This window comes from Felis catus, chromosome D1 (assembly GCF_018350175.1).
Source record: "Felis catus isolate Fca126 chromosome D1, F.catus_Fca126_mat1.0, whole genome shotgun sequence".
NCBI classification, from domain to species: Eukaryota; Metazoa; Chordata; class Mammalia; order Carnivora; family Felidae; genus Felis; species Felis catus.
Genome location: NC_058377.1, coordinates 27,142,937 through 27,260,292, shown reverse-complemented (window position 1 = coordinate 27,260,292; position 117,356 = coordinate 27,142,937). Strand labels below are relative to the sequence as shown.

Below are 117,356 nucleotides of genomic sequence, written 5' to 3'. Positions count from 1 at the left end.
AGTATGTGCCACTTGAGTTTGGGGCAGGCTTCCTGGAGGAGGATGAACTGCATACTGTGAAAGCAGTAGAGACTTGTTACACACACACACACACACACACACACACACACGCACAAAGATATTATAGGGAAGGGACCGGGGGAAGCTGGAACAAGGCAGGCTAACACAGATAACAGGGATCCTCAGAAAATGGATTAGAACAGGACATAAGAAGAAAGGACAGGACTATCCTATTCATCTTGTTCTCACTGCCTGTCTTTCTTCATGCATTCTGCCCAATTTCTCTACAGGAGAAGTGATCTGAGACTCTTTCTTTGGCCCATGTTGTCTTCACCCTGAAATTTGTCAGCCCTTAAGCCCTTTGCCATGGGGAGATGCCCAAACAGACAGGAGTCCCTGAGGGAGGAAGCTCTGGGAAAGATTTCCTTGACAGACTTAGCTCTGTGCTCCTTCCCTTCCCTTCTATCCAGGTCCAGTCATGGAGTTCTCTGGCACCAATGCTTCTCAAATATTTGCAGAATGCTCTCCCACGCCCCTCAGTTGGTGCTGAGGTCAAGCCAGCAAGTTCTGCTCATTTAGGTTTTACCCATAAATCATTCTCTCCCTTCCCCTTCAATGTTTCAGTGGTTCTTCCCGCCCATGCCTGTGGAGGCTTCTGAAAGTTTGCTGCCTCCCTCTAGTCTCCAGGGAAGGACCTGTTCCCACCACTGGCTTCTGAGAAACCCAGGCTGCAAAGCCTTTCCCTTGGAACTCTACTACTTCTCTACATCCAAACCAGAGCAGCAGATTGAGCTCACCAGATGCCCTGATGTCACCTTTTTGGCTCCAGAGATGTCCAAACCCAAATACCGAACACAGGAATGGACCTTATCATTAGGCATAGGGCGGAGTCACAATGTCTGTGTTGCATTCTTGGCTCAGCTTACAATTTGCACAAGTCATTGACTCTTTCCTGTTGGGACATGACTTTCCTAATCACACACTACCCAGCACTCAGGCTTCCTATAATGAAGTCTAAATGGGCATCCATCCATGGTGTACCGACACAAGGCAACATGATGAGGGAGGTGACCTCCAGGATGAACTCAAGAATAGCAATTCTCACCACATGGTCTTCTCTTTCCTGATGATCACATTTCTTTCAGATTAATTTTCCTTGATGCCAGAAGGAAACAACTGAGAAAACAGCATGAATTATATACCAAGTCCTAAATCTGAATTGGTCTCACCCAGAACTAATCCTAATGCTAATCCATACCTACTCTTTGCCAGAGACTTGCCAAATAGTCCTGCTAAAACTATGCAAAGTAAATAATGTACCTATGTTATAGATGAAGAACAAAGTTTAAACAGTTGAACAGTTTTGAAGTCTCCTTTGTGCTTGGAACCGTACTGCTTGGCCTAGATACATGACAGAATACTTCTCAGTATGGCTAGAACCAATCTGTCAGTTGGTCTGTGTGTTCTGACTTATCTGTTGTATTTGTTCAGGTCCAGTTGTTAAGACTAAACCTTTGGAATTCATCACAATAGACAAGAGGAGAAGGACAAACCATAACTATTAACGGTATCGAAATATCAGAATGGGATAGGAATCGATGAAAGATGGAATGAAGGGAAAGGAAAGCATAGACTCTGCCCTTCAGCAGCCCTCAGCCTTAAGGAGTCCTCAGCACCTGCCTTAATTTTGATAGTTGACACAAGGGCCCCTCCACTGTCCTGGGTTGGGGCAGGAGTCTGAGCCTAGAGCCACCCCAGCCAGGCCTCAGGACCAATGCTCTTCATCACCCCTGCAGGCCCCCTGGCTGTGAATGCACAAGAGTCCCTTTGTTGCCATCACACTGGGATCTTTTATTCTCCCTAAGACCCAGGAGCTTCTGTGTGCACAGGGCCCGCCTCCTCCCTTCTCAAGACACTTTGATCCTTCTCCCATTTGAAATCTTGCTGACTTTTCAACACTCTCCCAGACAATCAGGGTGGTTTTTTTTTTCTTCTTTTCAATAACCAAGCTGTTCTCCTTATTTCTCCTCTAACAATTCTGATCAAGAAGAGTTCAAGAGGGCAGATCCCAGCAAAACAACAGAAGCATCACATTCAGTTGGTCAGGGCTGGGGTAAATGTGGAACACCTTCCACAGGCTCAAAAATGTTTGTTGAAAGGAGAAATGAATACATAAATGAAGTGCTAAGGGGAAGTGACACCAAAAACCAGGAGAAATGTATAAGGTGGTTTCTTCCATGGACAACGGTCAACTCCGGACTTCCAAAGTAGTCCTTTCTCATTGCCTGGCTCTCCCATAGCCTGTCTCTCTCACATTTATCTTTTCCTCTTCATCTTCTCTCCTACCACCTCAGTTCAGATTATCTCACAGCTGGTGTATATCTGGGGCCTCTTTAAATGGTCTCTGCTTCTCCTTTCAATCCCTTCCATCCATCCTGCATATCACCACCAGTTCAATCTGTGTGAAGTAGCTTTCTGACTACGTGTTACCTCCCTGTTCAAAGGTTTCCCATGCTTGATGTACGAACATCTTGTGTCTCGTGCAAGGTCTTCTGTGATCATTCTGTCTATTATCACTTGCTTAGAGTCAGCAGGGTATAATAAAAATTGTGTTGGATAAGATGTCATGGGCCAGGGTCCTAATCCCCAGTCTGCTTTTCATAGCCATAGAAACGTGGGCAAGCCATGTTAACCTTCTGGACCTAGTATTCTCAACTGTAAAATGAGGAAGATTGAGTTTGATGATCTTTGAAGTATCTCCCAGTTCTAACATTCTATGATCCCAGGAAACTTACCACTTCTGCCAAATTGTTGCTGACTCACAAATATTCCTCTTACTGTTCTAACTTGGCTTTTCTGAACTTCTCTTTCTCCTTCTTAGAATGGCCTTCCTCTCCTCCCATCCAAACCACATATATCCTTCATGGCCCTCCTATAGTACCACCATCTCTGGAAACTTCCCTGGCCCATCAATAATGAAAAGAGCTCTCATTTTTCTGCTTCACCTCCCATCACACAGATAATGCCTACCACACATGCCTGGAAATATTGTTAGCACTCAGTGCATATATACTTTGTTTGTCTGACTACACAGTAAGTGTCATGTTGTAAAGTAGGATGTCTTATACCCAGAAGGTACCTTACAAATAGGTGACAATCTCTGGTGGGAAGAGCATTGGACCAGGAATCAGGAAAATTGGGCTCTAATTTCCAATGATCTTAGGCACTGTATCTATGTAGACCTTAGTTTTCACCTCTGTAAAATGAGCGCTTTGGATCAGGATACTAACTCATCTCTGAGATTCCATCCAGATATGACATTCTGTGATTTTTTTTTTAATACTCTCCAATCCTTCTTGGAGTGTGACTTTTCCTTAGATCTTACCAAAGCCCTTTTTCTGGCTCTTAGGCTGAGCAATAGAAGTAGGAGGTTTCAAATAAAGTACCTCAGTCTCTCACCTACCCTGAGCCATCTCTAGAATAAATTGGAATTCAACTATAATGAATGGCCACAAGATGGATTTCCAGATTCTCTCAGATGGCTAAATTATTCTTCAGAAGCAGACTTGGTTTCCCCAGGAAAGACTGGCTATTTGACATTGAAAGTATTTTCAGTGTATTCCTTACTCTTAAAGCTGCTTACAGCCATCCATAACTTTAATGCCAGTATCCTAATGAGAAGGGTTGAATAAAGTCCCAGAATATCCCCCTTTATAGATGGGCTCTTACACAGTAACCAGTATTCAGTTCCTGCTGGTATTTATAGAAACACAATTATTTCCATAGTTATTGGTTTTAATTAGAGCTAGAAAAGTGCTGGGGAGATTTCAAGACCAAAGACTTATACCTTTATTCAGAAAATGGAAGAAAACTCAACGATCACAATGATCATTTTCACCTGCTAATGACACTGTCACAGTATTCTAATAATCAAAGAATTATAGACTTATTCTCATTCCCTGACTTGATACCACATATTCATACACATACCACACCTCACCGTAACCCATTAATGGCTCTTCATCATATCATTTTAGGCAAGACACTGCACTTTGTCAAGATTTCATAGACATTAGTAAAATGTGCACTGGAGGGAAATGCAATGGAATGTACAAGGAATTTCTATGCTAAGTGCCCAGTTCTATGCTGACTCATCTGCCCCTAGTCTTCCCTCCCTAGACAATTATAACAGCTATCATTTATTGACTGTTTAAGAAAAGCCAGCACACTTGAGGTGGGGATTATTATTATTTATTTCTGGAGATGGGAACTGAGGTTTAGAGAGAGCTGAGAGCCCAATCTCACAGAATAAGTAACAGGGCCAAGAGTCAAATCCAGCTTTCTGTGGCTCCAAACTCATGGTTGTAACTACTTTGAAACATAGCCATACTCATATCTTTTTGGCCTCACAGGGTGTCCCAATCCATTTCATTTTCTTGGATAAGTACAGATGGCTAGGATCACCCAAAGTTTGCCCAAAGTTTGCCATAAGTAGTTTCTTAGCCATTCCTGGGAACTTAGCAAGAAACTTCAGCCAAGGTTTCTCAAGGCCACTTAGGAACATAAAGTTCAATTTTTTTTTTTTCTTGATTTGGAAGAAAGGATCATTTTCCATCACTAATACCTACCTATTCCCACTTCCCAGTCTGGTCTCCATAATGAAAAGGCAACAGAGTGCTAGTTATCTACAGTGGGATGAGAAACTGGACCCAAGCCAGCAGGTTAAATACCTTCTGTCTGATAAGGGAAGGTGTGGCTAGGAGGGGGAAGGTGAATCATCTGACCAAATGTTCTTTTGTCTGCAGGATGAATGTGGCTATTAATGTTGAACAGCCTTCCTCTTCCAGAAAACAATGGACCTCCACTGAATCACTGTCTCCCTTTCAGGCATCTCCTTTTGACTGTCTGACCAACCCCATAGTTGAGACTCAAGCTGTTGTCCCTGGCCCAGTAACTGCTACCCATGCCAGTTGAGAGAATGGAACTGGTACCACAGCCTGTGGCTATATACAGTGCTCTGAGGTAATCCTTTGATGAAGAAACCAGAACACCAGAAAAGTTTCAGGAAAAATCTATTGGTGCAAAATGGACAGTTCTACCTTTTAGATGTCCCAAGTTCCCACATAAATCCCCACCTGACCAAGGTGGTCCCAAATTGAGATTTAAGACCAAAGCAGAAGTCTTCATTTAGGCCTTCCATAACATATGCCCTAAAGATTTTTGATCATGGCTCTTAGTTTGATGAGAGTTACCAGTGCTAACAGACAAATGACAATTTTATTCTTATTTGGCTATTGGTCCTTGGGTGTGTAGGGCCATACGAATGTCAGAAGGCTTGCTGGGAATGTGATTAGTTAGGCAGGATTTAGGCATTCTGGGTAGGTACCTTCTTTGCTACCATACTATTGACATGTCATTACACCCTTACCCCAGCATCCAAAACAATTGTGTAGAAAAATGTGGTTTTTAGATGCCTAAGCCAAAACGATTTTCAGAAAAGTGAAGACATTTTAGGAATACCTTAATCAGCTTACTTGACTCATATTTTCCTTTTCCAAATGTATGTACAAAAGTAATTTATGATTTTTTTAAAGCCTGCATCTAGATAAATCTAAAAGAGCATTTTTAATGGAATAAAATACAAATTCTAAGTAATGGGGAAGAGAAGGAGTTTCATTCACAGTTTAGTCCTAAATCAGACAGCTAATCAATGAGAAAGCCAAGACAAGAATCAAAGACCCTCTTCCTCAGTCCCAAGATCTTTTTATTGTGGATTCAGTCCACTGGGGGCTGACACCGGATCTCCACATCAGGTGTCACTCAAGTGCAGCCGTTTGCTTGAAGCTCTGCTGGAAGCCTACCTATCCTGCTGGTTCCAACCCTCAGCAAAGAGGACAGTGAATTTCTACAAATGCATCCTACTTCCAGGGTCAAGAATTATCCTTCTTCCCTCTCAGGCAATCATTCAAGGTGACTTAAAAGATGTCATTCAGCTGGCCTGTGCACCACAGAGGAACCATTAGAGCCTGTGGGTCTCAGTTCCCACCTTCTTCCCTAGGAAGTTGTGTCATGAGTCCCCCACTGGGACTTGGTGGCGGAGCAGATCTCACCTGGGCAATCAGAAAAGAAGACAAAGAAAAGTAGGAGGCAGAAAGTGCTGGTGTCTAGAACTATTTGACTCCTAGAGATGGTAGAAGGCCCAAAGATTTCTAGGACAAGATGGAAGGAGTGTTAGGACTTTGCAAGGGGTGGAAACTTATCCTTTCTTCCCTTCTAGGTTCTTTAGCTGGTCTAATAAGTAAAATTGACATAAGACAGATTAACAAGAGAAACAAATTTAATAACATTCTTATGGGAGACCCACAGACATGAGAGGCTTTCTCTAATAGTCAGGTAGTTCAGATTTATATGTCATCCTGAGCTAAAGACATAGGCGTAGGGGTCTGGGACTTCAAATGAAAGGAAGACAATTCACAGGAAGAAGAAAAAGAGCAAATGTTTGGTAAACAAATGTTTGCCAAATTCTATAGAGAAGTCTGTTTTATGTAAAAACAAACACAAAAACGTTATCTTTGGTAATAGCTTTCTTCCTGGTATAGGCTTCCTATTTAAATTCTTTTCGGCAGTTAATAGGGAGGGTAAAAAGCCCTTTTTGAGTCTATTGAGCCTTGGTTTTCTTCAGCTCAAAATAGTCCACATGCCAAGGCAAAACATTCTAGGAAGGCTTGGCCTGAACTTCATCAGTTCCCTCCTCTGAAACTTCCAAGGGAGTTTCATATATTAAAAGCTGAGCTGGTAGATTTCTCCATTATGCCATTTAACTAATTTCATAGTCTTGAAAATAAGTCAGTTTACTTAAACAGTGATGTCTCATTTTAGGAGGTGATGATGCAGCTGGGATCCCAAAGTTAGGCCTATATTGTGCAAGAAATCAGGTACTTAACAGGAAGACATTTCCATGGAAACAGAGGAAAAACAATAGTCAATTATTGGAGCAAATTATAAACCACTTTCTGAGTTCTGAGGTTAGCCTAGATGTCAAGGTCAAAGCATTTTCAGATGGAGTGAGGATAAGTGGTGGCCACACAGCCACAGGTATGAAGATTATACGAGCGGTTGCGGTAATTTCTCTGTGGTTTATATTAGCTTGTCCAGCTATAGCTTGCATGGCTTTGGAAATAGGGAAGTTTTAGTTCTTACTGATTCCAAGTCAGAAGGGTGGAGAACAATTAGGAATATTAGTTTGGAGAACTGTAGCCAAATATTTAAGGAAAGTAAAAGAATTCAGGATCTAGGACAGTTTACAGGTGGAAAATGAAACCCCAAAGACAATTAACAGACTAGAATCTAATCTCCATGAGTGTGTATTACAGTTTCTACAAAAACATAATTTTTCTCTCTACAGTTCACCTCCATTTTTATTAAGGAGAACATAGTAAACTACTTTGTTTACAAATTGTCCATTTCAATAAACTTGGCTTGATTATTTATATAAGCACAGCAAGAATAACAACTAACTGTATAGAATCTTTTAATCCGTTTTGCTGGACCTTTTTATAAGGAATCTCAAATTGGACTTTTAACAGCTTCTCAGGGTTAAGCAGGTATACTGAAGACTTGCCATCAAATTTCATCTGCAATACCTATAGATTTGGGTAAATTTCTCTCTTCTTGAGGTCCTCAAAGTATCTTGAGTTTCCTGGGCCTGCCAGGAAGTATCCTTCCTTATTCCCCTAGTGGCTGCTGGGAACTCTACAGAGTTCCAGAGGTAAGGTACCAGACTGGTTTTTTAAGGGGCGTTACTGGCTCAATAAAGTCAACCCTAGTTCGTTAAAGCTGTCTGGTCATATGTGAGTTTGTGTGTTTCTCTCTTAAATACGATATCCCAGTCAAATCCTTGGTGATATAACCAATGTTTCCAAGTGTGTCCTGTTACAAGGACAAGTTCTTACTGAACATATGTAAATAACTATATTACCATATCACTGAGAGTTCCTGCATTCTAGAAAGATTAAGCAGACAGAAAAAGATAGATGTTTCATCTTTGTTCACAAAGGTATATTTTATCAAATTGTTCTAGGTCATAGGTAGCCTAAGGAAAAAAAAGAAAAAACATTATGGGGATTGGATGGAACCAGACAGCACAGGAAGTGAAAGAATTTGCCAAGGCAGAACAAAGGAGATAGAAGTTTATTGAATACACTGCAAAGGAGCACCAGGCAGGACAGCAAAAGACAGACTATCTGCCACAAAGCTGTGGGGGGAGCTATAGCTAAGGGTAGGGAGTGAGGAGGTATGAGAATGTGTGGAATTTTCCTTTTTTGGTATCTGTGCCTGGTTGTAAGTAGCCCATTGGTCAGCTAGGGCCTATGGACATTTGGAGATGGGTTGCCTAATGAACCTGTTTGTACTCAGCCCTGTGGTTACTGTGAGCCCTTTACCTGACAGGTTTTCATTGCTTAAGCCTGTTGCCTAAAAGCAGCCTTTAAAGGTTTCCTTAAATCTGGAAAAACAAAATATTTTTTTAATGTTTATTTATTTTTGAGAGGTGCAGGGGGGTTGTGGAGGGGCAAAGACAGGGAGACACAGAATCCAAAGCAGAATCCAGGCTCTGAGCTGTCAGCACCGAGCCTGATGCAGGGCTCGAACCCACAAGCTGTGAGATCAAGACCTGAGCTGAAGTCAGCCACTTAACCAACTGAGCCACCCAGGTACCCCAAAACATATTTAAAAATCAGAAATGTTTCAAGAAAGTCATAAAATATTATAATCATCCTCCTCAATTCAAATATCCAGTCCCATGTTATTAATATTTGTTCTACTTGAAATCATTCTTTTCCATTAGTTCTAGAAATTCTCACCCAGTTAAGTTTTCTTATCGTAAAGTTACCAGAAACCTGTCTTTTAGAGTACTTTCCATGAGTCTCCTTGGAGATGAAGCACTTTTGCAAACACTTTTACAAAAGCATCAGAGTGAAAGACCAACCATCTATAAATGACAAGACTTAAAAATGTCCATGATTAAAGATCTGATGAGAGTTTATTACAATGCAATTGACAAGGAAATTTGTTTATTTCCATGACACATAGCATTTTAAGATAATAACTAGAATTTTAACTGATAACATTATATTAGGACATAGTAGATTTCTAGGAATTTCCTACAATCTGTGGAACACATATATCTACACAGTACAACATGAAGAAGGCTTAGTATTCTTGCTTGACAATACATCTCATGCACTTTAACATTGACAAATAGGGTAATTAGTTTAACATCCTCCTTTAAAAAAAAAAAAATAAGGAGAGGGAACAAATATTTTGCGATTATACAGGAACCCAGTATAAAATTCCAAAGTTAGTTTGAGGTCAAAAGACTTGATTGGAATTTGATTTGAGAGAAATTTGTCAAAAATATCAGATATTTTTAAACTCTTAGTCAAGTAGGATCATAGGTCACTGTGAAACAATACTTAGTTATCCATTTAAACATAGTAACAAAGACCTCACAGGCAAGTATGGAAAGTTTAATTGTTGTTAAAAAAAAAAAAAAAAACTTTAGTTATATTAATAGAGAAGACTCAACTTTCTTAAGGAATCAAAGATTTGGCAAAGACACAGAGAAAATTATTTTGACAAGACACAAAATCTTTGTTTCCTAGGTATATTATATTAAAAGGTAAAGAAAAAATGTTATAAACTCTTATCAAAAGCACACTAATAATTCAAGAAACTTTATCCTTTCAACATACAGAAAACTAAATTCTAATTTTTGCACAAACTTATTCTTAACATTAAAACTTATTTAAATTAATTAGATTTATTCTAATCTTGCCAGCCTGACCACACATTAAAATTATTTCCAAAGATTCATTTTCCACAACCTTCTACAACTTTATTATATTCAGATTTTGTTCTGTTTTTCCTCTTTCTCATTCTTAAGGACAAGGTTACTTTTTTTTCCCTCAACAAAAAGTGAGTTTCCATTTCCCATACCTTCTGTTACTGAAAACACACATCCTTCTTTCCTTGAATTTGGAGAAGCATCCCCTATTTCTAATTACGTATATTAGAATTTAACCCTTAAGAACCTTAATTGTTAGTGAAAATTAAAAAACAAACAATTATGAACTGTCTTTTACTTTAGCATTCTGTGGCCTGGTAATTTACAAATACTTTTTATAATTTCTGAAAACATGTTTTCCCATAGTAAGTTTTTAGTATGGCACAGCCTATGTCTACTAATAGACCCAAATATTTTCAGTTACCATGTAGAGAAAGCTAAATATAAAAGAAAGCTTACATTTAGTAATTAATGTTTTAGCTTTATCTTATTTGAAATGATCTAGATAGTCAATGAAATTCTATCATTGAATTTAACTTAGGAAAACTCTTATCAGGAAGTCACCAAAGAGATTTGGGTAACTATTTTATTTTTTTTTTAATTTATTCATTTTTGAGAGACAGAGCATGAGCGGGGAAGGGGCAGAGAGAGAGAGACACAGAATCTGAAGCAGGCTCCAGGCTCTGAGCTGTCAGCACAGAGCCCAAGGCGGAGCTCAAACTCGCAAACTGCAAGATCATGACCTGAGCTGAAGTTGGACACCAAACCAAATGAGTCACCCAGGCACCCTTGCATAACTATTTTTGAGTACACATATCATAAAACAACAATTACTGAAAAGTTCACCTAAAATTTCTTATTTCATTTACATCTATTTAATTTATTTGTTCTTAACAATCATACTTAGATTCATCATGAAAATTTCAGGAAACATCGAAGCAGTTGGCTATCATCTTAAGTTATTTTTCTTGCTAAGACATTTTGTAACAGAGAGAACATGAACTTATTTGACTTTTAGTAAACCTAGGTAGAATAAAAGTATTATACTTAATTCTGATAACTCTAAAGACATGTCTGTATTAATTAAACTGGCAAACTTAAACTAGTTTTTATTGACCAAAAATTATCCTAAATCACGTGACTTGAGAAATATTTGGGTTAGTTTCTATTACGGTTTTGAGATTTAGAAATACAGTAAAACTTGGTTGCAAGTAACCTATTCTATAAGTGTTCCACAAGACAGGCAAACATTTGTAATAAATGTTAACTTAATAAACAAGCAATTTCTTGCAATACAAGTAGTACCTGACATCAATATCACATCACATCGCAACTGAGCCAATGGTTGTCCTCTCTCTGGCTTTCTCTCTCTCTCTCTCTCTCTCTCTCTCTCTCTCACTGCAGGATTGTGGTGATCTCCTATGCTCAGATGCTCAGTCTCACACCATAGTGTTGGCAGAAATTAGCGGTTTTTCAGAACATTGGAAGGTGCCCACAACTGGCACTAGTGTATTTGTCACTTTAAAGCACCTAAGGAGAGTCCTTTGCTTTTCCACACAAGAGTAAGCTTAGGAATGCTTTGCTTCAGTCTAGGTCAGGCTTCCTGTAGATATAGACCCTTTCCTCTGCTGCCTTATTGCCAGTTACTTTATATGCAGTATGTGATGAGAGTTTATTAATACTGTGCTGTAGTCAATATCCATTGGTGATAGTGAAAGTCATACTACACAATAACCCTCCTCTCTTGTCTCCCTTATACCAGCTACAAAGGTTTTCAAAGGTAAGTACAGGTTAATTTGTTTCTTTTTCCTTACATTTTGTATTTTCTTTGTTATTTTGTATTATATTACAGTATTGTAATCATTTTTATATGTTTTTGGGTTGTGGAATGAATCATCTGAGTTTCCATTATTTCTTATGAGGAAATCCACTTTGATATACAAGTGCTTTGAATTATAAGAATGTTCACAAAATGAATTATGCTCTCAAACCAAGGTTTTACTGTATTTAATTTATAAGTGTTTTTTTTTAAGCCTGTTAAGTGGGTCTCTTTACAGATTAATTTTGGCAACACCATCTAGAGGTAGAAAAATACCATATCTATAACATACATACAAAAGATATACATAAACATACTGATAAACATGGAAATCTTATAGCTTTCATTTAAAATTTTCAGCCATGAATCACGTATAACAATATAAAACTTACTAGTTCAGAAATACTAGTTGGAGTTAGTTAACTTTATCCACTCAGATGGCTAAAACTTTTTACTACATGTGGAGAATGATGAGGGAGCATAAGGCAAGCTGAGGACAAAGCATAGCTAACAAACCTATCCCACCCCTGGTGGGTCTGTGTGATATTCCTCAGGTACTCCTTGCTGCCCAAGAACAAAGGAAAGGGGAAAACAAATGGTTAACCTAGAGATCACAGGACCTGAGTCTCCACCAGTTTACAAATATCTTAGTAAATTATAAGAAAAAAGCGATCTTGTCAATAGCCTAATCTCCAGGAACTCCCTACTGTTCTTAATGATAATGCTTTGCTAGAGGGAAAAACAACCTTAGTTTGATAATAGCTAGGCCTCTAGTAATCTGTGAGTCTTCTTTAGCATGTGGAAATCCCTTTAAGAAACTTCCTCTTTATCTCCCCCAGCTCTTAGTATATAACCAGTCACTCTTCACAATCCCACTGTAGTTCTTTCTGCCCACAGGTCACCTTTTTACACCAAAAATGTCTCAAGAATTCTTTCTTGGCCATCTGCTCTGGACCCCCATCTATCCAAAATCCCATCAGAGAAGACTTTAAGATTTGTATTTGTTTTTGACAGGTGATATTAAGGAGACTGTAGTATAGAATCTGGGCAAGAGAGACTTTTTAGCAGTTTGTATTTTTTGAAGGCCTCTTCTTCCCCACCCCCACCCCCACCCCCAAAACTTTTTTTTTTTTTCAGTCCGGGCGGAGTTTTAATTACCTCCTACAGTGTTTACATTTCAAAGACAAGGTAAGATTTACATCTTTAAGAAACAGAAAGAATGCATACCTTGGGCCTAGAGATTAGGTTGGAGTGCTGGGTGTAAATCTTGTAGCAAAAGGGAAGCTAAGACAGGCAGTAGGGTGTGTAAGGAATTTTCTGGGGAAGGTGGAGGAATTTTCGAAGTTAAGGGAATTTGCTGAGGAGATGGAGCCAGACTTTAAGAAGGGGAATTTACATTGGATGTGGACTTCAGTTTTGTTCAAGTTTAATTTCTGCTTTTCACCTTGTTAAGGGAGCCCCCAAGGCCAGCCACTATACTTGTTTGTATCCACTCTTTAATTTGCTCTTTCCATAGATACCAATAAAATGATTGTTTAAAATGAGAGCTCTCTAAAAAAAAAAAAATTTTTTTTTTCAAATATACAAGCTTCCTCAATTCAAAAAGATCCATTCTCTGGTCATTGGAAGTGGAGTTTATTAATCTCAATAGCGACTCAAATCAATAAGTTTTTTGCAGCTTGACCAGGATGCAAGAGGTGTCCCCCAAAAGTGCAAGACATGTAGCCCTCATGAGATCCAGCAAGTTCACTCTCAAAGTTAGCCTAAGAGAGTGAAGGCCTTTGTTGTCACCGGTGGTAAGAACTCTGTAGTGAAAACAGTGTCTCTGGTCTCTCACAGGAATGTGAGAGTTCTTTAAAAACTGCTTAAAAGCATAAAGTTGAACAAAAATCAAAATGGCTGCACAAATGTTTCATTCAGCTAAGCTCGATTTAAAAATTTTTTATGTCTATTTATTTTTTAAGGGAGAGAGAGACAGCAAGCCAGAGAGGGACAGAGAGAGAGGGTGAGAGAAATCCATAGCAGGCTCCAGGCTGTCAGCTCAGAGACCTACCCACCCCCGCCCCCATGCAGGGCTGGAACTCACCAACCAGGAGATCAGGACCAAGCTGAAACTAAGAATCGGATGCTTAACCAACTGAGCTGTCCAAGTGCCCCTAAATTCAATTTTAGAGTAACCATTTCCTTCTCTTCCACAAACCTCCTCTCCTCCTTTCTCAGCCCTTTGTTTCAGGAAGTGGCACCACTCTAAAGCCATGACAAAGGAGGTAGGTAGCAAGGATACAATTCCTGTGAAAACTAGCTAGATCCTATATTTCCCTATAAGGTCCCCCAGCCCCTTCCTCTGGGAGGGCTTACAGTTTTTGAAGGCCACAGCCTGCTGCAGCCTCCTTTGCTCAGCAAAGCAATAAAGCTATTCTTCCTCTTTATCCCAAACTGTCTTCCTATTACATTTTGGCTCCAAAGCATGAAGGTTCATTTTCAACAACACGTTCAGTCACAGACTCACTAATCTGTGACACCAGACAGACACCTTGAGGATAGGACACTACTAACAAGACAACAAAGATTGAGACAACAAAGGCCATTATAGACTAGGACCCCTCATGACAAACTCCCCTGAGAGCTGACATGGCTGAACAACAAAAAGTGCTGCTTGTGGCTTCATGTCTCAGAATCCCAGTCTACTCAACTGGCCACCAGATGCTTACAAGTATATGCAGTTCCAGATGGCAGAGACCAGAGAATATTCTCACTGGTCACAAAGCTGATCTCTCAGGACATAGAACAAGACAAAAGGAAATATTCAACTGGTTTTTACACAGGGGACCCACAGCAACATTCATCTAAATAGATGCTGTTCTGTTGAGAACCAAAACTCACCAGTCTGTGAAGCTGGCTCAAACAATGGACTTATAGGACTTATGCCACTTGCGTTCTATCCTGTGATTTTTTCCTACATATGACACAATAGACTAAGACAAAAGAAAACAATGATCATTTCTGAGAGGAACAGGATGAACGGAAATCAAGAGTATTCATAACAAATCTTTACCAAAGTTGTTATGCCCAAGGAACTAGTTCACAAATATTTTCTGCTAATCTAAATTTAGAAAAAGAAAAAGATTCACACATTTTTTGCTTCCAACGGACCCCACAGACAGAGATCTAGGAGACTGATGTGGTAAGAATTCTTACCTTCTGCCAGCTTCCGTGAGAGGTCCCAGGATCTCTTACCTTCAGCAGCCCTGAAGTGAGCGGTGGCCAGCCACTGCACAGCCCGATGTTGGGCACCAAAACTGCAGGGGAGAAAAACTTTTCTTTCTTCCTTTCTAAGTTCTTTGGCTGATCTAATAATTAGCTTGACATAAAACAGATTAAAAGAGAAAAAGAAATTTAATTATGTACCAATAGGAGGCCCACAAAGACAAGAGTCTCTCCCTGACAGTCAAGTAACCAAGGATTACAAGCCATCCTGAGTTTAGGAGAAGGGAATAAGGGTCTGGAACCAAAAAGGGGAAGAAGACAATTCACAGGAAAATGGGAAGAGCAAATGTTTGGTAAACAAATGTTTGCAATGCCATATGGAGAAGTCTTTCATATGTAAAATATATATATATATATATATATATATATATATATATATATATAGTTATCTTTGGTAATAGCTCCCTTCCTATTTAAATTAATTTAGACAATTAAAGGGGAGGTAAAAAAGCTCTTGAGTCTGCTGGGCTTTGGTTGTCTTCAGCTCAAAATAATCTGCATGCCAAAGTGACACATTCTGGGGCCACCTGCCCTGAACTCCATCAACTTCAGCTGAGGTCAGGGTTTGAATTGTGCAAACCCCTCAGGATCTTGGAACATTGGCCCAAGGCTGTGGCTGTAACATATCTTACAGTTTGTCCTTGATTTGCTGCTGTCATGAAATTCCTTGGAAATCTTAAATCTTAATCTTAATCTTGGTGGCTTAAGGAATATGAGGGGAAAGGGAACAGATATGGCTTTTGAGCCTTGCGGTTGTCTGGAAAGACTAGGTTTACACTAGAAAGTTTGGTCATCAAGGTACAGACATGAGGAAACTGGTCCATTGTTCAGAGAGCCAAGTAATAAAACCTTCAAAACCCTGGAAAGTAGCATACTGGAAGGATCCTGAACTTTGCAAACAGTACTAAAAATCTAGTCCTAGCTCCACCATTTATTAGCCATTTGGCCTTGAGAAATTTCAAACACCTTGAACTCAGCTTCCTCATTTGAATATAAGGATAAAAATAAACACTTGAAGGGGTGTTGGAGGACAAATGAAATAATGTATGTAAAGTGCTTGGCTCATAGCAGGTGCTCCCAAAATATTTGTTCTTTCTTCTAAACCTTAGGATTCCAGCAGTGTTATGTTTTAAAACATCCTTTTAAACAATGGAACCCTTTGTAAAATTGTCAAGCATTCTGCCTTAGAAGCTGTGAGATTTGCAGGATGTAATCGGATATCGTTTTAATAACTATATGAATTGTGTGGTCCTACTGGTCAGGAAGAATATGGAAAAAAGATAGAATTACATCAATGTCAAAAGTCATTGGAGCTAGATGGAAAAGAAATTAATATATCCTAGACAAGGGAAAGCAAAATCAAGTCATGTAGCAGCCTGAGTTGGTTGCAGGCTTCCATGACTAGTCTCGTTGGAGAAGTGAATAAAATGCTGCACCAAAGATGGCCAATGGGGCTAAAATAAGCTCTGGTCTCTAGCTTAGAGACCCCTCCTCCGGGTTCTTCTTCCTTTGTCTGCTGTGCATGCAAAAACCCTCACAGATATGGAAGCTGATGACTATAAATCACCCTCCCCACTTGCATTTGATGCTCAGATCTTTGGAGAAACGGTCTCCTCAGAGCCTGCCAGTGTTAAATGAATCTCTGATCCACCAAGATCTCCAAGTGCCACTTGGTTTTTCTGCCAGCATTCCAGCCTGGCTCTGTAACAAATTTGGTTCCCTGACCAAGAAACCCAACCGCACTGGCTATTTGTTGCCACCAGTTTGGGAGAATGGCGAGGCAGTGACCAAATGAGGGATCGCAAGGTAGGGGGCGCACCCTGCCTGAATTTCAGCAGTCTCCTGCTTGGTTGCCTCAGACCGGCCCCCCTCCGCCATTCCCGCCGGAATGAGGAGACTTGGCAGGTGAGGACCTGGACCAGATGTCAGAACTGGTAAGGCTGGAGCCCAATCTAGTCAGGCCCACTCGCAAGAGTGGAAGGGGGACCTGATCACTCCCCGAGACCTCAGAAGTCTCACAGGTAAGGATTCTGTGGGAGGGAATGTAATAACCAATGGTGTGTGAGTGTGAATATGCAACTTGGTCTAGCTTGCCTGCTGAGTTCTATTCTGTGGCTCCATGGGCAGGTGCCCTTGGGGTCCCCAGGGGCCCACGGAGTCTGAGTGGGCCTGTCTGTGATGCCATGATGGATGGCACTGTCTGTGGTGATGTCAGAGTGGTTTCTGATTGTGGGTCACAGGGCTAGGACCTGTGGGGATGAGCGTTGCCTGGGTTCCTTTGGGACATGGCCAGGCAGACATCTGGCTGGTCTCCTCATTGGAGGGGTGCCCTGTCCCTCTGTCTTTGTGACTCTGCCTCACGGGAGCATTGTGGGGCTGGGACAGAGCAAGGAGAGCCAGGCAAAGGTTTTAGCTGCTTTATCTGGAGACTCACCCAGGGAGCCAAAGAAGCAACCCACCACTCCCCTAATGTTCCACCTCTTCATGACTCATTGGGCTCCCTCCCCTCTCCCCTGAGCTTGAAACTCCTCCCCCCATTTGTCTGGCTGCCACCACAGCGGCCCATTTCTCCTCCCTTTCCGGGGAAGAGAACCCTCCCCCACAAGGACCTGCAACCAGATTGTGCCCTCGGCCAGGTGCAGGCACCCTCCAGATGCCAGCATCCACCAGTACCAAGAGGCTTTTCTCCAGGGGGATCAGAGCAGAGGGCTGAGAAGGCCATAAATATGCACAACAGCAAGGGGGGAGACCCAGAACCTCCTTAGCAAGGGGTCAATGAACCTACTGCAAAGGGAAAGGACATTAAAAAGAGTAAGTGTCCCAACCAGGGAAAATCCCAAAAACCCAGCTGAAATCAGGAGGAACCTCAAGAAGGGGACCTTACTGGTCTAGCCAAGATAGAACCCGACTGAAAAGGGACACTGACTCTGTCTCCCTGTTCCTCTGCTTAATAGATGTTAGGGATTTTCCCTCATTCCCAGGTTAATGGCTATAATTGGACCCAACTGTGGTTAGTCTACCTCGGGACAGGGACTTTAAGGAATATTCCCAAGCAGTTGCTGCTTCTGGCTTCCCCTCCCCCTCAGGTTTCTGCTCCAACTTGGGTGTGGCCCTATACCATCCTCAGTGTCTCAGGCACCATTGGTTCCTCCTCCCACCCTCCAAGTCAAAGGTGCAAAGTGCACCCCCCTTGGACCACCCATTTCAGATATCTCCACTGGTGCTCAAATGAAAATTGACAATGGGGAAAAACTGATTTGACTTTTAGGTGGATGCAGGTGAAACATATTCAATGTTTAAACTAACTTAAGTTTATTGGCCCTGCCTTTAAAGTTATCAGCAAAGGTCAAATAAGCTCATGTTATCTCTGTTGCAATTTGTTAATGATAATTAATTTTGTCTGTCTCAAAGTTTTCATGGGTAATTGTTAAGGTAACTTTCAAGGTCCTTGGTAACCTGAAACTTTCCAAATAGGCTGGAATGCTTAAGCTTTGATTATTGAACATAGGTTTGTGTTTTTAACTTCTTATTGCTGAGAAATTAAGGCTATTCAGACCTATTGGAAAACATGCTTTGTACTTAATTGGTTCATGAATTTACCATCTAAAAAAATTCTGATGTAAACACCCTCAACTCGTTACTAAGTCCTCAGTTGGAGACTAATGTTTCCTAAGAGTTAAAATTCTGCTAAATGTACTTAAGACTGATGAAAATAAAGAAAGCAACCCTGTATGTAGGAAAGTAGGAGGTATATAAGAAAGATATAAGGAATGGAAATACAGTTTCATTGAGGGTAGGAGAAAGTAATTTTGTCCTAAATGAGACTGGTTATTTGGAAAGAAATGGCTTTAGGACAAAATTTAGAAGCAAAAGAAAGTTATAGAAGGTTGAGATGAATGGAATTTTAAAAGTACACTAGTATAAGGTTGAAATCCTGCTCTTCTCTCTGCTCAAATGACACAGTTTTCTTGAACTGTTGATCTGCTCTTGATAAGAATGCAAACAAAGGTTTATCCTCTGGGAGAATCAAAGTTTTAGGTCTCATCTCTATCAGGTCTTTGATTACTTACTTAAAACTTCTCAATGTTAAAGAAGCTAGGTTTTGATAACAACTGTATAATGCTATACATTCACCTTTGGGACCTTTTATTGCCATTTTGGTTGAATAAATAAAATTGTAAGATTTATAAGGATCTGTAATCCTATTTAGGATGCACTTATGCCTTCTGGGGTTTTAACAAACTTCTCAGGATTTACATGGTAAATGAAGTCTTCTTGACCAATTAGGCCCTTTTATTTGGGACGCTAAATTACTTGGAAAAGCACTGTCATACAATGGTAAACCTTGGGTTGTATTGCACAGGTAAATGCTGTAACTGCCAAAATATATGCAATTCCTAAAATTTTAATGTTTTGATATAAGGTCATCTCTTAACATTCTGATTACCTGAAATGTTATGTGTCACAGAAATAACAGAAATTCCTTGTCAATTGCATCATAATGAACTCTCATCAGATCTTTAACGATGTCTTTTCTGAGATATTGTCATTTATAATCGTTCTTATTCTCTCACAAAACATGTTTCTTCGAGGAGATTTATAAAAAGGACTTTGGGGACAAATACAAGTATTCGACATCTTTAAGATTAATATTAAAATGGGTAAGAATTTCCAGAACTAAAAAGCTTCATTCAAATTGAACAAGAATTAGGAACATGGGATTAAATGAATTGAGGAAGATTATAGTTTTGTGATTCTTGTTGAAAATCTTGCTGGTTCTCTAATGTTTCCTCTTCCAGATTAAGGAAAATTTCTCTTAAGATATCTATGATATACAAAAAATGTCATAAAGTATGCATTTGTAAACTGAAGCATTTATCTTTTCTCTCTACATAATTCCCCTGAAATTCAAAACTCTCAATGAGTATTCTTTCTTTCATGGAAATTACAATTGTTTGCATAAGTTCAATAAGAATCTGTTCATCTTGTAACAGGTCACCATTGGAAATACTGGTTATTTTACCAAGGCTTTGACTAGAATGTCATATTTGAGGATGACATTCATAGACTCAGATATGACCAGACAGCTTTAAGGAATTAGAGTTGGCTTTATAAAACATGGAGCCATAAAGTCCCTTGGAAAGGTTGGCCTGGTGCCTTAAGGTCGCTTCCTGGCAGGTACAGGAACCTCAGGATATCTTGGGGACCTCATGAAGAGGAATTCGCCCAATTCTACAGGTATTGCAGACCTGTCTATGGCAAGTATTTGGCTTGGCTTCTGGCCTAGAGAGGCTACTAAAATTTCAACACTGAGATTCCTTATAAAAGGTTCCCGCAAAGCAAACTTTAAAAGATCCTCATGATCAATAGCTATTCTTGCTGAGCTTATGTAAATAATTAGGCCAGATTTGTTAAGACTGGATTTGTTCTACAAATGCATTGGTCTCAATTTGGCTATCTCTGGAAAGGGGAGGGGGGGTAGAGAGAACAACTATGTTTCAACAATGCACCGTTATAGATGTTAAATTCTAGTTATGATTGCCTTTAAATGTTTGTTGTTTGCCTAAACTAGACAACCTGAGGTAAACTTCAGAAAATTGTCACAGTATTTCATGTATAGGCAATCTTTTGTTCTTGTTATTCTATGGATAATAATAAGACCCCATGGGCATATGATTATTTAAACAACTGGAAAACAGGATGGATCTCTAAATATGCAAACCATATCTTCCCTAAACCTGATCTGATAGTTACCAGAAACCCACCCCTTTCAAAGACTTGGAGGTGGACTTTACAGATATACAACCAAATAGAGGATTCAGTTTTAGTTATCACCCCATGGGTCCATGACTCCAGAGCTAAGAAGACCAACTCAGAGGAACCCTCAACCTGGTGAAGTGATCCAGATCCAGTCAACCCGCTTAAATGGACCCTTAAAAAGACACTGGCCTCTGAGATCTTCAGCCCTGCTCCAGCCACATGCCAGAAGCTGGCTGGCCTGTGCACAGCAGAAGCTTGAGGAATCAATATGTGGACTGAGCCCAGGGGTTAAGATGCAACTCTGCCAGCCCTTGCCCCTTACTGGTGTCATAATCCTGATCTTACTGTTGGCCTGATAGAGACTGCTCCAACAAGCTGGACATGGGACAAAAGATGCATGCTGGGTCTCACATGCCTCCTCTGGATGGGAGGATCATTCAGTATTGCCTGTATATTACGATAACCTCTCTCACCCTCACAACTGCCACTTAGCCACTTTGCCCCCAGGATTGTTATATGACAATAAGGGGGGTCAAGGGTGTTCAGTGCCTTCACCTCCCTCCACAAAGATTGCTACAAGGGAAAAACACCCACTCTCTGTCAGTCACCCTGTATCCCAAGGACTAAGTATTAGACCATAGAGATAACCCAAAATGTCAGGAACCCATGTCACAATAAGGGCCTCCAGAGAGGGCAGCGAATTTGCTACACTTACATTCCTCAATGGGGGATCTCGGACAGGGCCCTTCAAAAGGTTATAAAGGATACTTGGGACAGGGTAATATAAGCCATAAAGGTGACCACTCCCCTGGCAGCCTACCAAGGTTTGAAACTTTCAGCCCTCAATCAGATGCTTACCAATTCCCCACTCCAGCATTGGACCAACACTACTCTACAACTCCTCCATAAAATAGATAAGCACACCCAAACCTGCTAGATGTGCTTGCCCCTCAGCTGGAGGGCTTAGCCACTCCTATCCCTTTGACCTGGGAAGCTCCTGAAAATCTCAAAACCAACACCTCTGTCTTAATTGGACCCCTGGCCCCTGGGATCCATCTCACAAATGCCAACAATCTGTACAGTCCCTGAAGGTATGAACAGTACCTATGTGGAAGAAATAGAACCTTAGAGAGGAATATAACCCTATGTTCAACCCCTGGTGTGTTCTGTTTTCTAATTTGGCCTACCGATGCTTAGAGGTCAACTGGACTCAGACATGTTATTCCGCCTTCCTAACCCCAGAGATATCTGTGTACACTGAAGATCAGTTCCTAGCAGCTTTTAGCCCCAAGTTTGGGCTAAACAGGCAATCCTGCTACCCGTTCTGATAGGAGCAGGAATTGCAACAGGAATAGGAACCAGAATAGGGGGCATAGGTTCATCTGTAGGACTATACCACAGACTATCTCAAGAGCTAAATGAAGACATGGAATGGGTGGCAGATCCTCTGGTAACCTTACAAAGCCAAATAAATTCTCTGGTGGCAGTGACCCTCCAAAATAGGTGAGCCCTTGACCTCCTCACTTCAGAAAAAGGAGGAACTTGCATCTTCCTGGGGAGGAATGTTGCTATTTCATAAACCAGTCAGGAATAGTTACAACTAAGGTTAAGGAACTCAAGGAATGAATTCAACGTAGACAACAGGAAAGTATCAATCAATAGTAAGGGTGGGATCTCACAGATTGGGCATCCTGGCTTCCTGCCCTCTCCATAATTTTACTTGTGTCCATCGGCCCCTGTATACTGAATGCCATGGTATGTTTTATTAAAAACACTGTTGCTCGCCAAACTACTGCATGTATCTTAGCCTTCCGAGGGTACCAACCTGTAAAACTAAAAGGTGATGCCTACTAAAAGTTTTTTTTTTAAAGGCATCAAAGGGTGGGGGGGCAGAATGTTGGAGTAGTGAATACAGTACTGCACCAAAGATGGCCAATGGGGCTAAAATAAGCTCTGGTCTCTAGCTTAGAGACCCCTCCTCTGGGTTCTTCCTTTGTTTGCTGTGCGCACAAAAACCCCCACAGATATGGAAGCTGACGACCATAAATTACCCTCCCCACTTGTATTCGGTGCTCAGATCTTTGGAGAAATGGTCTCTTCTGAGCCCACCGGTGTTAAATAAATCTCTGATCCACCAAGATCTCCGCGTGCCGCTTGGTTTTTCTGCCAGCATTCCAGCCTGGTTCCATAACAGTCTGGGACAGGGCTTAGAGAAATAAAATGAGTGTAAGCAAGAGTGATGCCCTAGTCAGTACCCATGTGGTCATACCGCCTTGTGCAGCCCTGTATACAAGCTCGACCACTTATAACATGATAAAGTCCTGGTGTGGGCTACAAATAGGGCAGGCAAGAATCCAGGCTACACTCCTAGCTAAAATCTCTGAATTTTCCCTAAACTGCTTGGGATGGCATTATTATTTCCTTAGTAGATATTATCTTTCAACTCTGGGAAAACTGAGAATTAAGAATAGAAATGTTTAAAAGAATCAGACTCAGAACATTAATATTTACGCATTAAGAGTAAACCTGTGCCTATTTGGTAGTATAAGTATTTGTAATATTCAAGAGAAGTTGTTTGGCCTATTATAAAAATATACCTACATTGGGGCACCTGAGTGGCTCAGTTGGTTAATCATCCACCTCCTGATTTTGGCTCAGGTCATGATCTCATGGTTAATGGAATAGAGCCCCAAGTCACTATCAGGGCAGAACCTGTTTGGGATTCTCTCTCTCCCTCTCTCTCTGCCCCTCCCCTGCTTCTATGTGAGTGCACAGACACATGCATTCTCTCCCTCCCTCTCAAAATAAATAAACGTAAAAAATTAATAAAAAAACAAAGATACCTCTGAATAATAATTTCTGTACATGAAATATTTTCTGTTCCTGAGGGCAAAAAAAAAAAAAAAAATCTCCCATTTGGGGAAAAAAATGAAATCTTAAGAAAGAAATCAGAATAAAGCACATACTGAACTGAAAGAGAAGAGGGCCTGAATCCAGCTTGCTGATCTACCTCGTGGCTGCTCTCAATGTCAAGCTGATGCACATCCCAACACCACTGCCACCCTCTCCCCACTTATGTTTGGCTTACATCTACCCAATGGGGAGAGAAGGTGCGTATCACAGGGCAGGTCAAGGTTGGGGGGGGGACACACCGAGTAATGTAACAATCATCAATTTTGAATTCATATAGAATTCTGAGGTTGTATAATAATCTCTGAGAACTTAGAAAAAGTATATAAGTTCTCTGAGGTAGTTTCTTCTTTTCTAAAGTGGAATTTTTTAAATGCCTATGCCAAGGGTTATTAAGAAAAGTATATCCTGGGATGCCTGGGTTGCTCAGTCAGTTGAGCATCTGACTTCAGCTCAGGTCATGATCTCAGAGTTTGTGGGATCGAGCCCCGCATCAGGCTTTGTGCTTACAGCTCAGAGCCTGGAGCCTGCTTCACGTTCTATGTCTCCCTTCCTCTCTTCCCATTCCCTACTCATGCTGTCTCTCTCTCCAAAATAAATAAACATTTAAAAACATTAAGAAAACTATATCCTGTATTTTCTTAACTTCCACCACTAGCCACTGGGAGTATGGTTGTGAACAAGACACAAATAGATAAAATGATGATTGTGCTTATGATTAGTGCTCAGTCAATGGCTGCTACACCTGCAGCTCATCATCACATGGAGGAAATCAACACTGCCATTGAAGTCAGAAAGATCTAGGTTACAGCTCAGGAATGCTACTTATTAGTCATGGAACTGTGGCCTCTGAGCCTCAGTTTCCTCTTCTGCAAATAAGAACAATTGACTGCAATACAGAGTAGTTTAGGGAATCAAATGAGATGGTGCGTTTGTAATAACATCTGGCACAGTGCCCAATGTATATAGGAAATTCTCACTGTATTGCATATCATACAGGTGTATGGCAGGTGGCAGGTTTCTCCTACCCCACTGTACTGCACAAAAACCCCAAGTACAGGGCGAACCTCAGGTCAATGTCTTGTTGACCTCCAGGGATAGAGAGAATTTTGGAATTGATGTTGTCCAGGAAGCCTGGCATTCTCTCCTGTACCCATGGCCCCAAATAGAACCTGAAGAGCCAAGTCATTAGGCTGGAACAGTTAGACCAACATCTGGTTCCAGTCAAAGTTTCTCTTCATTTCACCTCTTCACAAGTTCGTATAAAATGCTACATCTTACCTGCCCACTGCTAACCCCAGCTCTTTTTCTTCCAAAATTTCCTGGTGGAGATATTGTCTGTGACCTCACATTGCACTCATTTTTCTAGGCACCTATGTAACTTCACACACCAAATTCAAGAGACTTCTAGTGGCCTAATAGTGATGGGTCTTTAAGAGTGGTGTCTTAAAAAAAAAGAGTGGCTGGTCAGTCTAGAATTCACACCAAACCCCTAGCAAGATGCTCCTAATACCAGCAAGATACTCCCCAGTAAAGATAATTCTTTTTAGAGCTTCCACAAGCTCTCAACTTGTAAAAGCACAAGCTTCTCACCCAAGTAGCTAAAGTTTGAGCCCTGGGATTCTTAGAGCAACATTCTCAACAGTCCTCTGTGCCAGAAACATATTGCTGTGTTCCCCTGGTGGGAGGTATAGGGGAGGAAAACTTTCCCTTTCTTCCCTTGTAGGTTCTTTGGCTGGTCTAATAATTAAGTTAGCATAACACAGATTAATAGGAGAAAAACAAATTTAATTTTCTACATCCAGAAACCCTGAAGCTATGAGGCTCAAAGAAAGTGAAGCAACTGAGGTTTATATGCCATCCTAAGCTAAGGAGAAGGGGGAAGGGATCTTGAGCTTCAAAGGGAAAGAAGACAATTCACAGGAAGGTGGGAAGAGCAAATGTTTGGTGGGGAAAAAAAAGTTTATTGTGCCATGCACAGACAATAGAACACAGAGAGGAATCTGACCAAACGGCCCCTTCCCCCTACCCCAGTCTACCACACCTAGCCCAACCTTAAGGTTATCTCTGGTGATAGCCCTCTTTGGGACCAGATCCCCTAACTAAATTCTTTTAGGCAGTTAAGGGAGAGGTCTAAAGCTCTTCCTGAGTCCTTTGGGCCTTGATTGTCATAAGCTTGAAATAATCCACATGCCAAAGTGGCACATTCTCAGGTGGCTTGCCTTGAACCCCCTGTCAAAAGCAAACCCTAGAGGTGCCTGGGTGGATCAGTCAGTTAAGCATCCAACTTCGGCTCAGATCACCATCTCATGATTTGTAAGTTTGAGTTCCACATCAGGCTCTGTGCTGACAGCTCAGAGCCTGGAGTGTGCTTTGAATTCTGTGTCTCCCTCTCTCCTGCCAATCTCTCTCTCTCTCTTAAAAATAAACATTTTTTAACAGTTTAATTATCTTTTAAAGATATCTTTTAAAAATCTTAAAAAGAAAAAATCAAGCCCTCAAATCATGGAATAGACTGTGGCTACCCTATCAGGTTTCTATTCTTTTCCTCTCCTACTTTCCCCCCTTATACACAAAAGGAGTGATCCAATCATATATCCAGAAAGGCTGTCCTGACACCTGAACCCTCTGAGCCAGGAAACTATTTCTTCTGCCCAGAGAGAGGGAGAACTTATGATGGATGTTTGTTTTGCTGTCTGCTTCCAATCACCCTTCCAATAATGATACCTGGGATTTCCTCTGAGGAAACCCCTTTCCTTTCTCAGTCCAGATGCTTGGATCTGTCAGGTTCAGCCTGGAGAAGAGCCTTAGTCAGTGTGGGGTTCCATAACAAAATACCATAGATTGGGGGGCTTAAGCAACCAGAAATTATTTCTTACCATCTAGAGGCTGGGAAGCCCAAGATGAAGGTGTCAACCAACTTGGTTCCCCGTGAGGCCTCTCTTCTTGGCCTGCAGATAGATGGCTGCCTTCTCACTACATCCTTATTTGACAGAAAGAGAAAGCTCTCTAATAAAGGCACTAATCTCATCACGAGAACCCTATCTTCATACATCACACTGGAGGGTGGAGTGTCAACATATGCATTGATGGTGAGGAGAAACAACTGAGTCCCCAGCAGAGAGCTTCACACTTCCCAGCCCTGGACCCTGGCTCAGGGACAGAGAACATAAACAGAAGCAGTGAGGCCAAGGCCTTGCTTCTTTCTGGATGACTGAAACCTCAGACAAGGAGGCCTGAGCTGTAGGTGGGCAACTTGACATCACTTAGAGGACAGAAAAGCTGACAGAAAAAAAGAACAGGTCCTAAAGACACCTGGCCTGAAGCCAGACATACCTTACCCTTCTGTATGCTTTAAATTTTGTAAGGCAATGGGGCACCTGGGTGGCTCAGTCAGTTGAGCTTCCGACTTCGGCTCAGGTCAAGATCTCATGGTCTGTGAGTTCGAGCCCTGTGTCTGGCTCTGTGCTGACAGCTCAGAGCCTGGAGCCTGTTGCAGATTCTGTGTCTCCCTCTCTCTCTGACCTTCCCCCACTCATGCTCTGTCTCTCTCTGTCTCAAAAATAAATGAACATTTAAAAAATTAAAAATAAATTTTGTAAGGCAAAATAATTCCTCTCAGCTTAGGCAATTTATTTGGTAAACTGTTATTACTTGCAACCAAAAAAGTCCTAACTTCTGCAGACCTATACCAATTCATCCAGTGGTGTGCTCAAGAGAACTCACGAGAACCAGTTGTTAAAGTTTTAGGAATCATGCAGACCAGGTGTCAAGCACGGCCATTATTAATCATTAAATCATGCAAACTTACGAACAAATCAGTAATATTGTTAAAAGGTAATAAATATTCAAAAACCATCACTTCCTAATAGGTTTACATTTACTTGTGCTTGGAGGTTATTTCCATCTATGTATGTGTGTGTAGTGGAAAACCTGTAGAGGGGTGTGCTGCTGCGCCCCTCTTCCCAACTCTGTATTCAATGGTGTCACTCTGGGAGCTCGAAATCAACAAGGCAGAAGTATTTTCACCACAAAAATTGACAAACACTGCAAATCATGGCCTGATTTATTGGTTTGTTGATTGCCTGGACTTAAGAAAATAGTGGAGAGCGTGTCAATAATGTAGATTAGATTGAAAGTCGTTAAATTGTAGCCAGAACAAAAACTTGGGGAACATTATTCCAGTACTTTAAAATTATTATTTGATTGAGCAAAGAATATTTGCAGCCACTAACATGACCTGGCACCACTGTGCTAGTCCTTGGAAGTCAAAATGAGCAGGACACAGACAGCCCTGTGCTCAGGGAGTTCAGAGCTCAGGGTGATTTGTTCGAAGCCAAGTATCACAGAAGAGACAGCAGTAAAAGACATTGCATCTGTCATCAAGAAGTGTATAATTTAATTGTAAATACAAGCCCAGCACACAGAAAATACACAAGAGTCTCTAAGTCAGGGATGACAAATATCTATTATGCATGCTGCCACCTCCCTGTCTACACCTATGTGAATAAGTGCTGGCACTCTGCCTTGAGCCAGGATGTGGCTCCATCATCCTGCCCAAGAGAGCACTCCAGGCAGCCACTGCTGGGCTCACCATGGGTGCCATTCCACAGGAGTACAAACCATGGGACATCGCAGTTTACAAATTTAGAGTAGAGACCAGCTGGAACTATAGTACCCAAGAAAGGCTTCATGAAAAAGAAATTTGAAAAGGGTCTTGAACATGAATAGACACTTCTCTAAAGAAGACATCCAGATGGCCAACAGGCACATGAAAAGATGCTCAATGTCACTTCTCATCAGGGAAATACAAATCAAAAACCACACTGAGATATCACCTCACGCCAGTCAGAGTGGCTAAAATGAACAAATCAGGAGACTATAGAGGCTGGAGAGGATGTGGAGAAACAGGAACCCTATTGCACTGTTGGTGGGAATGCAAATGGGTGCAGCCACTCTGGAAAACAGTGTGGAGGTTCCTCAAAAAATTAAAAATAGATCTACCCTATGACCCAGCAATAGCACTGCTAGGAATTTACCCAAGGGATACAGGAGTGCTGATGCATAAGGCCACTTGTACCCCAATGTTTATAGCAGCACTTTCAACAATAGCCAAATTATGGTAAGAGTCTAAATGTCCATCAACTGATGAATGGATAAAGAAATTGTGGTTTATATATACAATGGAATACTACTTGGCAATGAGAAAGAATGAAATCATGCCATTTGCAGCATCGTGGATGGAACTGGAGAGTGTTATGCTGAGTGAAATAAGTCACACAGAGAAACACACATACCATATGTTTTCACTCTTATGTGGATCCTGAGAAACTTAACAGAAGACCATGGGGGAGGGGAAGAGGAAAAAAAGTTAGAGAGGGAGGGAGGCAAACCATAAGAGACTCTTAAAAACTGAGAATAAACTGAGGGTTGAAGGGGGATAGCAGAGAGGAGAAAATGGGTGATGGGTATTGAGGAGGGCACCTGTTGGGATGAGCACTGGGTGTTGTATGGAAACCAATTTGACAATAAATTTCATATTAAAAAGAAAAGAAAAAGAAAAGAAAAGAAAAGAAAAGAAAAGAAAAGAAAAGAAAAGAAAAGAAAAGAAAAGAAAAGAAAAGAAAGGGATCTTGAAGAACAGGTCCCACCCCAGGTCGACTGAATTAGAAACTCTGAAAGTGGCCCCAGGATTCTCGTTTTGACAAGCCTCCAGGTGGTTCTTACTGACGTGTGAGAACCACTGAACTATGCCCTGTTTCTTCTCCAGCTGCTTTCTCTCACGTGTCACTCAGATGGATCCTTACAACCTCACCATGCAGTAAGTAGGCAAGCCAGAACATTTACCCTCCTTATACGGGTGAGAAGCAGTTCAAAGACATTACGGGACTTACCCAGGACCACACTGCTGATGTGCAGCAGAGCCTGGGCTTCAGCCAGATCTCCCCAGCTGCCCGAGCAGTGTTATTTCCATCAGCCCTAGGGTAAGAGCATAGCGATGGCATGATTCCCTCCAGCCCCCAGCCTCCTAATTTCCTCTCTCACCTTCCCAAGGAGTTGGCCAGCTTCCTGACAACAGGCTGTGAAGAAAAGCCCTATGGGGTGATGACAGCTGCCTGACAGAACGAAGGTGATAGGGCTTGGTGCAGGGGGGTGGGGGGGCACCATGCTCATACCTGCAAGGATCGAAAGTGAACTTCAAAGCCAGCACCACCCAGCCAGGCCCAGGCATCCAAAAGCTTCAACTCATCAGATGCCACAGTTCAGAGCTGGCTGCTAATGGCAAGAATGTGGAAACTCAGCCTCCAATGAACACCAGGAACAGAGCCATGAGAGTTGGTCCAGGATTCAGCTCTTTGTGCCAAGCGCTCTTAGGCAGAAATGATCAGGTTTAAAGAACTATCTCCAGTCCAAGGCCAAGCTGGCAGGTCAGCCTGGGGGAGTGGAAAGGGCATCGTCTCTGAAGTCCCACATGCCTGGGTTTAAAATCAGTTTACAAGGTGTAACAGTTCCACTGTTTACAAGACCCCCTTACTTTCTCCAAGGCAATCTCTTCCTATGCAAAATGCGGATGCTAATACCCACAGTTTGTGTGAAGGAAGTGAAATAACATGCAAAAGTGCTGGCAGAGGTCTTGGTCATTTCCTTCCCTCATTCTTCCCTTTGGGAGTCTCCTTCCTCCATCTCCATGGATCCTGAGAAGGGGATGCCAAGCTGCTAATGAACCAGGCTAAAGGGGAACAACTCTGCCTAAAGCAGAAGACAACCTCTAAAAGTACCTTCTAGCATTAGATCATAAATCTGTCTTGTGTTGAAACTGTATTCATGGGCTGTTAGCTCTGTTAGGAGTGTATCTTACTGGCTTTATCCAGCATTCAGCACTCAGTATGCACAATAAAGAGCTGCTTTGTAACTTATGCAATATTGGACATGAAGAAATTAATCAGGACTTCTCCAGAATTCTCCAATCATCTGAAATGAATCTGTAATTCTCAGCAATTAGTAATTCTCTGGCAAACTACATCCATATGCCAAATCCAGCCACATGCTTATTTTTATAAATAAAGTTTTATTGGAACACAGCCATGCTCATTTATCCACACGTTATCTATGGCGGCTTTCACACTACAAAGGCAGGGTTGGAATGCAAGGACTGAAATATTTACCATCTAGCCATTTATGGAAAACTACCAACCCCTGCTCCAAAAGAAGCATAGATAAATTGAACTGTTGCAGTTCAAGCTCTCCAAGAAGTAGACTGTGAGAAAGAGTTCAGGGTTCAGGATGTTAAGTAGGGGATGCCTCTGGGATCCACACATCTGGAGCAGAGAGAAAAATAGCAGAAGTGGGCACAGAGAGAAATCTGACTGCAATGCGGGTCCAGCAGCCTCAGCTGACTCCAGAAGGAACACAGGAGCAAATAACCCTTCAGAGTTGGCCTGAATGGGCCCAAGTAGCTGCACTTTTACCCTCTGCCTTAATTGGTCATTGGAAGTGGGCTATCCCCAGGAATGATGTGCCTTTGGGTGAGGCAGCTGTCAAAGGGGCTGACTGCTCAAGGTTGTCTACTGACATCAGTCCTAGAACCAAGGGTAACAAATCCTCCCCCCAAGGGAACCTTAGGGGCATATCTTCATGCCCAGCACAGCCACCCAAGATTTTTTTTTCTAATATGGAACACTTCACAAATTTACATCTCATCCTTGTGCAAGGCCATGCTAATATTCTCTGTATTGTTCCAATGTTAGTAAATGTGCTGTTGAAGCGAGAACCACCCAAGTTTTTTTTAAGTTTTCCTCCCATTTACAATTGTACCAAAAACTGTAAGATACCCAGGAATAACCCTAACCAAAGACGTAAAAGATCTGTGTGTTTAAAACTATAGAAAAGTTATGAAAGAAATTGATGAGGACACAAAGAAATGGAAAAACATTCCATGCTCATGGATTGGAAGAACAAATATTGTTAAAACATCGATACTACCCAAAAGCAATCTACAAATTCAAAGCAATCCATATCAAAATAACATCACCTGTCTTCACAGAGCTAGAATAAACCATTCTAAAATTTGTATGGAACCAGAAAATACCCCAAATAGCCAAAGTAATGTTGAAAAAGAAAACCAAAGCTGGAGACATCACAATTCCAGACTCTAAGCTGTATTACAAAGCTGTAATCATCAAGAGAGTGTGTGTGCACAAACACACACACACATGGATCAATGGAATAGAACAGAGAACCCAGAAATTGACCCACAAATGTATGGGCAGCTAATCTTCAACAAAGCAGGAAAGAACATCGAATGGAAAAAAAAAAAAGTCTCTTCAGCAAATGGTGCTGGGAAAACTGGACAGCTACATGCAGAAGAATTAGACTAGACCACTTTCTTACACCATACACAAACATAAATTTAAAATGGATGAAGAACCTGAATGTGAAGCAGGAAACCATTAAAATCCAACAGGAAAAAAGAGGCAGAAGTCTTTTTGACCTCAGCCACAGCAACTTCTTACTAGACATGTCTCTGCAGGCATGGGAAACAAAAGCAAAAATGAACTATTGCAACCTCATCAAGATAAAAAGCTTCTACACAGCAAACAATCAGCAAAACTAGAAGGCAACTGACAGAATGGAAGAGGATATTTGCAAGTGACATATCAGAAAAAGAGTTAGTATCCAAAATCTATAAAGAACTTATCAAACTCAACACCCCAAAACAAACAATACAGTGAAGAACCATCTATGGATATGGGGGTGTCATCAGTGAGATACAAAGTCAAAGTGATCACAAGATTTCCAGAATAATAACTAAAATATCACCTTAAATTTGTCCCTAATAATGTTCTTGAAAAACTTTATGTCCAAAAGTTTTATTGGAAATCATAAATAGAGAAACAGTCTATAAATATATAAATGCCATTCTCGGGAGAAATAGACTTTCTATTTCTATCAGAATAGCACCCAGAGTTGCTGACAGAATGGTAAGATCTAAGATAAATAACATATATAAGATATAAAATGTTTTATATAAAAGAGATACAATGAGAGATAAGGTACAAAATGTTACTATTTATTAGTGCAATAGCACAAGAACAAGAGATTTTGAGTCTACAAACCTAGGCTCAGTTCCCCACCTGCCACTCACTATGCGCAAACCCCTTTACCCTTCTGACATGTTTGCTCATCTATAAGATTGGACTGTGATACTCTACCCACCTCACAGTGTTGTCACAGAATCAGAAGAAATGCTATATGTGAAACAGTGATGAAATCTGAAACGTGATCAAAAAATACTTTTTCTTCTGTCTTCTGTAACACCTCCTTCAATGCTATCTTGAAGTTCTATTCAAAGATTTAATTGATTTAGTTCTTCTTTTTGTCTGGTCTTACCAAGCATATCATCAATATTTTGTCATATGCAGAATAGGTATTTACAAATATTTTTTTATTTTTTCTTGATCTACCTACATACACATGCATAAATAAATATACATTCACACACACATATACATACAAATACCAGCCTCATATGATATTTCCTTCCCAAGACAAATATCCTAGAGAATAGATAGGCATTGATAGCCGAAACTTTTGACAAAGAATGTTGGAGAAAATATCCGTGAACATTCAAAGTCCCACCTCTTCACAGTCCTGTCCCCACTGACATCACATGAGGTGATGGGAGCCCACTGAATGGCCCAGAACACTGAGGTTTTGTCCCACGATGTTCTACTGAGCTATAAATGGCCATGTATACTACAATAAGATCCAGGGATTACCTTCATTCTGTCTTGTGTCTCTGTTGGCACACCTGTTCTGTCAATGAGTCATTATCCTTTCTGCATTTCTTTTCTTTCTTTCTTTCTTCCTTCCTTTCTTTCTTTCTTTCTTTCTTTCTTTCTTTCTTTCTTTCTTTCAAACTACCTCTTCACTCCATGAATACACATAATAATGTATATCATAATAATATATGTCACTTGTTTCTTGGGCTGCATTAGCAAAGGGGAAAAGAGCACCATAGTAATAGGATAACTAGCATTACTCAGGTTCTGCCCACTTCTATTTAATCTGTCAAAACCTCCATTTTTCATGAAAAGTTCCACACAACTGGTTATGAGAGTTCTTAGAAAGTGCTTGTACAGTACCATATTTCCCAGCCCTCTCAGTTTCTGTGGGGCACCTTCATTTTCTTTCTCTCCTGCTCTAAGTTTGTAAAACTCCATGAACGTGCCTTGGCTCTGCCTGTAGATGTCCAGGAAAGTCCTTCTGGCCTGATGTCATCAATAGGAGGTGTATGTCAGTGACACTGAATTCCAACCTGAGGAGAATCCCTCTTCCAAACCTGTTACCAAAGCAGGACTGTCTGTTCCTCCTCAGTTTTTCAAGACTTTCTTCCCAGCCCTCTTTCCATTTCATTTCCTCTTTCATTTGCAGTCCCCTCTCCCCTCTCTCCTCTCCTTAGCACTCAGGGTCATGTCCTACAGTCAAAGGGACTGGCCCTGGATAGCTGTCTGAGTTTCAAACTCCAATTCAAAGAAGAAACCTCTTCACAGACACCTGTGTCACTGTCAGTGGGCCAGGTGTGTTCACCTGGTCTCCAGCTTCCCGCACAGGAACTGCGTCCCTGCTGCCACACATACCCAATCAACAAACATTTGTTGAGCAACTACACCGGTGGGCCCAGTGTCAGACAGTGAGCATCTGAATCCCTGAGGGGGCATGTCTTTGCCTTAGAGGGCATGTCATTATACTCTGAGGCCTCTTCCTTTACCTAGGCATTCAATCATTCAATGAGTATATTTGGCAGCTACTAGGAAGGAGACATTAAGCCCTCTGTGGTAAAAGATGAATAGAATACAGCAGCTGTTGCCTTCACAGGGCTTATAATCTAGAGCAGATATAGGAAGTTCACAAATAACCATAATACAAAGTAAAATACAGTAAGTGCTACAAGAGAGATACAAAGTATTTCTGGTATTCAGAAAAAGAAGAGTGTGTTTATTAAGCACTTTCTCTTGCCCAGGCATGATCTCTATATCCCAGAGAGAGGGGGACAGAGAAGAGTGTGTTTATTGTTGTTGTTGTGTATGTGTGTGTGTGTGTGTGTGTAAGGGTATTTATAATATCCATATTATAAATACATAATAGTGTATATATTTTTTCCATTTGAAATTTATTACCTCCCCCCCCCCAATTTTATAGGTGAGCATCTCCATCTCAACATGACTCAGTAACTTGCTTGGAAAGGGATCTTTGTCAACGGGAACATCTGGAAAGGTTTTTTTTTTTTTAATTTTTTAAATGTTTATTTATTTTGAGAGAGAGAGAACATGAGCAAGGGAGGAGCAGAGAGAGAGAGGGAGACACAGAATCCAAACCAGGCTCCAGGCTCTGCGCTGTCAGCACAGAGCCCGACACAGGGTTCGAACCCACGAACTGTGATATCATGACCTGAGCAGAAGTCAGACACTTAACTGACTGAGCCATCCAGGTGCCTTGGAAGCACCTGGAAAGTTTTAATGAAAGAAGTCTCATCTCAGCTGGTTATTAAAGGTTTGGTAGAGTTTTAATTCATATTTATGATTTTTGGTACAAAAGTAGTACATTTTCATCATGGAGATTTAAAAAATATAGAAAAGCACAAACATGCAAGTTGGGGGTGGGGGGAGGCCATAAATCCCACCACTTCAATGTAAAAGTACTAGCAACCTTTTGGTGCATGTCCTTATAAACGTTTTTCTACTAATCGTCGCTTCTAAAAGAACAATCTGGACTACACTGTTTAGTCCCTGCATTCTTATAAATGACATTTCACTTGATCTTCACAATAGCTCTGCAAAGTGAGAAGTGTTACAATCCCATTTTTTAAGAATAGCTTGAAAGACAGGGACTTTAAGCTTGTCCAAGTCATGTGACATAGCCCAAAGGCACATCCCGAATGTCTTTCTCCAGAGTCCACTCTCAGCTTCCTCCAGCCATCTCCCAGCCCAGAGCTGCACCTCAGAGATGGCAGGGCATGGAAGAGAAAGGAAGGAATCACTGGGAGGGATTTATCTTAATGCAGGACTTAGTGACTGCTTCCATATAGGGCATAAAGGAAGGGGAGGAATTTTTAAATGATGCTAATTTTTGCAGCCTGGGTAGCTGGAAGAAGGCTGATCACATAAATTATACCAATTTCATAACCTGTTCAATAATACATGTAACCTCTACTAGGCAGAAATATTTCCTCGATTCAGACTCACCCCTAACTCAGACAGAGCTCTAGGCACCATGTACCAGTGAGGTCTCATCAAGTCTGTAATCCAGGTCACTAAGGAGAATTGGCTCTGGCTGAAAATCTTATGGGAGGCAGCATGTGGGCCAGAGCACCTCATTTGTGCATGCCCAGGCCTACCCACACTGTGTTTTCCCACAGTGGCTTCTCTGCAACCAACAGAGCATCTGGAACAGACTCCAAGCTAAAGTGCAATTAAGCAGAATGGTCCCCTCCCCGCTCCACATCAAGTGGACTTCAGTTCTGTCTTAGCAGGAATGGGAACAACAAGTTTTTGCCAAAAGAAAAGAAGAAATCAAAACATAAGATGTACTTCTTCCTTGGGCTGCATGTTCCTGGCTTGACTTATATCACTTATGTAACAGTGATATAATTTTTTAGAACCGTATATAAAGTTTCAGAAAAGGCCAGAAATACCAGCCCAGGATTTGGTCCCCTAGAGTTCTGGCACCAAAAGAAAGGGAAGGAATATGGCTGCATGGGAGTCGGGAATGTTTCTTCTGATTCCAGCCTCCAGACCCGAGGCACACCCTGCCCCATAGACAAGGAATGCAACATGGCAGACAACAGTGGAAGAGGGACAAAGAAGGAAGAGTGGGCATGTTTCTTCTTGGGACCACTGAGATCCTTGAACCCTTTGCAGGTCTAGCTGACAGTTCATCTTTGATGGAGAAAACAGTGATTCACTGGACAAAGAGTTCTTGTTCAACTGTTGGCTGAATACACAGCATCCAACTCTACCATCCACATCCCCCAAGCCCAAGATAACTTGTTTTGTTTATTTTCTCTATCAGGTTTTCTAAACCTTGACACTTTCCAGAAATTCACCCTCAGGAAGCTAATTTTTACATAATCGTTAGTTTCTATTTCTTTCTTTTTATTTCCTTCTTTCTTTCTTTCTCTTTCTTTCTTTCCTTTTTTCTTTTTGATCAAAGCTGCTCTCCATTTGGATGACATGTGATGACCCACATCAGTAGAAAACATTAGCTTTGCCCTCTTTGACTCTGAAAACTTGGCAACAGAGTCAAATTCTCTCCAGGTCTCTCTAGTGTGAAACTTCCTGTAATCCTTTTCCCTAACACATACCACAAATCACTCACACAGATGCTTTAGAGAGAAGGCCAGGCCCTTACAAATATCCTACTGAGAGCCTTCTTCAAGCCTGTTTCTTCCTCTAAATTTCTTCAGTATCTGATCCCTCTTTGCTCTTTCCTCTACATTTTATAACATTGTATCCAACCAGTGTGTCCTCTACTATGTATTGGAACAGATAATGCCTGATAAACACTGATAGATGGAGTCACTGAATGAAGAATCCCTTCCCATCTTTTCCTATTTCATTCTTTTTCTCTGTTTGTCTTTATCACTGATTCTCTGGAGCTTCCAATAGAGACCTATACCTGTTCCCTCAGACTTAGCAACTTGCCACTTACCTGTCCCAGGGTCTATCACCTCTTTTATTTCTTAACAAGACAAACTTCATTGAACTCATACCAATGAAAGCTCATTTTCCTCTTATCATTCAATGGTGAATAATTACTGACTACTCACCCTGGTCCAGGCATCATTCTAACAAAACAGATGAAATCCCAAATCCAAAGGAGCTTACATTCTAGTAGCAGGAGACCAATGATAAGCAAATCGATAAACCAATAAATAATATGTTCAGAAGAAAAATAAAGGAGAGTCAAGAAACAGCATAATGGAGGTTGGCTAGGTCTTTTCCAAGCCTCAGTAAAAATAGTCACTTGTCCTCATATTTACCAAATGTGTAAGCCTCTCACCCATTTGGCAACAGGCACGGATGCACTGAGATAGCTGATCCACAACATCTGTTTCTGTCAACCAACCCTCAAATAGGAAGAGTAATAATGTCCACTTTATAAGGATTGAACAAAGTAGGTAATCCTTGTAAAGTGCTTAATGTAGTGTCTGGTACACAAAGCATACTAAATAAAGGGCAGCCAGAAAAAAAATGGGAAGGAGCAGAGCCACCTCTGGCAAAGACGTTCTCATTTGTGCTAATTTTAGCTTATTCTCCATATTATTTGTGCTTTCTTCAGGCAGCCCATAGCTTTCTGAGCAATTGACCCTTGAACTGAGAAGCTGCTTCAGATGAAGACCTTAGCTGAATGTGACATGATAAATAAATGGCACGGTTTAGAGGGGAATGCAGGCTGAACTTTACAGTAGCTGGTGTGTCTCATTTTTCTTCCTGGGGCTTCTCTTCACCCACGGGAACTTACTATTCATCTGACATATGGGCAAACCTGGAAGTGAGAGAGCTAATACCCCATAGGGCAACTTTGATCAATGGGAACAGGAACCAATAGCTAAACTACCCTGCTTCTGGAATTAAGACAAAAGAGTCTGAAACTTATTCTATAGTTTCTCAGAGGCTTCCCCAGAAGGACGAAGCCTCAGTCACCCAAAGCAGTGACCAGTTCAATGATATACCCTGTCTTTCCCTCTTTCCCTGTTCAGTCTCATGGTCCCAACCCAACTCCTGTTCATTGAAATCACTTCCCAAAATAATTATCTTTACAAGGCCTTCACACCAGGAAGAACACAGACTAAGACAGTCATACTATCGATGCAGTGGTTTTTTCTTTCAGATTTTACTTCTAATATTATACATATTAGATATAAATTGTGTGATATGAAATTACCTATGATCTCTTCTCTTCATAGCTTCTTCAAGATAGGAAGTCTCCATTGTCAGATTAATGCACAGTTTATCTCCCAAGGATTTTTTAAATTGCTTTTTCAGTGTAGTTTTGGCTCCAGCCTGGCCAAGCTGATCATTACTGTTTTATATATGTAAGAGAAATCCCATAATCCATCACTTGTTACAGAAATTCTCTTTGGTGCAAAATGTTTACATTGCATCCACTATAGAAGACAAGATCTTAAGTTTTTTCAAGTTGGAAAACTTATTTGGAGGGTTGCAACTGTATTTTAGAGTGCAGATTATTCCTTAATTCTGGAAGCAACATTTTGATGAACCAAAGATGAATCTTCTATAATGCTAATGCCAAGGGATCTGATATGTGTGTATACACACACACACACACACACACACACACACACACATATATATATATATATATATATATATATATATATATATATATATAAAATCTGCAAATGCTTCAGACTGAGATATAAAAAATTCTGTCTAGGCATATAAATTGAGTACATCTAGCAAAATTATTGACCCGCAGCATTAGATTTTTTTTCTTAAATCTAGATTTAAGCTGTCTTATAAGTAAACTTTTATATTTGCCCTTGGGAAGACACAAAAAGACAACAGCCTAAAGAAGCAACAGGATGGCAGTAAGTGACCAGCAGAAGTGGAGCGCTGTCCCAGAGCCAGAGACTATCAAATTGACTGGCTGGGATGGGAGGGTTTGGGGAATAGCTTCCTTAAGTTTCCAAAAAAAATTGCTTGAGGAGGAAACCCTAATAAAATACTGAACTTATTGATGGCAGTAGAATAGAGATTTAGATTCTTATTATTTTGGCATTAATACCTTCTAAATGTGCGAAGAGAGAAACATCTTGATTACCCATGATCCCCAGCACTCCTGCACCCTTTTCTTTTACCTTGCTCATGAGGACAAGAGAAATCAAGGATCTAGTAACATAAAGCATGTTTTATCATGTCTTCATATCTACAGGTATTTGGTAAATATTTATTGAGTGAATGGATGAAATAGACCAACCTCTATCAACAAATACAAAATTATCTGAATACTGAGCAAGAAGGCATAAAAAAGAGAGAGAAGGAGTTTTTTTTTTCAACTACTACTCCATTTCCTTTCTATATTTCTAAGTGGGCTCTGATAATTATTAGTTCCTTGGTATGTAAATAAATGGTAGGGTGTGAAGGGAGAACATATGTGTTAAATATGTTTGGGAATACTGGTTAAATAAAGTAAAAAGGACTTTGTTATTGATAGGGCTTTTTTAAGTATAGGAAGTATAGTATAGCTTTTAAAACACTAATTATACTACAATAGTATATATTATGCTCTGTTTCTATATGTACTGTTGACCCTTGAACAACATGGGTTTAAATAGCATGGGTCCACTTACTCTCAGATTTTTTCAATACTTACAGTACAGCACTATAAATATATTTTCTCTCCCTTGTGATTTTCTTGATAACTTTTTCTTTTCTCTAGCCTACTTCATTATAAGAATACAGTATATAATATATATAACATATAAAATACATGTTAATCGAGGGGCGCCTGGGTGGTTCAGTTGGTTAAGTGTCCACCTCTTTTTCTTTTTAATATGAAATTTATTGTCATATTGATTTCCATACAACACCCAGGGCTCATCCCGACAGGTGCCCTCCTCAATACCCATCACCCACCCTACCCATCTTCCCACCCCCCATCAACCCTCAGTTTATTCTCAATTTTCAAGAGTCTCTTATGGTTTGCCTCCCTCCCTCTCTAGCCCTTTTTTTTCCTTCCCCTCCCCCATGATCCTCTGTTAAGTTTCTCAGGACCCACACATAAGAGTGAAAACATACGGTATGTGTCTGTCTCTGTATGACTTATTTCCCTTAGCATAACACTCTCCAGTTCCATCCACGTTGCTACAAAAGGCCAGATGTCTTTCTTTCTCATTGCCATGTAGTATTTCGTTGTGTATATAAACCATAATTTCTTTATCCATTCATCAGTTGATGGACATTTAGGCTCTTTCCATGATTTGGCTATTGTTGAAAGTGCTGCTATAAACATGGGGGTACAAGTATCCTTATGCATCAGCACTCCTGTATCCCTTGGGTAAATTCCTAGCAGTGCTATTGCTGGGTCATAGGGTAGATCTATTTTTAATTTTTTGAGGAACCTCCATACTGTTTTCCAGAGTGGTTGCACCAGTTTGCATTCCCACCAACAGTGCAAGAGGGTTCCCGTTTCTCCACATCCTCTCCAGCCTCTATAATCTCTTTATTTGTTCATTTTAGCCACTCTGACTGGCATGAGGTAAGTGTCTACCTCTTGATTGGGCTCAGGTCATGATCTCATGACTGTGAGATTGAGCCCCACATCAAGCTCCACACTGGGCATGAAGCCTGCTTAAGATTTTCTCTCTCTCTCTTTTCTACTGCTCATGCTCTCTCACTCTCTGTCTCAAAAATAAAATTAAATAGAAGAAAATATGTGTTAATCGACTCTTTATTTTATCAGTAAGGCTTCCAGTCAACAGTAGGGTATTGGTAGTTAAGTTTTTAGGGAGTCAAAAGTTATACTTAGATTTTTGACCACACAGGCCAGCACCTCTAACCCTGCATTGTTCAAGAGTTGACTAAATTTAATCATGACCTTATTTTGAAGAAGGATTTTGCAAGATAGTATTTCTTGTACATATGGTTCCCTGGAACACACTTTGGGAAACACTGGTTCAGTATCATTCTGATTTCTTTTTGGCTTTTGATTCATACTGCTTTTTCCTGGCTATCACATAGACCTCACACAGAGATCATTATGTACTCATTCTCTTTACAAAGCTTCTTATGTAAGTGTAAATCACTGAGTATTCCCAAATATCCTCCTTACTTCTGTACCCCAACTTTGAAGTTTAATTTCAGCCTAAATCTCCAAGAGGAAGGTCTTCTCAGACATCTTAATTACTTTTTAAGAGTCTTACCAAGCCCCTTAATTTTTAAACCATAACCTATAAAACAAGTTGTTGTCTACCATCCATGCATCAAAGAATGGCTAATAAGAACTTCTTATGCACAAAACACTTTATATGACACAGATGCTATCTTAAGGAGTGTGTAGTTTGATAACAACTTAACTTTAAACTGAAAGGTTTTGGAATGAAAGAACCCTGATTTTGTGGTCTTGGGTAAATTACTTAACATTTCTATCAGTACCACACTTGTGAAATAGGGATATTTTTGTCGTGTTGGTCAAATACCATGATGTATAAAAATATCTAGCAGAGTGTACATTCTTGCACTAGAAGTTGTAATAGCATTAATAGTAAGAAACTCTCTTAGCTTCTACACAGCAGCATTACCAAGAAACAGGCCTTGTCCTCAATTGAAACCTCCAGAAGCTGCCCAAATCACTGAATTATAAGCATACACTGAGGAAATGCCACCACCTGTACCACTATACACCGTCCACCTCCTTGCATTGTTTGCTAGCTGAGGCAATAGTGAACTAAAGAGGAAGTTGCCTTTGCCAAGACTGCCTGGTTGGTCTCTGCACTCCTCTAGCCTGGCCCAGGCTTTGTGGTCTGGCCTGGTTCTCACAGTTATTTTCAACAAATTTTCACAGTATTAGTAGGGCATTTTTTGTCATTATCTACTTTTGACAAACTAGTAATCTCAGGCTCTGAAAAAATAAATGCCTTGGCCAACGTCGCCCTGTTAATAAGTGACAAAGCTAAGATGACTCTATTTCAGGAGGTCAATAGCACATGAATAACAAGAGAAAAGGTAGAAGGTTAAAGGGCTATTGCATTAATCCAGGCAAAGGGTAGATAGGGCCATTGCTAGAATGGAATGGAGAAGAAAGGAAATAATGAAAAAGTTAAAGTTGACATTTTTGACACAGTGGAAAAGCCTGAAAATCTTATAGCATCTGTTAATTCCCAGCCTTTCTCCAAGTATCTTCTCCCTCATCCCCAAAAGAAAAGCACATCCTGGCTAACAAATGTGTGCACAGAGACATCCATCTTTGATTGAGTCTTCCACTGCCAAGTAAAACATTAGTTACATTGATTTTCACGAAATCCCTGCCTTCAAAGAGTTAAAAATTGGAAGGGGAGGTGAGAGAGACCACAAAAAAGGACATAAAGCCAAAGGTTTTCTCACACACTATCTGGTTACCTGGATTCCAAGGTTAGTTCTGCCATTAAATAGTTATGTGACCCTGGATAAATCACAGAACTTCATTGGATCACATTGTCTTCACTCATCACTCATTCATTCATATATCCAATAAATATTTCTTGGTTGCTCACCAGGTGCCAATAGTAGGCACTAGGAATACAGATGTCCCTGAACCCAAGGAAGAGGCAAATATCCAGACAATTCCAATTCTATAACAGATTCCTCTTCCTCACCCCCACGACAAGTCAGTCACCAACTGCAATCTATTTTACCTCCAGAGAATATCCTGAAAATATTCATGTCTCAGCCCCTCTTTACTAACATCCTGGTTGAAGCCACAGCTCATGAACTCAGGTTTGACTGACTCCATCACCCAAGCAGAAACCCTGTGAGTCAGCGGAGGGCTCAGCTGTGGTTAGCCACCCCTCCTCGGAGCCCTGCCGCCTGGAGGAATGAGACCAAGTCTCCTGGGCAACCGCACCTTGTTTGCAAAGGCAAGGAGGCCCAGAGCCTTAAGAAGGACATCTTTCAATGCTTGAACATGATATTTGCATTCCAAAGAAACCGCAGATTATTAAAAATCACATTATGCACATAATTGTTTCAAAGGAGAAGCCAGAGATTTAAGTATCACAATAACAAAGTTATGTTTCCTGTAGGAATTTTAATAATAAAAGTGTTTTTAATAGCTTTAAGTGTTTAGCCATAAAACCAGTACATCATTAAGTAAATCCAAGTCTTTGATGATTCTGGCTTTTCTTGCTCAAGAGGAATAGCTGTTCTTTTTTCTATCACATCATAGCCTTTTATCATTTTTTTGTACAGAAAACAAAACACAAACCTCTCAAACAAAGCATATCAGCTCCCCCCATACAAACCCAGTTCCCCAGCAGAAAAGAAAAACTTGCCTCAGTTTCCTGGTCTGTAAAGTGAGGACCATTAATAGGACCCTCTTCAAAGAGTTATAAACAGTGTTGCATCAGTTAATATTTGTAATGTGCTCAGAACAGTGTCCAGCACAGTGTATACTCTATACGTGGTGTTAAATTAATTACTAGATAGATAAATCATACTCTATCTAATTTTTGTTATGAAAATACTTGATGGGGAGAACTATGTCAAAAGCAAAAAAAGTAAATAAAATGAAAAGGAAAGGGTAGGAAATGAATCTATCACAGCACAGCACATAAGCTGTATAAAAAGGTCAGAATGAGATTCCCTCTAGAGATAAAGTATATTAGACCAAATATGCATATTCCTGAATAAGTGTGTTGTGTGCATATGTACATATATCTACATACATCTACATGCATCCATATAGAGCTAACTGTCCTACTTAAAAACCAGAGTCTGAATCAGAGGCAAAAATGAGAAATTCATTAATTGTGCCCTACTTCTCTCTATAATAACACACAAGAGGTTACAAACCTCAAATTGGGTCCAGTCCCAGAATTTGGTCAGTAAATTGAAAACAATAAGAACATAAAATGACTGAGATTCTCCATCTGCAGAAATAAACCACTCAGGAGTTGGTTGTAAATGTGCTGTTGATGGGAGTAGGGCTTCTCCCCATTTTCCATCAAGGAGAACAGGATGCCTCACAAATTTAATTAAGGATACCAGTCTCCCCCAAGTCCAATCAGAGTGACCCCAGGGTGCCTCCCCAGGAAAACACGTTAGAATGTGGTTTATGGTAACCTATTCAGTTGAATTACAATGAATCTGAGGTAATGTTGTGTTGTCATAATAGAGGGTGGGGGTCCAAAGGAGTCAAGAAACTGAAAGCCAAGTGGTGAAATTCTGAGTGTCTTCACCACTGCCCAGGGCTCTGTTTCTAGATCATCAGTCCTATAGGATTGAAGCAACCCTCAAAGACAACCAGTAACCTGTGGACTAATTAAGATCTCCAAAGAAAATGGAAACTAACCCTCAGTGTCCTCAGTGGTTGGCCTACAAAGATAAGTGCCCTCTCTTGGCTCCCTAACCAGAACCTCACCTGCTGTAAATTTAAAAAATTAATTGGCAAAAGAGCCCATTCTGCGGACAGGCTTCCTGGGTTTGAATCCTAGGTCTACCCTTTAATGGTTGGAAGACATTTAGCACTTCTTTCTGACAACAGTACCTACCTCATGAGCTGTTAGGAGAGATCAAAATAGAATAATCCAGAAAACATGCTTTCTATTTTATGCCCAATAAATGCTAGCAATTTTTATTATTGGTTATTGTACTGTTGGTCTTATTAAATCCTGACTGATCATCATTATGGTTGAACACCTCTGGGTAAACCAATGAAATCAAATATTTTTCTTTTTTCTTTATTTTTTTAAATTTAAATTCCACTTAGGTAGTATTAGTTTCAGGTGTACAATATACTGATCCAACATTTCCATACATCACCCAGTGCCCAACATGACAAGTGCACTCTTTAATCTCCATCCATCCTCCCACCTACCTCCCCTCTGATGACCATCAGTTTGTTCTCTATAGTTAAGAGTCTGTATCTTGGTTTGCCTCTCTCTTTTTTTCCTCCTTTATTCATTTGTCTTGTTTCTTAAATTCCACAGATGAGTGAAATCGTATGGTATTTGTCTTTCTCTGACTTAGTTCACTTAGAATAATTCTAAGAATTTCATTCTTTTTTATCACTGAGTAATATTCTATTGATCTTCCTTACCCATTCATCAGGCAATGGACACTTGGGCTGCTTCCATAATTTGTCTATTGTAGATAATGTTGCTATAAACATTGGGATGCATGTAACCCTTTGAATTAGTATTTTTTTTCCTTTGAGTAAATACCTAGTAGTGCAATTACTGGATTGTAGGGTAGTTGTATTTTCAACTTTGGGGGGAATCTCCATACTGTTTTCAAGAGTGGCTGCACCAGTTTGCATTCCCACCTACAGTGTAAGGTGGTTTCCCTTTCTCCACATCTTCGCCAACACCTGTTGTTTCTTATGTTGTTGATTTTAGCCATTCTGACAGGTAAGAGATGATATATCATTGTAGTTTTGATTTGTATTTCCCTGATGATGAGTGATGTTGAGTGTCTTTTCATGTGTCTATTAGCCATCTGTATGTCTTCTTTGGAAATATATCTATTTATGTCTTCTGTCCATTTTTTTAAATTGGATTATTCATCTTGGGGGTATCGAGTTTCATAAGTTCCTTATATATTTTGGATACCAATTCTTTACCAGATATATCATTTGCAAATATCTTCTCCAATTCTGTAGGTTGCCTCTTAGTTTGTTGGTTGTTTCCCTAACCAGAAGCTTTTTATGAAATCACATTTTCAATCTGAAAACTTACTCAAGCTCCTGAATCTTGAGTGCCCTCAAAAAGATACCTCTTGGGGCGCCTGGGTGGCGCAGTTGGTTAAGCGTCTGACTTCAGCCAGGTCACGATCTCGCGGTCCGTGAGTTCGAGCCCTGCGTCAGGCTCTGGGCTGATGGCTCAGAGCCTGGAGCCTGTTTCCGATTCTGTGTCTCCCTCTCTCTCTGCCCCTCCCCCGTTCATGCTCTGTCTCTCTCTGTCCCAAAAATAAATAAACGTTGAAAAAAAAAATTAAAAAAAAAAAAAAGAAGATACCTCTTTATAACTGTTAGCAACAATGCTAACATTGCTAACATTAATGTCTTATATACACAGGAGTAAGTAATACTTTTTAAAATAAATAAATTACTGTATAAAATATTTAATGTTATAGAACTATCCTCAATTGCCTCCCAGAGACCTAGACCCAGTCAATGTTTTCCCAAATTAGAAATGGTTGGGACCTGAGAGGTAAACCCTCTAACTCTCTTATTTTACAGTTGAGAAAATGGAGATGAGAGAAAATAGGCTTTCTTCTCTTTTCTGGCTCATGTCAAATGTTTATTGCCCAGTGCCCTCCAAGTTCACAAATCATTGACAACACAGCAGAACTGTGAAGAAAACTGCTGAGCCATGGACATGAATTCAGAACACTCAAGCTTGAACCCACTTCTATGTGAGTAACTATGGGTGGGCCATTAACCTCTCTCTCAGGGCCCATTTCCATTCCTGCAGGTAGAAAACAGGGTAATGCTGGCTGTTTCTACTGCTCAAGGTTATTGGGAAGATGGGATGAAATGAAATGCGAAGGTGCTTTGTGAAGCCTGGGTGCCATGTAAGCAGAGTGAGTGGTTTGGATGTGGACTTCAGAGCAATATTTTACAAGTTAGTTCTACTAATCCCTGAGAGGTACTAGAAGTGAAAAGTGTTACATTAGTGGTACAAAGGGGGAGAGTGATATGAGGGGACAGATACCACATGGCCAGAGGGTCTAAGAAAACTTTCTGAAGGAAAAACAGTGCATTTACACATTTGTCTACTCTCCTTACCTTCTGTGCCCCCAACCATTCTTAACACATTCAAGAAAGAGGAACTGAGAACGAGGGCTCAAGCTTTGCTTAGAAAAACAGGTGATAAATCATAAGGCAATCGACTCATAGCAAGGAATGGGAAACACATGGCAGGTCATTCTAATTATTCAATATGTTGCACGGCGTTGGGGTGTTGTTTCCAATGTTTTACGTTTGACTTGTCCCAGGCCACTCTCTCACCATAGCAACTCAAGTTTACCGGAAAGTGGAAAAGTCTGCAGTTGAGAGAGTTAAAGGAGTTTGATACAGTTCAGCTAACCACAATTAATTTTTAAAAAGAAGAAGCAGCCGCCAAATATTTCCCTCTCTGCAAACATCCTTTGGGAGATATTCTCTCCCTTTCTCCTTCTTATATGCCTCATTCTCTCTCTCCTCTGCTTCCCCTCCCTCTCTCCCCACCTCTCTGAGAATGCCTTTTCTGTGTTTCTGTTTCTCACCAACTGAAAAGTGAGAGAAAGAGCAAGAAAATTAAGTCCGTATATGTTCTCCACAAATATCTGGTTCTATAAACACCATGAGGACTTAATGGCTGTGTTCTTCGTTATACCCCAATGGAAGCTCTATAAAGTTTTTTGAATGAATGGGTTACTGAGGCTCCTCCCTCCTTTTGCTATAGACTGTGGATTTAAATATGATATCCCTATTTCAGAAAGGCAGTGGGAGATAGTACAGAAGATCATAAAACTACTGGCAATCAATGATACACTTTCTAAATAAAGGCATTACTGTGTAAAATATCAAACTATCTGCAACTGCCTCTCAGGGACCCAGCTTCAGTCAATATTTTCCTATAGTGAAACCATTTAGCAGAGAATATTAGAAATGGCTGGGACTTAAGATGTCAACTTTCTTTCTGACTCTCTGACATCACAGTTAAGAAAACTGAGAAGAGAGAACATTGGCTTTCTTCTCTTTTCTGATTCTTTTCTGAGACTCGGAAGGCCAGGGGACTGGTTCAACCTTGCTCCTTCTGTTCTGCATTGGCCTTGAGTTAATCATATCTCCTCTCTGTGCTTTATTTTCTTCCCCTAAAAACAAGGACTTCAAGCAAGAAAAATTTTAAAGTCTCTCCATAGTTCTAACCTTCTAACCTGCAGAGAAATAACCATCCCTTTGTGAATGAATAGGCTAGGCCCACAATATTTGTCTTTTCTGACTACAGATATGGGCCACACTAGAAGAGAAGGCAAAAAGTATCCTGTCTGTCCATCTGTACCTCTTACTCATGTTCATACTAACTAGGCCAGGAAGGTGAATCTGAAAACAGAGCCAACTCTTAATAATTTGAGGACCAGATCACAGCCTGATTGTCCCCATCTGGGCTGGTTGCCCCAACTCAATTCCTGTCACATTTAAATGACATTCTGCTCAGTTAGCTCTTACAGGCAAAATTTTGATCTCTCAGAGACAAGAGATTCAAGAGGTCCCCCATTCCTTTTTCCACCTCCATGAAGGGTGTTGCCTAAACTACCCCTGAGAAATGATTAGATTCTGTGCTTAACCATCATCAAGGAACATTTCATAAATTTCTCCAGGCATTCCACCTTCTTTGGGCCAGGCACGACTTCATACCACCTTCAGAAATTGAAGTTTAACAGGAATTCTCCATGAAACGCATCAGGAAGCTGCTCAGGTGAGAAAGCCTGGGCTATACCCACAGTGCTCTGAAAGCTCCCTGGTTTGCAGACATCTTAGGCTTTGGGCTCTGCTCTTGGGGCACAGCAGCTTCTCAGATGGAGCAGTGGGATGTGAACTTGACAATTTGGTTGATTTCAAGCCCCTTCTTTGGCATCTCTTCCACTGCCATGAGTAGCTGAGCTATTTGAGAAGTCAGGGTAGCCAGGTCACAAGTGCCCACAATGGGCATCAACCTAGATTCATGCCCTCTTGGGGTACTGATTGGGTGGAGAGGACTTTTCCTATATCTGACCTAAGTCCATGAACTCCAAATTTTGGAGTGATTGCTTTAGACTAGCCAAGTTAATGTTTAAAGAGCTCATAAATAAATAAATAGGTACTCTCCAGAGGAAAACTGCCAAAAGCCACTCAGACCTTCCTGCTTTCTAAAAGCCCTTTCAAAGTGGGCATCAGCTGGCAGGTCATTAAGGAAAGTGAAATGTGCTCATTCTGCAAAGCTCCCCTTTCCCTCAATGCTCCTTTGTACCTACAGGCTTCAACATACTCCATTTGACATTCTCAATTCCTTTGATAAGAAGTTCTTAGAGGTTTATGGAAACCCAGATCTCCCTATTTTGGAAGCAGGTCTATTGAAATCCTAGTAATTAGTTGAACAACCTTGAACAAGTGGCTTCATTTCTCTGTGTCTCAGTTTTCTTGTTTGAAAGTGATTTCTTACCTGTAGGACCTCGTTAATAATGCATGACTCTGCCAGAGGCAATGGGGTCATGTGGAAAGAAAGTAGCTTTGGAATCACGCAGGACTGGGTTGGGATTCTGACCCCCCACTCAGTGCTCACTTTGGGTCAGTTGCTTCACTTCTCTATGGCTCCCTTCCCACATTTATATGGGAATAAATGAAATAATGTGTGCAACTCATCTATATAAACTGAAGGTAAAAAAGATATCTTGCTTTATGGGTTTTTTGGCAAGTTGTTCAAGCCTAGCATCTCTCTCTCACACAGTTATTTTGTCCACGAGTTTTCCAGAAACTCCCAAGTTTCACTCAATCCAAAGTGCTCTGTCCTCAACCAAATGGCCCATCTCTTTCCCAGCGTATTGCTCTGAAAAGGCTGTGCTTGTCCCTAGAGCCAGGATGGATTTCTCAATAGCATTACCTAGGGAACACCACACAGACACCAATGCTATAGATCTTCAGTCACACTCCATCCTCAGCTGTTGCTCTCCTATTGGTGATCCTTAGGCAGGAGTATGAGGTACAAGGGGCACATACCATATAAAAAACAGTCCTTGCCCACAAGCCTGAGCCTTTGTCTTGAGTTCGGGTGACTGGTCTTGAGTTTGGGCCCTTCCTTTCCAAGAAATCCCTGGGATTAGATCTTTTCCCAAAGTGATCCACTTTCTTCATATCCTTGCCCCATCTCCCTGTATTCCCTCTCCCTACTGGGCCAATTCATATATCAAGAGGTAAGACAGCATTTGCAAAGCCATTTTTCAAAAACTGCAGTCAACTATATGCTAACTAATTTGGATATAAATTTTTAAAAATAAAAAATTAAATTAAAAACAATCAAAAAAAATTTTAAATAAATAAAAATAAGAATTATAAAGGAAAAAAACTGTAGTCACATCCTTATCTCATTATAATACATGCTTACGTAAGTGCCTTATATTTGTATAACTGGGAGTGTGTTCCCTGAGCTTCCAAGTTCTGCTCTGCTCCTCCCCTAGCTAAACAAAGGAGGAGTTGAAATAGTTTTAAGTACCCCCTTAATGGGCCACCCAATGTGGTCCCTTCCTTATCGATAACCTTAATATGTTTGTGCAAATATAACACACCTGATAGCACCTGACACCAAGTAGGAGTTGAAAAAATGATAGTGCATCAATTCCAATAAGAACCACACTGAAAGCAAATGTCCCCTTGCCTGTAGGGAGAGTAACTCATTGTAGAAGTCTTGCAGATCTCATTACTTCTTCACCAGCTGTAACATCCTATTTATTTATTCCCTACTAAACCAGAGGTAGGCAAACATTTTCTGTAAAGGGCAAGAAAATATCTTAGGCTTTACACGCCACTTACAACTTTGTCCTATCTTCTTTTTGCTTTTTTTAAATAATGCTTTAAAAATGTAAAAAACATTCTTAGCTCTGGGCTGTTAAACAGGGTTGCTGCAAGTTGGGTTTGACCCAGGTGCTATAGTTTGCCTACTGCTTGTCTAAACCAATGACTACATAAATCTAAACATTAATCAGCCTCACCTGGGAATTGGGGTGTGGGACTCTGTTTTTGAAAACAGATTCCTGGGTCCTAACCCAAACCCACTCTGTCAGAATCTTTGAGGTAAATTCTTAAGCTCTCTGGTGATTATGATGGAACCAGTCTGGAAAACCTTCTCTGACACACATTTGTTCCTCTCTATCCTCTGCTCCTTCTCCATTCTCCATGGATGTTTCTTTTACCTGCTCTAATGTTATTGTTGAGCAACATCCATCACGCTCTATCCTCCATCTTTCCTATTCCTATCTGCTCATAAATTAATCATGTGCACCTTACTGTTTTAACAATCCTTTCTAATAATACTTCACAATGTTATTTATAGCCCTTTCTCTAAGAAACTTGCTGGCAGGACAGTGTTCCTCCAAAGTGCTGCCTTCACCCCAACTTGGCTGATGCCATAATTCCTCCCCAACCCAATCTTTTCAGCTAAGCATGGACCAGCTTCTGCCCCAGCCATGGCCACCTTTGGGCTGAATGGTAAAGCAGTTATCAGATCTCTAAACCAGCCTTAAACTTTGCTTTAGGAGGATGAATATCTAGTTCTTCAGAAGTTTTCCATGATTACACTTCTCGGTTTCTGGTTCCTTGGGTTCATGGTGCGTAACAGGCAACTTAACTACAAGAGCCAAAGTTCAACCTGTGGAATCCTAGAAAAGGGTTTGTGCACAGCATTAGCAAAAGCAAAGCCAAAAATAAAGGCAACCAGGAATGAAAGCCAAATTTGGGGGGTGTGGGGTGGTTATGAAGTCAGCACAGGATTTTGAAACAATTGGCAATCAGTACTAGATACAAACTGGATCAAAATGATTCTGAGATCACCTGGGTACAACCCATAATCTTAGTATAGGTGCAAGTGGGTTGGGGATTTTTGTGGAACTACTGCTGTCAGTATTAGAATTTTTCACTGGAACATAATATACCAGTCAACTCAATAGTCTTTATTCCCAGAACTTTGTCAACAGAAAGAAGCCTTCATCAAAAGAGTCCAAAAGCCAATTCTATCTTAACCTATTCTTGACTCAGACAGAATGGGAAAGAAGCCAAGGGTAAAATATTGGGTGGGGGTTTGTGGAAGACAGGCATGGACAGCGGGCACATATAAAATAGCCAAGATCCGAGGATCTTCCAGAAGACTTAACTAGAAGTTAAATAATCTCCCTTTACCTCTTTTGTGTATAAGAATTTCAGTCTGTGGGCACCTGGATGGCTCAGTCGGTTAAGCGTCCAACTTGAGCTCAGGTCATGGTCTCGCAGTTCCTGAGTTCAAGCCCCATGTCAGGCTCTGTGCTAACAACAGCTCAGAGCCTGGAGTCCCCTTCAGATTCTGTATCTCCCTCTCTCTTTCCCCCTCCCCTGCTCATGCTCTGTCTCTCTGTCTCTCAAAAATAAATAAATGTTAAAAACAATTTTTAATAAAAAAAGAATGTCAGTGTGTTGGGAGTTGTGATATAATCTGTTTTTTACTTGAGTGAGAGGGTATTAAAGAAGAGGTAAAGAGGTGGGGGGTATTGGGGAAAATGAGTGGAAAGTTTCAGAAGCAATATAAAGTTTTTAAAGCACTGAACAAATGCAAAACAACAACACTCCCAGAAGATAACATAGGAAAATATCTAGGGAGCTTGGATTTAGAATTTTAGATACAGCATCAAAGGCATAATCAATGAAAAAATAATCGATAAGTTGAACATCATTACAATTAAAAACTTCTCCTTATGAAAGACACTGTCAAGAGAATGAGAAAACAAGACACAGACTAGGAGAAAATCTTTGCAAAAGACATGTCTGATAAACGGCTGTTATCCAAAATATAAAATGAACTCTTAAAATTTAACAGTAAGAAAATGAACAACCTGATTTAAAAATGGGCAAAAGACCTGAACAGACACCTAATCAAGGAAGATATGCAAATGGAAAATAAGTATAGCATTAGGGAACCAAAATTTACAACAATGAGACACCACTACATATCCATTAAAATGACCAAAATCCAAAATACAGACAATACCCAATGCTGGGAAGGATGTGGAACAACAGGAACTCTCACTCATTGCTGGTGAGAATGCAAAATGGTACAGCTGCTTTGGAAGATAGTTTGGCAATTTCTTCTTTTTTTTCTTTCAGTTATACTGAGATATAATTGGCTTATACAACACTGTATAAGATTAGATGTACAGCATAACATGACTTACATATATTGTAAAATGATTGCCACAATAAAGGTAGTTAACATTAATCATCACATACAGATACATCCTTATGATGAGAATCTACTCTCTTAGCAACTTTCAAATACATGATATAGCAATGTTAACTATAATTTTATGCTGTGTATTATATTCCCAGTATTTGCTTATCTTATAACTGGATGTTTGTATATTTTGCCAACTTCATCCAATTTTCCCACTCCCACCCCTGGCAGTTTCTTACAAAACTAAACATACTCTTAATATACCTATGGTCCAGCAATTATGCTTTTTGGTACTTACCTAAAGGAGTTGAAAACTTATGTCCACACAAAACATGCATACTGATATTTATAGACAATTTATTCATAATTGCCAAAACTTGGAAGCAATTTAAATGTCCTTTAGTAGGTGAGTGGGTAAATAAACCACGGTACCTCCAAACAAAGGAATATTATTCAGCACTAAAAAGAAATGAAGCATAAAGCCATGAAAACACACGAAGGAAACAAATTCATATTACTAAGCAAAAAGGCTAATCTGAAAAGGCTACATATTATGATTCCAACTATCTGGCATTCTGGAAAAAGGCAAAACTACAGGGACAATAAAAAGATCAGTGGTTTCTAGGGGGTAGGAGAGTATGAGGGAGGGAAGGAGGGATGAAATCATTCAGAGGATTTTTAAGGTAATGAAACTATTCTGTATGGTAGTATGATGGTGAATCCACATCATTTGTCAAAATTCATAGAATGTACAACACCAAGAATAAACCCTAATGTAAACTATGGATTTTGGATGATAATGATGTGTCAGTATAAGCTCATTGATTGTAACACATGCACCACTCTGGTGCAAGATATTGATAATAGTGGAGGCTGTGTGCAGGTGGGAGCAAGGGGTATATAGGGAAATCTCTGTACATTCTTTTCAATTGTGCTGTGAACCTCACACGGCTCTGAAAAATAAAGTCTGTTTACAGGGCATAGACAAGCTTACAATAACACTGAAGTAAAACTGGATTGGATTTTTTTGAATTCAGAATGAGTTGAGGTCCCAAAACAATGATAGATTCAGGCTGGATAACCTAAAACACCAGCCAAAGCCATGCCATAATAGATACTCTGTAACTATTTGTAGACTGAATGAATAACTTATCCTGAACCTCACTTATGTCATCCTTATCTGGACCTAAAGTATGGTTGGCAACCATCATTCATCATTCAAGATGAGACACTGAGGAAACTGAGGCCCAGGCTCATTTTCAGGCTTCCATTGTTCAACAACTTGTCCAGAGCCACTCAACTCAAGCTATGCACACATCTGACAAGGACTAAAACCTTGAGTGATCCTTACTCCTTCTATTTCTGTCATTCCCCACATCAAACCCATTATCAAATGTTGTCAACTCCATCTTCCAAAAGATCCAGAATCCAATCATTTCTCTCATGTCAGCCACTACCACCCTGATCCCAGCCACCACCATTCCTACCTCAACTATTGCAATAGCCCCTATGGCCTCACAACTTCCACCCTTGCCACTCAGTCTACTCTCCACACAAGAGCTCTCCATCTTGCCCAGAATAGAAGCCAACATGTATACTTATTTACTCTGGTTGTAGGATCCTATTTGGACCAGGCTCTGGTTTCCTCTCTGACCCCATATGCCCCTCCAGAGTCTACTCCAGCCCTCCAGCCTCCTTGCTATCCCACACACACGTACACTAGACAACTTTCTCCTCAGGACCTTACTGTTCCCTATACCTGGAACACTCCTCCCCCAGAGATCCCTGCCATTGCGCAGACCTCTGCTCTAGTGTCTCATACTAAGGGCCTAGAATAGGGCATGTCACATAGTAAGTTTTTGATAAACATTAGAAGGAAGGAAGAGAGGGAGAGAGAAAGGGAAGGAGGAGGGAAGGAATAAATGAACAAACAAAGGAATGAAAGACCTACCATTTGCTCACCACTCTACAAGGCTATGAATAGTATAAAAGAAAAATAAAGCACTCTCCTTGTCTCTAAGAATCTCACAGTCTTGTGAGAAATGACAAAATATACTAAAACAAACTGAGTGAATAATAGAAGCAATTCGCTGTGCTGAATAGAATCAAAAGCTAAATATATTTGAACACAGACAAGTGTTATGGGAACCAGAAAAGAAAGAGGACTACATGGAAACTAGATATAGCTGTAAAGACCCAGCTGTGTGCATTTCTCTGGTCCTACAGAGCATGTCCCTCCATAAAGAGTCAAGACACACTATATCATGTTCTCTGAATTGGCTCTGCGGAAATTTGCCCAAATCTTTCTGAAACGCACATTACCCATAGTTTCAGGGGTGTCCAATGACCTAAAAATCCCTGAGCTCCTTATTTTCATTATTGCCATTTCTTCCATTGACCTATAAATCCAATCTCCCCAGTTTCCCTTCCCCCAACCCTCTCTCTTTCTAGAGCAGGGAGAGGAAGGGCACAAAGTCACTCTTGTGTTCTTTGACTCCATTACTGATATTTTACTTGTCTTTTTGAACTGTCTCTCCCACTCAATCTCAACAACCCTTCTTTACTCATCTATTCACTTAGTTTTAATCTTTTCTTTATCTCCAGCAGTGTTCACTCCATCTTATTTTCCCTTCCTTACTTCTGGATTTTCCTACACAGACTCTTGTATTTATAGCTCACCTCATTGCCCCATTTTTAATAACTGGGAAGCGCCCCCGCCAAAAGCTCTTTGTTACAGGAAAAAAAAAAAAGGTACATTCCATCATCTGCCTGCATCATCCACACAAGGTGAAGGAAGCACCTACTAAATCATTCTTCCACATTCTCATGTGGCCAAACGAATAGAGGTGGCCAGCTCAACACTATCTGCTGTCTTGCTCTCTGCCCCACTGCATTTCCTGTTCTCCAAGCCCTCCTACTCATCAGCCTATAAACTGAAGTGAGATTTTTAATTTGGTGCTACTTTTCTGGGGAAAAGGTGACTGGAGATGCCTAATGGAATGGCACATGTGAAGGGAATGTTCTCCTGACACCCAAAAATTGTATGGACCTGGAGCTGGAGTTACATGCAGCAGGCAGACAATGCATCTCACCCATACTCAAACTGAATGGAGGGGGATCTACCTCCTCAGGAGGGGATCGACCATTTCTGCCCCCATGAGTCAGTGATGGGGAGGTCTCACATCTGTCCTCAACAAACTAAATGTGCCAATGGGTGCCACTAGTACAGAAGGAGTCAGAAAAGAAGGCATCAATCAATCCACCATATAGGACAGAAGATAAAGGGTAAAGTGCAAGCTGATTAAATTAGGAAAAGTCAAAACACATGAAACCCCCATAGCTTTAGCTTGTCTATGAGGCTCTCTTTGGGAAAAGTAATGCACTTGTTGGAGAAGCAGCTGGTTTTCATTACAGCCAAAGGAGTTTAAAAATAAATACATCCCCCCGTCTTATGCCCACCCCCAATTCACTACACATTCAATTCTAACAGAATGGACACCCAGACTTAAAAGTCAAACTGTTTGAAACCCATACCATGGAGAATTGTTGCTGTCCTTATTGCTCAGATGGTTTATTCCTTTGGAGGTCACTAACCAAAACAATGACAGCTTTCATGTCAAATTCCAGGAAATAAAAGATAGACAATTATGAGAGATTTTTTTTCCCCAAATACAAACAAACGAATTAGTGCTGAGGGCTGAAGGGAAGCGGAACAAATAAGACCAGAGGACTTCCACCAGCTTGCCTACCCCACCGCACAGCCCTTGGGAGTATTCTCCAATCTGAGTTCAGGAGTAGTCTGGGTTTGGGGACAGACTTGTAACAAAAGAAGCAGGCCCACCCAGGAGATATGGGAGCCTGCCATTAGCATTATATACTGGCACAGGGCCAAGAACTGTCTCCCTCCCCCCAACTATGGAAAAGAAGGGAAATGGCCAACCCACCATTGCTGACAAGTCTCCCCACAGCCAAGAATGGTTTTTGTGCAGGAATAATGCCTGGCACTGTGCCTCCAGAACCTTAGACTGGTAACTACATTTTTAAATCATTAATTTTTCAAACCTGCTCACCATTACCATATTAGATCATCTCAATCAGAGCATTGCCTGATATGTTCAATGCACGGTAAATATTTGTCATTAGAATTAATTAAGCTGAAGAGGCCCTGGGCCAGGATCATTATGCCACCAGTCTTTTGGCTTCCTACAGAGAAAAAGTTTATTCTTAAATCACAGTCTTTACCCCTACTTACAACCAAACACTGAATAAGTCATATATAAGTTGTTAGATGGCTATGCCAAAAAGCAGATGATTCAGAGCAAAAGACCCAACCACCCAAACATGGAGGTGGGGTTTGAAACAGCATCTTCTGAAAGGTGACACATTTCCAGTAGCCTCTTGTACAGATGTGACTGCTGACAACCTGAGGTGTTCAAAGACTCCCCTAGAGCAAAAATCAACAATTAGATTAGCCATAAAGTCTCTTTAGGTGGTTTTCATTAAGAAAATCTTATAGTTAGATTTAAAAATTTTTAATTTCATTACTCGTCCCCACCCAGAACTAAATGCTTTCTTTAACCTCTGCCTTATATAATCTTACCATCTTCTTGTGACTTTCCGCCCCATGCCTTATCCCAGGTCATTCAGCAAATCCCAATTTCCACATACAAATAGGACAAAGGAGGCCAGCTAACCCGGGTGGCCCCAGCAATTCATGGGGTGGAATGATGCCATTGCCTACCTGCCATGTAGGTAGTGTACTGTGTTGGGGTCAGTGGAGGAGCCAGAGCAGGAGTCAGTACTAAGACAGCAGATCACTGGACCCCTTGTTAGAAAATGAACTTGGTTACCTGAAGTCTTTCCATGTTGTGTATAAACCAAGACAAGTTTCCTTGGGATTTGTTGGAGCTACCACTAGTTGGGTACCTGGAGTTATGTTCAGCTTGGCTTCTTTGTCTTTCATTTGGGGCTCTCACCCCTTTCACAATGAGCTTCATCATGGACCATTCCCAGCCGTCTGATAATCATAATTGGCCTGGCCTACCTGCCACATGTGCTTGTCAAGGGGCTAAAGTTATGCTGCTTCATTAGAGATGTAACTCTGCAATCTCTCTAACATACTTGATGCATGTGGTCTCCTTACAGTTGTTCTGCCTTAGCTAAATGCATAGAAGATACCTGTGGGCAAATGAGATGTTATCTCATCTACAAAGATTCCACTTACACATAACTTTTAGGTGCATATCTGTTGTCTAGGGTAGTAGTTTCCATTCTGTGCCCCTGAAATCCTAAATTGCATGAAAATATCTCAGAAGACCAAGAAGGCCAAGCTGGTAGGGCTGGGCCCTCCACTTATTATTCAATACGATTCTTTCTGGTTTTATCTATTTTGTCTATTTCTATAACATATATTTTATAATATATAACATAAATATTGTAAATAATAATATATACATCTGTATATATAATCAGAAGATTTTATGTAGAAAAATCCATCGCTGAATAAAAAGCTTGAAAAGCATGATTTAAGCAAAATAAAATCTCCTTTATCAGTGACTACAGTTTCTAAAGCTCTATCAGCCTTTTTTGATGTGAATGGCCAAACACATAGATTCTCTGATTGAAGCAGGCCAAAGACTCCCACTTAGGATCATACCCCCTACTCCTTATTCAATTCTCATTCTCTCTCTCTCTCTCTTTTCTTTTTCCTTGGAGAATAGTTTTGAAATTATTGAACTAGATGATCTGTGTGACTCCTCCACATTCAATGATCAAAAGATTCCTATATTCCAATAAATTTAGGTGGAATGGATGAAAAGAATGATGGTTTTGTGTCTGGAGATCTAGAGTCTAAAAGATTCTTGATTATCTTTCAAACCATCACCCAAGAAAGGAATATTTAGGCAAGCGAAATATTAGGATACCTTAAAATCAGATTTAATTGCATAATTGCATAGATGAGCTCTAAGTTGGGTTTTCTGACTTTCTGGTTTTGTTTTCCTTGTGGCCACCCAGCTCCTCAGAGGTCAAGCAAGATCTTTCAGTTTAGGATTGCAACATGCCAGGTATTGTAGCAGAGGAGTAATGATGATGAAAATAGACCACCACAGTTATCTTTAAGCTCTTCCTTCACCAGTTTGTCATTCCAAACTCTGTTACTTTCAATACCCAAAGAAAATCACTTGTCCCCAACCAAGAAGAAATTTTATCAGCAGCTTTAGCATTGTTATTCAACATTTGAACCTTTTCTCTTGACACTATGTCACCACCATCTACACTTTTAAGACACAAAAATAAAGATTATCCAGGGGCACCTGGGTGGCTGACTGTTAAGCTTGATTTCAGCTCAGGTCATGATCACATGGTTCATGAGTTCTAGCCCTGGGTCCGGCTCTGCACTGACAGTGCAGAGCCTACTTGGGATTCTCTCCCCCCCCCCCCCCACGCTCTCTCTCACAATAAATAACCTTTTTTAAAAAATGAAGATGGTTCCATGCCATGGTCATTTACAATGACAACACTATTCTCCCACCCTGCCAAAAAAAAAAAAAAAAAAAGCACTTTTAATAAATACTTCACATGGTTCCCTCCCCCACTAAGGATTATGTAAAGCATTTCCACTTGTCTTGATAAATATTGAAATATTTGGGCTTTGTTTTGCGTGTGTGTGTGTGTGTGTGTGTGTGTGTTTTCATTTAAGTAATGGGCACATTGCAAGTAAGTAGAGCTCTTCATTGAAGACATTTTCTTCCTTTATTCTTTATTGTCTGGCTCATTTTATTCATTTCTTAAATAGAGGAAGGTTGGTGCACCTGGATGGCTCAGTCGGTTGAGCGTCCGACTTTGGCTCAGATCATGATCTCGTGATTCCTGAGTTTGAGCCCTGCATCTGGCTCTGTGCTGACAGCTCAGAGCCTGGAGCCTGCTTCAGATTCTGTGTCTTCCTCTCTCTCTGCCCCTCCCCCGCTTGCACTCTGTCTCTCTCCCCCTCTTAAAAATAAATAAACAAAGAAAAAATAAAAATAAAAAATAGAGGAAGGTACATGGAATATATCCAAGGAGTTTCCAATTTGCCAAAGCTCAAGATACAAAATCAGTAGGCATAGAACTGTTCTAAATGAAACAGACTGGGTAAAAGGGGCTTCCAAGAGCACTATTTGAGGACCTCACCCAATGTCAATGTTCTTTAAGGATTCCTTCAATTATAGAACTCTATGATCCAACTCAGGATTTAAAAACTGGGTAAGAGGGGTGCCTGGGTGGCTCAGTCAGTTGAGCATCTGACTTCAGCTCAGGTCAGGATCTTGTGGTTCACGAGTTCAAGCCCCAGGTCAGGCTCTGTGCTGACAGCTAAGAGCCTGGAGCCTGCTTTGGATTCTGTGTCTCCTTCTCTCTGCCCCTCCCTGATTCATGTTCTCTGTCTCTCACTCTCTCTCAAAAATAAACATTAAAAAAAATGGGGGGATGGGAGCACCTAGGTGGCTCAGTAGTTGAGTGTCCGACTTCAGCTCAGGTCATGATATCACGGTCTGTGGGTTCGAGCCCCACGTCGGGCTCTGTGCTGACAGCTCGGAGCCTGGAGCCTGCTTCAGATTCTGCGTCTCCCTCTTTCTCTGCCCCTCCCCTGATCATGTTCTGTCTCTGTCTCAAAAATAAATAAACATTAAAAAAAAATTTTTAATAGGTAAGAAAAAGAAGTGTTCAAAGAATCAAACAAGGAATCAAAAAGCCATACTCATCACTTTAACTCATTTGTGAAAGCAACCATGCAATTTATTTTTTCTCCCCATATATCAGTATTCTGTATCTGCAAAATGGAGAAAGTGAGGCTCCAAATGGCTAATGATGTTGGCAAAATGTGTTCCTTTCTCTTAATAGTTTTGTTACACCTCTCACAAAGTTACCACCCCCACCCCTAATACCAAAACATATGGGCAGAGTTAGACACACCATAAGAGGAGGGTAAAGCAGACATCAGTAGAGGCAGGGTGAGTTGGGGTCAAAAGACAGGATGGGACAGGAAGCAGAAATCACAGAATTTGATAGGCAGGAGTAATGGGATGGCTCCAACTGGTTTTCCCAAGACTCATCTGTGCCAATTTGATTGGACACAGTTAAAAAGGGGGAAAGAAAATGCAAAAAAAAAAAAAAAAAAAAAAAAAGATAAAGATAAAGAACAGCTTTTCCAAATGGGTGGGCAAGTGTCTGGTCCCCTGGCAGGGGAGGAAGACAACAGCCCAAAGGCATGTTTTCTAACCAGCTGAACCCCCTCTCCTCCTGTGGCAGCTCCTTCCCACGGAGCTCAATTGTGCTTTCTTCACCTTGAACCCATTTGAGGAATTTTTTTGAGGGGGGGTTGGCAAATTATTACATAAAAAGAACCAAAGAAGAGAAAAAAAAAATAAAATCATCTCTTTAGCATAAAAAATTATCCCTTTAATTTAGCCAAAAATTTTCAAACTCTATCCAGCCATAAAATCAATTCTCATGCCACCCACATTTCACATGCCTCCCCAATTCTTATTACAGCTATTCCACTCCCTTAGCTTATCTCACCCACCCTCCCTCTCCCTTTCCTCCACCCCTGCATTCACCATCCCCCAGCCTCAAACCCAGGCATCCGTCTGAAGCAAATGTGAGGACCCAACAAACACTGCCTCTCACACATATTCACATGTGTATATACCCACAAATACAGCTACCTCTATCCCTCACTAAGTCTTTAACATCAAACAAAGATATCAGCCATGATACTTAGCTTGCCCCCCATCCTTCTCCAGTGAAAATACTCAATGCACAGCTCCCATTTAGAGGGTAGCTGCAGCAGATAGTTATTGTGCCTGGTAAAGAACCAAATTAGAGCTAATTAGACCCAAAGTAGGTAATCAAAGAGCTGTGACAAATGACCCTGAGTGTGTAGGTAAAAGGTAAACTGCACATATTCATTTATCTCTTACAAATCCTCTAAGGGGTTTAGGTGACATCCGTTTCATTCTCTCTTAACCCTGCAATGAGCTGTGAGTCTGCATATAATGCTCCATTCACATACACTTCTATAGTCTCCTTTATCCTCCCGCCTAAGCCTTTTTCTCTGGAAGAGCAAGTGCCAGAAGATAAGCTTCTGAAACAAGTCAGATTCTGAAAGCAGCATTCCCACCAGCCCTGGAGAGCTTTCACACAGATCAGTGTCCTGGAATGGGCCTGTTCAGTCTACAGAAGGAAGTGTGATAATGAAGGAATGTGGCTTTGAGTCACTGTCCCCCAGGGAAGAGGAGAGAGGAAGAGAAAGGAGGAAAAGCAGAGTTAAAGGTCATGAAGAATTACTAGTTAATAATGCCATCTGCCTGTGACATTGAAGTTACAAAGTTACACATGGTAATAGGGCTTTAAACTCTGGGCACTGTGTAACCTACCAAGTCTTGAGCTGAAACTTAAATTATAGTTCTGGTCTTCAAGTGACCAGAAAATTCTCCCATAATGCCAATACTCTAGTGATTCAACAACCATAGCCTCCCCAAATTCTACTCCTCCAGTTGGATTCACCTTGAGAGTGTGATCTGTTAAAATGGGAAGGAAGGGGTTACCCTTCCTCTCTTAATCCCTATCAGGCAAGTTTGATTCCATAAAGTCCTGGAAGTAAGAGTCTTAACTCTGACCTCTGGAGAAATTTGGGACACTCAAGAAATTATTTCCTTGCATTTGGAACAGCCATAGTTTCTGCTGGTAAAAAGTCCACTGGGTTTTCTTAAGAACTCCATGGTCATGCAGACTTCAGCAAGGTTCCTAGACCTAATGAAGAAATAACATGAACAGGAAGAATATTTGGTGGGCAGCAGAAAGACATGGATAATAAACTATGTGTTGGCTTCATTCTAACATACCACATCTTTAGCCATCCACATGAAAACTTTTTCTGGAGAGCTCATAAGATGTAACTCCTTAGGGAAAGTTATACACCTCTTTTTCCTTCTTCTTTCATTCTCCAGTGTCAGGACTAGGAAGTAACAAACAAAATCAGGGAGCAAGAAAGAGAAGGAAGCAAAGCAAAAGTTCTGTACTGACCCCTCCCTGTATCATCCCAGTACTCTAACAAATCACAAGCTGGCCCTTTCAAACAAGATGAACTTTCCCAGCCCATATTATGGCTAGAGCCAAATTTTTTCATTATAGTAAATCAGGACAAATGTCATTGGAATTTCAAAGAGGCTCAAAACTCACATATCCATGCAGATTCCTCAACCATCCCCTCTGATTCTAGTAGGTAAATCCATAGACAGATAGGTTCCAAGAAAACCCAAATTAGATAATCAGGGAGAAGGAAGAAAAAAAGAGAAAGAAAGAAAGAAGAAAGAAAGAAAGAAGAAAGAAAGAAAGAAAGAAAGAAAGAAAGAAAGAAAGAAAGAAGAGAAAGGAAGGAAGGAAGGAAGGAAGGAAGGAAGGAAGGAAGGAAGGAAGGAGAGAGGGAGGAGAAAGGGAGAACAGAAGGAGGGGAGGAAGAAGAAAAAATAAGGAAAGAAGAAAAAGGGTAAAAGAGAGGAGGGAGGGAGGGAGAAAAGGAGGGAAGAAAGGGGGAAAAAGGAAGAAACAATGGCTCTTAGTTTTTTAACTTGGGTCTAACCAATGAGAGTATGATTTGTGCCACTTATCAAAGGAGAAAAAAGCTGAAAAAATCAGAGAGACTACATGGTCCTGTACCTCTTGCTTACCTCTGATGAGCTCACTATAAGACAAGAAGAGGTTGTTGGCAGAAATCCCTCAGAGGAAGAAGGAATCCTATTTATCGTTAAGCCATTGCATCCCTTTTCAAAAACTCAAAGAAAAATGATATCTGATTTTCAGGGAAGGAATTGGGAGATACCAATCAAGAATTCAACAGATGATGCCTCCAAGTATGACCAAGAAAACTCCTTAGTTCCTCAGGCCTCAGAATTACTGTGAAGCCAGAGGAGAACAGCCTTGGAGAGCAAATGCCTTTGAGAACCAGACCTGGAAGGCTAAAGAACATGGTAGATACTTGTTTTGTGGGGCCACTCAGAATCCAAACACTCCCAAACTAGGGGAAGAAATGCTGAGTTAGGTGGAAGATAGGCCTCCTTTTTATGGTAGCCAAAGGGAATACATAGTTCCTCTTCCCCCTTCCCTGGCAGCTAGAGAAAGGGTATGTGATCTAAGTGTAGGCAATCAGAAGCTTCCACACAGAAGTTAACTCTGAGTTAAAAGCCAAGAATCAGTTAGAGATTACTGGGAGGCCATTCTCATGATGGCAAGTTTCTAGGGGCAGTAGTGTCCAAAAGTATGATATCAGAAGCAGCCACCTAAGCCCATTGCTCCCATAGGAGTTGGCAGAGTCTTGCCTTTCTTGATATGTGCCCCAAACTGGTTCACTAGTCTTCCCAAAGATTTCAAGAGCTACCATATTACTTAGCCATAAAGAAGGATGAGATATTGCCATTGGCAACAACATAGGTGGACCTAGAGGGTGCTATGCTAAGTGAAATAAGTCAGAAAGGGAAAGACAAATACTATATGATTTCACTTATATGTGGAATCTAAAAAAAAAACAAAACAAAACAAATGAATGAACAAACAAAAAGCAGAATCAGACCTATAAATACAGAGAACAAGCTGGTGGTCACCAGGAGGGAGGGGTGTGTGAAGATGGACAAAATGGGTGATAAAGGGGAGTGAGAGATAGAGACTTTCAGTTATGGAATGAATAAGTCATAGGAATTAAAGACACAGCATTAGGAATATAGTCAAAGGTGACAGATGGTAGCTATACTTGTAGTGAGCACAACATAACCCATAGACTTGAATCACTATGTTGGACACCTGAAACTAATGTCACATCGTGTGTCATATACTCAAACTAAAAAAAAAAAATAGCTACCAAGTATACTTAAAATAAATTTATTTTATGCCTAAGTTAATCAAATTGACTTCTTTTATTTACAACCAAGAACCCTCACTAATACTGAATTATAACAGAAAATGTATCAGAAACTACTCCCTTATTGGTTTTGAGGTACCCATCTAACCCCTGAAGTGTCAAGTGTCCTTTTCTCTGGTGATGTACACCATCTCCTCTCTGGGCAGTGAGCAGGTAACTGAGAAAACTGTTACGTTTGTATTGGGCTCACACACAACGTGGGACTCTGCTCCTAACACACAACATTCTGCCCTCTGGGAGAGGACATGCTGACACTCAGCCCACGCTCACTGCATACTCATGGGTAATCTTGTTTCATGTAGTGTTCTCCTTTCTTACTCCCTTTATTCCAATGCTGTTTCCAACAAATATATACTTGGGAGATATAAGTGTTCTATAACCCACAGGGAAGTATCTGAGAAAGGGAGTAGGTCTCAAAGCCATCCTACCAGTTTCCACCATGGTCATCTGGCCAAGGCCTCTCCACTCCAATCCATTTTCTGTGCCCCATGCATAAATCTGTTGCTTCTGCCCTCAAAGCCCTGTTCAAGAGAGAAATTTCACTCTGCCAATAGAATTTTCTCTTTTTCTCTAAAGTCCTGTTCAAGATCTCCCTCCTCCATGGGATATGGCTCCAGAAATCAACAGCTGTTGATTCTCTCAATGCATAGTTCTCTGAATGCATCATGGTGCATTCTTACTCTCCTTCACCAGGAATTCCTAACATGCTCTCCATGGCCCCATACCCAAAAATCTCCACTTATCCTGATTAGTTTCTACCTCTTTAAAATTTAGCTCGGGTACCACCAACTCCAAGAAGTATTTGCTGACCCCTGCAGTGTCTATTAGAGGCTTTTCTTCACTCTCCAAATACCCCATGCATACTTCCATTATTGCACTTTTACTGCATGTGTTGTACCCTATTTATGTGTGTCTCCCCAGGAAGATCATGAGCTCTTTGGCAGCTGGCACTTTGTCTTACTTATCTCCTTATACCAATACTTGCTATAGTACTTGGCACATAGTAAATGTTCAATAAATGTTTGTTGAACAAGTGAGTGAGTGAGTGAGTGAGTGAGAGAGTGAATACTGGGATCCAGCCCCAGATCTGAACTTACTCTGCCCCTGATGGCTCATCTGTCAAAAGAGGTAATGGAGAATGTTCACAAAGTTCACTTCCAGCCCTAAGCTCTTGGGAGCCATTTAAGTTGTCCCTCATGAATCCCATGGAACAACAGTAATAGTCATAGCTAATATTTACTGCATAGGTCAGCAAGGCAGCCACCCTTCCCAGCACTACATAGGGTTATCTCATTCAAACCTAGCCAATGCTTCTTGGCATGTTTGGGGGGGGGGGCTGTACAGTAATGAAGTGCCCAGCATCGTAGGTGACTACGTGAGGTCTGGATGCACATATGGATCAAGTTGAAAAGGAGATAGCCAAGTAAAGGGAAAAGACTGGGGCCAAACAACTGGATGTGGTTTTCCTGCCAGAAGAGACTTAGACAATAAGCCAGGAGAGAAATGGGAAGGGAGGTCACAGTTGTTGAATGCTCCCCTGTGAATCCTCATGAAACCCCATGAGTAAGGCATTGTTACTCTCCACTGAGAGGAAAACTAAGGCCCAGAGGAGTGAAAGAATCCATCAGGGTCCTGTAAAACACAAGCAGACTCCAAAACCCAAGTCCGTTTGATTGCCAAGCCAGGCTCATTCTCTGTCCCAGGATGGTAAAGGTCTGACTGTAGGGAATGGTCCCCAGAGCAAACCCTCAAAGCTCTGTTCTAGAGTTTCCTTCCAGAATATTCTCCTAAAGGAAGCAATTAAAATCATACAACCAGTCACGGCACAGCTGGCAGTTTCCAAGGGGACTTCTAATGTTATCTAGACTAAAGTACCAAGGTGGATTATCATGCAAAGAAAAAAACTTACATTTAGAATCTAAGAATGTGGATGCCAAGTTCCCATGAACTCTTTGTTGGCTGGTGATGTGGGGACTTTGATACTGTAAAGCATTAAAAAATATTAGATACTGTCATATGGATGCCCTGAGAATCTTGGCCTCAATGTACAATCAGATACAATTGGAGCCTGGATGCCGGTCCCTTCAAACACACAAACAGCCTTCGAAAAGGGCAGCACATCTCAGCTAAGCCTGACACAACCTCTCCAAGACTTCCTACTCTGTTTATTTGTCCTAAGCATTTGTTTGGTTAGAGAAACACAGCAAAAACTAGGAGATTGACATCCCTCTGCCTGCAAACCTCCCCTTTAGTTGGACAGATGGGCCAGAGAGCAGGGCTCACAGGAGTGGGGATGCTAAACAAGACACAGATGGCCAGCTGACCCAGGCAGGCAGCTCCACGTGCCGGGGGTTGAGCAATGTCATAGACAGCTCCTTCAACGCCCCCTCACCATCACTGTGCTGACCCCTCTGGCAAAGAGCTGATGGCTGGGATGGGCATGACAGCTGGGAAATAAACCACTTCCAATCCCCCCCACCCTCCCCTCTCACACTGGCTAGATTCAGCACTGTTGTCATCAGAAGTGCCTGGAGCCTAGACTACAGTCAGCCGATAGGAACCCTGCATGTGTTTGGGGGGTCGTGACACTGCCATCTATCATGTGGAGTAAGAGGGCTTGGGCTAGGTAGTTCAGATGTGCTCTGGCCTCCTGTACCTGGCCTGGATGGGCCTGAAATGAGGTCTCTTGCTCTCACTCACTTCAACACCCTGGGAAGTTTGGATTTCCTCACTTGGAATACCTTCCACTCTGCACTCTCCACCCCCAACACAGACGCAGACACAATCTCAGAACAGTACTCTTGCCAAGACAACTTGTTCTCTGGGAAGCCTCTCTGACTCCCTGGGGCAGAGTTAAATATTCTCATTTCTATTCTCCTGTTGCACCCTATATGGACCTGCACTGAAAAGCTGAATGGTGGGGTAATTAAGAGATAGACCTTAAGGGAAGACTGCCTGGGTTCAAGTCCAGCTATGTCACTGACAACATGGAGTTGTTGCAGGGATTACTGAGTTAGTAGGGGTGAAGGGCAAAGGCAAAGTACCTGTATGTGTATCTATACTATGTACATCTATATCCAAATACACTATATCAATAGTGTATATATATACTACATGGTATACTATACAATATGTATGGATATATACACGCACATAATAGCATGTATGTTATTCGTACTATATTATGCATCAATACATATACAATATGTATATTTATATTTTTCCAGATAAATAATAGCATCATCTGTTTATCTGTCTGAATCCTTCACTAGACTGTGCTCTCTTTAAGAGCAGGGATCATGACTTCTATTTTACCCATCCCTTAAGCCAGGGTTTGGAACAGAGTAGGTACTCAAAACCAACTGATGAATGAATAAAAAAAAAATACTCTGTCACCCATCCCAACATACATACTATCAGCTGAGGCAGAAAAGTCCAACTCACCACCCACCCCTCCAGCATCTTTTTAATTTCCCAGCAGAGTCTCAAGTGGAACGTTCCAGTGGAGGCCTGGCTTTAATTTTAAGAGATAAAGAGAGCCAAGTGCTGGAGAAATGCGTTATCCCAGTTTTCAAGCCCTTCTTTCCTTAATCCCCCAAGACTCCCACTCCTGCCTGCCCTCCTCAACCCCTCCCAGGCTACACCCTGTGCTGTCCTGTCCTCCACCCCTGGGAAGCCCTCCTTTCTCACACAGTCTGTGACACCACTGCCCACCCCCAGGGATACGGAGGAAACCAGCTACTTCAGAGGCTAGGCAGGCTGGTACCATTCCCGCAGCCATCATCCATAGCCTTCAACACCAACCATCTCTGCTGGAAGCAGCCCAAATGCCTCCAACACTGAGAGTGACATCCAAACCAGAGTCTCCCATGGCCTGCGAAGCTAGAAAGACCACACACAGCAAGACGTGCACACCCCCACCCTGGAGCCTCACTCCCCACCCAGGCCTCACACAGACACCCACCTCACACACTGTGCTACACACAAAAGCCCCTCCCGGGGGTATCCTGCAGCCTCCACCCCTAGATGAAAACAACACTATTGAATACACAGCTCACTTAACACTGTCACTTCCTGAGTCTTCAGAACCTTCTGTCCATCTGACATCATGATCAAATGCCTTGTGGTAGAGCAGAAAAGGGAGCAGAACCTTAAGCAAAACTATCACCTTCTTCTGTTGCATAACCTCATAGAAAGGCATGAAACTTAAATGGACACTGAATGTCACATCCTACTCATGTTAGGCATGTGCTAGGAGTGAAAAAGACACTAGTGTCCCTTGTTTTTTCGGTAAGAAGAATGAGGCTCACGATACCAGTAATTTGACAGTGTACTCGGTGAAGCTTCTGTGGTCTCTCCTCCCACCCTTGGGTTCCCCCAGAGCAGCTCCACCTTGGTTTGTTTTATATATGAACTTCTAAGTGAACTTTTAGTTTGAAGACAGAATGTTATAGCAAAAAAACTCATGTTTCTGCAATTCCCACATCTCTGCTTCGGTTGCATATCCAAATGTAGGGGTTCAACCTGAATGAAGTGTTAGCCACACCTCTTCCCCTCCTCTTCATCCTTCTCTGTGCACACACACACACACACACACACACACACACACACAAATGCCACCCCTCCCAAGCCAATGCTTATTTGTTTTTGGCTAAGAAAGAACTACTTGTAGATACCAGGCTTAAATGGCAAAGAAGGTCAGGGTGGCCATGAATCTTTGCTCTGGGACCAATACTTCCTCTGGGAAGCATGCTTATATTTCCAAAATCAGGCTCCTAACTCAGCTGCAATGCAGCCTTCTGCAGCCTCCTCCCACCCTGAGGTCACTTCTTTTTTTGAATTTCTGCAAGCCTAGAGCTCCAGGTTGGGAAATGAGGTGGGAGGGTAGAACAGATGCAATCTTGAGGATATTGTTGGGAAATAGAAGAATCTGTGAAGTAAACACTCCACTGTTCTCAAGTTTGTGTTCCCACAAAGGCTCAGTACTAGGGAGGAGGATGCATCTGACTTTCTGTAAGTTGTCATCAGATACCACTGCATGCATGACCCAGCATTTGTACTAGGAGGGGATAAAAAAGAAAGACTTCTGTCTACAAGGACCCAACCATCTCACTAGAGGCATAAGACCATGTCTGCACTTAGGAAGGCAAACATCACCCCAAAGCTGTGTGTAATCAATGCCAAGGGGAAGAAGGAACTCAAGAGGATAGGCAGAGAACTCAGGAAGTCTCCATAGAGAGATGGGACCCCATTAGGGTCTTAAGCACTCTGGTCAGGGGAAAGGGTGGATGGAAAGCTTTTCAGAGGATAAAGAGTAACCTAGGGAACACCAGAGTGGAAATGAGCAGGAAGCACTTAGTGGATGCTGAGTAGAACAGCAGAGCTACATTTGGAGCAAGCTGAGAAGAAACGCCAGCGTCAAGAGTGGCTACTGTGTGATTATTTATGTCAGGCATCTGGCTGATTGATTTATATAAATAATGTCTCACTATTCCTAATCATCCTGGGAGGTAAGTAGTGTGGTCCCAGTTTTCTAAAGAAGGAGGGTGAGCTCAGAACTTAAGTCACTTGCCCAAGGCCCCATCCCCTCCTCCTTCCCTCAAACAAAGCCTGAGCTTTCTCTTCTTGAATCAACATGTTATTTGGGCCCAATCTTCATAGTTTCTACAACAGCTAGAGGAATGTCTTCTCCTACTTGATATGGAAAGCTTATGAGGTTTGATACTAAAGTTCATCTTAATTGTTTCCCCATGGCACCTATCACCTTTAACAAAGCTAGTCATTTCTTCATTCATTCCATTCACTGTAGTGAATATGGTAAGCTGGTGACCTGAAGGAAATAGATGTTGAAAGTCTTGAATTTCAATTAACAGCTGACTTAATCAAACCACAGCTCTCCAAGAAAGTGTCAGGTAGAGCTATGTCTGACTCAATACAGCTCTGTGAACTGAAACTGAATTAAGTAAATGGCCTTGAGCTGCAAGGAGGAGATGGTAACCAATCATATACGAGGCACTCTGCAGGGCCTTCCTTTAACTAACCTGAATGCTAACTGACAGGGCAGTTAGGTAGTTCACTATGTGAAGAAGAGCCCCTCCCCTGGCTCAGAGAGGTTAAATAATTGATATTAAATCACACAGCTAGGATGGAGCTCTGACACAAACCTGGGATTTTGTGTGGTTATACTTTGCATAAGGCCTATGTGCCTGAGTTTCCAAAGTGGAGTGAGGGGTGGAGGGGGAGGTACTGTCCAGAGAGAGAAGCCACTCTCAGCTCATTCCCCTTCAGAGAAGCTACTGGCCATACTCTGCCTCCGTGGGGCAACCTTCCCAAAACATCTGTGCTCCAAGGGCTTAGGCACCACAGACAGCCAGGGAAAATGTGACCCCTCCTGGAAAAAGCCTCATCCCCTGCAGTTCAGAGGAGCTCTTGAGACACCTCAAGTATCCACAGTACCCACCCACCTTGGCATTTCCCTCACCCACAGCGACATGCTAAAAAAATGGCCAGGGATAGAAGTACAGCTTCAGACCTTGGGCAGACAGTCGGTAAGCATAGGAAAAGCTGAAGTTGCTGGCAGGCACTAAGCCACATGGGCCTTGGCCATGTTTCCTTCAGCTGATCAAACCCCAGACCTGGGTGTGGGGGCCTGGGGAGGCACAGGCAGGACAGGAACACATGGCAGGTATTTTCCTGAAATTCCTGGGAAGCACTGGAAACAGGGAAATTTAGTCTGTTTTTCTCCCACTTCTGGCTACAGGGCTTGTGATGTGGCAGCCCAGTCATATGACCCTCCAAGGCAGCCTTGGCAGGACTGGGAGGCAAGGGCAGGAGGTGAGGAATTAAAGGGACCCTCAGAGATCAAACTTCCTCTGCCCTCAGCTCACCACCTCCTCATCTGCAACCACAAACTCAGGGTTGAGCTAAAGGCCAAGGAACTGTGTAAAATTTGTCATTCAGACCAACGTACTCTTTAGAACACAAGGAGGCATCATTAATAATTATGCTGGGACAACAGATGTAAATTGGAACAGGTGCAAACTGGGGCATTTGTTCCCCCTGGTTATACGGCTCAGGGCAAAGTCCATGCAGGCCCAGCCACTGGGACTTTGCCTTTTAAGGCAAACCACTTCATTTCAGTTACAGAGAACTTCTCCCAAAGATTATTCTAGAGCCCTTAAGGGTTTCATCTCCTTCTCGTCCCTCGTGTAAGGCTCTGTAGTCAGTGAAAGCAGGTGGGAAGGAATGAAAGACACTGACTATAAACTAAAAAAATAGATGGTGGCAATGGTCCCATTACTGACAACTTGGTTACACTGGAGCCATTACTCAGAATCCCCTTCCCTACATGGTTCTAAGTTAGAGTTGGCCAAAGGTAGAAATTGCAATAATTTAGTTTAGAGGCAGACGTGGAGCAGAGGCCACCACCCATCAAGGTTGTCTCAGAGGTGTCCTGGGATCCCAGCTCCTCCTCCACTCCTCATCAGTTGTTTCCCTGAATGCTGGCCCTGCCATCACCAGATGCTTGGCTTCCAATGGACTTTCCCACCAGCTCCAGATTCATGGGGCCATTAGGCAACTCAGCTTCTCAATTGATTGAGAACACCCCCCACTCTGCCCAGCACCTCCCACATCATATGAAGACTCATTCCTTTAAGAAATTTCTTCTCCCAGCAAACCAAGACACAGACTCTTAACTACAGAGAACAAATTGATGGTTATTGAAGGGGAGGTGGGCCGGGGGGGGGGGGTGGGGAATGGGTTAAATGGGTAATGGGGATTAAGGAGGGCACTTGTGATGAGCACAGAGTATGATATGTTTGTGATGAATCACTAAATTCTACACCTGAAACTAATATTACACTGTTTATTAGCTGACTGAAATTGTTTTAAAAATTGGAGAAAAAAGAAAAAGAAATCTCTTCTCTCCTAACTTATAGTGGATCTGCTTTCCTGATTAAACCCTACCTGATACATATATAGAGAGAAATGTCTTTAAATATCTGGCAGGTGCAGGCAAATAATATGCAAAGGCATCCTGGTCTCCTCTTATCCCCACACACACTGGTGACTCCAGGGAAAGTCTCAGAGGAGGGGTCTGATGAGGAGAACCAGGAGGTAGAGGAAATGGAGTCCAGGCTTGGGGACCATGGGCTCCTGGAATCAAATTCCAGTTCTTCCAACGAATAGCTACTTTGGACAAGTGGCTCACTCCTACGTCTCTATTTTCTCCTCTGTAGTTTCTCTTGCTTTGCTACACCAAAAGGTAGACACACAGAACTGGACATTACTGCCCCCCTTCTACCCACACACCACCTCCATGACTCTTCACGCTGGCTACAAACCCCACATCCAAGGGGCAACAGCAGGAAAGGAAGAATTAGCAAAGCCAAACTAGACTGGGTAGGGAGAGGAAACAGTGGGAAGAACAGGCAAGGAGGAGGCAGAGGGAGTATCTGTGAAGGGAGAGGTGTCCTCACGTGGCCTTCCCCTAAGCTGCCTGGCTGGGAAGACTTCAAGGGATGGATTTCAGAGCAGAGTGTCACTTTTCAAGATGTACATCTCATACAGGGCCAGCGTCTGTGTGCCATTGTGGTTTCGGTGAGCTGACTCACCGTCCGCCCCCCTCACCCTCACTGGCCCCTGCTCCTCCGGCACTGCTGAAAGATGAGTGGCCAGGCTGCCCAGATGTCATCTCTTCCCCTCCACACGAGCACTGACACTTCAGATCACTGCCTCTTTTTTCAGATCTCAGCCTGAACTGCCCCCCTGCATGTTGCTAAACAGGAACCCAGACAACGTGGGCCTCCTAAGAGCTGGTGATCTGAACATTCACACATGCAGCAGAGCCTCTGCACCTTCATCAAGCCCTGAAGCCTGTTCAGGAGCTTGGCAGGTGGGATCCTGAGCAGGTGTTCTGGTGTGGCAATGAAGAAGCAGTGCCTCCATTCTTTCTGGATGTGAGTGGGCAGGAGATAGGGAGAAGGTGTCCAAAGGTAAAGTCCTCAATGAGAGTTGTGAAGTCAGTGCTGGGGTCCCTTGGCCTCCCAAGAAGACAGTCCTTTCATCAGATGGTTCAACCTATGCAATGCAAGACTCTTCCCACAACACTTAGTGGGCAGACCACACTCATCAACAGATGCCCACAGAGCAATAGTAGTTGTGGCCACACATGTGTCCACAAACCATGCTCAACAGTCTCTCTACCAGATTCTGGCATTTGAGTTCTGAGACTGATCTGGGGATAACTAAAACAACAAGAGATTTTACCTCAAGCCCTCTTTGAACTTTGAGAGATCTACACTCCATGACAACTTGATATTTGGCAATCTGAGTCCCTGCAATCTGCTTAGAACTCAGCATCTCAAAGTTTTCTCATCTAGTCATTCATTGGCCCAGCCTAAAGCCAATCAACCTTCCACTTCAATCCTGGTATCCCTCTAACCTTCCCAGAAAGGTGCCCCATTCCAGGACTGGTTAAGACTAGTGGTTCTCAAAGTGAGGATCCCAAATCAACAGCATCAGTATCACCTGGGAACCTGTTAGAAATTCAAGTTATTGGCCCCTACTCCTGACCTACTTAGAAAATCTGGCAGCAAGCCCAGCAATCTGTGTTTTCAAAGCCTTCCAGGTTTATGAACCACTGGTCTAGACTCATGATCTTTCCCTTTGTCAGTGCCAGAATAGAAGAGAAAGTTCTAGAGGCAAGAGAGCCAGGCAGAGCCCCAGGACCCTGCCACAATTGGGAACAATGGCTGGAAGTAAGGAGAAGGTCCATTTACTCTCTGATGAGCTAATAGGGAGCCTGGCCTTCCATAGGCAGCAGAAGTCCAGGACTCTGTCCCTCTGTAAGCCTAATCTGTCCCCATTAGATTCTGACCATATGTCACTGCAAACATCACAGCTTGCTCTACCACAGAGCAGATGTTTCTAAGAGCTTAGCTGTTTGAATAGAGTTAATAGGCAGCCACAAATCATCAGCTGGAGCCAAGGGGAGGCTGCAGGGGAGATGAGGCCACTTGGCTTGAGCCCCAGCATGAGAACTAGGTGTGTGCTTCATTTGAGCCAATATACAGGGCATCAGCCAAATGGGAAGGTCAGGCAGGGCTCCTCCCTGTGCCAGCTCAGAGCTCAGACTGCAGCTGACTCTCACTACTGGATAGATCCTGAACTAGGAGGGAAGGGATCCCAACAGGCCAGGGTCATATCCAAGTGCTTCAGTGGGCAGTCTGAAAAAGGCACCATGCCCACTCCTTTTGCCTCCATTCCTTCCTCTTTCCACATGGTCCTCACCAAAGTTCTTCACCAAGAGGGCATGAGCTAAGAAGAGAGGTGGGAAAGGAAGGGAGCCTAGACAAAAAAAAATGAGCCTGAAAATTTCCAGTATGCTGGGGGGAAGCCAAGGGAGCCAGCAGCCTGGAGGGTAGCCTTCTCTAAAATTACCATTCGGTCTTCCCAATTGTAATCTCCCCCTCAGTTCTGAACTGAGCCTGATACTGGACACTTCACTGTCCTGTGTGCTGAGGCTCCTCCAAGGCAGAGACACCAGTGCTGAGCCCTGGTCATTATCTACCAATCATGCTGAAGGGTATGAGCCACTCCAACACACCAGACCTCACACTCTCCTTTCTCCATGTCCATATCCTTCCTTCCATTCCCACTCATGTCCATGGTGGATGGCCACTTAGATCTGAGTCTCCATCTGTGAGAAGCCCCTACTGAATCTGGAGTTCAATGGTGGAGAACAGTACTATTCATTTTGGACCAGTTCTCTAAAATTGGGAAGGAACAATGTAAACTTCCAAGAGGAGTATGTGGGCCAATGATACCCAGCTACTTGTCAAAAGACAAAGAGGGAAGAAATCAGCTAGGATTTGGCAGGGAGGGAAGTATAACTAATTAAAAGGATTGGGGTGGGTGTGGCCTGGGTGGCACAGTTGCTCTTGATTTCAACTCAAGTCATGATCTCATGGTTTGTGAGGTTGAGCCCCACATCAGGGTCCATGCTCACAGCACAGAACCTGCTTGGTTCTCTCTCTGTCTCTTTCTCTCTCTCTCTAAAATAAATAAATAAATGTTAAAAGAATTAAAAGTAAAAGAATTTAAATTCTGGGCCTATTTAATGTATAAAGAATGCTAAAATTAAAGTTTTGGCAAAAGAATCCATATAATAAAGAGTAATATCACCATGAATGTTAGACCAATCCTGATGAGTGGACTTCATACAGTTAATGTTCCAGAACAAATTGCACCACCCTGGGACCCTTGGGCAGATGAATGCTATAAGAAGGGAGCAGAGAATTGTGAGAAAAGGTGCAAGAATAAAGTTCTATGCAGAGAGCTGAGTCTGAGCTGTGAGTCCCACACCTCTCCCACTTGGGCTTACCTTCCAACTCCAAGGATAATGAGATGGGATTTCTAGGGGGTTCCTCAGAAAATGTTCAGTGTTTCCTGATATTAGAATAAAACAGAGACCTGGTGTGTGAGTCATTCCTAAGAAAGTAAAGATGCATGTGGCTCAGGTAGATGTACCTACATGATCTATCCTGCAGAATGTTCCATGTGTGCTTGAGAAGAATGTGTGTTCTGCTGTTTTGGATGGAATGTTCTGTATGTTAGGTCCATCTGCTCTAACATGTAGTTTTAAATCAGTTTTTCTTAACAGTTATTATTATTGAGAGACAGAGAGACAGAGTGTGAGCAGGGGAGGGGCAGAGAGAGAGGGAGACACAGAATCTGAAGCAGGCTTCAGGCTCCGAGCTGTCAGCACAGAGCCCTACGCAGGCCTCAAACTCACAAACCGTGAGATCATGACCTGCGCTGAAGTTGGACACTTAACCGACTGAGCCAGCCAGGTGCCCCTGCTCTAACATGTAGTTTAAACTCAATGTTTCCTTGTTGATTTTATGTCTACCCATTAGTTTTAAGTTTTAGTAAATTCCAGTTAGTTAACATACAGTGTAATATTAGTTTCAGGTGTACAATATAGTGACTCAACACTTCCATACAACACCCGGTGCTCATCACAAGTGCCCTCTTTAATCCCCATCACCTATTTCACCGCTCCCTCCCACCCCACCCCACCCCCATAACCATCGGTTTGTTCTCTATAGTGATGAGTCAGTTTCTTGGTTTACCTCTCTCTTCTTTTCCCCTTTGCTCATTTGTGTGTTACTTTTTTTTTTAATTTATTTATTTAAATCTAAGTTAACATACAGGGTGGTATTGGTTTCAGAAGTAAAACCCAGTGATACATTACTTACATATAACCCAGTGCTCACCACAACAAGTACTCTCCTTAATGCCCATCACCCATTAAGGCCATCCCCCCACCCACCTCCCCTCCAGCAACCCTCAATTGGTTCTCTGTATTTAAGAGTCTCTCATGGTTTGCCTCCCTCTCTGTTTTTATCTTATTTTTCCTTCCCTTCCCCTATGTTCATCTGTTTTGTTTATTAAATTCTACATATGAGTGAAATCATATATTTTTCTTTCTCTGACTAAGTTATTTTGCTTATCATAATACATTCTAGTTCCTTCCACACTGTTACAAATGGCAAGATTTCATTTTTTCTGATTGCTGATTAATATCCCATTGTATATATATATACCACATCTTCTTTATCCATTCATCAGTAGATGGACATTTGGGCTCTTTCCATAATTTGGTTATTGCTGATGGTGCTGCTATAAATCATTTGTTTCATAAATTCCACATATGAGTGAAATCATATGGTATCTGTCTTTCTGTAACTCATTTATTTCACTTAACATAATGCTCTCTAACTCCAGCTATGTCATTACAAATGGCAAGATTGCATTCTTTTTATGGCTGAATAATATTCCATATATATATATATATATACCATTTCCTTATCGACTAATAAATCGATGGACACTTGGACTGCTTCCATAATTTGGCTATTGTAGATAATGCTGCTATGAACATTGGGATGGGTGTTTCCCTTTGAATTAGTATTTTTAGACTCTTTAGGTAAATACCCTAGTAGAACAATTGCTGGATCATAGAGTAGTTCTATTTTCAACCTTTTGAGGAACTTCCATACTGTTCTCCAGAGTAGTTGCACCAGTTTGCATTCCCACCAACAATGCAAGAAGGTCCCCCTTTTTCCACATCCTCAATAACACCTGTTATTTCTTGTGTTGTTGACTTTAGCCATTTTCACAGATGTGAGGTGATATCTCATTGTAGTTTTGATTTGTATTTCCCTGTGATCAGTAATAGTGAGCATTTTTTCATATATCTGTTGGGTCTCTGTGTGTCTTCTTTGGAAAAATGTCTATTCATATCTTCTACCCATTTTTTAATCAGATTATTCATTTTGGGGTTATTAAGTTTTATAAGTTCTTTACATATGTTGGATATTAACCCTTCATCAGATATGCACTTGCAAATATCTTCTCCCATTCCATATGTTGACTTTCAGTCTTGTTGATTGTTCTCTTTGCTGTGCAGAAGCTTTTTATTTTGGTTAACCCTCAATAGTTGATTTTTATTTTTGTTTACCTTGCCACAGGAGACATATCTAGAAAGAAGTTGCTACAGCCAATATCAAAGTGGTTATTGCCTGTGTTCTCCTCCTGGATTTTTATTTCAGGTCTCACATTTAGATCTTTACTCCATTTTTCATTTATTTTTGTTTATGATGCAATAAAGGGGTCCAGTTTTATTCCTTTACATTCTGCTGTCCAGTTTTCCCAAAACAATTTGTTGAAAATATTGTCTTTTTCCCATTGGATATTCTTTCCTGTTTTGTCAAAGATTAATTGATCATATAGTTGTAGGTTTATTTCTGGGTTTTCTATTTTGTTCTATTGATCTGTGTGTCTATTTTTGTGCCATACTATTTTGATCACTACCACTTTGTAATATAACTTGAAATCCAGAAATGTGATGTCTCCTGCTTTGCTTTGCTTTTTCAAGGTTGTTTTAGCTATTCAGGTTGTTTTGTGGTCCTATACCAATTTTAGGATTCTTTGTTATAGCTCTGTAAAAAATGTTGTTGCTATTTTGGTAGGGATTTTATCAAATGTGTGGATTGCTTTGGGTAGTATAGACTTTTTAATACTATAAAAGCATGGAATATCTTTCCATTTCTTTGTGTGGATGATCTATTCATTGTTGAAAGTGGGATATTAAAGCCCCTCCTATAATTGTGTTGCTATGTTTCTCCTTTCAGATCTATTAATATTTGCTCTGTTTATTTAGGGGCTCCAATGTTGGGTGCATAAATATTTACAATTTTCATATTCACTTGATGAATTGACCCCTCTATCATTATATAATAACTTTATTTGACTCTTTTGACAGTTTTTTATTTAAGGTCCATTTGTATAAGTATAGCTACCCCAACTTTCTTGTGGTTTCCATTTGCATGGAATACCTTTTTAACATCCCTTCATTTTCAGTCTATATGTGACCTTAAAGCTGAAGTGAGTCTCTTGTAGGCAGAATACAGATTGTCATGTTTTTTTATCCATTCAGCTACTCTATGCCTTTTTATTGGATAATTAATCCATTTACATTTAAAGTAATTATTGACTGGTATGGACTTACTATTGCCATGTTATTCATTGTTTCTAGCTGTTTTGTAGTCTCTTTGTTCCATCGCCCTCTCTTGCCCTTTTCCTTTGTTTAATGATTTTCTGTGATGATGTGCTTTGGTTCCTTTCTCTTTCCCTTTTGTGTATCTACTATAGGTTTTTGTCTTGTAGTTATCATGAGGCTTACATAAAACATCTTACAGATGTTTTGCAGTCTATTTTAAACCCATAAAAACTTAACTTTAAATACACACAAAAGCTCTACATTTTTACACTCACCCATTTTATGTTTTTGATGTCATAATTTGTAACTTTTTCTATTGTATGTTCATTAACAAATTATTGTAGCCATATTTATCTTTAATACTTTTGTCTTCTAACCTATATACTAAAGTTATAAGTGATGTACCTGCCACATTACAAAATTAGGGTATTCTAAATTTACATATTTACCTTAATTCTTAGTTTTTCACATATTTTCATGTTGCTAATTAGCATCCTTTTATTTCAACTTAAGAAACTCCCTTCAACATTTATTGTAAGGTCAATCTAGTGGCAATAAACTCCTTCAGCTTTTGTTTGTCTGGGAAAGTCTTTATCTTTCTTTCAATACTGAAGGACAACTTTGCCAGGTAAAGTATCTTTGATTGGAATTTTTTTTTTCTGTCAGAACTTTAAATATATCATACCACTTCTTTATGGCCTGCAAGGTTTCTACCAAAAAATCTGCCGGCTGTCTTACGCGGATTCCTTTATGTACCAAGTCACTTCTCTCTTGCTTTTAATATTCTCTCCTTGTCTTTAACTTTTAACAATTTAATTGTAACGTGTCTTAGTGAGGATCTCTTTAGTTCCTCCACTTTTAGGCTTCCTGGATCTGGACGTATATTTTCTTTCCCCACCTTAGGGAAGTTTTCAGTCATTATTTCTTTAAATAAGATTTCTGCTTCTTTCTCTCTCTCTCTTCTCCTACAACATCTTTAATATGTATATTCATTTGTTTGATGGTGTACTTAAGTTTCTTAAGCTATCGTCTCTCTTTTTTGTTCTTTTTTCCTTTTACTCCTATGATTGTATGATATCCTTTGCACCATATTCTAGTTCATTAGTCCTTTCTTCCACTTAATCTAGGGTTCTGTGAACCTTCTATTGAATTTTTCAGGGCAATTATTGTGTTCTTCATCTCTATTTCTGTTTGGTACATTTCAATATTTTCTATCTCTGTTGAAATTCTCATGTTGTTAATGCATAACTCTCCTGACTTTGGTGACTGTATTTATTACATTAATTTGAACTTTACATTGAGCAAATCTCTTATCTCCATTTCATTAAGATCAGTTTCTGGAGATTGATCTTGTTCTTTTGTTTGAAACATATTCTCCTGTTTCTTCATTTTCCCTGACTCTCTGTGTTAGTTTTTGTGCATTAGATAAAACAGCCACCTTTCTCAGTCTTGAACAGATTAGTCTCCCTTCTAGGAGATGAACCTCATCAGTCAGCCATGTCTGAGCTCCTGGTTGCTTCCCAAATCTTTGTGAGTGTCCAACTCATTACCTTTGTTCTTAGTCCCAGTAGATGTGCATGTCTCACCTCTTCAGACTTCCAGAGGACTACGAACCACCTGCCCCTTCAGATCCTCAATATAGGCTAATTGGAAGCCCAATATTCAGGCAGCAGCTGGGGGGATAATCAGGATATTAAATATACAGTCTAGCCTCTATCAGGGAGAAATTGGGAGCTGGGTGTTTTTGCCTACACACTGTGTGCTGAACCAGAGAGAATAGTCACTGGGAATGACTATTTACCCAAATAGAACCACCTTTTGGTTTTTCATGGTCCCAGGAGACTTTCTTTAAATGCTAAATCCCATCAATTCTCAGAGCTAGGTGATTTGGGATCCAGTCTTTTGGATGGCAGATATAATAGTTGGGGTGCTAAAGCTCCCTCCAGAGACAATCTGGAGACGTGTTCTTATTGTTGGAATGAGCTGGGGGACTGTGGAGGAAGAGTGCACACATTCAAGCTCCCAGGAGGATCCTAGTCAGCTCTCAGGTGCAGGCTGATTAGAAGCCAGAACCACAGTATGCAGCTGGGAAAGTATGCAGTCATACTCCTTCCATGGAGAAATATGAGATGGGCATTTTTGTCTGCTTCATCTGTGCTGAGCCAGGGGATAAGAGGTGGGTAGTTGCAGGAAGTGCTTGCACACCCATTTGAAAATTGTTTTGTTGTTGTTTTTGTTGTTGTTTCTGTTGTTGTTTAATAGTGTTTACAGGATTCATGAATGTTGAGCTTCATTGGCTATCACAGGTAGATGACTAAGGATGAAGGTTCATTCCTCAGGTGACAGCCTTAAACAATGGGGTACTAGATGTGTAGACAAGCTCCTTCCAGGGAGAAGCCAGAGGTTTGGTTTTATTGTTGGAGTGGGCCAGAAGGAGACAGCAAGGGATGTGCCCACTAGCTCTTTGAAACTCCTGAAAGGGTCTCAGTCAGCACTCAGATGCAGGTTGATTAGAAGCTGGGCCCTTAGGCAGCAGCTCAGAAAATATGCAAACGTTTTTCAGGAAAAATCTGGGAGATACGCATTTTTGTCTTCTCTGACTGCACTGTGTCCAAAGGAATAGCCACAGAGAGCACTTGTGTGCCTATTTGCAATTGTCTCTTTGTTTACTATAGTCCTACAGGACTTCCGAATGCAAGACCCACTAGCCTTTGGAAGTGATTTGAGGCTCTTACCTTGGGTGGCAGCTTCAAAAGTTGGGGTGCTATATGTGCAATACAAAGCCCTCACTTCTAAGGGAAAAACTGGGATTTGGGGGATGCTTCCTGATTATAAATGCTGTGATGTACTGGAAGTGAAGTTTATGGTGAAAGAGTGTCTCAGCCTTTCTTACCCATTTCAGTGTCTGTATTTTTTCAGGCATCTAACGTGTTTCTGGATTTCTCTCAGAGGGAATTGATCCATTTATAATTGGCTGTTCAGTACATCCATGGGAGAAAGGAAAGTCAGGAGCCTCCTATGTGTCCATCTTGGTGACGTCAGAGGTGGTTGCATGGAAATCAAACCACTTTCCTCAGTTTATCAGGGCAAGTGTGCATCATGTCTCTCAAGTATTGAGATTTTAGCCCAGGAGAAAAAGAGGAAGATTGGGGCTGTCTTGTAAATTCTGTCAAAAGGTTTTGCCTAAGTAGCAGAGGGGCCCCAACCTCAAAATGATAGAGATAAATTCAAGACTGCTGAGGGCTGTAGGAGTTGAAAGTAATCACACACATGGGACCATAAGTCTGAACACATAGGCAAATAGACATAACAAATATTACCTTACAGTACATGGCATGTTCAGTGACATGACACAATACTTTCAGTGTGTTAGCCCTCATTTACAGTGCACTGTGCAAAATTTCAGTGGGTATAATTGTTTTAACATTGCATTTTCCATGTTCACCTATTACTTTATGCTGATGTTTTGCCTCAAATTATATGAGGTTTTGATTTCCACTGAATAAGCCTGTGCTTTTAGCATACCCCCAAAGAAGCAATTGGAAAGATTCAATGCTGTTTTTTTTAAAGGAAATAATATTGTCTAGGTTTCTTTTTCAATGTCCTGGTAGATTTAAAATACAACCACTGAGTCAAGGGGTCTGCAGAAGTGAGTGGTATTGAGAATGTGGAGGAACCCACCAAAGTGCCCACCAGTAGAGAGTTCTCTACACCCCAAGCACAAAGCCACTTTGGGACATTTCCAGTCAACAAGGACCTTTCCTATGTCTTCTCCCTGCTTATTCTCACCACTCTCTCCCACCTTCCCATCCATGGCAGGAACAGAAACCAACCAAGAGTTGAGGGAGAAAGATGAAAACAAAGGGCTGGACACCAACTGACAAATAGATAAAGAAGATGTGGTTTATATATACAATGGAATACTACTTGGCAATGAGAGAGAATGAAATCATGCCATTTGCAGCAATATGGATGGAAGTGGAAGGTATTATGCTGAGTGAAATAAGTCAATCAGAGGACAGATATCATATGTTTTCACTCATATGTGGATCTTGAGAAACTTAACAGAAGACCATGGGGGAAGGGAAGGGGAAAAAATAGTTACAGAGAGGAGGGAGGCAACCCATAAGAGATTCTTAAATACAGAGAACAAACTGGGAGTGGATGGGGGGGAGAGGGGAAGTGGGTTATGGGCATTAAGGAGAGCACTTGTTGGGATGGGCACTGGGTGTTGTGTGTAAGCAATGAACCACGGGAATCTACCCCCCAAAACAAAGAGCACACTCTACACACTGTATGTTAGCCAATTTGACAATAAATTATATTTAAAAAAAGAAAAGAAAAGAAAGTGCTGGAAAATAGAGAACCAAGCACATCCCCCACTTCTCTCCCACTGTTAGCTCCAGGAGGATCCTACCTGAGGCTCACTTAAGCCAAAATAGGTAGGAGATTTAAAATTAAATCCAGTTCAGAATGATTATTATTTTTGCCTGGATATTGCAGTTTCTGAATTGAGGCCATTATGGCCATCATGTATTGGTAAGATGTACCTGCTAGGCATTTCCTTCTAAGGCAAAGGAAGATTTTGCCAGCTGAATAATTTTAAAGGGACAATAATAAGTTATATTCTGATCATGTCATGAGTTGTGAATGTTTATAGAGTGCTGAGTATGTTCTGGCCATTTTCCTTGCAATATCTAATATAATCCTTGCAACAGCAACTCTGAGTGTCTGAGTGTCATTATCCTCACTTCACAGCTGAGGAAGTTGAAGCGCAAAGAGGTTAAGAAATCTTTCCAATGACACCCAAGTACAAGTAGAGAAGCTGAGACTGACCTAACATGTCTCTGATTCCAAAGTTCTTGCTTTTGATCATCTCAAGTTAGACACATCTTTCTGCTTGTTGGTTCATCGCAGTTTCTAAAATGTGGGTGTGGGAATCAGGGAGCATCCACGTGTTTGTTTGCATATCACCAAATTTCTTACACAGCTAAAGTCTGAACTCTATCTCTTTGATACTCAGCCTTTACCTTCCCTCTAGTCCAAACTGCTTCCCCAGTAGAAGCAGGCCCCACACAGGCAACAGCATTAAAAGTGAGCTTTCAGTTCCAGCCAGGAACAGAGATGTGACGTATGAAGGGTGTTCCTTTTTTTTTTCTTCACTACATACTTTGGAGTTACAACTGCACTTTAAAGAGAATGTCAGGTTGGTGGAGTTGGTTAAGATCCAACATAAATGTTAGATGTTTGTTTTTAAACCAGGCCTCCTGAGCTAAAAAAACCCAGCAAGCTTATGACAGGGAAAAACCTCCTTTTATGGGCATTCACGGGCACAATGACAGAGCTCCTCAGACTAAGATTTTCTTCTCTAGTCTAGAGACTCAAGGGTGCAAACAAAGTCAGATACTGGTCCAAATGACCTGATCAAACTTTTAAACAAATCCAGGTTCCTATGAAGCAGGCAGATAGGATGAGCCCCTTTTAAAGGAAAGGACTTGTTTTGGTTTAGAAACTAAAAAAAAAGAAAGAGATGGCCTCGAGCACCTGGGCTTAACCCTTGGCTCTCTAAGAATTGTCCCCCAGTACCCTCCTGGGTCAATGGAAGTCCTGAAAGGCACCATCCACCACAGCAAGTAAGATTCTGGCCAAACCACATAACTCCTACAGTCAACAACCCATCAATAAGTCAATAGTCTGCCAGGCCTCCCAGACAGAAGAATTTGGCAGTTGGCATCTCAGTAGAACCTTTGAAATCAGGTGCAGGTTCAGAACCCAGCCCTGCACTCACCATCTGTGTGTCCCCTGGTAAACTGCTTGCCAAGCCCTGGTTTTCTGATCTGTAAATTCAGGGTTATAGCAATGCCCTTACAAAGGGTCACCGTGAGGGTTAAATGAGATATTTGTAGAACAGCTTTCATAGTTCATGGCTATTAAATCTTAATATTAAATGTTAAATATATTTTCACCAATAAAATATAAAAGCATAAATTAAACAATTATAAAAACTACCTTTGCCCAGGATCCCAGTCCCCAGTTTAGATAATTGTGATAACTTTTGTGAAGCTCAAAAGGAGGGCTGACTCTCCATTTGTGTAAAGAGGAGTAAATATAGTTTCCCCATGCCTTCCACCATGTGCAACTAAAAGCCCTGGACAGAATATATAAAATAACATAAATACACTCTGGCAGGTAGAAGAAGCCAGATGAGACAGGGACCTAGGGAACCAAGGACAAGAGAGTGGTGAGTTCCCTTGGCTTATTTTCCACCTTATCTATACCAGATTTGGAGCTGAAGATAGTGGCAAACAGACCGAAACACAGACAAACTCTGAACAAAAGCCTTCTCTCTTTGGCCAAAGAACAAGGAAAAGGAAGCCAAGCAAAACACAAAACTTGCAGACCATCACAGCTCTACTCCAGCCAGATGCCATAGAAAAAAGCTGTGGCCCCACCCTATCTCTGCCAGCAGAGTCTGAATGGGGAGTTACTTTTCATCACCTCATCAGGCTGTAAAAAGACACCTCCAGTGTCACTATCACAAAGGCCAAGAAGAGAGCCAGGAGATTTACCCCCCACTGGGCAGTGACAAATCATCTTCCACTGAGGTGTAGGTGGAGACAAATGGGGAACTGGACTTCAGGTCCACATGGAAATAATGAAGTGTCCCCTCAGCCTGCAGAGCTTGTGTCAGAGAAAACTTAGTGGAAAATCAGGACTCACTGCCACCCAGCTGTAATGAAACCACCACACCTACCTTCCCTAGTGTCAGTGGAGACTACATGGGAAGCAGGAACAAGATACTCCTACCTCTGTCAGCCAGGAGATTTCAGTGGAGGCCTAGTGAGGAGCCAGAAACCCCACCCTTGTCCAACAGTAATGAGGAGCCCCCTTCAAGTGTCATTGGAGGTCAAATGAGGGACCCAGATATCTATTCTCACCTAGCAGTAACCACATGCCATTCTTCCCCTACAACAGTGACTTTAAAAAATAAATAAATAAAAGCTAAAATAGAAGGCTTAAATAAGAATCAGAGTCCCAAACATAATACCAAAATGTCCAAGTTTTAGCTGGAAATCTCACATGCCAAGAACTAAGAAAACAATTTGAATGAAAAAAAGACCATCAATAAATACATATACCAATATAATAGCAATTGTAGTATTATCTGACAGAGATTTTAAAACAGTCATCATAAAAATGCTTCAATTTATACAATGCTTAAAGACAAATTAAAAAATAAAAAGTCACAGCAAAAAAAAAAAAGGAAGATATTAAAAAGAGTTAAATGGAAATTTTGGAACTGAAAAATATAATAGAAACTCAATTGGTGGACACAACAGCAGAAAACAGAGGACAAAGAAAAGAATCCATACACCTGAAAATAAAGGCAATAAAAAATACCCAATATTGGCACCTGGGTGGCTCAGCCAGTTAAGCATCCAACTTTGGCTCAGGTCAGGATTTCATGGATCATGGGTTCAAGGCCCACATCAGGCTCTGTGCTGACAGCTCACAGCCTGGAGCCTACTTCAGATTCTGTGTCTCCCTCTCTCTGTCCCTCCCCTGCTCACTCACACGCTCTCTCTCACTCTCTCTCTCTCTCTCTCTCAAAAATAAATATTAATAAAAAATTAATATTAATTTAATATTAATAAAATTATAAATTATTATTTATATTTATAAATATTTATATTATTATAAATTATTATTATTATAAATATTAATAAAAAATTTAATACCCAATATTAACAACAGAGAGAAATTATACTGAAAAAAAACATGAACAGAGCTTCAGGGACATATGGGATTATAAGAACAACATCAAAAATCTAACATTCAAGTCATCCGAATCCTGAAAAGAGATAAAAAAGAGGCAGGACTGAAAAAGTACTTGAAGAAATAATGTCTGAAAACTTCCCAAATTTAGTAAAAAGCAAAAACATAGAGACTCAAGAACCTGAACAAAGGCTAATAGGATAAACCCAAAGAAACCTATACCAAGATACATCATAGAAAAACTCTGAAAACTAAAACCAAAGAAAAGTTCCACAGAAGAGAAGTGAAACTTTACACGGGCTGAGGGGCAGGGAGCAGGATTAAAATGAGAGTGGATTTCTCACCAGAGACGAAAAATGCCATGAAGAAGTGATACAATATATTTCAAGTGTTGAAAGAAAAGAATTGTCGATCCAGAATTCTGTATCTAGCAAAAATATCCTTCTGAAGTGGAGAGATAGACCATGCTCATGATTAGAAGACTCAACATAGTGAACATGTCAATTCTCCTCAAACTTATACATAGATTTGACATAATTCTTATCAAAATGCCATCAAGGATTTTTGTAACTATAGACAAAATTATTTCTAAAATTTATATGGAAAGGCAAAAGAACTAAAATACTTAGAAGAAATTTTTGCAAAAGAAGAATCAATAAGAGGATGACATTATAGATACGGCAATGAAGATTGTGTATATTGGCAGAGGGAAAAATATATAGATGAGTGGAACAGAATAGAGAACCCAGACCCACGTAAGTATGTCCAACTAATTATTGACAAAACTGCAAAAGCAATTCATGGAGAAAAAGGTAACCTTTTCCAAAAAAATGGCCCTGGAATAACTAGACACCCAGAGGCAACAAAATGACTTCAATCCAAGCCTCATGCCTTATAAAAATTCACTCAGAATGGATCATGGACTTAAAATATAAAACTATAAACAGCCAAATGTTGCATGGTGACAAGTGGTAACTACATTTATAGTGGTGAGCCCTGCATAATGTATAAAATTGTTGGATCAGTATGTCGTATACCCGAAACTAATATAATATTTAATTCCAGTTAAACATCAGTTCAAAAATAAACAAATGAATGAATAAATAAACAAATAAATAGGGGTGCCTGGGTGGCGCAGTTGGTTAAGCGTCCGACTTCAGCCAGGTCACGATCTCGTGGTCTGTGAGTTCGAGCCCCGCGTCAGGCTCTGGGCTGATGGCTCAGAGCCTGGAGCCTGTTTCCGATTCTGTGTCTCCCTCTCTCTCTGCCCCTCCCCCATTCATGCTCTGTCTCTCTCTGTCCCAAAAATAAATAAACGCTGAAAAAAAAAATTAAAAAAAAATAAAATAAAATAAAATAAAATAAACAAATAAATATAAGGACCTTTGTTAAATTGAATTTGCCAATTCACTCAGAATGGATCATGGATTTAAATGTTAAAAAAAACTATGAGGTGGCACAAAAACAGACACATAGACCAATGGAACAGAATAGAAACCCCAGAACTACACCCACAAATGTATGGCCAACTCATCTTTGACAAAGCAGGAAAGAACATCCAATGGAAAAAAGACAGCCTCTTTAACAAATGGTGCTGGGAGAACTGGACAGCAACATGCAGAAGGTTGAAACTAGACCACTTTCTCACACCATTCACAAAAATAAACTCAAAATGGATAAAGGACCTAAATGTGAGACAGGAAACCATCAAAACCTTAGAGGAGAAAGCAGGAAAAGACCTCTCTGACCTCAGCCGTAGCAATCTCTTACTCGACACATCCCCAAAGGCAAGGGAATTAAAAACAAAAGTGAATTACTGGGACCTTATGAAGATAAAAAGCTTCTGCACAGCAAAGGAAACAACCAACAAAACTACAAGGCAACCAACGGAATGGGAAAAGATATTCGCAAATGACATATCAGACAAAGGGCTAGTATCCAAAATCTATAAAGAGCTCACCAAACTCCACACCCGAAAAACAAATAACCCAGTGAAGAAATGGGCAGAAAACATGAATAGACACTTCTCTAAAGAAGACATCCGGATGGCCAACAGGCACATGAAAAGATGTTCAGCGTCGCTCCTTATCAGGGAAATACAAATCAAAACCACACTCAGGTATCACCTCATGCCAGTCAGAGTGGCCAAAATGAACAAATCAGGAGACTATAGATGCTGGAGAGGATGTGGAGAAACGGGAACCCTCTTGCACTGTTGGTGGGAATGCAAATTGGTGCAGCCGCTCTGGAAAGCAGTGTGGAGGTTCCTCAGAAAATTAAAAATAGACCTACCCTATGACCCAGCAATAGCACTGCTAGGAATTTATCCAAGGGATACAGGAGTACTGATGCATAGGGCCACTTGTACCCCAATGTTCATAGCAGCACTCTCAACAATAGCCAAATTATGGAAAGAGCCTAAATGTCCATCAACTGATGAATGGATAAAGAAATTGTGGTTTATATACACAATGGAATATTACGTGGCAATGAGAAAAAATGAAATATGGCCTTTTGTAGCAACGTGGATGGAACTGGAGAGTGTGATGCTAAGTGAAATAAGCCATACAGAGAAAGACAGATACCATATGGTTTCACTCTTATGTGGATCCTGAGAAACTTAACAGGAACCCATGGGGGAGGGGAAGGAAAAAAAAAAAAAAGAGGTTAGAGTGGGAGAGAGCCAAAGCATAAGAGACTGTTAAAAACTGAGAACAAACTGAGGGTTGATGGGGAGTGGGAGGGAGGAGAGGGTGGGGGATGGGTATTGAGGAGGGCACCTTTTGGGATGAGCACTGGGTGTGAAAGGGCGGGCCTACGCCAGCCGACTCCATCTTGTTCTGTGTCCTTCACCTTGACCACACCTCCTCCCCTTGACTCCATCTTGTTCTGTGTCCTTCACCTTGACCACACCTCCTCCCCTCGAGTAAACCCTCCCTCACCTGCCGGACCCTTCCCCAGGACCCCTCCCCAGCCAATCGGCTGAGGCCATAGCCATTACCTCACCAACTGCCCCCAGGCCCCAATAAAACCTTTGTCCTTTTGAAACTCGCTCTCTTTCCCTGGTATCTCACCGCTGCGTCGGTGCAGGTAGGGGATTGAGCTCGAGCTAGCTCGAATAAAGGCTCTTTGCTTTTGCATCGGACTCGGCTCCCTAGTGGTCTTTGGGGATCACGAATTCTGGGCATAACATTTGGGGGCTCGTCCGGGATCCCCAAGACCCCGAGGGACCCCCGACCCGGAGAGCCTGACTGGCCACGGTTAGTGTCTGTTTGTTCTGTCTTTTCTGTGTGAGCTCATTTCTGGAATTCTGGTAGTGCCCGACGCTGTCTAGGTGGACGCACTGGAGGACCACGGGCCGGGAGTTTCGGAAGACGTTCCGATTCTCCCTTCTGGAGGGACGTGGAATCCCCTCAAAGGTCTGAGACGAGGCGGGTCGCTCCCGCTGGTCGGCGTGAGGCCGTCGTCTTTGGAGGGACGTGGAATCCCCTCATCGGTTTTGGAGGGACGTGGAATCCCCTCATCGGTTTTGGAGGGACATGGAATCCCCTCAAATGTCTAAGCTAGCTCTCAGTTTTGCTTCCATGGAGTTGGAAGACTTTCTAGGGGCCCTCTGTTTGTCTGTTTTTGTGTTTCTCTGTTTTGCTCTGTGGACTTACTGGACGGTCGTTATGGGACAGACTCAGACTACTCCTCTAAGTATTATGATTGATCACTTTAAGGATGTGAGGGGAAGAGCTAACAACCTCAGTGTGGAAGTCCGAAAGGGTCGGTTGCAGTTTTTTTGTTCTAGCGAGTGGCCAACTTTCAATGTCGGATGGCCACCAGAGGGGACCTTCGACCTCCCTACCATCCACCGAGTCAGGAGTATCATCTCTCAGCCTAAGACGGGCCATCTTGATCAGCTCCCTTACATTATCACTTGGCAGGACCTTGTAGAAGACCCACCCTCTTGGCTTAAGCCCTTCCTAACCCTGCTCCCTCCGGAGCCAAAACCCATTCTTGCTTTGCAGGAAACAGAGAAGAGGAAACGTCTTACCCAGCCTTCAGCACCCCTCTACCCTGTCCTACAGGGGGGTACTGAAGAAGAATTAATTTTTCCTCCCCCGTATAACCCCTCTAGGATGCCGGAAGAACACCATCCTCCCCCTCCGGGGGAGGCAGATGCTGTTCCGAGAGCGGGAGGCGGAAACACCCCAGGGAGAAGCCCGCCATTTACCAGACAAAGGGCTCAGAGGGAGCAATCCGCCTCCGCCGTCGACTCTACTATTCTGCCCCTGCGAGCCACCGGACCCCCAGACGCGGAGGGGAATCAGCCCCATCACTATTGGCCTTTCGCCACTAGTGACCTCTACAATTGGAAAGCTCAGAATCCTAAGTTTTCTGAGAAACTGGCAGGGCTTATTGATTTATTAGACTCTGTTCTTTTTACCCATCAGCCCACGTGGGACGATTGCCAGCAGCTTTTGCAGGTCCTGTTCACGACTGAAGAAAGAGAAAGAATCCTCAATGAGGCCCGAAAACTAGTTCCGGGCGCAGACGGGAATCCCACCACCAACCAGGCTCAGATAGAGGCCTCCTTCCCCTTAACTCGGCCCCAGTGGGATTTCAACACGGCAGAAGGTAAGGAGAGGCTCCGGGTCTACCGCCAGACTCTAATGGGGGGTCTCCGAATGGCTGCTAGAAAGCCAACCAATTTGGCCAAGGTAGGAAATGTACAACAGGGAAAAGATGAATCTCCGGCTGCCTTTTTAGAAAGGATCATGGAGGCATTCCGTACCTATACCCCCATGGATCCAGAGGCTCTGGAAAGCAAGGCAGCTGTTATCATGGCCTTTGTAAACCAATCGGCCATAGACATTAGGAGAAAATTACAGAAAATAGATAGACTAGGAGAAAAAAGTCTGCAGGACTTACTGGTGGTAGCCGAAAAGGTATATAATAACCGGGAGCCTCCTGAGGACAAGCAGGCTCGCGCCATGGCGGCTGCCAGCAGTAAGCAGACTCGAGACCTGGCCAGAATACTGCTAGCTACCACTGCTGACTTCCCCGAGGAACGAGACCGCCGTCTCCGGCAGCTGGCAGATGACCCAAGAAAAGGTAAAAGCACCACCAAGGGGGGGAAGCAGAGGCTGCAGAAGGATCAGTGCACATACTGCAAGGAGATAGGGCATTGGGCCCGAGATTGTCCGAAATGGGCCGGCTGGAAGGGAAGCAAGACTGATCGAGTAAAAGTCCTAGAGCTGGATGAACTAAGTGATTAGGGGAGTCAGGGTTCGGACCCTCTCCCCGAACCCAGGGTAACTCTTAAAGTGGAGGGGACCCCTATTGACTTCCTTGTCGACACCGGAGCACAACATTCGGTCCTCCGCACCCCACAAGGAAAACTAGCTAGCAAGAAGTCCTGGGTACAAGGGGCAACTGGTATGAGCCAGTATTCATGGACTACCCGAAGAACAGTAGATTTGGGAACGGGCCGGGTATCCCACTCCTTTATGGTAATACCAGAATGCCCCTACCCGCTGTTAGGACGGGACTTACTGACCAAGATTGGAGCTCAGATAACTTTCAGACAAGGGGGGCCTCAGGTCACCGATGGCAAGGGCCACCCCATCCAGGTCCTGACCATGAAACTGGAGGATGAATACCTCCTCCACCAGGAGGCGCTCCCGAGAGAGGATAATATAGACAGATGGCTACAAGAATTCCCCTCGGTTTGGGCAGAGACAGGGGGGATGGGACTAGCCGCTCATAGGACCCCAGTCCTGGTAGAGCTCAAGCCAGGAGAGAGTCCGGTAAGGATCAAACAATACCCCATGTCTCAGGAGGCCTGGAAGGGGATCCAGCCACACATCCGGAGACTACAAAGCCTAGGGGTACTAGTTCCTTGCCAGTCTGCCTGGAACACCCCCCTACTGCCGGTCAAAAAGCCTCACACAAATGACTACCGACCGGTACAAGACCTCCGGGAAGTAAATAAGAGGGTCGTGGACATACACCCAACTGTTCCCAACCCATATACTCTCTTGAGCTCCTTAGCGCCCTCCAGGGTCTGGGATACTGTACTAGATTTAAAGGAAGCCTTCTTCAGTCTGCCGCTGGCACCCCAGAGCCAACCCTTGTTCGCCTTCGAGTGGCATGATCCGGAGGAGGGCTACAGTGGGCAACTCACCTGGACACGGCTACCTCAGGGATTCAAAAATTCACCCACCATCTTTGACGAGGCGCTACACGAGGACCTGGGTGAGTACAGAAGGGAGCACCCTGGCCTCACCCTTCTACAGTATGTAGATGACATCCTGATTGCTGCCGACACTGCCAAAGACTGTGAGCGAGGGACCCAGGACCTGCTGGCTACCCTGGGGGCCTTAGGATACCGGGCATCCGCGAAGAAGGCTCAGATATGCAGGGAGAGGATTCACCAACAGGACACCAAAATAGAGCAAGTTGTATCTGCCTGCAAGACCTGCCAACTCACCAACGCGAGGGCCACATCAAATAAAAAAAGGAACCAGGCTCAGAGGCACCAGACCGGGAGCCCAATGGGAAGTCGACTTCATTGAAGTCAAACCAGGAAAGTATGGTTTTAAATATCTTTTAGTATTTACAGACACCTTCTCTGGCTGGGTGGAGGCATACCCAACCAAGCATGAAACGGCTCAGACGGTGGCTAAGAAGCTACTAGAAGACATCTTACCCAGGTATGGTTTTCCTGCCCTGGTAGGATCAGACAATGGACCAGCTTTTATCTCGCAGGTAACACAGGCAGTAGCCAAGGCGGTGGGGGCAAACTGGAAATTACATTGTGCTTATAGGCCCCAGAGCTCAGGACAGGTAGAAAGAATGAATAGAACCCTAAAAGAGACCCTTACCAAATTAACCATGGAGACTGGCGGGGACTGGGTGACTCTCCTACCGTACGCCCTTTATTGGGTTAGAAACACTCCTTACACTCTGGGTTTTACTCCCTATGAGATCATGTTTGGCAGGCCACCCCCTGTTATTCCCAGCCTTTGAGCTGAACTAATTGCTGAGTTTAAAGATCAAGAACTTTTTCTTTCCTTGAGTGGGCTCCAGAGGGCGCACGAGGACATTTGGCCGCGCCTCCATGCCATCTACGAGGCTGGCCCGATCCCGACACCTCATCAGTACAGGCCGGGAGACTGGGTCTACGTCAAGAGGCACCACCGAGAGACTCTCGAGCCGCGCTGGAAGGGACCCTACATCGTGGTGTTGACAACCCCCACCGCTCTCAAGGTAGACGGCATCGCGACCTGGGTCCATCACACCCACGCTCAGCCAGCGGACCCCTCCTCGATCCGGAAGGACTTCGTCACGCGATGGGCCATCAGTTGGGACCAACACAACCCGCTCAAGCTCAAGCTACAGCGCATTCGACCTACCTAATATTGGTAACTCTGTTAACTCTGCTTGTCATTGCTCATGCTGCCGGGAGTCCCCACGCCCCCCAAAACATCACCTGGCAGATCATAGACACCAGCTCGGGGACAATACTTAATCAGACGTCCCAGAGCCACCCCAGGGACACTTGGTTCCCAGAACTTTGCGTAAACCCCCAGACTCTGTTCTCCTTGTCACCATAAATGCAGCCGGTCCCATGATTGGGTCCGTAAGCTACATGACAAGGGGGGAATGAAAGGGCGGGCCTACGCCAGCCGACTCCATCTTGTTCTGTGTCCTTCACCTTGACCACACCTCCTCCCCTTGACTCCATCTTGTTCTGTGTCCTTCACCTTGACCACACCTCCTCCCCTCGAGTAAACCCTCCCTCACCTGCCGGACCCTTCCCCAGGACCCCTCCCCAGCCAATCGGCTGAGGCCATAGCCATTACCTCACCAACTGCCCCCAGGCCCCAATAAAACCTTTGTCCTTTTGAAACTCGCTCTCTTTCCCTGGTATCTCACCGCTGCGTCGGTGCAGGTAGGGGATTGAGCTCGAGCTAGCTCGAATAAAGGCTCTTTGCTTTTGCATCGGACTCGGCTCCCTAGTGGTCTTTGGGGATCACGAATTCTGGGCATAACAGGTGTTGTATGGAAACCAATTTGTCAATAAATTTCATATAAAATAAATAAATAAATAGTAAAAAAAAAAAAAAAAAACTATGAGGCTTTTTTTTTTTTTAACCTAGGAGAGAAATCTTTGGGATCTAAAGCAAGACAAAGAATTCCCAAGCTTGACACCAAAATTACAATCCACAAAAGGAAAAATAACAAATTGGATTTTATCAAAATTAAAAACATTTGCTCTGCAGAAGACCTTATCAAGAGGTCTACAGACTGGGAGAAAATACTTTTAAACCACATATCTGGCAAAGGACTAGTAACTAAAATATAAAAAGAACATTCAAAACTCAGTCAAAATATAAACAATCCAATTTAAAAATGGGCAAAAGACATAAAGAGACATATACAAAGAGGACATAAGAATGACAAGTGAGCACATGAAAAAATGTTCAACATCATTAATTATTATGGAAATGCAAATTAAAACCATATGAGATATCACTATATACCTATCAAAATGGCTAAAATTTTAAAAAGTGATAAGGAGAAACAAAAGCACTCACACCTTCCTGGTGAGAATATAAAATGGTACAGCTACTCTGGAAAACAGCTTGATCATTTCATAAAAAACTAACCACACAACTACCGTATGATCCAGCAATTGTACTCTTGGGCATTTATCCCAGAGAAATTAAGATATTTTCACACAAAAACCTAAACATAAATGTTTCTAGTAGCTTTTTTCATTATAGCCCAAAACTTGAAACAGCCCAGATATCTTTCAATAGATGAATGGTTAAACAAATGTGGCATATCCACACCATGGAATACTACTCAGAAATGAAGAATAACAAACTATGGACACACACAACACCCTGGATGAACCCTCAGAGAATTATACAGCCTGAAAAAAGCCACGCCTGACTTCTGGTTTCCAGCCTGGCATGTAAGGAGCTTAGAAGTCATCACTCTGTCCTAACAACAAGTAAAAATCAACAACTCTTCTTAGATTTATCAGAGAAATGAGGTCACAGCATACACTTCTGTGTCCAAAATTGGAGGAACCGACAGACAATGCAGAGAATTACAACCTACCAGAGCAGAAACCCATGAGAAAAACCTCTTTGGAAACCAGTGCTGAGGCAGGAAAATCTAAACTGCAATTGCAAATTTCTAGAAATTCTGTGTGAACAAAAGCCAACAACTGCAAGACAACTCTCACACTCTTGTGAGTTTTACCCCCAGGTTCTCACAGTGAATGCTATAGGAAAATCCCTTTGTGCTTCCAGCAGGAGGAGGAGAAAATGAACCATTTTGAAATTCACCAGAGGCCTGTCCTCAAGGGAAACAATTTTACTAGAGCCTAAACTACTGATGGTTTTTTCTGAGCCTAATCCACCTGGAGAAAAGAAAATAGTCAACTCCAGATCACTCTAGCCTTCCCTGTGGGAGAAGGAAAATACCCAACCCCAGTCCCTTCTAGCTATCTTACCACCTAAGGGAGTGAAAAAACAAAACTGAGAAGTATGTGTAAAGTTCACATTCCAGAAGCATAGACTCATTAGAAGGCTTAAGATCTAATCATGTGACTATAGAAAAGTTCCTTCCCCCCACACTTTACCACATTAGTAAAGGCCTATTTACTACAGCTCCTTTTACCTAGTACATCATGTTCAGCTATCAAGAAAAAATTATAAGGCATACCAAATGTCAAAAAACACAGTATGAAGAAACAAAGCAAGTATCAGAACCAGACTCAAACATAGCAAGGATATTGGAATTATCAGGAATTTAAAACAACTCGAGTGGTCCCCCTTATCCATGCGGGATACATTCCAAAACCCCCAGTGGATTCCTGAAATAATAGATAGTATTAAATGCTATATACAGTATATTCTTCTTATACATACATACTTATGATAAAGTTTAATTTATGAATTAGGTACAGTGAGAGATTAACAATAACTAATAATAAAATAGAACAATTATAAAGTATACTGTAATAAAAGTTATGTGAATGTGCTTTCTCTCTCTCAAAATATCTTATTGTACTGTAACTCATCTTTCTTATGATGATGATGATGTGAGATGGTAAAATGCCCACAAAATGACATGAGGTGAGATCAATGACATTGGAATTGTGACATAGTAGTGTTAGGCTACTATTGACCATCTGACAATGCATCAGAAGGAGAGGCCTCTGTCTACAGACCACAGTTGAACACAGGTAACTAAAACCACAGAAAGCAAAACCATGGATAAGGTTGGGATAGGGGACTACTGTATGATTAATATGCTAAGACTGTTAGTGGATAAAGTAGACAGGATGCATGAACAGATGAGCAATGTAAACAGAGAGATGGAAATTCTGAGGAAGAAGCAAAAAGTAATGCTAAAAATAAGAAAACACTGTAACAGAAATAAACAATATCTTCCATGAACTCAGTAGTAGGCTGGATATGGCTAAGGGAAAAAAATATCTGAACTTGAGGATATCTCAATAGAAATTTCCCAAACTGAAAACAAAAAAGAAAAAAGACTGGAAAAAAAAAAAACAGAACAGACTATCCAAGAAGAAATATAGCACAACCACAAAAGGTGTAAAATACATGTAATGGAAATACCAAAAGGAAAAGAAAGAAAGGAACAGAAGACATACTTAAAGCAACAATGACTCAGAATTTCCCCTGCCCCCCAAATTAATGACACTAAACCATAGAACCATAAGCTCATAGAACACCAACCAGGATAAATGCAAAAACAAACAAAAAGACACCTAGGCACATCATATTCAAAGTGCAGAAGCACCTGGGTAGCTCAATCAGTTAAGTGTCTGATCTTGATTTCAATTCAGGTCACTATCTCATGGTTTTGTGGGACTGAGCCCCGTGTCAGGCTCTGTGCTGATGGTATGGAGCCTGCCTGGAATTCTCTTTCCCTCTCTTTCTGCCCCTCTCCTGCTTGTGTTCTCTCTCTTGCTCTCTTATTCTCCCTCTCAAAATAAATAAACTTTAAAGAAAAAAAGTGCAGAAAATTAAAATAAATAAATAATAAAAATAAACAAAATTAAAATAAAATAAAGATTGAAATGTTGAAAGAAACTGAGTTTAAAAACACCTTATCTTAGGGGAACAGAGATAAGAATTATATTTGACTTCTCTTCAGAAACCATGCAGATACAGGTAGGAAGAGAATGGAGTGACATATTTAAAGTGTTGAAAGGAAAGAAAAAAAAATCAACCCAGAATTCTGTACCCTTTGAAGTTATCCTTCACAAGTGAGGAGGAAAGACTTCCTTAAGCAAACAAAAATTGAAGTAATTTGTTGCTTAGAGCTGCCTTAAAAGGTATGTTAAAATAACCTCTTCAAAGAGAAGGAAAATGATATAGGTCAGAAACTTGGATCCACAAGAAAGGAAGAGCACTGAAGAAGAAATTAATGAAAGTCTTTCAACAATAGCCAAATTATGGAAAGAGCCTAAATGTCCATCAACTGATGAATGGATAAAGAAGTTGTGGTTTATATATACAATGGAATATTACTTGGCAATGAGAAAGAATGAAATATGGCCTTTTGTAGCAACGTGGATGGAACTGGAGAGTGTTATGCTAAGTGAAATAAGTCATACAGAGAAAGACACATGCCATATGTTTTCACTCTTATGTGGATCCTGAGAAACTTAACAGAAGACCATGGGGGAGGGGAAGGGGAAAAAAAAGTTAGAGAGGGAGGGAAGCAAACCATAAGAGACTCTTAAAAACTGAGAATAAACTGAGGGTTGATGGGGGGTGGACAGGAGGAAAAAGTGGGTGATGGGCATTGAGGAGGGCACCTGCTGGGATGAGCACTGAGTGTTGTATGGAAACCAATTTGACAATAAATTTCATACTAAAAAAAAAAAATTAGTGAAAGTAAAATTAAAATTTTTATTTTTCTTATAGTTACTTGACCTCAGAGATAACAGTTTGTTCAAAATAATAATAGCAACCATGTATTCAATTACATATACTTGTGTGTGTATATATATGTACAATATATGTATATATATGTATTTATGTATGCTTATCTATAAGTAAAATGAATAGCAGTAATAATATAAGGGACAAGAGAATAATTAGGGTTCTTTTGTTAATATAAAGTACTTGGAGTATCCACGAAGTAATATAGTGTTATTTGAAAGTGGACTTGAAATAGTTGTAAATGTATATTGCAAACCATAGGTTAACTACTAAAAGAAGTAAAAAAAAAATTATAACTGATATGGTAAGAAAGGAGGGAAAATGGAATCATAAAATAATATTGTGACAGGAAAGGAATGGTAGACAAAAATAGGAACAAAGTCAAGGTCAACATATAGAAAATGTAACAAATATTGTAGTTATGAATCCAACTATATCGATAATCACTTTAAATGTTAATGGTCTAAATATATCAATTAAAAGATTGTCACAGTGAATCAAAAAAAACAAAATCCTCCTATTGTTTGCAAGAAACCCGCTTTAAATATAAAGACATATAAATTTAAAGTTAGCAAATAAAAATATCATGCCAACTAATCAAAAGAAAGTGGGAGTAGCTATATTAATTTCCAACAAGAAAAGTTATCAAGGATTAATATGTAGGGCTCAATTCTCCAAGAAGACATAACAATATTTTATTTATTTATTTATTTATTTATTTATTTATTTATTTATTCATTCATTCATTTATTTATTATTAGTTAACTAACATACCATGAAATATTGGTTTCTGGAGCAGAATTCAGTGATTCATCACTTACAGCACCCAGTGCTCATCACAAGTGTTCTCTTTATTTTTTTTTTTAATTTTTTTTTAACGTTTATTTATTTTTGAGACAGAGACAGAGCATGAACGGGGGAGGGTCAGAGAGAGAGAGAGAGAGACAGAATCTGAAACAGGCTCCAGGCTCTGAGCTGTCAGCACAGAGCCCGTCGCGGGGCTCGAACTCACGGACCGTGAGATCATGACCTGAGCCGAAGTCAGACGCTTAACCCACCGAGCCACCCAGGCGCCCCACAAGTGTCCTCTTTAATACCCATCACCCATCTAGCCTATCCCCCACCCACCTCCCTCCATCAACCCTCGGTGTGTTCTCTATCATTAAGAGTCTCTTATGGCTTGTTTCCCTCTCTCATGTTTTCCCCCCCTTCCCATATATTCAACTGTTTTCTTTTTTAAATTCCACATATGAGTAAGACCATATGGTATTTGTTTTTCTCTGACTTTTTTCGCTTACCATAATACACTCTAGCTCCATCTATGTCATTGAAAATGGCAAGATTTCTTTTTTTCTTGATGGCTGAGTAATACCCATTATATATATATATATATATATATATATATATATATATATATATATACCACATCTTCTTTGTCCATTTATCAGTTGATGGACATTAGGGCTCTTTCCATATTTTGGTTATTGTCGATAATGCTGCTATAAACATCAGGGTGCATGTATCCCTTTGAATCTGTACTTTTGTATCCTTTGGGTAAATACCTAATAGTGCAATTACTGGATCATAGGGTAGTTCTATTTTTAACTTTTTAGGAACATCCATACAGTTCTCCAGAGTGGCTGCACCAGTTTGCATTTCCCACATCACTGCAAAAGTGCTCATCTTTCTCAACATCCTTGCCAAACCTATTGTCTCTTGTATTGTTAATTTTAACTATTCTGACAGGTGTGAGGTGGTATCTCATTGTGATTTTGATAGGTATTCCCTCAATAATGAGTGATGTTGAGCATCTTTTCACATGTCTGTTAGCCATCTGGATGTCTTCTTTGGAAAAGTGTCTATTCATGTCTTCTGCCCATTTATTCACTGGATTATTTGGGTTTGGGTGTTGAGTTTGATAAGGTTTTTTATAGATTTTGGATACTAACCCTTTATCAGATATGTCATTGGCAAATATCTTCTCCCAATCCATGTCTGCCTTTTAGTTTTGTTGATGATTTCCTTCTCTGTGCAGAAGCTTTTATTTTGATGAAGTCCCAATAGTTCATTTTTGGTTTTTGTTGTTTTTTTTTTTTTTTTGCCCTTGCCTCCAGTGACATAAGACATAACGATCTATAATGTCTGTGTACCTCCCAAAAGATTGTCAAACTATGTGAGGCAAGAACTCATAGAACTGCAAGGAGACACAGATGAATCCACTGTTAGTGTTGGAAATTTTAATATCCCTGTTTCAGAAATGGACAGACCCAGAAGACAGAAAATCAGTAAGGACATAGTTGAACTCAACAATATCCTCAATAAATTGGATACAATTGACATCTATAGACTATTGCATCCAACAACAGAATACAGATTCTTCTCAAGAATACACATTCTTACCCAGCTCATGTGGAACAGTCATCAAGATAGATCACAGTCTGGACCCTAAAATAAACCTTAAAAAAATTAAAAGAATAGAAATAAAATACTATCTGCTCTCAGATCATAAGAGAATTAAACTGGAAATGAGTAATAAAAAGATACCTAGAAAACCCCAAAATATTTGGAGATTAAACAGCACGCTTAATCTCAAGATAAGTTTTTAAACATCTTGAATTAGATGAAAATTAAACATCAATTTCTGAGAGAAATTCACAGAATTGAATGTACATATATTAGGAAAAAAGACAGATTTAAAATCAATAATCAAAGCTACCACTTTAGGAAAATAGAAAAAGAAAAAAAAACTAAAATAAGCAGATGAAAAGCAGAAATCAATTAAATTAGAAAGAGGAAATTAATAGAGAAATTCAACAAAACCAAAAAAACTTGTTCTGTGAAAAGAGCCGTAAAATTGATAGGCGTGTAACCAGGCTAAGAAAAAAGTGGAGGAAACACAAATGATAAAAAGCCATCACTACAGATCCAATAGTCATTAAAAGGACAATAAAGGAATATAACTCTATGTTCACAACTCTGATAACCTAAATGAAAAGGACCAATTCCTTAAAAGACAAACTTTGCTACAATTCACACAAGAAATGAACAATCTGAATAGATTTATATCTATTAAAGAAATTGTATCAAAAATTAATAGTCCTCCAAAACAGAAAGCACAAAACCCAGATGTGTTTACTGGTTAATTCTACCAAAGGAAAAAATTATATAAATTCTCTGCAATCTCTTCCAAAAGACAGAATAAGGGGTAATATATCTTAACTCCTTCTATGATACTAGCCATACCCTAACACCAAAACCAGACAGGCATATAAGAAAACTACAAATCAATATCTCTCATTAACTTAGATGTAAAAATCCTCAAAAATTATTAGCAAATATAATACAGTAATGTATAAGAAGACTTAGAAACCACAATTAAGTGGAATTTACCCCAGATATGCAAGGCTGGTTCAACACTTGAAAATCAATTAAAATAATCTATCACATCAACAGACATATCTGATAAAAGACTACTATCCTAAATATGCAAAGAACACTTAAAACTTAACAATAATAAATTGAACAACCTGGTTTAAAAATAGACAAAAGACCTGAGTAGACACCTCACCAAAGAAGATACACAGGTGGAAAATAAATATGTGAAAAGATGCTCCACATCATATATCATTAGGGAAATGTAAATTAGAACTATGACATACCAGGGCACTTGGGTGACTCAGTCGGTTAAGCTCCTGACTCTTGACTTCGGCTCAGGTCATGATCTCCTGTTTCTCACTGACAACACAGAGCCTGCTTGAGATTCTCTCTTCTCTCTCTCTCTCTCTCTCTCTCTCTCTGCCCCTCCACTGCTTATGCACATGAGTGTGCTCTCAAAATAAACAAACAGTAAAAAAAAAAAAAAAAAAAATGGCATACCACCACACATCTGGTTGAATGACAAACATCCAAAACACTGACAACATTAAATGCAAGTGAAAATGTGGAGCAACAAGAACTCTCCTTCACTGCTGGTGGGAACGTAAAATGTGCAGCCACTTTGGAAGACAGTTTGGCAGTTTCTTACAAAACTGAATATACTTTACCATACGAACCAGCATTATACTCCTTGGTATTTACCAAATAAGTTGAACACTAGACCCGCACAAAACCTGCACATGGATGTTTTAGCAGCTTTAACCATAATTGCTAAAGCTTGGGGGCAACTAGGAAGTCCTTCAGTAGGTGAATGGATACAGAAACTGTGGTACATCCAGACACTGGGTATTATTCAGCACTGGAAACAATGAGCTATCAAGCCATGAAAACATATAAAGGAAACTTAAATGCATATTGCTAAGTGAAAAGAGCCAATCTGAAAGTGCTACATATTGTATGATCATGGAAAAGGCAGAACCATAGAGACTATAAAAAGATCACTGGTTGTCAGGAACTAAGAGGAAGGGAGGGAGGGATTACTAGGTGGAGCCCAGAGGATTTTTTAGAGCAAACTATCCTGTATGATACTGTTATAGTGATGCATCTGTGTCATTATATGTTTGTCAAAACCCATAGAATACACAACACCCTGATGTAAACCATAGACTTTAGGTAAGAACGATGCATCAATGTAGATTCATAGATTGTAACAAATGTACCACTCTGGTGTGGAATTTTGATAATGGAGGAGGTTGGTGGAGGCAGGGGGTTTATGGGAAATCTCTGCACCTTCTGCTCAATTTTGCTGTAAGCCTAATACCTCTCTTAAAAAGTCTTTTTTTGGGGCGCCTGGGTGGCGCAGTCGGTTAAGCGTCCGACTTCAGCCAGGTCACGATCTCGCAGTCCGGGAGTTCGAGCCCCCTGTCGGGCTCTGGGCTGATGGCTCAGAGCCTGGAGCCTGTTTCCGATTCTGTGTCTCCCTCTCTCTCTGCCCCTCCCCCGTTCACGCTCTGTCTCTGTCCCAAAAATAAATAAACGTTGAAAAAAAAAATTTAAAAAAAAAAAAGTCTTTTTTTTAAATCACATTCTCCAATTTATTATAAATACAGCTCTAACGTGTTGCAAAAATATTAACGGCAAAAAATTTTGTTGGTTTGATTTTCTTTTTTTTTTTCCTTTTTTTAAGTTTATTTATTTATTTTGAGAGAAAGAGAGAGGGAAGAGAGAAGATCCCAAGCAGGCTCCGCACTGTCAGCGCAGAGCCCAGTGCAGGGCTCAATCTCACAAACCATGAGATCATGACCTGAGCCGAAACCAAGAGTCAGACGCTTAACAGAATAAGCCACCCAGGCACCCCTGATTTTCTTTTTGTTTTTTTAATTGAAGTATAGTTGACACACAAAAAGTCCATTTTTTAAAATGTATCAATTTGTTTTAAATGCAACTACCAGACAGCTTAGCATTTAACCCTCCTTAGCATTTATCCCAGAGAAATAAAACATGTCACACAAAAATCTGCACACAAATGTTTATAGCAGTGTTTTTCATTTTAGCCAACAACTTCAAACAGCCCAGATGCCCTTTAGTGGATGAAGGTAAAACTGCACCACAGCCATGCTGTGGACTGCTACTCAGAAAAGAAAAGTAACAAGCTATTGACACAGGCAGTAATATATGCAGCAAAGAAACCCAAAAGGTTACACAGTGTGTGATTCCATTTATATATAGAAATGGGAAAGAGATTAGTGGTTGCCAGTGGTAAAGGAGGCAGTGGCAGGGAAAGGGAAGTCACTAAAAAAGGGTAACATGGCAGGGTGCCTGGGTGGCTCAGTCAGTTAAGCATCTGACCCTCTCCTGTCACCATCTCATGGTTCATGAGCTGGAGCCCCACTCTGGGTGAGCTCAAGCCCTGCTCCTCTCTCTCTCTCTCTCTCCCTCTCCCTCACTCGTGCCTTCTCTCTCTTTAAAATAAAGGGGGGGGGGGCAACATGGCTCAAAAAGGGCAACATGAAGGTATGATGACAGAAATGTTCTGTGATACCATCAGTATCTTGGTTGTGACATTATTCTATAGTTTTGCAAGATGTTACCTTTGGGGGACCTGAGTGAAGACTATGTGGGCTCTCTCTGAATGGTTTCTCATAATTACATGTAAATCCATAGTTATTTCAAAATCCAAACTTTAATTTAAAACAATAACGAAAGGAGAGCTGGAGATAACCAGAAATGGAAAAAGCATACAGCATCCTAAAGTCATGGTGGCAGGGAAGTGCAAGATGCCATGCCGAGGTGTTATAAACCACCTCCTGACAAGGCCACCTTCCCTTCCCCTTTCCAAAGAACCATGTGAAGCCAGTTCCCTCTCAAGGCTGTAGGAAGCTTTGGGGTAGGAGCAGGAGGGTGAGGGGTGGGATGTTCATACAATTGCTTTCAAAGGAGGCAAAGAGTAATGTCTATGTCAGTTCCGAGGGAGGGCAGACATATGTGGGCTACAGGCACCCACATGCCAAAGTTTCTCATTTCGAAGTCAGTCTTGAAAAATGGGCTACGGGGGTGAAGGGGGTAGCAAATGAAGTTGATACTCTGGTAGAACCACAGGCCACAGACACAAAGTGCGGCTTCTTGTGGCATGCCAGCCCCATGCCTGCTGTCTCTGAGCCCCAGTTGCTTCTTGAACCCATCTTTAAATTGTCTGTGATACTTCAATGGCTTCCCTGAATTCCCACTTTTTACCCTAACCTAGCTCAAAATGATGTTTTGTCTTTTACAAATAAAAAAACTACTGCCCCAAATACCAAGGCTCGGGCTCTGGCTTGTAAATACCATTAATTCAATGGTTGTCACCTAAGAAAAATTTAATCCAGCCTTCAGTTACCCTCAAGCCACAGGACCAGCTTCAACAAAAGGAAGCAGTGGGATGATTGTGACAGTAGTAACTTCTGTGTGATGCCAGGAAATTGCCTTCCTCTTTCTGAATTGATTTCAATCTCTGTAAAATAGGGATAGTAGCAATCAGTGTCCATTCCTTCCCTCTCCTTCAAGAATCAACTCGAATGCCAACTACATAAAGTCTCTTCTCATTCACTTCATGCAGCTTCTCCCTCCTCTCAACTCCTATAAAATGTATCTAAAACACTCCCACACTTTTCATTTTGGGTTTTAATTACATGAACATTGTGATATTCCCCCATTACATTGTAAATTCCCTAAGGACAATGTTTGTGTTAGCTTTGTCTGTCTGTCTATGGTGCCCATTATGATATAGATAAAGTGAGCAGTGAGTACTTGTTGAAAGAATAAATCAAGGACAAATTGAGACAATTTGCTCAAGATATGAGTAAGCCCTTTTAAAAGTATAAACCATAAATTACAAAGTGTAAACACACTGCATATATGTATATATATAGATAGATAGATATGGTCTGGTTATGCCTCCCTGCCACTTACTGATTGTGTGGTCTGGACCTAGTACCTTAACCTTCTGGTGCTTCTTGCAAACAAGGGCTCTACAGACAAGGCTCAATGGGGAAGGCGCAGTTGCATTCTGTTTGCTTTTGTTTTAATTTCTACCACTCCTAATTTCAAAGTAACAAAAATGAAATTTGGATACAATAAAACCTCTGTGTTCTAGGCATATAAAGATAAAAGGGTGAAATTGGAAATCATATAGAGGAAATGGGGGGAGAGATAAGTTAACTGGAATGACAGGAGACCACAGGTCACTGTAATTAGGCTCTACATTTAGTGCTAAGCTTCCTGGTAGCCAAGGCAAAAAGCAGAACACAAAAGTGTTCTTTTTTTTTTTTTCTTTGTACTGTCAGGGGAAAAAAATCATACCAAATATTAGGAATGGCAAACCCTTTCCCGGAGCTGCCTTTTGCAAGAATTATGGTGTAATTCCTTTAAAAAGTCTGATGAATAACTTTGTGGGTAACATCCTCAGCTGCCTCCTCCCTGAACCACAAGGCTACAAAGAGAGCCACTAATCCAGAGAGGCCCTGAATCTGGGAGAGGATCAGAAAGGGCTCAAGTAAAGAGCCAGCCCCCAACTGACCCCTCAGCCCAAGGCAGCTGTGTAAATTGGCCAGTCACATCATTATTTAAAGCTGTCTGATTGGGTGTAAGAAAATGCCTGCCTAAAACAACTATTTTCCATTTGGCATAAGGTTGGGTTGTTCTCTCTGACAGTCTTTTGCCATTGGATTAGCTCTCTAGTAAAACAGATTGTGTCTCCTGAGTGTAAAGCATAAGCCATGATAATAAACCGTGATAACAGCATTGGTTTCCTGGTTAGTGTGGCAGAAAGGCATGTGCCAAATTCACCTAAGAAGTCATCAATTGTTTGCAAGTTAAAGAGAAGTATGTTTCAAGAGAGAGAGATAGTGAAGCAAGAGGTTGAGGACATAGCTACGCAAAGTCTGGGCTTTTTGAATCCGGGTGATGGGGTACCTGGGCTTTCTTTGTTCTGTTCTCTCTGCTTTTGTGTGTTTGAAAATACCCATTTTTTTTCTTTAAAAAAAATTAAGCCAAAGAGCATTGTAATTTATACTACAAGACTCTGGCTATGAAAAGTGATTTGAACCGAGTAATAAAGCAGGACCCAGGGGTTACCAACTATTCATTGCCACTGCCATGACTCAACAGCTCCAGGAGGCCCCCAACGGCTTTCCTGAGTTCACACACTGGCCTTGTCCCAGTCCTGGCTGAGGGCACCCCAGGGACCCAGTGGGCTTTGAGTACTTCTAGAAGCATCTCAAACAATGAGCTGTTTGTTCCCATCAGTGGCTGGGCCTTGGACAGCCAGTCTGAGCTCCCTCAATGCCTGCAATGAGAAACTCTGACCTCTGTGAAGGCTGAGGGAGAAGAGGGGCTCTGGCCTTCCCTGGAGTGGGGGAGGGAGAATGTGGTACTGGCCCTAGGGACTGGTGGATGTGGGGTAGGAAGAAGGAAAAGAAAGAGAACAAACATGAGGGGGGAGAGGGGTAACTTTCTTGTCAAGACCTCTCCACCTGCAGGCGTACTGAAGCTGCAGTACTACAGGAATGGCCCAGAAGGAAGGAGCCCAGAGCAACAGAACCCTGTATGGAGGAGAGGCTTCAGCAGTGCTGGTGGTGAATGGTTGTGACCTGGAGTGAGAAGATCCATAGAGGTGGGTGAACTCAGGGCAGCCTCCTCTCGCAGGGCCTGATGCAGAACCCTGAGTCTGGGTACCCTGATACAAGCTGATGCCTGCAGATTAGCCCGTGGAGGGGGTAGGCCTATGACCAGAAGGCAAGCGGCTAAGGGGGAAGGGGAAGCTCTCATCTGACCCCTCTGAACTTGGCAACCCCTGCTCCTGAGCAGCAGCCAGCTTTGCTCTTCCTCTCTTTGAAGAAAGCAGAAAAAGAAAGTGCTTTGATTTTCCTAAAACAAACACTATGCTGAGTAAAGAGATAAGCCAAGCCTTGGGTTGGCTCAGGCTCCCCTGTGCAAGGGAAGTCACACTTCATATTTCCAACATGAAAGCCGAAGAAGGGTTGAGCTGTGTGCAGGCCGAAGGCTGGAGAGGCTGTTTGCCACAATTTTCTTCTTCACAGAGAGGCCTATCAAGCTGAGGGGGGGGGGGGGGTCTGCTGTGATCCTGCAATGGTGGTAACTGAGGGCACATTTCTCTGGCAGCAGGGACTGAATATCCAGAGCCAATAAAATCCAACAAGGAAAGAGCCAGATCTGCACAAAAGGGTCCTTGGTGGCTGACAGTCAAGGAGGTCCCACCTCCCAACTCTGGGGAGTTGGAAAAGTGACCTTGTCGGCAGAGGGACATTTTCTGCAGAGAATTTGCCTGAATAACACCAGACAGGAAAGGCAGGAATCAACGTGTGAGGCTTGAGGGCAGCAGGAGGACTCCCCCTCCTCCCATGTGCAAGTGCTCATAACTGCTCTCTGCATTGACATCTCTGTGCATTCTTGGGGTGATCATAAGAACAGCCAGGCACTCAGCGTTCTAAGTGCCGTTCACATGTTATCTCGCTTAGTCTGCTCAACAAACCTACCAGGCAGGTACTATTATCATCTCCATTTACAGATAAGCACACCAAAGCACAGGGAGGAGCAAAAATTGCCAAGGTCACACATAGTTCATAAGGAATAGACTGGGGTTTGAACCTGGATCCTTGGCTCTGGAGCCTGAGCTGAATCATCATGCTTCAGCTCTCTCTCACTGTGGCTTGCAGGGCTTCCCATAGGCTCTCTTGCATCTCACCCCCACATGTGATTTCCCCCCTCAAGCCACTCTCCTGAACTTCCTGGTTGCTTGTTTCCATTGATGGCTAGTGTTGCACCTGCAGGTGATGCTCACATGACCCTGTCCCTCAGCCCACCCAGCTCACATTTTAGGCCTCTTCCTGTAACCCTCTGGCCATACTCCCCCCAACTCCAGTATATATTCTTCTCTGACTAAAAAAGTCAATTCCACATGACTTCCCCCAAAGAAAGAATGGGGGAAAAAGAAGAAATGAACTGTTCCCTCTTTCTAGCTCAAATATTCTTTTGGCCTTGATAAGGCCAAATATTCAAGTTGGCCTTAATAAGCCAATCTCTTATGATTAAATGAAGGGCCCTGCTGGCAACAGGCTCTGGTTTGCACATAGTGAACAGATGGGGTCAGGATAGACACATACTCTGAGTACAAAGGTGAAGAACCTGGAGCATCTTAATAAGACCAGGAGAGCAAAGCCCCAGTGCCAGAACATCACCATCACCACTGACTGATGCAGACTTGACCACAGCTTGTCTTAACAGGGGACCAACAAAACTGTGTTCAAGGCACAGAGACAAGGGACAAGAATCTACAGGAACCTTTCAGAAGTAATTCATTCTACAAGAAGGAAGTGCCAAAAGCCAATCTCTTAGGTTGGGACAATGATCTAAGAAGTTATAACTTCTCTCTGTGATATGGCTATATTCAAAGAAGCTCTTGACAACCAAAAAGGAATATTGAAAATGAATTTGTCAGATCCTTCCTACCCGGACCCCACCCTCAATGTTAGGGAGATGACATCCAGCCATCATAAGTGTTTCTATCTACTTCTAGAGATGTCTAAATGAGCTGGAATATGGATGACTTAGTGACACTTCCCTTAAGTAATTTTCCCTGAATCTAATCTTCCTGGGCTGCCTTCTAAATTTAGTTTTCCAAGTAGATTTTGCTACAAAAGAGAGGTAAATAATATCAACAATTGTTGTCACATACTGAATTCTTACTAAGTGCCTTATAGGTATTTCCTCCTTAGACAGTCACAAGACTCCTGTGATTTAGGGTTGTTTTGTAGGCAAGGCCATGTTTGCCTATTATTAGATTACTTACAGGCAGGCATTGACCTAACTACCATTGTTCCTCTGCAGATTTTAGCATGGCACCTTGCATGCACAGTAGACTCTCAATTATTTGTTCAAATGAACCGTATTCAATTAACAACACTCTGGAATCAAGAACACACCTCTTCACTCCAAGTTGAAGTGGGAACTCTTTTTTTTACCATAGTAATAAAAATAGCCAATATTTATTGGTCTTAGTAGATGCCAGGCACTTGCCTAATGTTTTACATTCATTACCTAATGTGACTGTCATAAAAAATCTTATTATTATTTTCCCCATTACAAATGAAGCTCCAGAGATGTAGAGAAGCCGTCACAAAGGGGTAAAACTAGAATTTGAGCCTATACTCTCAAATCATGAATCAAACAATGTAACTCTAGAGTGTGTGTTCTTTATTGCTAAACTAATATAAATTTTTTTTAAATATTAAAAATGAAATCCAAGCAATAAACAAATGGGAAAAAATTTTCCCATAACCCATTCCTACACAGCCACATCCCCTTCACCACAATGTCTACCTATTCGCTCACAAATTTCCACTGTTAAATGTTTGATGTATATCCTTCCTAATGGTTTTTGGTACACATGTGCACATATACATTACATACATACTTTGTTTTCAAAATGGAATCATACTCATACTAATTTTCAATTTATTACTTTTAACAATACTAGGCTCTTTTTAATTTGAGTATACATAATTTGTTATAGGCTAAATTGTGTTTTCCCCCAAAATTCATATGTTGAAACCATAACCCCCAGAACTTTGAAATGTGACTGCATTTAGAGACAGGAGTGATTACGTTAAAATGTGGTCGTTAGGGTCCCTAATCCAATATGGCAGGTGTCCTTATGAAAAGAAGAGAATAGGACACATACATGTACAGAGGAAAGACCCTGAATAGACACAAGCCATGGAGAGAAGTCTTGGAAGAAATCAGACCTGATGACTCCTTGATCTTGAACTTCTAGCTTCCAGAATTGTGAGAAAAGTAATGAAGACACCTAGTTATGGCAGCCTAGTAAACTAATACATAGCTTTACCACCATTAAAAACTGCCACATACAATTCACATACAATTTTATAAATGTACCATAACCGATTTAAATAGTTCCTTTTTTGATAGGAATCTAAGGCCAGCCTGCCTTCCTTCCTTCTTTCTTTCCTTCCTTTCTTGTTTCCTTCCTTCCTCCCCCCCTCCCTCCATTCTTCTTTTCTTCTTTCCTTTTAAATTATAAATAGTGCTGTGACTAACACTCCTATGTATACTCCTGCACATTTATAAGTATGTGTTTCTATAAGTTAGATTCATCAAAGAGTTCCCATATCAAATAAGAAGCATATTTTATAAGTCAGTCCATATTGCCCGGAGGCTTTTGAGTTTTGCATGCATACAGTTTGTTAAATAATTCATCATAGTTCTTTTTCTGTACTAAACTGTCTTCCTGCTCTCCCTTCTATGCTGCCTGTTTCATTTTTTGAGTTTTTGACCTTATCATAGAGAGGGAGCTAAAAAAGAAAAAGAAAAAACAGTTACATGTTTAGCTTCAAAAAATGACCAAACCCCTCAGTCTTATAGACGTCAAATAGCGTGTTCTGTCTCTAGCTTCTATTTGGGGCTCTTCATCTCTTGAGTTCCCTAAGCAATGCCTTAAACTTACTGAGACCACATTAAATCATCTGTGAAGCCACATGACCCTAACAGCCAATATGGTTGTCCTTGCTAAATCTCTCCAAGAATAGTCACGGGAGGAGAAAAGCAGCAGTGGTGTTGGAGAATTCTCCACAGTTGGATTCAAAAGAGTTCAACACATTAACACAGAGACTCATTTCTGGTACAAAGGATGTGAGACATCAATCCTCTCTTCATTTCTCTCACTTAAAAAAATGTCAATGCCATATGATTTCAGAATGCTCTTCCCCTGTTTAGAAACCAGATCCACCATTGTTATGGCTTAGCCTAAAGCCCCAAGTTTTCTGGGCAGGAATTCAATTCTCCATAGTCTACTCTTATCTGCTTTTACCTACCACACCTTTCTGGCACAGTGCCTCTGCTTCAGGTCAGCTTCTTCACCACTCCGCAGGGGCCAGAGTTATCACTGCCTGGTGCCTACACTCAAGTTAATTTTACAGTTTCTCCATTAGTCTGTGAGCCCTCTGAGTGCAGATCCTGTCTCATATTCCATATTCCACTTCATATTCCATATTCCATATGGATATTCCACATTCAGTATGCCCGGATTCAACTGAGAAAATGATACATATTGAAAAGGGGGGAAGAGGAGAAAAAGAATACAAAGGATACAGTGTCTGCCTCAAGGAGACCCCCTCCCAATCCACCCACACTCACCATCTCCCATCTGTCTGCAGCCTCTACATTTGACCTGTGCCTTCCTCATCCGTCTCATCCCCTCGTCTTCCACAAAACTTTCTGGACTACCCTGCGCTATTTATTTATTTCCTAAATATATGCATAACCCCCCTGAACTGGGTGACAGGCCTGTTAAGGATAAGGACCATTCCTCAGGCTTCTTTCTTATGCTCCACAGCTCCAAGCACACACTGCAATAGAAAGTTATTGGACTGAACTGAAAACACTATCCAACAATTAGTCCATTTTCTTTGTATGCTTGGGAGAGCAGCTGAGACAGGAACATAGTTTTTGGGAATTTCTGTGTGATCAGAGGCCCAGAGAGAACTGTTCTCGCTGTTTCTAGCCCTAAAACCTACCAAGCTAGTTGTCACTTATCAATGTTGGTTTCTGCAAAACCAATCTGCAAAATGGGAATAATAATGGAACCTATTTCATCAAGCAGCTCTGAAAATAGGCAACATGTAACACATAAATACTCATAACCTATAAACACATATAACATACACAACATATAAGGATTTAACAGTACTAGAGCTGGATGTAGAAAACCATCCATTATTAGCTGCAGCAGCCTCATTATTACCCCACCTTCCAAAAGGCATTCAGATTTCTTTGCCCAAGGCCCAGTACAAAGAGAATGTAGTGATGAGAACTACCCATTGGGCGGCAGTGCGGAATTCAAAACGTATTTTGGTGTCTAGGCATGGCATGAGAAATGCAGAGAGAAAATAGAAGTATTTCAGTATCACTTTCCTGCCCTCTGACATCCAAAACTACTTTAAAAGTCAAGAAGGACTAAGGAAACCACACAGGCAATAGCAAGCCTTTATACTGAAATTTCTCAAATATGTATTGTCCTTTTAAGGGCTGCCTACAGACAGAAGAGCAGGTAGGTATGTTTTGGGTGGGCAAAGTCCAAAAGGAGTGAAGAATCGTGGAGTTTTCCAAAGTATAAAGCCAGAAGATACACTTCCTTTCATTTCAGAAGAAATGACAGACGAAAGCATTTGAAAATTCCCCTGGAGCTCGGTTTTTCTATGTATGGAATTGATGAGTCTTTGAGCATGAAAAGAACCATGTCAAGTCCAACACCTCATCTAACAAGTGAAAAAATGGGACACCAAGAGAAGACAAGTCACTTGCAAAAGGTCACTGAGCCCAGTGGTAGAAGAGCCAAGACAGAAGTTTGTAACTCCCAGAGCCATGATTTTCCATGTATAAAGAGGTACCTTTTGAAGAAATAAGAACAGAGTGACTTACCAAGACATAGTGCCCTGGACTCATGGAATAGGACAGACTTCCCCGTTAAGCAATTAGGTATCTATCTAATTGTCTCAAAGGCAATTTATAGGTGTCAAATTTTCCCAGGATGGTGAGGAGAAAATAGCAGTGGCCTAACCCAATAGAATCTCCATTTCAGATAGAGATTGGGTGGCAAGGAGATTTACCCATGTTTCTTTAAGAATGTTTTCTTACCCAGATACAGTACATAAAACTTCTCATTCAGAAAAAGCCACATTTTTCTCAGCCTGACTCCAATCCATTTGCCAATCCAAAACAGAGTGTGTTACACATTAAACCACAGGATTCTTTATGGGCAACATATGGAGCCATAATATCTTGTAACCCAGTGGAATTGTCCCTAGAGTTAATATAACTCTGTTAACATATGTTTCTGCTATTCCCATCCTGAGATACATGTATTAAAATATATTATGCACAATGTATAGTTAATTGAAAGATACAGGGGGTATATTAAAAAAATAAATCTGTTTATATGACCTATGCTGCAATACATTTGAAATACCATACTGTTGCTTTCACACTAATGTATGTGGACTCTCTGTCTTTTCCTCTGATCACTCTGTCCTTTTCCTTTCAATCTCCTATGTCTCCTTGTATGTTTTCTTGGTACCAAGCTAACCACAAAATAGTAAGATTAGAGGTAGGGGGATGTGATGCCAGAAAGTAAGGCAGTCAGTATGGAAGTGTGGTAGGAAGTGAGGAGCAATAGGAAAAAGAAGTATCAGTCATCCCATCCCCTCAAATCTAGGCAGTACCAAATTTTAGAAACATAATCCAGAGAGGAGATCAAGACTATCTAATTTCCTCTCCCTCTGTTCTGTAGTCATATCCATGTGTCAAAATGGCCTAATTTTATACTTTCCTTTAAAGTGAGGAAATCATTGAAAGGAAAAACATTAATCTGCAGTTTCCTTTGACAATTCATTCACTGTCAGGCCCTGTACACAGTTAGTTATCAAGACTGGCTCACACTTGACCCTACTTATTTCTGGAATTTATGTCATTCTCTCCAATTCATTTTGACATTAGTCCAGACTATCAAGGTCTTAAATCTGTATTATTGCAGGGATCTCTTACTTGGTTTTTCTAATAACAGTCTTTTCATATCCCAGTCCATGCTCACTACAAACTCACAAGAGTTGTGAGCTCTTAAAATATGATCTGATTTAAAAATATTTTTTTAAATCCTTCAGTGGCTCTCCATTTCCCACCAAACAAAGCACAAACTCTTTACTGTGGCATAGAAGGCCCTTCATGATGACACCCCAGCCAAGCTTTGAAGACTCATCACCACCACCCTGCCCTTGCATTCTGTATGTAGTTCAGCCATATCATACCTACTATGCCCATTCCTAAAGCTCCATCCATACATGCTGACCCCATTGTGAGGAATGCCTTCCCTCCTGTCTACTAACAAATTCAATTCATTCTTCAAGACCCAACTCCAACATTATTTCCTCTGTGAGGTCTTCCCAGATCCACTGAAAGTTATTACTGTGATTGCTTCTTCTATAATCCCATAGATTAATATGCCTGCCTCCAATATAGCCTTCCCCACACTGCATCAGAATCATTTGCTTATGCTTGCCCCATCCCCAATAAAAATGTGAGCTAAGTGTTTCATTCTATAACTCTTTTGATAAACATGGAATTTAGAGTCCTGACTCTGTCACTTACAAGTTGAGAGAACACATGCTAGATCTTTAACATCTTTGGCCCTCAGCTTCCTCATACACAAAAGGGTGCCATAATTTAATATAATTCATAAAGCTGTTGTGAACAACAAATACAATGACACAAGTAAAGACCCTAACATAATACTTGTATATAGTTAATGCTAAGTGATGGCTGTTATATGTATGCCCAGCACTTACGAAGTGCAAAGTCATTTAAGGCCTACTCTCAAAGTCCTTAGAGTATAAGCCAAGAGAAAGATAACACTGTGCAATATCAGAAGGACACAGAGGATGCCAAGAGAGTATGAAATGGGTCATCTACTGTTATGGCTGAAAGTCATTCTAGAAGGAAGGATTGAAAAGGGTTGAATCTGGAACCAGAGACAACAAGGATAGGCTATTGATATCCTCCAGGTGAGACATGATGCTGTCCTACAGTAAGCTAGCAACAGTAGAAAGGAACATTTAGGAAGAAAGACACTTAGGAAGTGGAATCAAGTCATGTGAATCAATGAATGATAAGATGTGGGGGTCCCTGCCAGAAAGTCTGAATGTACACAGGTCCAATTTTTTTTTTTTCAGGAGCCATCATTATGCTTTTTTTTTTTAACAGAAGCAATGTGAGAGCATGTGATTCCCCAGGGAAAGTGTGTGTGTGTGTGTGTGTGTGTGTGTGTGTGTGTGTGTGAAATGAGCCAAATAAAGGTCTGCAAGGAACACCAGTGTTTAAAGCTAAAGGAAGAAAAGTTGCTAGAAGGGAGACTGACCGGGAACAAGCAGAGAGAGAAAAGGAAGACAGAAGCACAGAAGCAACCAAGGAAGCAGAGAGAAGAATGTTCTTGTTATTCTTAGTGCCTGATACTTGGTAGATATACAGATACTTGCAGAATAAATGAATGAATAGCTGAATTTAAATGACCCACTTAAGGGGCGCCTGAGTGGCGCAGTCGGTTAAGCGTCCGACTTCAGCCAGGTCACGATCTCGCGGTCCGGGAGTTCGAGCCCCGCGTCGGGCTCTGGGCTGATGGCTCAGAGCCTGGAGCCTGTTTCCGATTCTGTGTCTCCCTCTCTCTCTGCCCCTCCCCCGTTCATGCTCTGTCTCTGTCCCAAAAATAAAAATAAACATTGAAAAAAAAAAAGTCGAAAAAAAAAAAACTCACTCATCTTAAAAAAAATAAATAAATAAAAAATAAATAAATAAATAAATGACCCACTTAAAACTGAAGACATAT

General features: G+C 41.3%; 1 long non-coding RNA gene and 1 other non-coding gene across 2 annotated transcripts; one reads left to right on the top strand and one right to left on the bottom strand.

Annotated features, from left to right (window-relative positions):
- Positions 1 to 31,266: 31,266 nt before the first annotated feature.
- LOC111556787 lies at positions 31,267 to 31,372 on the bottom strand. The gene has a single exon (XR_002736515.1). It is a non-coding gene; the product is annotated as a U6 spliceosomal RNA (small nuclear RNA).
- A 14,877-nt stretch (positions 31,373 to 46,249) lies between these two features.
- Positions 46,250 to 117,025, top strand: LOC123380408. The gene is made up of 3 exons (XR_006586130.1): positions 46,250 to 46,735; positions 108,427 to 108,560; positions 116,707 to 117,025. It is a non-coding gene; the product is annotated as an uncharacterized LOC123380408 (long non-coding RNA).
- The last annotated feature ends 331 nt before the right edge of the window (positions 117,026 to 117,356 follow it).